Below are 144,179 nucleotides of genomic sequence, written 5' to 3'. Positions count from 1 at the left end.
CCTTACACTGTGTATAAGACAGTAGATTAGGAATTGTTAGTTAGATTACTTGTTGGTTATTACTGCATTGTCGGAACTAGAAGCACAAGCATTTCGCTACACTCGCGTTAACATCTGCTAACCATGTGTATGTGACAAATAAAATTTGATTTGATTTGATTATTATATATGGGTATAATGTGGGAGGTAACATGTAGATATATACACATTATATTATTATATATGGGTATAATGTGGGAGGTAACATGTCTATATACACAGTATATTATTATTATATATGGGTATAATGTGGGAGGTAACATGTCTATATACACAGTATATTATTATTATATATGGGTATAATGTGGGAGGTAACATGTAGATATATACACATTATATTATTATTATTATATATGGGTATAATGTGGGAGGTAACATGTAGATATATACACATTATATTATTATTATACATGGGTATAATGTGGGAGGTAACATGTAGATATATACACATTATATTATTATTATTATTATTATATATGGGTATAATGTGGGAGGTAACATGTAGATATATATATATATATATACACATCTTATTATACATGGGTATAATGTGGGAGGTAACATGTCTATACACATTATATTATTATTATTATTATATATGGGTATAATGTGGGAGGTAACATGTAGATATTTACACATTATATTATTATTATTATTATTATATATGGGTATAATGTGGGAGGTAACATGTCTATATACACATATTTTTATTATATATGGGTATAATTTGGGAGGTACCATGTAGATATATACACATTATATTATTATTATTATATATGGGTATAATGTGGGAGGTAACATGTCTATATACACATTATATTATTATATATGGGTATAATGTGGGAGGTAACATGTAGATTACAGTGCAATCAAAGTATTCAGACCCCTTGACTTTTTCCACATTTTATTATGTTACAGCCTTGTTCTAAAATGGATTCTTCTTTTTTTTCAATCTACACACAATAGCCCATAATGACAAAGCGAAAACAGGTTTTTAACCCATACCCTTTGATATGAGACTTGAAAATGAGCTCAGGTTCATCCTGTTTCCATTGATCATTCTTGAGATGTTTCTACAACTTGATTGAAGTCCACCTGTGGTAAATTCAATTGATTGGACATGATTTAGAAAGGAACACACCTGTCTATACAAGGTCCCACAGTTGACAGTGCATGTCAGAGCAAAAACCAAGCCGTGAGGTTGAAGGAATTGTCTGTAGAGCGCTGAGACAGGATTGTGTCGAGGCACAGATCTGGGAAAGGGTACCAAAAAATGGCTGTAGCATTGAAGGTCCCCAAGAACACAGTGGCCTCCATAATTCTTAAATGGAGGAGTTTGGAACCAGCAAAACTCTTCCTAGAGCTGGCCGTCCGGCCAAACTGAGCCATCGGGGGAGAAAGGCCTTGGTCAGGGAGGTGACCAAGAACACGATAGTCACTCTGACAGAGCTCTAAAGTTCCTCTGTGGAGATGGGAGAACCTTTCAGAAGGACATCCATCTCTGCAGCACTCCACCAATCAGGCCTTTATGGTAGAGTGGCCAGACGGAAGCCACTCCTCAGTAAAAGGCACATGACAGCCCGCTTGGTTTTTGCCAAAAAGCACCTAAAGGACTCGGACCATGAGAAAAAAGATTCTCTGGTCTGATGAAACCAAGATTGAACTCTTTGGCTTGAATGCCAAGCTTCACGTCTGGAGGAAACCTGGCACCATCCCTACGGTGAAGCATGGTGGTGGCAGCATCATACTGTGGGAATGTTTTTTAGTCGCAGAGACTGGGAGACGAGTCAGGATAGAGGGAAAGATGAACGGAGCAAAGTACAGAGAGATCCTTGATGAAAACCTGCTCATGAGCGCTCAGGACATCAGACTGGGGCGAAGGTTCACCTTCCAACAGGACAATGACCCTAAGCACACAGCCAAGACAACGCAGGAGTGACTTCGGGACACGTCTCTGAATGTCATTGAGTGGCCCAGCCAGAGCCCGGACGTGAACCCTATCGAACATCTCTGGAAAGACCTGAAAATAGCTGTGCAGCGACGCTCCTCATCCAACCTGACAGAGCTTGAGAGGATCTGCAGAGAAGAATGGGAGAAACTATCCAACTACAGGTGTGCCAAGCTTAAGCTTGTAGTCTCAAGCTCTGTTGTACCAAAGACTCAAGGCTGTGATCGCTGCCAAAGGTGCTTCAAAGTACTGAGTAAAGGGTCTGAATACTTATGTAAATGGGGTAGTTCAATTTTATTTTTAATAAATTAGAAATGTCTAAACCTGTTTTTGCTTTGTCGTTATTTGGTATTGTGTGTAGATTGAGGGGGAAACAATTTAATCAATTTTAGAATAAAGCTGTAACCTACACACTACCCCATAAGACTTAGGGTAAAAACAGGTTAGGGCGAAAACAGGTTCGGGTTAGGGCGAAAACAGGTTCGGGTTAGGGCGAAAACAGGTTCGGGTTAGGGCGAAAACAGGTTCGGGTTAGGGCGAAAACAGCTTAGGGAGAAAACAGGTTAGGGAGAAAACAGGTTAGGGAGAAAACAGGTTCGGGTTAGGGCGAAAACAGGTTCGGGTTAGGGCGAAAACAGGTTCGGGTTAGGGCGAAAACAGCTTAGGGAGAAAACAGGTTAGGGAGAAAACAGGTTAGGGAGAAAACAGGTTCGGGTTAGGGCGAAAACAGGTTCGGGTTAGGGCGAAAACAGGTTCGGGTTAGGGCGAAAACAGGTTCGGGTTAGGGAGAAAACAGGTTCGGGTTAGGGAGAAAACAGGTTCGGGTTAGGGAGAAAACAGGTTTTAGACATTAAAGATAAAAATATAGAAATGTGACATTTAAATATGTATTCAGACCCGTTACTCAGTACTTTGTTGAAGAACCTTTGGCAGCGATTACAGACTCGCGTTTTCGTGGGTATGATCAGTGGTTTAAATTACCCCAAAAAACCTACTTAAGTATAGATACTTAAAAGTACTTCTTAACAGACTACAAACCATTACAGACAACAAGGGAAGCACAGCCGAGAGCTGCCCAGTGACACGAGCATACCAAGCGAGCTAAACTACTTTAATGCTTGCTTCGAGGCAAATAACACGGAAACATGCATGAGAGCACTAGCTGTACCAGAAGACTGTGTTCACGCTCTCTGCAGCCGATGTAAGACCTAAACAGGTCGTCATTCACAAGGCCGCAGGGCCAGACAGATTACCAGGACGTGTACTACGATGCGAGCATGTGCTGACCAACTGGCAAGTGACTTTAGTGACATTTTGAACCTCTCCCTGTCCGAGTCTGTAATACCAATATGTTTGAAGCAGTGCTCAAAAACACTATAGTAACCTGCCTAAATGACTACCGACCTGTAGCACTCACATCTGTAGCCATGAAGTGCTTTGAAAGCCTGGTCATGGCTCACATCAACACCATTATCCCAGAAGCCCTAGACCCACTCCAATTTGCAGACCGCCCAAACAGATCCACAGATGATACAATCTCTATTGCACTCCCAACTGCCCTTTCCCACCTGGATATGTGAGAATGTTATTTATTGACTACAGCTCAGCATTCAACACCATAGTGCCCTCAAAGCTCATCAATAAACTAAGGACCCTGGGACTAAACACCTCCCTCTGCAACTGGATTCTGGACTTCCTGCTGGGCTGCCCCCAGGTGGTATAGGTAGGATTCAACACATCCTCCACACTGATCCTCAACACAGGTGCCCCTCAGGGGTGCGTGCTCAGTCCCCTCCTGTACTCCCTGTTCACCCTCGACTGCACGGCCAGGCACGACTCCCAACACCATCATTAAGTTTGCAGACGATACAACAGTGGTAGGGCTGATCACGGACAACAACAAGACCGCCTATAGGGAGGAGGTCTTTAATTATTTGTTACTTTTATTTCTTATATTATTACTTTTTTGAAACTGCATTGTTGGTTAGGGGCTCGTAACTAAGCATTTCACTGTAAGGTCTGCTACAGCTGTTGTATTCAGCGCATGTGACTAATAAAATTAGATTTACTTTACTGTTTATATTTTTGAAAACTTTTACTCCACTACATTCCTAAAGAAAATAATGTACTTTTTACTCCATACGTGGATGCACCTGAGCTCAGTTTCGAGTGTCATAGCAAAGGGTCTGATTTCATGTAAATAAGGTATTTCTGTTAGATTTGTTTTATTATTTAGCAAAAATGTCTCAACCTGTTTTTGCTTTGTCATTATGGGGTATTGTGTGTAGATTGAGGATTTTTTATTTAATCCATTTTCGAATAAGACTGTAACGTAACAGAATGTGGAGAAGGGGTCTGAATACTTTCTGAGGGCGCTGTGTAAACTAGAGGGATAAGATGGATTGTAATTACTGTTCTACAACATTATCTCTCTAGACAAATGCCTCCTATTCAACCTTTATGCAATTATTCTTGTCCTCAGATACAGGCCCCCTTCCCCTCTGCCCAAATACAATGCACATAGACCATTCCATCCAACCCATAACACAATAATTACTACTGCTAGGCTACTTATAAACATATTAAAACTGGCTTAAGTCAGTCTCCAACAGTATTCACTGTATGTGATGTATGTAAGATGGTCAAGTCAGGCCGTTAGCATGGTCGCATCCCATCCACTATAACCATACATTTTGGTATGTACAGTTGAAGTCGGAAGTTTACATACACTTAGGTTGGAGTCATTAAAACTCATTTTTCAACCACTCCACAAATTTCTTGTTAACCAACTATAGTTTTGGCTAGTCGGTTAGGACATCTACTTTGTCCATGACACAAGTAATTTTTCCAACAATTCCAGTGCCTTTAAACAGCTTGGAAAATTCCAGAAAATGATGTCATGGCTTTAGAAGCTTCTGATAGGCTAATTGACATAATTTGAGTCAATTGGAGGTGTACCTGTGGATTTATTTCAAGACCTAGCTTCAAACTCGTAAACCGCCGTAAAAAAGCCAGACTGCGGTTTGCAACTGCACGTGGGGACAAAGATCGTACTTTTTGGAGAAATGTCCTCTGGTCTGATGAAACAAAAATAGAACTGTTTGGCCATAATGACCATCGTTATGTTTGGAGGAAAAAGGGGGTGGCTTGCAAGCCGAAGAACACCATCCCAACCGTGAAGCACGGTGGTGGTAGCATCATGTTGTGGGGGTGCTTTGCTGCAGGAGGGACTGGTGCCCTTCACAAAATAGATGGCGTCATGAGGAAAGAAAAGCATGTGGATATATTGAAGCAACATCTCAAGACATCAGTCAGGAAGTTAAAGCTTAGTCGCAAATGGGTCTTCCAAATGGACAATGACCCCAAGCATACTTCCAAAGTTTTGGCAAAATGGCTAAAGGACAACAAAGTCAAGGTATTGGAGTGGCCATCACAAAGCCCTGACCTCAATCCCATAGAAAATGTGTGGGCAAAACTGAAAAAGCGTGTGCGAGCAAGGAGGCCTACAAACCTGACTCAGTTCTGTCAGGAGGAATGAGCCAAAATTCACCCAACTTGTTGTGGGAAGCTTGTGGACGGCTACCCGAAACGATTGACCCAAGTTAAATAATTTAAAGGCAATGCTACCAAATAGTAATTTAGAATGTGATGATAGATGATAGAAATAAAGGCTGAAATAAATCATTATCTACTATTATTCTGGCATTTCACATTCTTAAAATAAAGTGGTGATCTAAAACAGGAATTGTCAGGAATTGTGAAAAACTGAGTTTAAATATGTTTGGTTGAGGTGTATGTAAACATCCAACTTCAACTGTATCTTTGTGTGTAACCCTCCAGGATGAAGCTAATAAGAACGGTGGGAAGTGGATCATCAGGCTGCGGAAAGGTCTGTTTTTATTACTATTATTACTAAACCTCCCTTTTTTAAATGTCGACTTTGGGCAAAAACGCCAAAATAACAACTTAACTGATCAGAGCTCCACATAGAGAATGATAGAAGCTTATTGTGGCCAAAGGTTGTTTTAGCAGCGCCATTGAGGGCTTCTGCCATTTTAAAGTAGTCGACTGGGTTGGGATTCCTATGGGTTGTAGCATCAATGGTGCTGCCCATGATGTCACAGACACTGTAATGGCACAGATATAAAGGTGAGTCCTCTATCTATCGCAATGATGTACCATCATACCAGGTAATTTAATACTGAAAAATAAAATCATTGATAAATAAAATATTTAAATCCAGAAGTGCCTTTTTATTCCGATCTCTACAGCTTCCATCTAATAACAAATCCTTTGAAATGACATCAACACATACTGGAGGAGTTACTGGCTAGCTACAGTGGCCAGTCGTCAGTCACGGCACGCATGACCAGAATGACACATCAATGAAGCACCAAAGACCCCATTTCAATTAAAACCTTTAGAAAGACGCTGAGTTGGATCGCTTTACCTGACCATTCTAAACCTCCCTTTAACATTCTAAACCTCCCTTTAACATTCTAAACCCCCCTTTAACATTCGAAACCTCCCTTTAACATTCTAAACCCCCCTTTAACATTTTAAACCTCCCCTTAATGTTCTAAATGTAATTTTTAACATTGTAAATGTCACCTTTATTTAACTAGGCAAGTTAAGAACTATTTCTTATTTACAATGACTCCCTACACCAGCCAAACCCGGACGACGCGGGGCCAATTGTGCGCTGCCCAAAGGGGCTCCCAATCACGGCCGGTTGTGATACAGCCTGGATTCGAACCAGGGTGTCTGTAGTGATGCCTCTAGCACTAAGATGCAGTAACTTAGACCTTTTGCGCCACTCGAGAGCCCAAACATCCTTTTAACATTCTTAAAACTCTAAGCTCTTCTTTAAACCTGCCTTTTAATATTGTTCTTATTGTATTGTTGAGAACATTATTCTGGCCATGTTAATATTGTTGACAGGTCTGGCCAGCAGGTTCTGAGAGAATATTATTCTGGCCATGTTGTTAATATTGTTGTTGACAGGTCTGGCCAGCAGGTTCTGAGAGAATATTATTCTGGCCATGTTGTTAATATTGTTGTTGACAGGTCTGGGCAGCAGGTTCTGGGAGAACATTATTCTGGCCATGTTGCTAATATTGTTGTTGACAAGTCTGGGCAGCAGGTTCTGGGAGAACATTATTCTGGCCATGTTGTTAATATTGTTTTTGTTGACAGGTCTGGCCAGCAGGTTCTGGGAGAACATTATTCTGGCCATATTGTTGTTGTTGACAGGTCTGGCCAGCAAGTTCTGGGAGAACATTATTCTGACCATGTTAATATTGTTGTTGACAGGTCTGGGCAGCAGGTTCTGGGAGAACATTATTCTGGCCATGTTGTTAATATTGTTGTTGTTGACAGGTCTGGCCAGCAGGTTCTGGGAGAACATTATTCTGACCATGTTGCTAATATTGTTGTTGACAGGTCTGGGCAGCAGGTTCTGGGAGAACATTATTCTGGCCATATTGTTGTTGTTGACAGGTCTGGCCAGCAGGTTCTGGGAGAACATTATTCTGGCCATATTGTTGTTGTTGACAGGTCTGGCCAGCAAGTTCTGGGAGAACATTATTCTGACCATGTTAATATTGTTGTTGACAGGTCTGGGCAGCAGGTTCTGGGAGAACATTATTCTGACCATGTTGTTAATATTGTTGTTGACAGGTCTGGCCAGCAGGTTCTGGGAGAACATTATTCTGGCCATGTTGCTAATATTGTTGTTGACAGGTCTGGGCAGCAGGTTCTGGGAGAACATTATTCTGGCCATATTGTTGTTGTTGACAGGTCTGGCCAGCAGGTTCTGGAAGAACATTATTCTGGCCATATTGTTGTTGTTGACAGGTCTGGCCAGCAAGTTCTGGGAGAACATTATTCTGACCATGTTGTTAATATTGTTGTTGACAGGTCTGGGCAGCAGGTTCTGGGAGAACATTATTCTGGCCATGCTAATATTGTTGTTGACAGGACTGGCCAGCAGGTTCTGGGAGAACATTATTCTGGCCATGTTGTTAATATTGTTTTTGTTGACAGGTCTGGCCAGCAGGTTCTGGGAGAACATTATTCTGACCATGTTGTTAATATTGTTGTTGACAGGTCTGGGCAGCAGGTTCTGGGAGAACATTATTCTGACCATGTTGTTAATATTGTTGTTGACAGGTCTGGCCAGCAGGTTCTGGGAGAACATTATTCTGGCCATGCTAATATTGTTGTTGACAGGTCTGGGCAGCAGGTTCTGGGAGAACATTATTCTGACCATGTTGTTAATATTGTTGTTGACAGGTCTGGGCAGCAGGTTCTGGGAGAACATTATTCTGACCATGTTAATATTGTTGTTGACAGGTCTGGCCAGCAGGTTCTGGAAGAACATTATTCTGGCCATATTGTTGTTGTTGATAGGTCTGGGCAGCAGGTTCTGGGACAACATTATTCTGGCCATATTGTTGTTGTTGGCAGGTCTGGCCAGCAGGTTCTGGAAGAACATTATTCTGGCCATATTGTTGTTGTTGACAGGTCTGGCCAGCAAGTTCTGGGAGAACATTATTCTGACCATGTTGTTAATATTGTTGTTGACAGGTCTGGGCAGCAGGTTCTGGGAGAACATTATTCTGGCCGTATTGTTGTTGTTGACAGGTCTGGGCAGCAGGTTCTGGGAGAACATTATTCTGGCCATATTGTTGTTGTTGACAGGTCTGGGCAGCAGGTTCTGGGAGAACATTATTCTGACCATGTTAATATTGTTGTTGACAGGTCTGGCCAGCAGGTTCTGGGAGAACATTATTCTGGCCATGTTGGGAGAACAGTTCATGGTGGGAGAGGAGATCTGTGGGGTGGTGGTCTCTATACGATTCCAGGTACACACACACACACGCATACATACATACATGACTCGCTATGAAACACGGGCACTTGGGACAGCGCCAGTCAAAAGTTTGGACACATGTACTCATTCCAGGGTTTTTCTTTATTTTTACTATTGTCTACATTGTAGAATAATAGTGAAGACATCAACTCTATGAATTAACATATGGAACCATGTAGTAACCAAAGAAGTGTTAAACAAATCCAAATATATCTGAGATTCTTCAAAGTAGACACCCTTTGCCTTGATGACAGCTTTGCACACTCTTGGCATTCTCTCAACCAGCTTCATGAGGTAGTCACCTGGAATGCATTTCAATTAACAGGTTTCCTTGTTACTTTGTGGAATTTATTTCCTTAATGTGTTGTGTTGTGTTGTGACAAGGTAGCCTTATTTGGTAAAAGACCAAGTCCATATTATGGCAAGAACAGCTCAAATAAGCAAAGAGAAAAGACAGTCGATCATTACTTTAAGACACGAAGCTCAGTCAATCCAGAAAATCAAGAGCTTTGAAAGTTTCTTCAAGTGCAGCCACAAAAAACATCAAGCCCTATGATGAAACTGGCTCTCATGAGAGTTCCCTCTGCTGCAGGGAGACCCAGAGTTCCCCCTGCTGCAGGGAGACCCAGAGTTCCCCCTGCTGCAGGGAGACCCAGAGTTCCCCCTGCTGCAGGGAGACCCAGAGTTCCCTCTGCTACAGGGAGACCCAGAGTTCCCTCTGCTGCAGGGAGACCCAGAGTTCCCTCTGCTGCAGGGAGACCCAGAGTTCCCTCTGCTGCAGGGAGACCCAGAGTTCCCTCTGCTGCAGGGAGACCCAGAGTTCCCCCTGCTGCAGGGAGACCCAGAGTTCCCCCTGCTGCAGGGAGACCCAGAGTTCCCTCTGCTGCAGGGAGACCCAGAGTTCCCCCTGCTACAGGGAGACCCAGAGTTCCCCCTGCTGCAGGGAGACCCAGAGTTCCCCCTGCTGCAGGGAGACCCAGAGTTCCCCCTGCTGCAGGGAGACCCAGAGTTATCAGCCTCAGAAATTGCAGCCCAAATAAATGCTTCACAGAGTTCAAGTAACAGACGCATCTCAACATCAACTATTCAGAGGAGACTACATGAATCAGGCCTTCATGGTCGAATTGCTGCAAAGAAACCACTAAAGGACACCAATAAGAGTAAGAGACTTGCTTGGGTCAAGAAACACAAGCAATGGACATTCGATTGGTGGAAATCTGTCCTTTTGTTCTGATGAGTTCAAATTTGAGAGTTTTGGTTCCAACCGCCATGTCTTTGTGAGACGCGGAGTAGGTGAACGGATGATCTCCGCATATGTGATTCCCACCGGGAAGCTTGGTGGTATGGGGGTGCATTGCTGGTGACACTGTCTGCGATTTATATAGAATTCAAGGCACTTTTAACCAGCATGGCTACCACAGCATTCTGCAGAGATACGCCATCCCATCTGGTTTGGGCTTAGTGGGACTATCATTTGTTTTTCAACAGGACAATGACCCAACACACCTCCAGGCTGTGTAAGGGCTATTTGACCAAGGAGAGTGATGGATTGCTAATGTAATGGGAATATGACTAGGCTGGTTCAGGCTTACAGCTAGCTAGCAAGCTAATGTAATGGACAATTTTCGTGTACATTAATCACTCATTCAAGCACTAAACTCCTTAGCTCGATGAAAAATTGCGTGACTAAGACCTCGTTAACTTGTTTTCTGTTGACTTATTTTACTATTTTTGAGGGCAAAGTAGTTGTGACTAAGTGAGGTGCTGAAATTGTTGGGATGAAATTGCTGCCACGGTCGATGAAGAGGCTTCCAAAGGCTGCAGTGGAGCCCTCGATGACTCCACAACTATTTGAGATTGACTGAACACGCATATCGAGTGTTCAAAGTGTTCGGTTTGAGATTCAGCCTCACTCACTCGTGTGTGTGTGTGTGTGTGCTTGTGTCTCTGTCTGTCTGTCTAGGAGGACATCTTGTCTATATGGAATAAGACGGCCAGCGATCAGGTGACGACATCTAGAATCCGAGACACTCTTCGACGCGTCCTGAACCTCCCTCCCAACACCATTATGGAGTACAAGACACACAACGACAGCCTCAAGTACGATTCACACTCCCACACACTCCCACTCACTGTGTTCTCTCTATAGATAATTCAAACTTTTTTTATTGATCTCTGTTTTCTTTTTAGGGATAATTCCAGCTTCCGCAACACAAAGATCACCCTGTGAAGAGGCAAACCACCTGACCGTTTCTCCACTCTCTCTCGGCATCTCTCTTTCTCTCTCGGCATCTCTCTTTCTCTCTCGGCATCTCTCTTTCTCTCTCGGCATCTCTCTCTTTCTCTCTCGGCGTCTCTCTTTCTCTCTCGGCGTCTCTCTCTTTCTCTCTCTGCGTCTCTCTTTCTCTCTCGGCATCTCTCTCGGCTTCTCTCTCTGGCATCTCTCTCTGGCTCTTTCTCTCCAGGGTTCACAAGGTGATTGAGGTGCTTAAAATACTTGAATTAGCACTCTGAAATGGAACACCTTGAAAATCTGACGTTTTCTCAAGTTGGTACTTGAAAAGTACTTGAATTAAAATTAAAGGAGAACAGAAAATGATCAAATATGTTTATGAAAAAAGTATTGGTCTTGCATTCTACCCAGTTTTATTTCCTCACGTGCTCTGGTTGCCAGGCGAGATCGCTCATTCCACCCACTCAGCCAGGCAGGGCCAAAACAGACTGATTAGGTTCCGCCAAACATCACATCGATAGCTAAAAGGCCAGGCATGTAGATTTAACCTGTTGTGGGTATGGAACATTTCTGGGATCTTTTATTTCAGCTCATGAAACATTCACATGGGTGATTCGACCCTGAAGAGCGACATGAAGCGGCAAAGACAACTCTGCATCGCCGGCGCCATTTCTACGTTGTGACTTTTTCTCTGCAATGACCTCCAGAGCATTTCTACCAATCGCGTCATTCACCGGGGTCCTGCGACATTCAATTTTATCAAGCGGCAGCCAGGCTCCTGGCGTTCTGTTGGCTGTTCACCCGAGCAGCGACACTAAAGCTGCCAGTTGGAAGCGAGATGCTTTTTCGTAGATATTAAGATTCCCAAATGTGCAATAAAAATACAATAGTCATTAATACTCAAATGACATCATCAGTACTGACAATTCATGTATATAATAAAGCAACGGATTCAGTATAACTTGTAAGGTAGTGTATAACTTTAGTGATGAATAATATAGTCATTTTTTTCCATAAAGGTTGTGGCGATATACTGTTATCTGGTGGCAACTAGAAACAATTGCATAATCTCATTTTATTGGTCACATACATATGGTTAATATTACAAACTGATGGTCCTTGAAAATAAATATTCGTGCTTGAGAAAGTACTTAAGTCCTTGAATTTGACTTGCCACTGTCTGTATGAATCCTGTCTCTCTCTTTTGCTACCTGTCTCTCGCTGCATTTCTCGCTGCATTTCTCTCTCGCTGCATTTCTCTCTCGCTGCATTTCTCTCTCTCTCTCGCTGCATTTCTCTCTCTCGCTGCATTTCTCTCTCTCCCTGCATTTCTCTCTCTCCCTGCATTTCTCTCTCGCTGCATTTCTCTCTCTCTCGCTGCATTTCTCTCTCTCGCTGCATTTCTCTCTCTCGCTGCATTTCTCTCTCTCGCTGCATTTCTCTCTCGTTGCATTTCTCTCTCTCTCTCTCGCTGCATTTCTCTCTCTCTCGCTGCATTTCTCTCTCTCGCTGCATTTCTCTCACTGCATTTCTCTCTCGCTGCATTTCTCTCTTGCTGCATTTCTCTCTTGCTGCATTTCTCTCGCTGCATTTCTCTCTCGCTGTCTCTCTTGCATTTCTGAGAGTGTTTCACTGTGGAGATGGACTAGTGCGTTGCTATGGAAACTAGTGTGATACTATGGAGACATGAGCGTCCTCTTTTTGCAACTTGTCCCTGAGGTGCCACAACAGGCCAGTGGGACCAACTCTCTGTGTGTGTGTGATGGTGTTAATGTTCCCTAACCCTACAGAAATAAATGTGTTTTTAGTATCCTGTCTGACTACTTCATTATTACATTGACCCTAATCTTGCTTAAAAAATGCTGAATACCCGTGACCTGTGGGAATGCTTATTGCATTTTGATAATACATTAACATGCTAAACTCTGCCCCGGCTCTACGGGGCAGTGAAGAGGTCTTTGAATTTAGCCAACAGGGCCAACTCTATGGGGCAGTGAAGAGGTCATTGAATTTAGCCAACGGGGCCGGCTCTACGGGGCAGTGAAGAGGTCATTGAATTTAGCCAACAGGGCCAACTCTATGGGGGGGTGAAGAGGTCATTGAATTTAGCCAACATGGCCGGCTCTACGGGGCGGTGAAGCCCGGCATTGAACTTAGCCAACAGGGCCAACTCTATGGGGCGGTGAAGAGGTCATTGAATTTAGCCAACAGGGCCGTCTCTACGGGGCGGTGAAGAGGTCATTGAATTTAGCCAACAGGGCCGGCTCTACAGCTGGGTGAAGCCGGGCATTGAACTTAGCCAACAGGGCCGGCTCTACGGGGGGGGTGAAGTCGGGCATTGAATTTAGCCAACAGGGCCGGCTCTACGGGGGGGGGGGGGTGAAGTCGGGCATTGAACTTAGCCAACAAGGCCGCATTGAAGCCCCAGATGGAATTGTTGCTCCCACAGTTTTGTTTCTTCATGAACACAACAAATGGTATATGAAATACTATGCCTGGATTTGCCATTCAAGAGCAGACAGGGAAAGAGGCTTTACACCAGACTGGCTTTGTTTATAAATTGTGTTGTAAAGGTTGTGTCCCCTTTTGAGGGAATGAAGCAACTCCCATGAAGCGAATCATCCAACTCCGCTAACTTTCAGTCTGTGTAAAGGGTCAAACAAATCGTGGATATTATGCAGAAAAGCTGCTGTGTCAAAATAGGTTTCAGAATGTTGGTCAAGATGAATAATGGCAGTTAAAGAATTGATTGAACCCGTGACCTACAAACACTGATAAATTGCGAAATAGTTGTGAAGAGATTTTCGATGAACCCATTCCATTGCACATGGTTAATGAATTTATACGTAAAACAACGCCGGATTCAAAACTTCACATTTTTCAATATAAATTACTATACAAAATACTTGCAACTAATAGAATGTTATATATATGGGGGATACAATCTTCCCAGCTCTGCAGATTCTGCAGTGAGGAGGCAGAGTCATTAGATCATTTATTTTAGTATTCTCCATATGTAGCTCGTTTTTGGTCACAGGTCCAGGAATGGCTGAAGAATTGCAACATTTCCCTTGAACTAACACTACAGATACTGGGTGATTTGAAAAGCCATAGTCAATCAATCAATAATATAATACTTATTTTAGCAAAAATTGTTTTTTAAAATTTACAATCTGTAGAAGCTATGAGAATAGGAAGGTTCAATTATTTTGTGAAGCATCACAGCACAGTTTAAAAATATATGGCAAGTAGAAATGTTGAGAGACAGATGGGAGGGGTTGAGTGGAGCTGAAGGGTGGGACAAATAACAAGAAACAATGTAGGGCATAAGGGATCTGTAGAATGTATATAGGTTCGGAGCTTGTGTGAAATAGCATAGTTACAAATAGAAATCATCAGACTGGATGGACATCAGAAATAGAGGACTAAGAACAAACAAGAGAGAACTATTGTAAAGTAGACTGTGTCTGTAGAAGGTGTATAAGATGTATGGATTGAAGGTAGAAGCAGAAGTGTTTATTAGTTTACTCCAACTGGGGGATCGGTGGAAGGGTTTGCGGGGATTAATAATAAAGGTATATTCTTTAAAAAAGTATGTATGTCTATATAGGTATGTGTATGTATATATGTGTGTATATATATGCATGCGTGTATGGATATATATATATTTACCAAAACAATATGGTGGATTGGAAATTATGCAGACAATTACATTGGAAGCAACATTCTTTCCTCAATATTAAGCTGGTCCTCCCTCTAAAAAAAAAAAAACACTGACATTTATCTTCGGCATGAAGATATAGCGTAGGAGGTAATTTACAGAATAGCAGGGGGGGTGGGAGAGGAGGCAGAGTGGATGGGAGAAGAGGCGGAGGGGATGGGAGAGGAGGCGGAGGGGATGGGAGAGGAGGCGGGGGGATGGGAGAGGAGGCGAAGGTGATGAGAGAGGAGGCGGAGGGGAGGCTCCTCCGAGACTAGGAAGGCCCCTCCGAGATTCAGACTAGGGAGGCCCCTCCGAGATTCAGTTTAGGGAGGCCCCTCCGAGATTCAGACTAGAGAGGCCCCTCCGAGATTCAGACTAAGGAGGCCCCTCCGAGATTCAGTTTAGGGAGGCCCCTCCGAGATTCAGTTTAGGGAGGCCCCTCCGAGATTCAGTTTAGGGAGGCCCCTCCGAGATTCAGTTTAGGGAGGCCCCTCCGAGATTCAGACTAAGGAGGCCCCTCCGAGATTCAGACTAGGGAGGCCCCTCCGAGATTCAGACTAAGGAGGCCCCTCCGAGATTCAGACTAAGGAGGCCCCTCCGAGATTCAGACTAAGGAGGCCCCTCCGAGATTCAGACTAAGGAGGCCCCTCCGAGATTCAGTTTAGGGAGGCCCCTCCGAGATTCAGTTTAGGGAGGCCCCTCCGAGATTCAGTTTAGGGAGGCCCCTCCGAGATTCAGTTTAGGGAGGCCCCTCCGAGATTCAGACTAGAGAGGCCCCTCCGAGATTCAGACTAAGGAGGCCCCTCCGAGATTCAGACTAAGGAGGCCCCTCCGAGATTCAGACTAGAGAGGCCCCTCCGAGATTCAGACTAAGGAGGCCCCTCCGAGATTCAGACTAGGGAGGCCCCTCCGAGATTCAGACTAGGGAGGCCCCTCCGAGATTCAGACTAAGGAGGCCCCTCCAAGATTCAGACTAGGGAGGCCCCTCAGACAGCACCACATCCTAAAGATCCTGGTTAGACAATTAAGGTAAACCAATTTGGACCTAATATTATGGTAAAACTTCAAGGGAAAGAAACCCCGATGTTAGTGGACACAGGAGCTATTCTATCCACATTGGTAAACTTTCTGGATTAGAATGACCTCTTACTAGGAAAACTATTGATGTTTACGGTATATCCTCCACTCCAGTAATGTATTTTCAGAACAAGCCCATGCCTTGTGCAGTCGGCCCTATTAGTGTTGAACATGATTTCCTGTACTCACCCTCTCACCAGATTAATGTATTAGGAAGAGATTTGTTAACCAAATTAAATGCAACTATTTCCTGTACTCCAGATGGCGTATTTGTGGATATTTTTGTTTCCCTGCCTCCCACAATATCCTGTTAAAAAGGAGGAACCATACACACAGTTTCTCTCCCCTGCCCTGAAATGCTGACTTGGTGTTTTACAAAAGTTGGACTACTCCGAAGACGTGTTAAAAGATGTGTTCGCTGCATGTTAATCTCCAGAGTCTAAACATGCCCTATGCTATTATGTGAATGGTTGAATTTGAAAACATTCCTCATGTCACCACAGACACTAAAACAAAACTGTAAATGATGCAGAAAACAGTAAGGAGTAGTTCAATCCATAGCGTTTAATCTGGTGAACATTAGTATCTGGCTGGTGTACATTTTAATCTGGTGAACATTAGTATCTGGCTGGTGTATTTTAATCTGGTGAACATTAGTATCTGGCTGGTGTACGTTTTAATCTGGTGAACATTAGTATCTGGCTGGAGTACGTTTTAATCTGGTGAACATTTAGTTTCTGGCTGGTGTATTTTAATCTGGTGAACATTAGTATATGGCTGGTGTATTTTGATCTGGTGAACATTAGTATCTGGCTGGTGTACGTTTTAATCTGGTGAACATTTAGTATCTGGCTGGAGTACGTTTTAATCTGGTGAACATTAGTATCTGGCTGGTGTACATTTTAATCTGGTGAACATTAGTATCTGGCTGGTGTATTTTAATCTGGTGAACATTAGTATCTGGCTGGTGTACGTTTTAAACTGGTGAACATTTACTATCTGGCTGGTGTATTTTAATCTCGTGAACATTTAGTATCTGGCTGGTGTATTTTAATCTGGTGAACATTAGTATCTGCCTGGTGTACGTTTTAATCTGGTGAACATTAGTATCTGGCTGGAGTACGTTTTAATCTGGTGAACATTTAGTATCTGGCTGGTGTATTTTGATCTGGTGAACATTAGTATCTGGCTGGTGTACGTTTTAATCTGGTGAACATTTAGTATCTGGCTGGAGTACGTTTTAATCTGGTGAACATTAGTATCTGGCTGGTGTACGTTTTAAACTGGTGAACATTTAGTATCTGGCTGGTGTATTTTAATCTGGTGGACATTTAATATCTGGCTGGTGTATTTTAATCTGGTGAACATTAGTATCTGGCTGGTGTATGTTTTAATCTGGTGAACATTAGTATCTGGCTGGAGTACGTTTTAATCTGGTGAACATTTAGTATCTGGCTGGTGTATTTTAATCTGGTGAACATTAGTATATGGCTGGTGTATTTTGACCTGGTGAACATTAGTATCTGGCTGGTGTACATTTTAATCTGGTGAACATTTAGTATCTGGCTGGAGTACGTTTTAATCTGGTGAACATTTAGTATCTGGCTGGTGTATTTTAATCTGGTATTTTAATCTGGTGAACATTTAGCATCTGGCTGGTGTATTTTAATCTGGTGAACATTAGTATCTGTCTGGTGTACGTTTTAATCTGGTGAACATTTAGTATCTGGCTGGTGTATTTTAATCTGGTATTTTAATCTGGTGAACATTTAGCATCTGGCTGGTGTATTTTAATCTGATGAACATTTAGTATCTGGCTGGTGTATTTTAATCTGCTATTTTAATCTGGTGAACATTTAGTATCTGGCTGGTGTGTTTTAATCTGGTGAACATTTTAGTATCTGGCTGGTGTATTTTAATCTGATGAACATTTTAGTATCTGGCTGGTGTATTTTAATCTCTTATTTTAATCTGGTGAACATTTAGCATCTGGCTGGTGTATTTTAATCTGATGAACATTTAGTATCTGACTGGTGTATTTTAATCTGCTATTTTAATCTGGTGAACATTTAGTATCTGGCTGGTGTATTTTAATCTGGTGAACATTTTAGTATCTGGCTGGTGTATTTTAGTCTCTTATTTTAATCTGGTGAACATTCGTATCTGGCTGGTGTATTTTAATCTGGTGAACATTACGATCTGGCTGGTGTATTTTAATCTGATGAACATTTAGTATCTGGCTGGTGTATTTTAATCTGCTATTTTAATCTGGTGAACATTTAGTATCTGGCTGGTGTATTTTAATCTGGTGAACATTAGTATCTGGCTGGTGTACGTTTTAATCTGGTGAACATTAGTATCTGGCTGGTGTACATTTTAATCTGGTGAACATTAGTATCTGGCTGGAGTATTTTATTCTGGTGAACATTTAGTATCTGACTGGTGTATTTTAATCTGGTGAACATTTAGTATCTGGCTGGTGTATTTTAATCTGGTGAACATTTAGTATCTGTCTGGTGTACGTTTTAATCTGGTGAACATTTAGTATCTGGCTGGTGTATTTTAATCTGATGAACATTTAGTATCTGGCTGGTGTATTTTAATCTGCTATTTTAATCTGGTGAACATTTAGTATCTGGCTGGTGTATTTTAATCTGGTGAACATTTTAGTATCTGGCTGGTGTATTTTAATCTCTTATTTTAATCTGGTGAACATTTAGTATCTGGCTCGTGTATTTTAATCTGGTGAACATTACGATCTGGCTGGTGTATTTTAATCTGATGAACATTTAGTATCTGGCTGGTGTATTTTAATTTGCTATTTTAATCTGGTGAACATTTAGTATCTGGCTGGTGTATTTTAATCTGGTGAACATTTTAGTATCTGGCTGGTGTATTTTAATCTGGTGAACATTTTAGTATCTGGCTGGTGTATTTTAATCTCTTATTTTAATCTGGTGAACATTTAGTATCTGGCTCGTGTATTTTAATCTGGTGAACATTACGATCTGGCTGGTGTATTTTAATCTGATGAACATTTAGTATCTGGCTGGTGTATTTTAATCTGCTATTTTAATCTGGTGAACATTTAGCATCTGGCTGGTGTACGTTTTAATCTGGTGAACATTAGTATCTGGCTGGAGTATTTTATTCTGGTGAACATTTAGTATCTGACTGGTGTATTTTAATCTGGTGAACATTTAGTATCTGGCTGGTGTATTTTAATCTGGTAAACATTAGTATCTGGCTGGTGTACGTTTTAATCTGGTGAACATTAGTATCTGGCTGGAGTATTCTAATCTGGTGAACATTAGTATCTGGCTGGAGTATTTTATTCTGGGTAACATTTAGTATCTGGCTGGTGTATTTTAATCTGGTGAACATTAGTATCTGGCTGGTGTACGTTTTAATCTGGTGAACATTAGTATCTGGCTGGAGTATTTTAATCTGGTGAACATTAGTATCTGGCTGGAGTATTTTATTCTGGGTAACATTTAGTATCTGACTGGTGTATTTTAATCTGGTGAACATTTAGTATCTGGCTGGTGTATTTTTAATCTGGTGAACATTTAGTATCTGGCTGGTGTACGTTTTAATCTGGTGAACATTGAACTGTGAAGTTCTGATTCTGGAAGGGTTGAGACGGAGTGACTGAGATCTGTTCTGATTCTGGAAGGGTTGAGAAGGAGTGACTGAGATCTGTTCTGATTCTGGAAGGGTTGAGACGGAGTGACCAAGCTCTGTTCCTGAACTGTGAAGTTCTGATTCTGCAAGGGGTGAGAAGGAGTGACTGAGATCTGTTCTGATTCTGGAAGGGTTGAGAAGGAGTGACTGAGATCTGTTCTGATTCTGGAAGGGTTGAGAAGGAGTGACCGAGCTCTGTTCTGATTCTGGAAGGGTTGAGACGGAGTGACCGAGCTCTGTTCTGATTCTGGAAGGATTGAGAAGGAGTGACCGAGCTCTGTTCTGATTCTGGAAGGATTGAGAAGGAGTGACAGAGCTCTGTTCTGATTCTGGAAGGATTGAGAAGGAGTGACCGAGCTCTGTTCCTGAACTGTGAAGTTCTGATTCTGCAAGGGGTGAGAAGGAGTGACCGAGCTCTGTTCTGATTTCTGGAAGGGTTGAGAAGGAGTGACAGAGCTCTGTTCTGATTCTGGAAGAATTGAGAAGGAGTGACCGAGCTCTGTTCTGATTCTGGAAGGGGTGAGAAGGAGTGACCGAGCTGTGCTCCTGAACTGTGAAGTTCTGATTCTGGAACGGTTGAGACGGAGTGACCGAGCTCTGTTCTGATTCTGGAAGGCTTGAGAAGGAGTGACTGAGCTCTGTTCTGATTCTGGAAGGGGTGAGAAGGAGTGACTGAGCTCTGTTATGATTCTGGAAGGGGTGAGAAGTGACTGAGCTCTGTTCTGATTTTGGAAGTGGTGAGAAGGAGTGACCGAGCTCTGCTCCTAAACTGTGAAGTTCTGATTCTGGAAGTGGTGAGAAGGAGTGACCGAGCTCTGTTCTGATTTTGGAAGTGGTGAGAAGGAGTGACCGAGCTCTGCTCCTAAACTGTGAAGTTCTGATTCTGGAAGTGGTGAGAAGGAGTGACCGAGCTCTGCTCCTAAACTGTGAAGTTCTGATTCTGGAAGGGGTGAGAAGGAGTGACCGAGCTCTGTTCCTGAACTGTGAAGTTCTGATTCTGGAAGGGTTGAGAAGCAGTGACTGAGCTCTGTTCTGATTCTGGAAGGGTTGAGAAGAAGTGACTAAGCTCTGTTCTGATTCTGGAAGGGGTGAGAAGGAGTGACTGAGCTCTGTTCTGATTCTGCAAGGGGTGAGAAGGAGTGACCGAGCTCTGTTCTGATTCTGGAAGGGTTGAGAAGGAGTGACTGAGATCTGCTCCTGAACTGTGAAGTTCTGATTCTGGAAGGATTGAGAAGCAGTGACTGAGCTCTGTTCTGATTCTGGAAGGGTTGAGAAGAAGTGACTAAGCTCTGTTCTGATTCTGGAAGGGGTGAGAAGGAGTGACTGAGCTCTGTTCTGATTCTGCAAGGGGTGAGAAGGAGTGACCGAGCTCTGCTCCTGAACTGTGAAGTTCTGATTCTGGAAGTTGTGAGAAGGAGTGACCGAGCTCTGTTCTGATTCTGGAAGTTGTGAGAAGGAGTGACCGAGCTCTGTTCCTGAACTGTGAAGTTCTGATTCTGGAAGGATTGAGAAGGAGTGACTGAGCTCTGTTCTGATTCTGGAAGGGTTGAGTGACTGAGCTCTGTTCTAATTCTGGAAGGGGTGAGAAGGAGTGACCGAGCTCTGCTCCTGAACTGTGAAGTTTTGATTCTGGAAGTGGTGAGAAGGAGTGACCGAGCTCTGTTCTGATTTCTGGAAGGGGTGAGAAGGAGTGACCGAGCTCTGCTCCTGAACTGTGAAGTTTTGATTCTGGAAGTGGTGAGAAGGAGTGACCGAGCTCTGTTCTGATTTCTGGAAGGGGTGAGAAGGAGTGACCGAGCTCTGTTCTGATTTCTGGAAGGGGTGAGAAGGAGTGACCGAGCTCTGCTCCTGAACTGTGAAGTTTTGATTCTGGAAGTGGTGAGAAGGAGTGACCGAGCTCTGTTCTGATTTCTGGAAGGGGTGAGAAGGAGTGACTGAGCTCTGTTCTGATTCTGGAAGGGTTGAGACGGAGTGACAGAGCTCTGTTCTGATTCTGGAAGGGGTGAGAAGTGACTGAGCTCTGCTCCTGAACTGTGAAGTTTTGATTCTGGAAGTGGTGAGAAGGAGTGATCGAGCTCTGCTCCTGAACTGTGAAGTTCTGATTCTGGCAGGGTTGAGAAGGAGTGACCGAGCTCTGCTCCTGAACTGTGAAGTTTTGATTCTGGAAGTGGTGAGAAGGAGTGACTGAGCTCTGTTCTCTTTCTGGAAGGGGTGAGAAGTAGTGACCGAGCTCTGCTCCTGAACTGTGAAGTTCTGATTCTGGAAGGGGTGAGAAGGAGTGACTGAGCTCTTCTCCTGAACTGTGAAGTCTTGATTCTGGAAGGGTTGAGAAGGAGTGACAGAGCTCTGTTCTGATTTCTGGAAGGGGTGAGAAGGAGTGACTGAGCTCTGTTCTGATTCTGGAAGGGTTGAGACGGAGTGACAGAGCTCTGTTCTGATTCTGGAAGGGGTGAGAAGTGACTGAGCTCTGCTCCTGAACTGTGAAGTTTTGATTCTGGAAGTGGTGAGAAGGAGTGATCGAGCTCTGCTCCTGAACTGTGAAGTTCTGATTCTGGCAGGGTTGAGAAGGAGTGACCGAGCTCTGTTCTGATTTCTGGAAGGGGTGAGAAGGAGTGACCGAGCTCTGCTCCTGAACTGTGAAGTTTTGATTCTGGAAGTGGTGAGAAGGAGTGACCGAGCTCTGTTCTGATTCTGGAAGGGTTGAGACGGAGTGACCAAGCTCTGTTCCTGAACTGTGAAGTTCTGATTCTGCAAGGGGTGAGAAGGAGTGACTGAGATCTGTTCTGATTCTGGAAGGGTTGAGAAGGAGTGACTGAGATCTGTTCTGATTCTGGAAGGGTTGAGAAGGAGTGACCGAGCTCTGTTCTGATTCTGGAAGGGTTGAGACGGAGTGACCGAGCTCTGTTCTGATTCTGGAAGGATTGAGAAGGAGTGACCGAGCTCTGTTCTGATTCTGGAAGGATTGAGAAGGAGTGACCGAGCTCTGTTCTGATTCTGGAAGGGGTGAGAAGTGACTGAGCTCTGTTCTGATTTTGGAAGTGGTGAGAAGGAGTGATCGAGCTCTGCTCCTGAACTGTGAAGTTCTGATTCTGGCAGGGTTGAGAAGGAGTGACCGAGCTCTGCTCCTAAACTGTGAAGTTCTGATTCTGGAAGGGGTGAGAAGGAGTGACCGAGCTCTGTTCCTGAACTGTGAAGTTCTGATTCTGGAAGGGTTGAGAAGGAGTGACTGAGATCTGCTCCTGAACTGTGAAGTTCTGATTCTGGAAGGATTGAGAAGCAGTGACTGAGCTCTGTTCTGATTCTGGAAGGGTTGAGAAGAAGTGACTAAGCTCTGTTCTGATTCTGGAAGGGGTGAGAAGGAGTGACTGAGCTCTGTTCTGATTCTGCAAGGGGTGAGAAGGAGTGACCGAGCTCTGCTCCTGAACTGTGAAGTTCTGATTCTGGAAGTTGTGAGAAGGAGTGACCGAGCTCTGTTCTGATTCTGGAAGTTGTGAGAAGGAGTGACCGAGCTCTGTTCCTGAACTGTGAAGTTCTGATTCTGGAAGGATTGAGAAGGAGTGACTGAGCTCTGTTCTGATTCTGGAAGGGTTGAGTGACTGAGCTCTGTTCTAATTCTGGAAGGGGTGAGAAGGAGTGACCGAGCTCTGCTCCTGAACTGTGAAGTTTTGATTCTGGAAGTGGTGAGAAGGAGTGACCGAGCTCTGTTCTGATTTCTGGAAGGGGTGAGAAGGAGTGACCGAGCTCTGCTCCTGAACTGTGAAGTTTTGATTCTGGAAGTGGTGAGAAGGAGTGACCGAGCTCTGTTCTGATTTCTGGAAGGGGTGAGAAGGAGTGACTGAGCTCTGTTCTGATTCTGGAAGGGTTGAGACGGAGTGACAGAGCTCTGTTCTGATTCTGGAAGGGGTGAGAAGTGACTGAGCTCTGCTCCTGAACTGTGAAGTTTTGATTCTGGAAGTGGTGAGAAGGAGTGATCGAGCTCTGCTCCTGAACTGTGAAGTTCTGATTCTGGCAGGGTTGAGAAGGAGTGACCGAGCTCTGCTCCTAAACTGTGAAGTTCTGATTCTGGAAGGGGTGAGAAGGAGTGACCGAGCTCTGCTCCTGAACTGTGAAGTTTTGATTCTGGAAGTGGTGAGAAGGAGTGACTGAGCTCTGTTCTGATTCTGCAAGGGGTGAGAAGGAGTGACCGAGCTCTGCTCCTGAACTGTGAAGTTCTGATTCTGGAAGTTGTGAGAAGGAGTGACCGAGCTCTGTTCTGATTCTGGAAGTTGTGAGAAGGAGTGACCGAGCTCTGTTCCTGAACTGTGAAGTTCTGATTCTGGAAGGATTGAGAAGGAGTGACTGAGCTCTGTTCTGATTCTGGAAGGGTTGAGTGACTGAGCTCTGTTCTAATTCTGGAAGGGGTGAGAAGGAGTGACCGAGCTCTGCTCCTGAACTGTGAAGTTTTGATTCTGGAAGTGGTGAGAAGGAGTGACCGAGCTCTGTTCTGATTTCTGGAAGGGGTGAGAAGGAGTGACCGAGCTCTGCTCCTGAACTGTGAAGTTTTGATTCTGGAAGTGGTGAGAAGGAGTGACCGAGCTCTGTTCTGATTTCTGGAAGGGGTGAGAAGGAGTGACCGAGCTCTGTTCTGATTTCTGGAAGGGGTGAGAAGGAGTGACCGAGCTCTGCTCCTGAACTGTGAAGTTTTGATTCTGGAAGTGGTGAGAAGGAGTGACCGAGCTCTGTTCTGATTTCTGGAAGGGGTGAGAAGGAGTGACTGAGCTCTGTTCTGATTCTGGAAGGGTTGAGACGGAGTGACAGAGCTCTGTTCTGATTCTGGAAGGGGTGAGAAGTGACTGAGCTCTGCTCCTGAACTGTGAAGTTTTGATTCTGGAAGTGGTGAGAAGGAGTGATCGAGCTCTGCTCCTGAACTGTGAAGTTCTGATTCTGGCAGGGTTGAGAAGGAGTGACCGAGCTCTGCTCCTAAACTGTGAAGTTCTGATTCTGGAAGGGGTGAGAAGGAGTGACCGAGCTCTGCTCCTGAACTGTGAAGTTTTGATTCTGGAAGTGGTGAGATGGAGTGACCGAGCTCTGTTCCTGAACTGTGAAGTTTTGATTCTGGAAGTGGTGAGAAGGACTGACCGAGCTCTGTTCTGATTTCTGGAAGGGGTGAGAAGGAGTGACCGAGCTCTGCTCCTGAACTGTGAAGTTTTGATTCTGGAAGTGGTGAGAAGGAGTGACCGAGCTCTGTTCTGATTCTGGAAGGGTTGAGACGGAGTGACCAAGCTCTGTTCCTGAACTGTGAAGTTCTGATTCTGCAAGGGGTGAGAAGGAGTGACTGAGATCTGTTCTGATTCTGGAAGGGTTGAGAAGGAGTGACCGAGCTCTGTTCTGATTCTGGAAGGGTTGAGACGGAGTGACCGAGCTCTGTTCTGATTCTGGAAGGATTGAGAAGGAGTGACCGAGCTCTGTTCTGATTCTGGAAGGATTGAGAAGGAGTGACAGAGCTCTGTTCTGATTCTGGAAGGATTGAGAAGGAGTGACCGAGCTCTGTTCCTGAACTGTGAAGTTCTGATTCTGCAAGGGGTGAGAAGGAGTGACCGAGCTCTGTTCTGATTTCTGGAAGGGTTGAGAAGGAGTGACAGAGCTCTGTTCTGATTCTGGAAGAATTGAGAAGGAGTGACCGAGCTCTGTTCTGATTCTGGAAGGGGTGAGAAGGAGTGACCGAGCTGTGCTCCTGAACTGTGAAGTTCTGATTCTGGAACGGTTGAGACGGAGTGACCGAGCTCTGTTCTGATTCTGGAAGGCTTGAGAAGGAGTGACTGAGCTCTGTTCTGATTCTGGAAGTGGTGAGATGGAGTGACCGAGCTCTGTTCCTGAACTGTGAAGTTTTGATTCTGGAAGTGGTGAGAAGGACTGACCGAGCTCTGTTCTGATTTCTGGAAGGGGTGAGAAGGAGTGACCGAGCTCTGCTCCTGAACTGTGAAGTTTTGATTCTGGAAGTGGTGAGAAGGAGTGACTGAGCTCTGTTCTCTTTCTGGAAGGGGTGAGAAGTAGTGACCGAGCTCTGCTCCTGAACTGTGAAGTTCTGATTCTGGAAGGATTGAGAAGGAGTGACTGAGCTCTGTTCTGATTCTGGAAGGGTTGAGTGACTGAGCTCTGTTCTAATTCTGGAAGGGGTGAGAAGGAGTGACCGAGCTCTGCTCCTGAACTGTGAAGTTTTGATTCTGGAAGTTGTGAGAAGGAGTGACCGAGCTCTGTTCTGATTCTGGAAGGGGTGAGAAGGAGTGACCGAGCTCTGCTCCTGAACTGTGAAGTTTTGATTCTGGAAGTGGTGAGAAGGAGTGACTGAGCTCTGTTCTCTTTCTGGAAGGGGTGAGAAGTAGTGACCGAGCTCTGCTCCTGAACTGTGAAGTTCTGATTCTGGAAGGGGTGAGAAGGAGTGACTGAGCTCTTCTCCTGAACTGTGAAGTCTTGATTCTGGAAGGGTTGAGAAGGAGTGACAGAGCTCTGTTTTGATTCTGGAAGGGGTGAGAAGTGACTGAGCTCTGTTCTGATTCTGGAAGGGGTGAGAAGGAGTGATCGAGCTCTGCTCCTGAACTGTGAAGTTCTGATTCTAGAAGGGTTGAGAAGAAGTGACTAAGCTCTGTTCTGATTCTGGAAGGGGTGAGAAGGAGTGACCGAGCTCTGTTCTGATTGTGGAAGGGGTGAGAAGAAGTGACTGAGGTCTGTATGGTTAGGGACAGTGTGTTATGGCTAGGGACAGTGTGTTATGGTTAGGGACAGTGTGTTATGGTTGGGGCCAGTTTGTTATGGTTAAGTACAGTGTGTTGTGGTTGGGTCCAGTGTGTTATGGTTAGGGACAGTGTGTTAGGGTTGGGTCCAGTGTGTTATGGTTAGAGACAGTGTGACATGGTTAGGGACAGTGTGTTATGGTTAGGGACAGTGTGTTATGGTTAGGGACAGTGTGTTATGGTTAGGGACAGTGTGTTATGGTTAGGGACAGTGTGTTATGGTTAGGGACAGTGTGTTATGGTTAGGGACAGTGTGTTGTGGTTAGGGACAGTTTGTTATGGTTAGGGACAGTTTGTTATGGTTAGGGACAGTGCGTTGTGGTTGGGGCCAGTGTGTTATGGTTAGGGACAGTGTGTTATGGTTAGGGACAGTGTGTTATGGTTAGGGACAGTGTGTTATGGTTAGGGACAGTGTGTTATGGTTAGGGACAGTGTGTTGTGGTTGGGTCCAGTGTGTCATGGTTGGGTCCAGTGTGTCATGGTTAGGGACAGTGTGTTATGGTTAGGGACAGTGTGTTATGGTTAGGGACAGTGTGTTATGGTTAGGGACAGTGTGTTATGGTTAGGGACAGTGTGTTATGGTTAGGGACAGTGTGTTATGGTTAGGGACAGTGTGTTATGGTTAGGGACAGTGTGTTGTGGTTAGGGTCAGTTTGTTATGGTTAAGGACAGTGTGTTGTGGTTGGGGCCAGTGTGTTATGGTTAGGGCCAGTGTGTTATGGTTAGGGACAGTGTGTTATGGTTGGGGCCAGTTTGTTATGGTTAAGTACAGTGTGTTATGGTTGGGTCCAGTGTGTTATGGTTAGGGACAGTGTGTTAGGGTTGGGGACAGTGTGTTATGGTTAAGGACAGTGTGTTAGGGTTGGGGACAGTGTGTTAGGGTTGGGGACAGTGTGTTATGGTTAAGGACACTGTGTTATGGTTAGGGACAGTGTGTTATGGTTAGGGACAGTGTGTTATGGTTAGGGACAGTGTGTTATGGTTAGGGACAGTGTGTTATGGTTAGGGACAGTGTGTTATGGTTAGGGATTGTGTGTTATGGTTAAAGACAGTGTGTTGTGGTTGGGTCCAGTGTGTTATGGTTAGGGACTGTGTGTTATGGTTAGGGACAGTGTGTTATGGTTAGGGACAGTGTGTTATGGTTAGGGACAGTGTGTTATGGTTAGGGACAGTGTGTTATGTTTAGGGACAGTGTGTTATGGTTAGGGACAGTGTGTTATGGTTAGGGACAGTGTGTTATGGTTAGGGACAGTGTGTTATGGTTAGGGACAGTGTGTTATGGTTAGGGACAGTGTGTTAAGCTTAAGGACAGTGTGTTATGCTTAAGGACAGTGTGTTACGGTTGGGGCCAGTGTGTTATGGTTAAAGACAGTGTGTTATGGTTGGGGCCAGTGTGTTATGGTTGGGGCCAGTGTGTTATGGTTAAAGACAGTGTGTTATGGTTAGGGACAGTGTGTTTTGGTTAGGGACAGTGTGTTTTGGTTAGGGACAGTGTGTTTTGGTTAGGGACAGTGTGTTATGATTAGGGCCAGTGTGTTATGTTTAGGGACAGTGTGTTATGCTTAAGGACAGTGTGTTACGGTTGTGTCCAGTGTGTTACGGTTGGGTCCAGTGTGTTACGGTTAGGGACAGTGTGTTACGGTTAGGGACAGTGTGTTACGATCAGGGACAGTGTGTTATGATTAGGGACAGTGTGTTATGATTAGGGACAGTGTGTTATGGTTAGGGACAGTGTGTTATGGTTAAGGACACTGTGTTATGGTTAGGGATTGTGTGTTATGGTTAGGGATTGTGTGTTATGGTTAAAGACAGTGTGTTGTGGTTGGGTCCAGTATGTTATGGTTAGGGACAGTGTGTTATGGTTAGGGACAGTGTGTTATGGTTAGGGACAGTGTGTTATGGTTAGGGATTGTGTGTTATGGTTAAAGACAGTGTGTTGTGGTTGGGTCCAGTGTGTTATGGTTAGGGACTGTGTGTTATGGTTAGGGACAGTGTGTTATGGTTAGGGACAGTGTGTTATGGTTAGGGACAGTGTGTTATGGTTAGGGACAGTGTGTTATGTTTAGGGACAGTGTGTTATGGTTAGGGACAGTGTGTTATGGTTAGGGACAGTGTGTTATGGTTAGGGACAGTGTGTTATGCTTAAGGACAGTGTGTTATGCTTAAGGACAGTGTGTTACGGTTGGGGCCAGTGTGTTATGGTTAAAGACAGTGTGTTATGGTTGGGGCCAGTGTGTTATGGTTGGGGCCAGTGTGTTATGGTTGGGGCCAGTGTGTTATGGTTAAAGACAGTGTGTTATGGTTAGGGACAGTGTGTTTTGGTTAGGGACAGTGTGTTTTGGTTAGGGACAGTGTGTTATGATTAGGGCCAGTGTGTTATGTTTAGGGACAGTGTGTTATGCTTAAGGACAGTGTGTTACGGTTGGGTCCAGTGTGTTACGGTTGGGTCCAGTGTGTTACGGTTAGGGACAGTGTGTTACGGTTAGGGACAGTGTGTTACGATCAGGGACAGTGTGTTATGATTAGGGACAGTGTGTTATGATTAGGGACAGTGTGTTATGGTTAGGGACAGTGTGTTATGGTTAAGGACACTGTGTTATGGTTAGGGATTGTGTGTTATGGTTAAAGACAGTGTGTTGTGGTTGGGTCCAGTATGTTATGGTTAGGGACAGTGTGTTATGGTTAGGGACAGTGTGTTATGGTTAGGGACAGTGTGTTATGGTTAGGGATTGTGTGTTATGGTTAAAGACAGTGTGTTGTGGTTGGGTCCAGTGTGTTATGGTTAGGGACTGTGTGTTATGGTTAGGGACAGTGTGTTATAGTTAGGGACAGTGTGTTATGGTTAGGGACAGTGTGTTATGGTTAGGGACAGTGTGTTATGTTTATAGACAGTGTGTTATGGTTAGGGACAGTGTGTTATGGTTAGGGACAGTGTGTTATGGTTAGGGACAGTGTGTTATGCTTAAGGACAGTGTGTTATGCTTAAGGACAGTGTGTTACGGTTGGGGCCAGTGTGTTATGGTTAAAGACAGTGTGTTATGGTTGGGGCTAGTGTGTTATGGTTGGGGCCAGTGTGTTATGGTTGGGGCCAGTGTGTTATGGTTAAAGACAGTGTGTTATGGTTAGGGACAGTGTGTTTTGGTTAGGGACAGTGTGTTTTGGTTAGGGACAGTGTGTTATGATTAGGGCCAGTGTGTTATGTTTAGGGACAGTGTGTTATGCTTAAGGACAGTGTGTTACGGTTGGGTCCAGTGTGTTACGGTTGGGTCCAGTGTGTTACGGTTAGGGACAGTGTGTTACGGTTAGGGACAGTGTGTTACGATCAGGGACAGTGTGTTATGATTAGGGACAGTGTGTTATGATTAGGGACAGTGTGTTATGGTTAGGGACAGTGTGTTATGGTTAAGGACACTGTGTTATGGTTAGGGATTGTGTGTTATGGTTAGGGATTGTGTGTTATGGTTAAAGACAGTGTGTTGTGGTTGGGTCCAGTATGTTATGGTTAGGGACAGTGTGTTATGGTTAGGGACAGTGTGTTATGGTTAGGGACAGTGTGTTATGGTTAGGGATTGTGTGTTATGGTTAAAGACAGTGTGTTGTGGTTGGGTCCAGTGTGTTATGGTTAGGGACTGTGTGTTATGGTTAGGGACAGTGTGTTATGGTTAGGGACAGTGTGTTATGGTTAGGGACAGTGTGTTATGGTTAGGGACAGTGTGTTATGTTTAGGGACAGTGTGTTATGGTTAGGGACAGTGTGTTATGGTTAGGGACAGTGTGTTATGGTTAGGGACAGTGTGTTATGCTTAAGGACAGTGTGTTATGCTTAAGGACAGTGTGTTACGGTTGGGGCCAGTGTGTTATGGTTAAAGACAGTGTGTTATGGTTGGGGCCAGTGTGTTATGGTTGGGGCCAGTGTGTTATGGTTGGGGCCAGTGTGTTATGGTTAAAGACAGTGTGTTATGGTTAGGGACAGTGTGTTTTGGTTAGGGACAGTGTGTTTTGGTTAGGGACAGTGTGTTATGATTAGGGCCAGTGTGTTATGTTTAGGGACAGTGTGTTATGCTTAAGGACAGTGTGTTACGGTTGGGTCCAGTGTGTTACGGTTGGGTCCAGTGTGTTACGGTTAGGGACAGTGTGTTACGGTTAGGGACAGTGTGTTACGATCAGGGACAGTGTGTTATGATTAGGGACAGTGTGTTATGATTAGGGACAGTGTGTTATGGTTAGGGACAGTGTGTTATGGTTAAGGACACTGTGTTATGGTTAGGGATTGTGTGTTATGGTTAAAGACAGTGTGTTGTGGTTGGGTCCAGTATGTTATGGTTAGGGACAGTGTGTTATGGTTAGGGACAGTGTGTTATGGTTAGGGACAGTGTGTTATGGTTAGGGATTGTGTGTTATGGTTAAAGACAGTGTGTTGTGGTTGGGTCCAGTGTGTTATGGTTAGGGACTGTGTGTTATGGTTAGGGACAGTGTGTTATAGTTAGGGACAGTGTGTTATGGTTAGGGACAGTGTGTTATGGTTAGGGACAGTGTGTTATGTTTATAGACAGTGTGTTATGGTTAGGGACAGTGTGTTATGGTTAGGGACAGTGTGTTATGGTTAGGGACAGTGTGTTATGCTTAAGGACAGTGTGTTATGCTTAAGGACAGTGTGTTACGGTTGGGGCCAGTGTGTTATGGTTAAAGACAGTGTGTTATGGTTGGGGCTAGTGTGTTATGGTTGGGGCCAGTGTGTTATGGTTGGGGCCAGTGTGTTATGGTTAAAGACAGTGTGTTATGGTTAGGGACAGTGTGTTTTGGTTAGGGACAGTGTGTTTTGGTTAGGGACAGTGTGTTATGATTAGGGCCAGTGTGTTATGTTTAGGGACAGTGTGTTATGCTTAAGGACAGTGTGTTACGGTTGGGTCCAGTGTGTTACGGTTGGGTCCAGTGTGTTACGGTTAGGGACAGTGTGTTACGGTTAGGGACAGTGTGTTACGATCAGGGACAGTGTGTTATGATTAGGGACAGTGTGTTATGATTAGGGACAGTGTGTTATGGTTAGGGACAGTGTGTTATGGTTAAGGACACTGTGTTATGGTTAGGGATTGTGTGTTATGGTTAAAGACAGTGTGTTGTGGTTGGGTCCAGTATGTTATGGTTAGGGACAGTGTGTTATGGTTAGGGACAGTGTGTTATGGTTAGGGACAGTGTGTTATGGTTAGGGACAGTGTGTTATGGTTAGGGACAGTGTGTTATGTTTAGGGACAGTGTGTTATGGTTAGGGACAGTGTGTTATGGTTAGGGACAGTGTGTTATGGTTAAGGACAGTGTGTTATGGTTAGGGACAGTGTGTTATGGTTAGGGACAGTGTGTTATGGTTAGGGACAGTTTGTTATGGTTAAGGACAGTGCGTTGTGGTTGGGGCCAGTGTGTTATGGTTAGGGACAGTGTGTTATGGTTAGGGACAGTGTGTTATGGTTAGGGACAGTGTGTTATGGTTAGGGACAGTGTGTTAGGGTTGGGTCCAGTGTGTTATGGTTAGGGACAGTGTGTTATGGTTAGGGACAGTGTGTTATGGTTAGGGACAGTGTCTTATGGTTAGGGACAGTGTGTTATGGTTAGGGACAGTGTGTTATGGTTAGGGACAGTGTGTTATGGTTAGGGACAGTGTGTTATGGTTAGGGACAGTGTGTTATGGTTAGGGACAGTGTGTTATGGTTAGGGACAGTGTGTTATGGTTAGGGACAGTGTGTTGTGGTTAAGGTCAGTTTGTTATGGTTAAGGACAGTGTGTTGTGGTTGGGGCCAGTGTGTTATGGTTAGGGCCAGTGTGTTATGGTTAGGGACAGTGTGTTATGGTTGGGGCCAGTTTGTTATGGTTAAGTACAGTGTGTTATGGTTGGGTCCAGTGTGTTATGGTTAGGGACAGTGTGTTAGGGTTGGGGACAGTGTGTTATGGTTAAGGACAGTGTGTTAGGGTTGGGGACAGTGTGTTAGGGTTGGGGACAGTGTGTTATGGTTAAGGACACTGTGTTATGGTTAGGGACAGTGTGTTATGGTTAGGGACAGTGTGTTATGGTTAGGGACAGTGTGTTATGGTTAGGGACAGTGTGTTATGGTTAGGGATTGTGTGTTATGGTTAAAGACAGTGTGTTGTGGTTGGGTCCAGTGTGTTATGGTTAGGGACTGTGTGTTATGGTTAGGGACAGTGTGTTATGGTTAGGGATAGTGTGTTATGGTTAGGGACAGTGTGTTATGGTTAGGGACAGTGTGTTATGTTTAGGGACAGTGTGTTATGTTTAGGGACAGTGTGTTATGGTTAGGGACAGTGTGTTATGGTTAGGGACAGTGTGTTATGGTTAGGGACAGTGTGTTATGGTTAGGGACAGTGTGTTATGCTTAAGGACAGTGTGTTATGCTTAAGGACAGTGTGTTACGGTTGGGGCCAGTGTTGTCAGGATTTGGCCAGGGTTGTTCCGGGTTTTGGTCAGTAGATGTCCCCATTGTGCTTTTTGTCCCTATGTTTTTCCCTTGATCCCCATTATTATTTGCACCTGTGTCTCGTTTCCCCTGATTGTATTTAAACCCTTTGTTTCCCTCAGTTCTGTGCTCTGTGTTTGTATGTTAGCACCCTGCCCTAGTGTTCTGTGTGCTCTTGTCGTTTCCGGGTGAAGTTCTTGTGGTATTCTGTTTTTTGTTTTTGTTTATTTTTGGTGAGTTTCTTTTGAGGTCTTTTTGTGTTTTTCCTACCACCTTTTGGATTTGCCATTTTTTGTATTTTAGGATTTTTCTTTATTAAATACACCGTCTTAAGTACTGCTGTGTCTGCCTCATCTTCTGGGTTCTGCTGTCTATTCGTGGCTCAGTTGGTTAAGTGACTGTTTCTCACTCCGGAGACCCAGGTTCGAAACCGGGTCCTGACAGAAACACAGAGCCAAAAATGAACCCAGAGGCAGCCAGTTCCCAGGACCTTTTTGCCACGCTGTCCCACCACCAGGAGACTGTCCAACGCCACGAAGCCGCCCTGGTTCAGCAAGAGGCCTTAATGGCTAGACATTCTCATCTTCTGTCGGAGATGCTGACTTCCATTAAGCAAATATCTGATCGACTTACCCCGGCAACAGTTTCCGTCCCAGTACCTCAGGTTCACGTACCCATGGCAGTTAACCCCCTGGCTGAACCTCGTCTTCCACCTCCCCAACGGTTCTCAGGTGATCCAAGTGCTTGTAAAGGCTTTCTCACTCAATGTTCTCTCTCCTTTGAGCTGCAACCCTCGTCGTTTCCCACCGACCGGTCTAAGATCGCATATATCATTACCCTGCTGTCGGAAAAAGCCCTGGCCTGGGCTACTGCTGTGTGGGATGCCCATAGTTCCTGCTGTGCCAGCTACTCTGCCTTTGCTGAGGAATTCAAACGAGTGTTTCAAGGTCCAAGCAGTGGTTCTGACTCAGCCAAACAGCTCCTGACTCTCCATCAAGGTTGGCGCAGCGTGACGGACTATGCCATCCAGTTCCGCACGGTGGCAGCAGCGAGTGGCTGGAACAACGAGGCGCTCACGGTGTGCTTTCTGAAAGGCCTTTCCGACACTATCCAAGATGAACTGGCCACTCGGGAACCACCGGACAATCTCGAGTCCCTGATCAAGTTGGCCTCACGCATTGACCAGCGTCTGAGAGAGAGAACTCAACCGTAGACCTCTAGCCCCTATCAGTCCCAGCTCCGAGTCCCCACCTTTATCATCGCTGGCTCCACCGGAACCCATGCAGATTGGACGCATCTCCCAGGCTGAGAGAGACCGCCGGATGAGGAGCGACGCTGTCTATATTGCGGCAAACCGGGCCATTTCCGTTCCACGTGTCCCGGGCTCCAGGGAAACGCTCTGTCCCGTACAGACCGGGGAAACTGTAACGGGAAACATAACCTCCTCCCATCCGTCCAACTCCCGTCTGCTCATTCCAGTCACCCTCTCCTGGGACAACCACAAGCTTCACCTTCAAGCCTTGGTAGACTCTGGAGCCGCAGGTAACTTCATGGATGGTGTCTGGGCGAAGGAGAATGGCGTTCCCTCTGAACCTCTAAGTGACCCCATGAGGGTTACTACATTGGATGGAAGCCCTTTGGGATCTGGACTTGTCACTCATGTCACTACCTCCTTGAGACTTTCAGTTTCACAACACCAGGAATTGATGAACTTTCATTTGATCTCCTGTTCCGAGTTCCCTCTCGTCCTTGGATACCCCTGGCTTCACAGCCATAACCCTCACATCGACTGGTCTGTGGGCACTATCAAGCAGTGGGGTCCTACGTGCCAAGCTACTTGTATTTTCCAGAATTCCCGAGTTCTACTCCCGAGTCTTTAGAATCCATTGACCTGACCCGAGTTCCCGAGTGTTACCATGACCTCAAACTGGTGTTTAGCAAACAGAGGGCCACCATGCTACCACCCCATAGATCTTACGATTGCCCCATCGACCTGTTTCCGGGCACTTGCCCCCCAGGGGTCGGATCTTTTCCCTATCTCCACCCGAACGAGCTGCTATGGATACCTACATCAAGGACTCTCTGGAAGCAGGCCTCATGCGTCCATCAACCTCCCCGGCGGGAGCAGGGTTTTTCTTTGTGGCCAAGAAAGATGGTGGATTACGTCCTTGCATCGACTACCGGGGACTCAATGACATAACCGTCCGTAACCGTTACCCGCTACCCCTTATGGCCACAGCCTTCAAGCTGCTCCAGGAAGCAGTTGTTTTCACTAAGCTTGACCTGCGGAACGCATACCATCTTGTGCGGATCAGACCTGGTGACGAGTGGAAGACCGCTTTCAACACGCCTACTGGTCACTATGAATACTTGGTGATGCCCTTCGGCCTGACCAACGCCCCAGCGGTGTTCCAAGCGCTCATAAACGATGTGCTTAGGGATATGCTTAACATATTTGTGTTCGTTTACTTGGATGACATCCTCATCTTTTCGAGCTCCCTTCAAGAACACACTAAGCATGTCAGACAAGTACTCAAACGCCTCCTGGACAGCCATCTGTACGTTAAGCCGGAAAAATGTGAATTCCATTCATCCCGAGTACAATTCCTGGGATTTGTAGTGGAACCCGGTCGAGTCCAAATGGACCCTAGGAAGGTAGGGGCGGTAGCGGATTGGCCCACCCCCAAATCCGTTAAGGATGTTCAGCGTTTCCTGGGCTTCACAAACTTTTACCGCAAGTTCATCAAGAACTTCAGTTTGGTGGCAGCTCCTCTCTCAGCTTTAACCAAAGGTGGCAATGCAAGGTTTGTGTGGGGAAGAGAAGCTGAGACGGCCTTCCAAGGACTCAAGCAGCGCGTCCTCTCTGCTCCCATCCTGATACTACCGACTACGGATGAACCATTTGTGGTGGAGGTAGACGCATCAGAGGTTGGTGTTGGAGCTGTCCTGTCTCAGAGGGGTGAAGACAAGAAGCTTCATCCGTGCGCTTTCTTCTCACACCGGCTTACCCCGACTGAGAGGAACTACGATGTGGGGGATCGTGAACTCCTAGCGGTTAAGATGGCATTGAAGGAATGGAGACACTGGCTCGAGGGGGCTTCTCACCCGTTTCAAGTGCTTACGGACCACAAAAATCTGGAGTATATCCAGCAGGCGAAGCGATTGAACTCTAGACAAGCTAGATGGTCTCTTTTCTTCAATCGATTCCAGTTTATCCTCACCTATCGGCCCGGGTCGAAGAATCTCAAACCGGATGCCCTGTCCCGAGTCTACGCTCCTGCCATTCGAGATGACACGGACATGCCTGTCCTTCCTGCTGCTAAGATTGTGGCTCCGATCTCGTGGCAAGTTGAGGATACCGTGAGACGTGCTCAAGCTAGCGAACCGGACCCTAAAGGAGGCCCTGCCAATCGGTTGTTTGTCCCCAAGGCAGTGAGGACTCAGGTCCTTCTGTGGGGGCACTCCTCTCGCCTCACCTGTCATCCGGGCGTAGGTCGCACCTTGGAGTTCATCCAGCGTAAGTTCTGGTGGCCTACCATAAGAGAAGACGTTGCCACTTTCGTCAATGCCTGCCCCGTGTGCTGCCAGGGCAAATCTTCTCACCTCCGCCCTCAAGGACTCCTTCACCCTTTACCTGTTCCCCACAGACCCTGGTCCCATATCTCATTGGACTTTATTACTGGACTTCCTCCATCCCATGGCAATACTACTATCCTAGTCATAATCGACAGGTTTTCAAAGGCGGCCAGGTTCGTCCCTCTGACTAAGTTACCTTCTGCCAAGGAAACGGCTGAGTTGGTAATTAATCATGTGTTCCGAGTCTTCGGCATTCCTCAAGATGTGGTTTCTGACAGAGGTCCCCAGTTCGCCTCAAGGTTTTGGAAGGCCTTCTACCAACTCATGGGGGCTTCTGCCAGTCTATCTTCAGGGTACCATCCGGAGTCCAACGGCCAAACAGAGAGGATGAATCAAGAGCTGGAAACCACCCTCCGATGTATGACTCGTGACAACCCGTCCACATGGTCATCCTTTATTGTTTGGGCCGAATACGCGCACAACACCTTGCGCTCCTCCTCCACTGGTATGTCCCCGCACGAGTGTCAGTTTGGCTATGCTCCTCCATTGTTCCCGGACCAGGAGGCAGAAGTCAGAGTGCCTTCAGCCTTGAGGTTCGTCAGACGCTGTCGGCTTATGTGGAGGAAGACCCGTCTTAATCTGATGCGTTCCTCACAGAGGTATCAACAACAAGCCAACAGACGTCGCCGTCCCGGGCCTACCCTGCGCCCCGGCCAGAGAGTCTGGCTTTCCACAAGAGACTTACCTCTACGGGTGGAGTCTCGCAAGCTGTCCCAAAAATACATCGGTCCCTTCAAGGTTGCCAGGAGAGTTAACCCAGTTTCTTATCGCCTACACTTACCCAGATCCCTTAAGATTAATCCCACATTTCATGTGTCATTGTTAAAACCTGTTGTTTTTCTCCCCTTGTCCCGGCAGACAGACCTCCCCCTCCGCCTCGTGTCATTGGAGGCCAGCCGGCTTATACCGTCCACCGGATACTGGATTCCCGCCGGGTGCAGCGGTCCTGGCAGTATCTGGTGGACTGGGAAGGCTACGGTCCTGAGGAGCGCTCCTGGGTTCCTGCCAAAGACATCCTGGACCCTGACCTCATTCGTCAGTTCAGGGTCCTCCACCCTGAGAGAGCTGGTAGGAACGTCAGGAGCCGTTCCTAGGGGGGATTCTGTCAGGATTTGGCCAGGGTTGTTCCGGGTTTTGGTCAGTAGATGTCCCCATTGTGCTTTTTGTCCCTATGTTTTTCCCTTGATCCCCATTATTATTTGCACCTGTGTCTCGTTTCCCCTGATTGTATTTAAACCCTTTGTTTCCCTCAGTTCTGTGCTCTGTGTTTGTATGTTAGCACCCTGCCCTAGTGTTCTGTGTGCTCTTGTCGTTTCCGGGTGAAGTTCTTGTGGTATTCTGTTTTTTGTTTTTGTTTATTTTTGGTGAGTTTCTTTTGAGGTCTTTTTGTGTTTTTCCTACCACCTTTTGGATTTGCCATTTTTTGTATTTTAGGATTTTTTCTTTATTAAATACAGCGTCTTAAGTACTGCTGTGTCTGCCTCATCTTCTGGGTTCTGCTGTCTATTCGTGGCTCAGTTGGTTAAGTGACTGTTTCTCACTCCGGAGACCCAGGTTCGAAACCGGGTCCTGACAAGTGTGTTATGGTTAAAGACAGTGTGTTATGGTTGGGGCCAGTGTGTTATGGTTGGGGCCAGTGTGTTATGGTTAAAGACAGTGTGTTATGGTTAGGGACAGTGTGTTTTGGTTAGGGACAGTGTGTTTTGGTTAGGGACAGTGTGTTATGATTAGGGCCAGTGTGTTATGTTTAGGGACAGTGTGTTATGCTTAAGGACAGTGTGTTACGGTTGGGTCCAGTGTGTTATGGTTGGGTCCAGTGTGTTACGGTTAGGGACAGTGTGTTACGGTTAGGGACAGTGTGTTACGATCAGGGACAGTGTGTTATGATTAGGGACAGTGTGTTATGATTAGGGACAGTGTGTTATGGTTAGGGACAGTGTGTTATGGTTAAGGACACTGTGTTATGGTTAGGGATTGTGTGTTATGGTTAAAGACAGTGTGTTGTGGTTGGGTCCAGTGTGTTACGGTTAGGGACAGTGTGTTACGGTTAGGGACAGTGTGTTACGATCAGGGACAGTGTGTTATGATTAGGGACAGTGTGTTATGATTAGGGACAGTGTGTTATGGTTAGGGACAGTGTGTTATGGTTAAGGACACTGTGTTATGGTTAGGGATTGTGTGTTATGGTTAGGGATTGTGTGTTATGGTTAAAGACAGTGTGTTGTGGTTGGGTCCAGTATGTTATGGTTAGGGACAGTGTGTTATGGTTAGGGACAGTGTGTTATGGTTAGGGACAGTGTGTTTTGGTTAGGGACAGTGTGTTTTGGTTAGGGACAGTGTGTTATGATTAGGGACAGTGTGTTATGGTTAGGGACAGTGTGTTATGGTTAAGGACACTGTGTTATGGTTAGGGATTGTGTGTTATGGTTAAAGACAGTGTGTTGTGGTTGGGTCCAGTATGTTATGGTTAGGGACAGTGTGTTATGGTTAGGGACAGTGTGTTATGGTTAGGGACAGTGTGTTATGGTTAGGGACAGTGTGTTATGGTTAGGGACAGTGTGTTATGGTTAGGGACAGTGTGTTATGGTTGGGTCCAGTGTGTTATGGTTAGGGACAGTGTGTTAGGGTTGGGGACAGTGTGTTATGGTTAAGGACAGTGTGTTAGGGTTGGGGACAGTGTGTTAGGGTTGGGGACAGTGTGTTATGGTTAAGGACACTGTGTTATGGTTAGGGACAGTGTGTTATGGTTAGGGACAGTGTGTTATGGTTAGGGACAGTGTGTTATGGTTAGGGATTGTGTGTTATGGTTAAAGACAGTGTGTTGTGGTTGGGTCCAGTGTGTTATGGTTAGGGACTGTGTGTTATGGTTAGGGACAGTGTGTTATGGTTAGGGATAGTGTGTTATGGTTAGGGACAGTGTGTTATGGTTAGGGACAGTGTGTTATGGTTAGGGACAGTGTGTTATGGTTAGGGACAGTGTGTTATGGTTAGGGACAGTGTGTTATGGTTAGGGACAGTGTGTTATGGTTAGGGACAGTGTGTTATGGTTAGGGACAGTGTGTTATGCTTAAGGACAGTGTGTTATGCTTAAGGACAGTGTGTTACGGTTGGGGCCAGTGTGTTATGGTTAAAGACAGTGTGTTATGGTTGGGGCCAGTGTGTTATGGTTGGGGCCAGTGTGTTATGGTTAAAGACAGTGTGTTATGGTTAGGGACCGTGTGTTTTGGTTAGGGACAGTGTGTTTTGGTTAGGGACAGTGTGTTATGATTAGGGCCAGTGTGTTATGTTTAGGGACAGTGTGTTATGCTTAAGGACAGTGTGTTACGGTTGGGTCCAGTGTGTTACGGTTGGGTCCAGTGTGTTACGGTTAGGGACAGTGTGTTACGGTTAGGGACAGTGTGTTACGATCAGGGACAGTGTGTTATGATTAGGGACAGTGTGTTATGATTAGGGACAGTGTGTTATGGTTAGGGACAGTGTGTTATGGTTAAGGACACTGTGTTATGGTTAGGGATTGTGTGTTATGGTTAGGGATTGTGTGTTATGGTTAAAGACAGTGTGTTGTGGTTGGGTCCAGTATGTTATGGTTAGGGACAGTGTGTTATGGTTAGGGACAGTGTGTTATGGTTAGGGACAGTGTGTTATGGTTAGGGACAGTGTGTTATGGTTAGGGATTGTGTGTTATGGTTAAAGACAGTGTGTTGTGGTTGGGTCCAGTGTGTTATGGTTAGGGACTGTGTGTTATGGTTAGGGACAGTGTGTTATGGTTAGGGACAGTGTGTTATGGTTAGGGACAGTGTGTTATGGTTAGGGACAGTGTGTTATGTTTATAGACAGTGTGTTATGGTTAGGGACAGTGTGTTATGGTTAGGGACAGTGTGTTATGGTTAGGGACAGTGTGTTATGGTTAGGGACAGTGTGTTATGCTTAAGGACAGTGTGTTATGCTTAAGGACAGTGTGTTACGGTTGGGGCCAGTGTGTTATGGTTAAAGACAGTGTGTTGTGGTTGTGTCCAGTGTGTTATGGTTAGGGACTGTGTGTTATGGTTAGGGACAGTGTGTTATGGTTAGGGATAGTGTGTTATGGTTAGGGACAGTGTGTTATGGTTAGGGACAGTGTGTTATGGTTAGGGACAGTGTGTTATGGTTAGGGACAGTGTGTTATGGTTAGGGACAGTGTGTTATGGTTAGGGACAGTGTGTTATGGTTAGGGACAGTGTGTTATGCTTAAGGACAGTGTGTTATGCTTAAGGACAGTGTGTTACGGTTGGGGCCAGTGTGTTATGGTTAAAGACAGTGTGTTATGGTTGGGGCCAGTGTGTTATGGTTGGGGCCAGTGTGTTATGGTTAGGGACAGTGTGTTTTGGTTAGGGACAGTGTGTTTTGGTTAGGGACAGTGTGTTATGATTAGGGCCAGTGTGTTATGTTTAGGGACAGTGTGTTATGCTTAAGGACAGTGTGTTACGGTTGGGTCCAGTGTGTTACGGTTGGGTCCAGTGTGTTACGGTTAGGGACAGTGTGTTACGGTTAGGGACAGTGTGTTACGATCAGGGACAGTGTGTTATGATTAGGGACAGTGTGTTATGATTAGGGACAGTGTGTTATGGTTAGGGACAGTGTGTTATGGTTAAGGACACTGTGTTATGGTTAGGGATTGTGTGTTATGGTTAGGGATTGTGTGTTATGGTTAAAGACAGTGTGTTGTGGTTGGGTCCAGTATGTTATGGTTAGGGACAGTGTGTTATGGTTAGGGACAGTGTGTTATGGTTAGGGACAGTGTGTTATGGTTAGGGATTGTGTGTTATGGTTAAAGACAGTGTGTTGTGGTTGGGTCCAGTGTGTTATGGTTAGGGACTGTGTGTTATGGTTAGGGACAGTGTGTTATGGTTAGGGACAGTGTGTTATGGTTAGGGACAGTGTGTTATGGTTAGGGACAGTGTGTTATGTTTATAGACAGTGTGTTATGGTTAGGGACAGTGTGTTATGGTTAGGGACAGTGTGTTATGGTTAGGGACAGTGTGTTATGGTTAGGGACAGTGTGTTATGCTTAAGGACAGTGTGTTATGCTTAAGGACAGTGTGTTACGGTTGGGGCCAGTGTGTTATGGTTAAAGACAGTGTGTTATGGTTGGGGCCAGTGTGTTATGGTTGGGGCCAGTGTGTTATGGTTAAAGACAGTGTGTTATGGTTAGGGACAGTGTGTTTTGGTTAGGGACAGTGTGTTTTGGTTAGGGACAGTGTGTTATGATTAGGGCCAGTGTGTTATGTTTAGGGACAGTGTGTTATGCTTAAGGACAGTGTGTTACGGTTGGGTCCAGTGTGTTACGGTTGGGTCCAGTGTGTTACGGTTAGGGACAGTGTGTTACGGTTAGGGACAGTGTGTTACGATCAGGGACAGTGTGTTATGATTAGGGACAGTGTGTTATGATTAGGGACAGTGTGTTATGGTTAGGGACAGTGTGTTATGGTTAAGGACACTGTGTTATGGTTAGGGATTGTGTGTTATGGTTAAAGACAGTGTGTTGTGGTTGGGTCCAGTATGTTATGGTTAGGGACAGTGTGTTATGGTTAGGGACAGTGTGTTATGGTTAGGGACAGTGTGTTATGGTTAGGGACAGTGTGTTATGGTTAGGGACAGTGTGTTATGGTTAGGGACAGTGTGTTATGGTTAGGGACAGTGTGTTATGCTTAAGGACAGTGTGTTATCCTTAAGGACAGTGTGTTACGGTTGGGGCCAGTGTGTTATGGTTAAAGACAGTGTGTTATGGTTGGGGCCAGTGTGTTATGGTTGGGGCCAGTGTGTTATGGTTAAAGACAGTGTGTTATGGTTAGGGACAGTGTGTTTTGGTTAGGGACAGTGTGTTTTGGTTAGGGACAGTGTGTTATGATTAGGGCCAGTGTGTTATGTTTAGGGACAGTGTGTTATGCTTAAGGACAGTGTGTTACGGTTGGGTCCAGTGTGTTACGGTTGGGTCCAGTGTGTTACGGTTAGGGACAGTGTGTTACGGTTAGGGACAGTGTGTTACGATCAGGGACAGTGTGTTACGATTAGGGACAGTGTGTTATGATTAGGGACAGTGTGTTATGGTTAGGGACAGTGTGTTATGGTTTAGGACAGTGTGTTATGGTTAAGGACAGTGTGTTATGGTTAGGGACAGTGTGTTATGGTTAGGGACAGTGTGTTATGGTTAGGGACAGTGTGTTATGGTTGGGGACAGTGTGTTAGGGTTGGGGACAGTGTGTTAGGGTTGGGTACAGTGTGTTAGGGTTGGGGACAGTGTGTTAGGGTTGGGGACAGTGTGTTAGGGTTAGGGACAGTGTGTTATGGTTAGGGACAGTGTGTTATTGTTAGGTACAGTGTGTTATGGTTAGGGACAGTGTGTTGTGGTTGGGTCCAGTGTGTTATGGTTATGGACAGTGTGTTATGGTTATGGACAGTGTGTTATGGTTAGGGACAGTGTGTTGTGGTTTAGGACAGTGTGTTATGGTTGGGGCCAGTGTGTTGTGGTTGGGGCCAGTGTGTTATGGTTGGGGCCAGTGTGTTATGGTTAGGGACAGTGTGTTATGGTTAGGGACAGTGTGTTATGGTTAGGGACCGTGTGTTATGGTTAGGGACAGTGTGTTATGGTTAGGGACAGTGTGTTGTGGTTGGGTCCAGTGTGTTATGGTTAGGGACAGTGTGTTAGGGTTGGGGACAGTGTGTTAGGGTTATGGACAGTGTGTTATGGTTAGGGACAGTGTGTTATGGTTAGGGACAGTGTTATGGTTAGGGACAGTGTGTTACGGTTGGGGCCAGTGTGTTATGGTTAAAGACAGTGTGTTATGGTTGGGGCCAGTGTGTTATGGTTGGGGCCAGTGTGTTATGGTTGGGGCCAGTGTGTTATGGTTAAAGACAGTGTGTTATGGTTAGGGGCAGTGTGTTATGGTTAGGGACAGTGTGTTATGGTTAGGGACAGTGTGTTATGGTTAGGGACAGTGTGTTGTGGTTAGGGTCAGTTTGTTATGGTTAAGGACAGTGTGTTGTGGTTGGGGCCAGTGTGTTATGGTTAGGGCCAGTGTGTTATGGTTAGGGACAGTGTGTTATGGTTGGGGCCAGTTTGTTATGGTTAAGTACAGTGTGTTATGGTTGGGTCCAGTGTGTTATGGTTAGGGACAGTGTGTTAGGGTTGGGGACAGTGTGTTATGGTTAAGGACAGTGTGTTAGGGTTGGGGACAGTGTGTTAGGGTTGGGGACAGTGTGTTATGGTTAAGGACACTGTGTTATGGTTAGGGACAGTGTGTTATGGTTAGGGACAGTGTGTTATGGTTAGGGACAGTGTGTTATGGTTAGGGACAGTGTGTTATGGTTAGGGACAGTGTGTTATGGTTAGGGATTGTGTGTTATGGTTAAAGACAGTGTGTTGTGGTTGGGTCCAGTGTGTTATGGTTAGGGACTGTGTGTTATGGTTAGGGACAGTGTGTTATGGTTAGGGATAGTGTGTTATGGTTAGGGACAGTGTGTTATGGTTAGGGACAGTGTGTTATGGTTAGGGACAGTGTGTTATGGTTAGGGACAGTGTGTTATGGTTAGGGACAGTGTGTTATGGTTAGGGACAGTGTGTTATGGTTAGGGACAGTGTGTTATGCTTAAGGACAGTGTGTTATGCTTAAGGACAGTGTGTTACGGTTGGGGCCAGTGTGTTATGGTTAAAGACAGTGTGTTATGGTTGGGGCCAGTGTGTTATGGTTGGGGCCAGTGTGTTATGGTTAAAGACAGTGTGTTATGGTTAGGGACAGTGTGTTTTGGTTAGGGACAGTGTGTTTTGGTTAGGGACAGTGTGTTATGATTAGGGCCAGTGTGTTATGTTTAGGGACAGTGTGTTATGCTTAAGGACAGTGTGTTACGGTTGGGTCCAGTGTGTTACGGTTGGGTCCAGTGTGTTACGGTTAGGGACAGTGTGTTACGGTTAGGGACAGTGTGTTACGATCAGGGACAGTGTGTTATGATTAGGGACAGTGTGTTATGATTAGGGACAGTGTGTTATGGTTAGGGACAGTGTGTTATGGTTAAGGACACTGTGTTATGGTTAGGGATTGTGTGTTATGGTTAAAGACAGTGTGTTGTGGTTGGGTCCAGTGTGTTACGGTTAGGGACAGTGTGTTACGGTTAGGGACAGTGTGTTACGATCAGGGACAGTGTGTTATGATTAGGGACAGTGTGTTATGATTAGGGACAGTGTGTTATGGTTAGGGACAGTGTGTTATGGTTAAGGACACTGTGTTATGGTTAGGGATTGTGTGTTATGGTTAGGGATTGTGTGTTATGGTTAAAGACAGTGTGTTGTGGTTGGGTCCAGTATGTTATGGTTAGGGACAGTGTGTTATGGTTAGGGACAGTGTGTTATGGTTAGGGACAGTGTGTTATGGTTAGGGACAGTGTGTTATGGTTAGGGATTGTGTGTTATGGTTAAAGACAGTGTGTTGTGGTTGGGTCCAGTGTGTTATGGTTAGGGACTGTGTGTTATGGTTAGGGACAGTGTGTTATGGTTAGGGACAGTGTGTTATGGTTAGGGACAGTGTGTTATGGTTAGGGACAGTGTGTTATGTTTATAGACAGTGTGTTATGGTTAGGGACAGTGTGTTATGGTTAGGGACAGTGTGTTATGGTTAGGGACAGTGTGTTATGGTTAGGGACAGTGTGTTATGCTTAAGGACAGTGTGTTATGCTTAAGGACAGTGTGTTACGGTTGGGGCCAGTGTGTTATGGTTAAAGACAGTGTGTTATGGTTGGGGCCAGTGTGTTATGGTTGGGGCCAGTGTGTTATGGTTGGGGCCAGTGTGTTATGGTTAAAGACAGTGTGTTATGGTTAGGGACAGTGTGTTTTGGTTAGGGACAGTGTGTTTTGGTTAGGGACAGTGTGTTATGATTAGGGCCAGTGTGTTATGTTTAGGGACAGTGTGTTATGCTTAAGGACAGTGTGTTACGGTTGGGTCCAGTGTGTTACGGTTGGGTCCAGTGTGTTACGGTTAGGGACAGTGTGTTACGGTTAGGGACAGTGTGTTACGATCAGGGACAGTGTGTTATGATTAGGGACAGTGTGTTATGATTAGGGACAGTGTGTTATGGTTAGGGACAGTGTGTTATGGTTAAGGACACTGTGTTATGGTTAGGGATTGTGTGTTATGGTTAAAGACAGTGTGTTGTGGTTGGGTCCAGTATGTTATGGTTAGGGACAGTGTGTTATGGTTAGGGACAGTGTGTTATGGTTAGGGACAGTGTGTTATGGTTAGGGACAGTGTGTTATGGTTAGGGACAGTGTGTTATGGTTAGGGACAGTGTGTTATGGTTAGGGACAGTGTGTTATGGTTAGGGACAGTGTGTTATGGTTAGGGACAGTGTGTTATGGTTAGGGACAGTGTGTTATGCTTAAGGACAGTGTGTTATGCTTAAGGACAGTGTGTTACGGTTGGGGCCAGTGTGTTATGGTTAAAGACAGTGTGTTATGGTTGGGGCCAGTGTGTTATGGTTGGGGCCAGTGTGTTATGGTTAAAGACAGTGTGTTATGGTTAGGGACAGTGTGTTTTGGTTAGGGACAGTGTGTTTTGGTTAGGGACAGTGTGTTATGATTAGGGCCAGTGTGTTATGTTAAGGGACAGTGTGTTATGCTTAAGGACAGTGTGTTACGGTTGGGTCCAGTGTGTTACGGTTGGGTCCAGTGTGTTACGGTTAGGGACAGTGTGTTACGGTTAGGGACAGTGTGTTACGATCAGGGACAGTGTGTTACGATTAGGGACAGTGTGTTATGATTAGGGACAGTGTGTTATGGTTAGGGACAGTGTGTTATGGTTTAGGACAGTGTGTTATGGTTAAGGACAGTGTGTTATGGTTAGGGACAGTGTGTTATGGTTAGGGACAGTGTGTTATGGTTAGGGACAGTGTGTTATGGTTGGGGACAGTGTGTTAGGGTTGGGGACAGTGTGTTAGGGTTGGGTACAGTGTGTTAGGGTTGGGGACAGTGTGTTAGGGTTGGGGACAGTGTGTTAGGGTTAGGGACAGTGTGTTATGGTTAGGGACAGTGTGTTATTGTTAGGTACAGTGTGTTATGGTTAGGGACAGTGTGTTGTGGTTGGGTCCAGTGTGTTATGGTTATGGACAGTGTGTTATGGTTATGGACAGTGTGTTATGGTTAGGGACAGTGTGTTGTGGTTTAGGACAGTGTGTTATGGTTGGGGCCAGTGTGTTGTGGTTGGGGCCAGTGTGTTATGGTTGGGGCCAGTGTGTTATGGTTAGGGACAGTGTGTTATGGTTAGGGACAGTGTGTTATGGTTAGGGACAGTGTGTTATGGTTAGGGACAGTGTGTTATGGTTAGGGACAGTGTGTTATGGTTAGGGACAGTGTGTTGTGGTTGGGTCCAGTGTGTTATGGTTAGGGACAGTGTGTTAGGGTTGGGGACAGTGTGTTAGGGTTATGGACAGTGTGTTATGGTTAGGGACAGTGTGTTATGGTTAGGGACAGTGTTATGGTTAGGGACAGTGTGTTAGGGTTGGGGACAGTGTGTTATGGTTAGGGACAGTGTGTTAGGGTTGGGGACAGTGTGTTATGGTTAAGGACAGTATGTTATGGTTAGGGACAGTGTGTTATGGTTAGGGACAGTGTGTTATGGTTAGGGACAGTGTGTTAGGGTTGGGGACAGTGTGTTATGGTTAAGGACAGTGTGTTATGGTTAGGGACAGTGTGTTATGGTTAGGGACAGTGTGTTATGGTTAGGGACAGTGTGTTATGGTTAGGGACAGTGTGTTAGGGTTGGGGACAGTGTGTTATGGTTGGGGACAGTGTGTTATGGTTGGGGACAGTGTGTTATGGTTAGGGACAGTGTGTTTTGGTCAGGGACAGTGTGTTATGGTTAGGGACAGTGTGTTTTGGTCAGGGACAGTGTGTTATGGTTGGGTCCAGTGTGTGAGCACATAATTAAATGTGTGTGGTGTGTAATGTGTGTAATGATACAAGGGTGTCAAAGCATAAGTGTATTTTTTTAAATATAATGTAGGGTATTTTTGGAGTGAAATGAAGAGAATATCCAATCAACTATCAGGCAGCTTTCCTGTCACACATATCTCTTCCTGTCTGTCATTCATAGAGAGACCACGGGTCTTCCCACACAGCACACACACATACACACAATACACATGCACACACACATGCACACACACATGCACACAATACACGCAATACACAGCACACACACATACACACAATACACAACATGTACACACACACAGACACAGAAACAGGAAACAGCAAACACACCACACACACACACCCAGCATGTACACACACCCAGCATGTACACACACCCAGCACACAGACACAGACACACACCCAGACAGTTGGGTATATCTTCAGCCAGCTATAGTGTTTGTGTTAGACTCTGGACCAGCTGCAGATTGAAGTCTAAGGAGGAGCAACACGGTAAATCTCTATTATAAATGACCTGGTAATATGGTAGAAACATTAATCTCTGTTGTAAATGACCTGGTAATATGGTAGAAACATCAGTCTCTATTATAAATGACCTGGTAATATGGTAGAAACATCAGTCTCTATTATAAATGACCTGGTAATATGGTCGAAACATCACTCTCTATTATAAATGACCTGGTAATATGGTAGAAACATCAGTCTCTATTATAAATGACCTGGTAATATGGTAGAAACATCAGTCTCTATTATAAATGACTTGGTAATATGGTAGAAACATCAGTCTCTATTATAAATGACCTGGTAATATGGTAGAAACATCAGTCTCTATTATAAATGACCTGGTAATATGGTAGAAACATCAGTCTCTATTATAAATGACCTGGTAATATGGTAGAAACATTAATCTCTGTTGTAAATGACCTGGTAATATGGTAGAAACATCAGTCTCTATTATAAATGACCTGGTAATATGGTAGAAACATCAGTCTCTATTATAAATGACCTGGTAATATGGTCGAAACATCAGTCTCTATTATAAATGACCTGGTAATATGGTAGAAACATCAGTCTCTATTATAAATGACCTGGTAATATGGTAGAAACATCAGTCTCTATTATAAATGACCTGGTAATATGGTCGAAACATCAGTCTCTATTATAAATGACCTGGTAATATGGTAGAAACATCAGTCTCTATTATAAATGACCTGGTAATATGGTAGAAACATCAGTCTCTATTATAAATGACCTGGTAATATGGTAGAAACATTAATCTCTGTTGTAAATGACCTGGTAATATGGTAGAAACATCAGTCTCTATTATGAATGACCTGGTAATATGGTAGAAACATCAGTCTCTATTATAAATGACCTGGTAATATGGTAGAATATCAGTCTCTATTATAAATGACCTGGTAATATGGTAGAAACATCAGTCTCTATTATAAATGACCTGGTAATATGGTAGAAACATCAGTCTCTATTATAAATGACCTGGTAATATGGTAGAAACATCAGTCTCTATTATAAATGACCTGGTAATATGGTAGAAACATCAGTCTCTATTATAAATGACCTGGTAATATGGTAGAAACATCAGTCTCTATTATAAATGACCTGGTAATATGGTAGAAACATCAGTCTCTATTATAAATGACCTGGTAATATGGTAGAAACATCAGTCTCTATTATAAATGACCTGGTAATATGGTAGAAACATCAGTCTCTATTATAAATGACCTGGTAATATGGTAGAAACATCAGTCTCTATTATAAATGACCTGGTAATATGGTCGAAACATCAGTCTCTATTATAAATGACCTGGTAATATGGTAGAAACATCAGTCTCTATTATAAATGACCTGGTAATATGGTAGAAACACATCAACATGAAGTGTGTCCCAAATGTCCACCTATTCCCTATATATTGACTGTGTATATTACAGTAAATATACTGTACAATCGTGACCAAAAGTTTTGAGAATGAAACAAATATTAATTTCCACAAAGTTTGCTGCTTCAGTGTCTTTAGATATTTTTGTCAGATGTTACTATGGATACTGAAGTATAATTACAAGCATTTCATAAGTGTCAAAGGCTTTTATTGACAATTACATGAAGTTCATGCAAAGAGTCAATACTTGCAGTGTTGACCGTCTTTTTCAAGACCTCTGCAATCCACCCTGGCATGCTGTCAATTAACTTCTGGGCCACATCCTGACTGATGGCAGCCCATTCTTGAATAATCAATGCTTGGAATTTGTCAGAATTTGTGGGGTTTTTGCCCACCCGCCTCTTGCGGATTGACCAGCGTTCTCAATGGGATTAAGGTCTGGAGAGTTTCCTGGTCAAGGGCCCAAAATATCGATGTTTTGTTCCCGGAGCCACTTAGTTTTCACTTATGCCTTATCACTTTTGCCTTATGGCAAAGTATTCCATCATGCTGGAAAAGGCACTGTTCATCACCAAACTGTTCCTGGATGGTTGGGAGAAGTTGCTCTCAGAGGATGTGTTGGTACCATTCTTTATTCATGGCTGAGAAGCAACCCCACACATGAATGGTCTCAGGATGCTTTACTGTTGGCATGACACACACCTTTTGTAGAATATCAGTCTGTCCCTGATGTTTTTCCTGGAGAGAAGTGGCTTCTTTGCTGCCCTTCTTGACACCAGGCCATCCTCCAAAAGTCTTCTCCTCACTGTGCGTGCAGATGCACTTTTTTTTTCTTTTTTTCAAATCAAATTTTGTTTGTCACATACACATGGTTAGCAGATGTTAATGCGAGTGTGGCGAAATGCTTGTGCTTCTAGTTCCGACAATGCAGCAATAACCAACAAGTAATCTAGCTAACAATTCCAAAACTACTACCTTATAGACACAAGTGTTGAGTCAGTGTGTTGGCAGCAGCCACTCAATGTTAGTGGTGGCTGTTTAACAGTCTGATGGCCTTGAGATAGAAGCTGTTTTTCAGTCTCTCGGTCCCAGCTTTGATGCACCTGTACTGACCTCGCCTTCTGGATGATAGCGGGGTGAACAGGCAGTGGCTCGGGTGGTTGTTATCCTTGATGATCTTTATGGCCTTCCTGTGACATCGGGTGGTGTAGGTGTCCTGGAGGGCAGGTAGTTTGCCCCTGGTGATGCGTTGTGCAGACCTCACTACCCTCTGGAGAGCCTTACGGTTGTGGGCGGAGCAGTTGCCGTACCAGGCGGTGATACAGCCCAACAGGATGCTCTCGATTGTGCATCTGTAGAAGTTTGGAAGTGCTTTTTGTGACAAGCCGAATTTCTTCAGCCTCCTGAGGTTGAAGAGGCGCTGCTGCGCCTTCTTCACGATGCTGTCTGTGTGGGTGGACCAATTCAGTTTGTCTGTTATGTGTACGCCGAGGAACTTAAAACTTACTACCCTCTCCACTACTGTTCCATCGATGTGGATAGGGGGGTGTTCCCTCTGCTATTTCCTGAAGTCCACAATCATCTCCTTAGTTTTGTTGACGTTGAGTGTGAGGTTATTTTCCTGACACCACACTCCGAGGGCCCTCACCTCCTCCCTGTAGGCCGTCTCGCCGTTGTTGGTAATCAAGCCTTCCACTTTCGTGTCGTCCGCAAACTTGATGATTGAGTTGGAGGTGTGCGTGGCCACGCTGTCGTGGGTGAACAGGGAGTACAGGAGAGGGCTCAGAACGCACCCTTGTGGGGCCCCAGTGTTGAGGATCAGCGGGATGGAGATGTTGTTGCCTACCCTCACCACTTGGGGGCGGCCTGTCATGAAGTCCAGTACCCAGTTGCACAGGGCGGGGTCGAGACCCAGGGTCTCAAGCTTGATGACGAGCTTGGAGGGCACTATGGTGTTAAATGCCGAGCTGTAGTCGATGAACAACATTCTCACATAGGTATTCCTCTTGTCCAGATGGGTTAGGGCAGTGTGCAGTGTGGTTGAGATTGCATCGTCTGTGGACCTATTTGGGCGGTAAGCAAATTGGAGTGGGTCTAGGGTGTCAGGTAGGGTGGAGGTGATATGGTCCTTGACTCGTCTCTCAAAGCACTTCATGATGACGGAAGTGAGTGCTACAGGGCGGTAGTCGACACTTACACCTGCCTGCTGCCATTCCTGAGCAAGCTCTGTCCTGGGGATGCCCCAATCCAGCAGCTGAATCAACTTTAGGAGACGGTCCTGGTGCTTGCTGGACTTTCTTGGGCACCCTGAAGCCTTCTTCACAACAATTGAACCGCTCTCCTTGAAGTTCTTGATGATCCGATAAATGGTTGATTTAGGTGCAATATTACTGGCAGCAATATCCTTGCCTGTGAAGCCCTTTTTGATCAAAGCAATGATGATGGCACATGTTTCCTTTTAGGTAACCATGATTGACAGAGGAAGAAAAATGTTTCCAAGCACCACCCTCCTTTTGAAGTTTCCAGTCTGTTATTCAAACTCAATCAGCATGCCAGAGTGATCTCCAGCCTTGTCCTCGTCAACACTCACACCTGTGTTAACGAGAGAATCACTGACATGATGTCAGCTGTTCCTTTTGTGGCAGGGATGAAATGCAGTGTAAATGTTTTTTGGGGATTCAGTTAGTTTGCATGGCAAAGAGGGACTTTGCAATTAATCAGATCACTCTTCATAACATTCTGGAGTATATGCAAATTGCCATCATACAAACTGAGGCAGCAGATTGTGAAAATTAATATTTGTGTCATTCTCAAAACTTTTGGCCATGACTGTATAGCCACTATGGGTCCCGGTAGGGAACTACATATGGGTGCCATAATGATTCTCTCACCTGTTTCTCCTCTAGGTTTTTCAGTCCGTCAGCATGGCACTCGTCTTCCTCCTCCTCTTCCTCCCCCTCTCTCACCACTCCAATGCCATGACTGGTTGCCATAGTGACCGTGACAAAGACCACCGCCCCCGGGTCAACTGCACGGCAACCAACCTTAGTGACGTCCCCGCAAGCATCGACACGACAACCAAGGTACTGCAATACATCTCTATAACAACAGAACAAAATTCATCTAAACTCACCTAAACTCAATAGTTATTCTGGCTTTAACCAAGATTTCAGAAGTTGTCTGGACCGCTGAATAGGTTCTCAGTCCAATGATTGTCAAAGAAAGTTCAGGACAATACTCTCCTCTCCTCTTTACTCTACAAGTAGAGTAGAATGGAAGCTAAGATTTAAAGTTAGTTTTTTTCTACATGTAAGAGGTAGGATATACATAGCTGTTTATGGTTTTATTCAGATCAGTCTTGAGAGGTTGAGTGACCACCAGAGCCCAACACATTTAACCTACTACTTATTGGTAGTGGCACCTTTCCTAACAGTAGGGGGTGAAAGGTTCAGAATAACCCACTGTATACAGCCCCTCATAGTGTCTGGTTAATAGCATAGCTCCCCACCTGGTAAACAGCGCTAAGACAGGTTAGGCCCCCTACCCCAAGACCGTGGTAATGACAAGACAGTTCTGCTTGAAAATAATGAAAATATATTGTCAGTTTTAGGCAACAACACAACAAGCACAATTTCACAGATCACAGAATAGCCTACTGTAACCTACTTCATGTGTAGCCTAGCTTGAAGACAACCAATGAAACATAACAACCCAACCTAGCAGTCTTACAGCATTTATATGTATTATATAATCCCAATAACAAGCAAAAAGAATGTTCATGTAGTCTCAGAGCTGTCAAATAAAACAAGTAGTCTGTATGAGAGCTGTCAAATAAAACAAGTAGTCTGTATGAGAGCTGTCAAATAAAACAAGTAGTCTGCGACGTTGTCACAGTCATTCCTTTGAATGACTAATTAGGCCTAAATGACCATTATTAACAGTGTCCCTTCTCATCTGTACCCTGCTATGTAATGTCAAACAACTGAAAAGGTCTACAACTTCAGATGTCTTCTTCTTTCAGGAAGGAATCAGCAAGTCCAATTACTTCACTGGAAACGTTTATAACTAAAACACTTAAATTCACAGCTCTCTTTTGATGTTGGTAACAATTATTTGATGTCCATCACTCTGGCAGAAGACAGCTGGGTCCACTCTGGGCTGGTAGCTAAATCAAATCAAATGTTATTGGTCACATACACATGTCGGATCTGTTCTGTCCTAGCAAGCTTGGTAGCCTGAAGTTAGCAGTCAGTCCTTAAATAAAGATGAAATAAATAAAAATTAAACATCAAGTAAATTATATCTGTATATCTGTATACATGGTTAGCAGATGTTAATGTGAGTGTAGTGAAATGCTTGTGCTTCTAGTTCACACAATGTAGTAATATCTAACAAGTTTTCTAACTATTTCACAACAACTACCCTTTACACACAAGTGTAAAGGAATGAATAAGAATATGTACATATAAATATATGGATGAGCGATGTCCGAACGGCATAGGCAAGATGCAGTAGATGGTATAGAGTGCAGTATATACATATGAGATGAGTAATGTAGGATATGGAAACATTATATAAAGTGTCATTGTTTAAAGTGACTAGTGATACATTTATTAAATCCAATTTTTAATGATTAAAGTGGCTAGAGATTTGAGTCAGTATGTTGGCAGCAGCCACTCAATGTTAGTGGTGACTGTTTAACAGTCTGATGGCCTTGAGATAGAAGCTGTTTTTCAGTCTCTCGGTCCCAGCTTTGATGCACGTGTACTGACCTCGCCTTCTGGATGATAGCTGAGTGAACAGGCAGTGGCTCGGGTGGTTGTTGTCTTTGGTGATCTTTTTGGCCTTCCTGTGACATCGGGTGGTGTAGGTGTCCTGGGAGGGCAGGTAGTTTGCCCCCGGTGATGCATTGTGCAGACCTCACTACCCTCTGGAGAGCCTTACGGTTGTGGGCGGAGCAGTTGCGATTACTCACCGCGGACTGTCAGAATCCTTTTTTCCTGTAACGAGTCTGACGAGCCCGACGCGAATGATATACTGCTTTCTCGGGAACAGGCTCAGATTCCCGTGATTTGGGTGAAGTGGAGGTGGAGAAAATTGGGCCAGAGGGCGAGCTGCCTTCTGAGAATTCGTGGACGATTGTGTAAACCTCCACTTCCTTCCATTCTGCAAGCAAACGTTCAGTCTTTGGAGAATTAAATCGATGACCTACACAGAAGATTACACTACCAATGGAACATTCAAAACTATAATATCTTACACTTCATGGAGTTGTGGCTCAACAACGACACTGTCAACATACAGCTGGTTGGTTATAAGCTGCACCGGCAGGATAGAACAGCGGCATATGGTAAGACAAGGGGCGGCGGACTATGTACATTACATTTACATTTAAGTCATTTAGCAGACGCTCTTATCCAGAGCGACTTACAAATTGGTGAATTCACCTTCTGACATCCAGTGGAACAGCCACTTTACAATAGTGCATCTAAATCATTAAGGGGGGGGTGGTGAGAAGGATTACTTATCCTATCCTAGGTATTCCTTGAAGAGGTGGGGTTTCAGGTGTCTCCGGAAGGTGGTGATTGACTCCGCTGTCCTGGCGTCGTGAGGGAGTTTGTTCCACCATTGGGGGGCCAGAGCAGCGAACAGTTTTGACTGGGCTGAGCGGGAACTGTACTTCCTCAATGGTAGGGAGGCGAGCAGGCCAGAGGTGGATGAACGCAGTGCCCTTGTTTGGGTGTAGGGCCTGATAAGAGCCTGGAGGTACTGCGGTGCCGTTCCCCTCACAGCTCCGTAGGCAAGCACCATGGTCTTGTAGCGGATGCGAGCTTCAACTGGAAGCCAGTGGAGAGAGCGGAGGAGCGGGGTGACGTGAGAGAACTTGGGAAGGTTGAACACCAGACGGCTGCGGCGTTCTGGATGAGTTGTAGGGGTTTAATGGCACAGGCAGGGAGCCCAGCCAACAGCGAGTTGCAGTAATCCAGACGGGAGATGACAAGTGCCTGGATTAGGACCTGCGCCGCTTCCTGTGTGAGGCAGGGTCGTACTCTGCGGATGTTGTAGAGCATGAACCTACAGGAAATGACAGCTGGTGCACGATATCTAAGGAAGTCTTGAGCTATTGCTCACCTGAGGTAGAGTATCTCATGATAACCTGTAGACCACACTATCTACCTAGAGAGTTTTCATCTGTATTTTTCGTAGCTGTTTACATACCATCACAGACTGAGGCTGGCACTAAGACAGCATTGATTGAGCTGTATTCCACCATAAGCAAACATTCACCCAGAGGCAGCACTCCAAGTAGCCGGACTCTTTAAAGCAGGGAAACTTAAATCCGTTTTTCCAAACGGCTTTACCACAACCCGATGCTGGCACCAAGGCTGCACTCAATGAGCTGCATAAGGCCATAAGCAAACAGGGGACTTTAATTCAGGGAAACCTTAAATCCGTTTGACCTAATTTCTACTAGCGTGTTAAAACCTGTTAGAGATCGGGCTACATTTTTCAACATTCTGTTAAAAATCGCGCAACATTTCAACGTCCTGCTACTCATGCCAGGAATATAGTATATGCATATCTGACCATAATTCTATCCTCCTCATTCCTGCTTACTTGCAAAAATTAAATGGAGGAAGCAGTTGCTAAGTGGTCAGATGAAGCAGATGCTATGCTACAGGACTGTTTTGCTAGCACAGACTAGAATATGTTCCGGGATTCCTCCGATGGCATTAAGAAGTACATCACTTCAGTCATTCGCTTCATTAATAAGTGTATCGATGACGTCATCCCCACAGTGAGCGTACGTACATACCCCAACCAGAAGCCATGGATTACAGGCAACATCCCCACTGAGATAAAGGCTAGTGCTTCCATTTTCAAGGAGTGGAACTCTAACCCGGAAGCTTATAAGAAATCCAGCTATGAACTCTGACAAACCATCAAATAGCCAAAGCATCAATACAGGACTAAGATTGAATCGTACTACACCAGCTCGTCAGATGTGGCAGGGCTTGCAAATCCATATCCACATTACAGACAAGAAAGGGAAGAACAGCTGAGAGCTGCCCACTGACACGAGCCTACCAGACAAGCTAAACTACTTCTCTGCTCGCATCGAGGTAAATAACACTAAAACATGCATGAGAGCACCAGCTGTTCCGGAAGACTGTGTGATCACGCTCTCCGCAGCTGATGTGCGTAAGACTTATAAACAGGTCAACATTCACAAGGCCGCAGGGCCAGACGGATTACCAGGACCTGTACTGCGAGCATGCGCTGACCAACTGGCAAGTGTCTTCACTGACATTTTCAACCTCTCCCTGTCCGAGTCTGTAATACTAACATGTTTTAAGCAGACCACCATAGTGCCTGTGCTCAAGAACACTAAGGTAACCTACCTAAATGACTACCGACCCGTAGGACTCACATCTGTAGCCATGAAGTGCTTTGAAAGTCTGGTCATGGACCACATCAACACCATTATCCCAGAAATACTTAATACACTCTAATTTGCATACCGACCCAACAGATCCACAGATGACGCAATCTCTACTGCACTCCACACTGCCCTTTCCCACCTGGACAAATGGAACACCAATGTGAGAATGCTATTCATCAACTACAGCTCAGCGTTCAACCCCATAGTGACCTCATAGTGACCTCAAAGCTCATCAATAAGCTAAGGTCCCTAAGACTAACTGGATCCTGGACTTCCTGGCGGGCAGCCTCCAGGTGGTAAGGGTAGGTAACAACACATCTGATACGTTGATCCTCAACACAGGGGCCCCTCAGGGGTGCGTGCTCAGTCCCCTCCTGCACTCACTGTTTACTCATGACTGCATGGCCAGGCATGACTGCACAGCCAACACCATCATTAAGTTTGCCGATGACACAACAGTGGTAGGCCTGATCACAGACAATGAAGAGACAGCCTATAGGGAGGAGGTCAGAGACCTGGCCGTGTGGTGCCAGGACAACACTGTCTCCTTCAACATGATCAAGACAAAGGAGATTGTGGAGTACAAGAAAAAGAGGACCGAATATGCCCCCATTCTCATCGACAGGGCAGCAGTGGAGCAGGTTGAGAGCTTCAAGTTCCTTGGTGTCCACATTACCAACAAACTATTATGGTCCGAGGAAACAGTGTGCACTGCACCCGGACCGCCACAGGAGTCACTGGTGTGTGATGAGACAAGGATATCCCTACTGGCCAAACCCTCCCTAACCCAAACGACGCTAGGCCAATTGTGCGTTGCCCCACGGACCTCCCGGTCGCGGCCGGTTACGACAGAGCCTGGGCGCGAGCCTCTGGTGGCACAGCTGGCCCTGCAGTACAGCGCCCTTAACCACTGCGCTACCCGGGAGGCCCCTATAGCCTCCACATAGCCTCTGTACCGTAACATCCTGTATATAGCCTCCACATTGTTATTTTACTTCTGCTCTTCAATTAATTGTCACTTTTATTTCTTATTCTTATGTGTTTTTTTTAAACTGCGTTGTTTGTTAGGGGCTCGTAACTAAGCATTTCACTGTAAGGTCTACTACAACTCTTGTATTCAGTGCATGTGACTAATAAAATTTGATTTGGTATATATTATACTGTATATACAGGGCATATTTATATTGTATATACAGGGTATTTGTATTGTATGTACAGGGTGTATTTGTACTGTATATACAGGGCATATTTATATTGCGGGGTGGCAGGGTAGCCTAGTGGTTAGAGCGTGGGCCTAGTAACTGGAAGGTTGCAAGTTCAAACCCCCAAGCTGACAAGGTACAAATCTGTCGTTCTGCCCCTGAACAGGCAGTTAACCCACTTTTCCTAGGCCGTCATTGAAAATAAGAATTTGTTCTTAACTGACTTGCCTAGTTAAATAAAGGTTAAAAAAATAATTAAAAAAATTGTATATACAAGGTGTGTTTATATTGTATATACAGGGTGTGTTTATATTGTATATACAGGGTGTGTTTATATTGTATATACAGGGCATATTTATATTATATACTATACTAATACTATACTACATCATCATTTATCATCTACTATACTACATTATCATCATATCTTCTCTACTCTACTATACTACATTATCATCGTCTCTCCTGTGTTCTAGGTGCTGATCTTCACCCAGAACCAGTTCTCCAGTCTAACCTGGTCCTCCTATAGTCACTTCCCAGAGCTCTATGAGATAGATCTGAGCCACAACGCAGTTCCAGAGGTTCCCCTGTCCCCCTGCCCGATTCTCCCCACTCTAGGGGTTCTACGCCTGGTAGGGAACCGCATTAGAACCCTGCCCCCTCACTCCTTCAGGGCCACGCCAGGCCTGCTAGAACTCTATCTGGACCAGAACATTCTGGAGACACTAGACGACCTGTCCTTCTCTGGGCTCAGGCTGCTACAGGTCAGTACCCCACTTAATTAGTTGATTTGTTTATTGGTTAATTGTTTGGTCAGTCAGCTAGTTGGTTAGCTAGTAAGTCAATTAACACCCATGTTATTTTTTTCTAGATCCTGGAACTTTCTCAGAACCGTATCTCTGTTCTGCCCCCTCTGATGTTTCGCTCCCTCCCGGCCATCGAAACCTTGGTTCTAGAGCAGAACCACATCAGAACCATGCCTGACCAGTGGTTCTCTGCCAAACCTGAAGTTCCCTACACCTACCTGTCGCAGAACCCCTGGGCCTGCTTCTGTAAGGTACATTCTCTAGTCTAGAACACTGTGAGGTATGTTCTCTAGTCTAGAACCCTGTAAGGTATGTTCTCTAGTCAAGAACCCTGTGGGGTAAGTTCTCTAGTCTAGAACCCTTAAAATACATTATCTAGTCTAGTCTAGAAACCCATATTACATTTTTTATTTATTTTTATTTCACCTTTATTTAACCAGGTAGGCTAGTTGAGAACAAGTTCTCATTTACAACAGTGACCTGGCCAAGATAAAGCAAAGCAGTGCGACACAAACAACAACACATAAAATATATTATGTTCTCTAGTCTAGAACCCTGTAAGGTACGCTCTATAGTCTAGAACCCTGTAAGGTATGTTCCCTCGTCAAGAAGCTTGTAAAGTACGTTCTCTAGTCTAAAACCCTGTAAAGTTCATTCTCTAGTCTAGAACCCTATAAGGTATGATCTCTGTTCTAGTCTAGAATCCTGTAAGGTATGCTCGTAAGTCTAGTCTAGAACCCTGTAAGCTATGTTCTGTAGTCAAGAACCCTGTGCGGTACAATCTCTAATCTAGAACACTGTAAGGCATGTTCACTAGTCAAGAACCCTGTGCGGTACAATCTCTAATCTAGAACACTGTAAGGCATGTTCACTAGTCTAGAACCCTGTAAGGTATGTTCTCTAGTCTAGAACCCTGTAAGGTATGTTCTATAGCCTAGTCTAGAGCCCTGTAAGGTATGTTCTTTAGCCTAGTCTAGAGCCCTGTAAGGTATGTTCTCTAGTCTAGTCTAGAACTTTGTAAGGTATGTTCTCTAGTGTAGAACCATGTAAGGTAAATTCTCTAATCTAGAACCCTGTGTCATGTCTTTGGCTATGCCGGATTACGTGATATGACATGCTGTTCTATAAAATAATTTCTCTGTAATTAATATTACCTGATTAAGCTACTCAGGTAAATAATTAACTAGAAAGTCCGGGCAAAACGAAAGAATGTTTATAGAGCTGTTATCTTCCGAATAAACTTTTAAAGACCTGGTAATCTTTTACATTAATAGCAGTCAATATTTAATTGTCACCTTATTTAGTCTCATCTGAAAGTTGTAAATTCTTGGTTGTCTTCACGAACCCTGGCTAACAAGTTGAATCAGCAATACAAATTTGGTTTAATTATTTATTTACTAAATACCTAAATAATCACACAGAATGGATCATGCATTGATTCCAAATTATGTCATAAAGAAAATGTCCCTGGTGGACGGAGCCGACAAGACGGTTGGTTACACAAAGGAAAGGGGGTTGGGTTTGAGTGAAAGAGCGGGAAGACTGAGGAACAAAAAGGGAGAAGCTATGCTATCGTAAATACAGTATCTTTTGCATTCTAAATTTCTGCCCATTTGAAATTCGATGCTGATTTCGTTAGGTTATCTGAGCCCTTTTAACGTAGGACCATCGCCCTAACGTACTCGGGAACAGGTTTATTCTGAGCCCTTTTAATGTAGGACCATCGCTCTAACGTACTCGGGAACAGGTTTATTCTGAGCCCTTTTAATGTAGGACCATCGCCCTAACGTACTCGGGAACAGGTTTATTCTGAGCCCTTTTAATGTAGGACCATCGCTCTAACGTACTCGGGAAAAGGTTTATTCTGAGCCCTTTTAATGTAGGACCATCGCCCTAACGTACTCGGGAACAGGTTTATTCTGAGCCCTTTTAATGTAGGACCATCGCTCTAACGTACTCGGGAACAGGTTTATTCTGAGCCCTTTTAATGTAGGACCATCGCTCTAACGTACTCGGGAACAGGTTTATTCTGAGCCCTTTTAATGTAGGACCATCGCCCTAACGTACTCGGGAAAAGGTTTATTCTGAGCCCTTTTAATGTAGGACCATCGCTCTAACGTACTCGGGAACAGGTTTATTCTGAGCCCTTTTAATGTAGGACCATCGCTCTAACGTACTCGGGAACAGGTTTATTCTGAGCCCTTTTAATGTAGGACCGTCGCCCTAACGTACTCGGGAACAGGTTTATTCTGAGCCCTTTTAATGTAGGACCGTCGCCCTAACGTACTCGGGAACAGGTTTATTCTGAGCCCTTTTAATGTAGGACCATCGCCCTAACGTACTCGGGAACAGGTTTATTCTGAGCCCTTTTAATGTAGGACCGTCGCCCTAACATCCTCGGAACAGAAAGTTACATTTTCATCAAGGGATTTATATAGGATTGGGAGAGAGGGCTGTGTGTCATAGTTTACAACCCATGTCTGTTCACTTGGGCCTCTGAGTGGGCAGAGTGGTGTTCTTTTGACATACCGTTCTCTTATTAAGAAGCTAAAAATTACATTTAATCTTTTCACAAATAATTACATATTTAAACATTTAAATTGCATATAAATTCCATGCGAATCTGATAACTAGAAAGTGTAGACTTTCCAAGATACATTTTATGTCGTCCTATCAACAGTAACCATGTCTTAGACGCCAACTGAACTGACATCATATTAAGTCCCAACGCATATTTTCAACTGGTTGGATTACTGAAATATTGTTCCGTTTCCCATCTTTTGATGTCACCAGACTCTCTACGTTAACAAAGGGATTTTCAATAGTTACATCGTTAGAGTAGAGAGAGAGAGAAAGGGGAAAGTTATTTGTGGGGGTCATAAACCTCCCCCTCAGACCAACATCATGACAACTGTAAGGAATGTTATCTATTCTAGTCTAGAACCCTGTAAGGAATGTTATCTATTCTAGTCTAAAACCCTGTAAGCAATGTTATCTAGTCTAGAACCATGTAAGTTCTCTAGTCTAGAGCCCTGTAAGAAATGTTGTCTAGTCTAGAACCCTGTATGTAATGTTATCTAGTCTAGAACTCTGTAAGGTATGTTATCTAGTCTAGAAACCTGTAAGGTGTCTCCTCTATTCTAGTCTAGAACCCTGTAAGTAATGTTATCTAGTCTAGTCTAGAACCCTGTAAGGTATGTTCTCTATTCTATTCCAGAACCATGTAAGGTACGTTCTCTAGGTGTGTTTAAATAAAGTTGTATTGTATTTGAAGGTGGGTTACCTGAAGAAACACCTGGATGATCAGGGCTTCAACGTGTACACGAGGGATGGAATAATCATCACTCCGGACGAAGAGAGTGTTACCTGTGCCACACCTCCCTCCCTGGCCGGCCGACCAATCGTGGGGCTGGAGGATGAGGAGTACTGCTCACCTGGTGCCAAACCTGATGGCCCCCCTGGAGACTCTGAACCTCAACCTACCCCTACACTACCCCCCACCACCACTATGCCACCAACCACAGGAGCCAAAACCACAGTTCCTACTACCTTCCCCACCACTACTACTCCTGCTACCACTACTACTGTGGTACCCACTACTCCTGCTACCACTACTACTCCTACTACCACTACTACTCCTACTACCACTACTACTCCTACTACCACTACTACTCCTACTACCACTACTACTCCTACTACCACTACTACTGCTACTACTACTGTGGTACCCACTACTACCACCACAGCTACCCTGAAACCCACCACCCCTTCTCTACACCCTACCGACTCCACCCCCCTGCCCCCCCTGCTGAATGAGTCAGTCACATGGTCTTGGTGGGAGATAGTGACCATCCTGGTGGAGTGGGAGGAGAGCAGGGCGGGGACAGAGGAGGGGAGGGTCTGGGGAGGGAACAGCTGGGAGCATCATGGTCTCTATAGAGGATCTTCCAGACTCTCACCACACCCCACCATGACCACAACCGTCACACCTAGAGCCCCATCTCAACCACCTAGGACCCCAACTCAACCACCTAGGACCCCACCTAGGACCCCAACTCAACCACCTAGAACCCCAACTCAACCCCCTAGAACCCCAACTCAACCCCCTAGAACCCCAACTCAACCCCCACTACCTAGAACCCAGACCCTGACCACCCCAGTGACCACAGTCAGACAGGTTGGAGGTTCAGATCCCTGGGGGGATCAGCTGGGACGGGGGGGTGGTAGTGCGGCAGGAGGCAGAGCTGTGTTCTGCTGGTGGCTGTTTGCAGGGTGTGTTTTGTTGTGTGTTTTGTCTGGGGGGTGGGTGTGTGTGAGCGGCCTATGGCTATGGAGGATGTATAGGACTGTCTATAGGCCTCTACGGAACAGGGGGAGGGGTGGGGGAGTGAGGGGAGTCCGGCTGCTCAGGTTCAAATGCCACGAGGGGGGAGACAAGGGGGAGGTCAATGGGGAGAACGGGGGAGTCAAAGCCATATCCCTGCCTCTAGGAGGGGGGTGGAGGAGGGGGGGTACAGGCCATCTATCGCTCTGTTCTATTCATCTCTAGAGAGGAGGGAGAAGGGGAGGGGGAGGAGGCAGATATGGAGGAGGGAGAGAGTGTGATTGAGATGCTGGACTCAGCAATAAAAGGGACAGCTGTGGGGATGTCACTAAAAAACAGGAGGGAGGGAAAAGAAGAAGAAAGTGAGGGAGGAATAGTGGGAGGGGTGGAGAGGAAGGATGTGTATAGGAAGAGTCTCTACAGAGTGTACAGTAGGGAGGAGAAGATAGAGGGATTGAGGGATATAGAGGAGAGCTGGCAGACAGACGAAGGAGGGAGGAAGGGAGGTAGAGAGAGAGGAGGAGGAGGGAGAGAGGCTAAGAAGCGATACAGTTTGGTTCTGAGGGAGGAGAGTGTAGAGGGGATGAGAGGGAGGGAGAGAGAGAGGCAGGAGAAGGAATGGGTAGTGGGAGGATGGGAGATGTCTGGGGGAGAGAGGAGGGAGGAGAGGGGGAACGGAGAGGGAGACTGGTGGTCTCTCTTACCCAGCATGCCTTGGTGCAACCCCCCAGCTGACCCTCACCCTAACCCCCCACCTGAGAGGCACACCTGAAGGATGTCATCACACCAAATCCTCTCTAGGTTTCTTCCTAGCTTCCTACTTTGTAGGAAGCTTTTCCTAATTACACTTCTTCTGTCTCTGCACTGCTTGCTCTTTGGGTTTTAGGCTGGGTATCTATGAAGCACACTGATGTAAAATGGGCTTAGAGTGACCTTTACCATCCTGTCAGCTCTGTCCCAGTGTAGAGTGACCTTTACCATCCTGTCAGCTCTGTCCCAGTGTAGAGTGACCTTTACCATCCTGTCAGCTCTGTCCCAGTGTAGAGTGACCTTTACCATCCTGTCAGCTCTGTCCCAGTGTAGGGTGACCTTTACCATCCTGTCAGCTCTGTCCCATTTTAGGGTGACCTTTACCATCCTGTCAGCTCTGTCCCAGTGTAGGGTGACCTTTACCATCCTGTCAGCTCTGTCCCAGTGTAGAGTGACCTTTACCATCCTGTCAGCTCTGTCCCAGTGTAGGGTGACCTTTACCATCCTGTCAGCTCTGTCCCAGTGTAGGGTGACCTTTACCATCCTGTCAGCTCTGTCCCAGTGTAGGGTGACCTTTACCATCCTGTCAGCTCTGTCCCATTTTAGGGTGACCTTTACCATCCTGTCAGCTCTGTCCCAGTGTAGGGTGACCTTTACCATCCTGTCAGCTCTGTCCCAGTGTAGAGTGACCTTTACCATCCTGTCAGCTCTGTCCCAGTGTAGGGTGACCTTTACCATCCTGTCAGCTCTGTCCCAGTGTAGGGTGACCTTTACCATCCTGTCAGCTCTGTCCCAGTGTAGGGTGACCTTTACCATCCTGTCAGCTCTGTCCCAGAGTAGAGTGACCTTTACCTTGGCTTTAAATTTTAATCTCGCTATAGCACAAATCTTTGGAGCCAGGATTGTATCTAGGCCTTCATCAATGACCTGGGACCTGTTGGCATGTAACCACTCTATATTCTTAAATAGTGTTTGGTTTAAATATGTTAACACAACCTGTTATGCTTTATGTAAATAATAAACATCTATGTCACAAAAACTTGTTCAAGACCTATATATATATATATATATTTACAGAACATCTCAAACAAAGGAAAAGAGAGTCGAAGAAAGAAAGTTCTCTCCCTCTCTCTTCCTTCCTGATTAACATTGACACAGGCTGTTCCTTCTCAGCGAACACACAGAAGCAAAACTTATTTCCAAAACAACTTGAATGAAATGTGCTTTTTTTAAATTAGAAATCTGAAGAGCTTTACAAAGACATGCTGCATCACTGAGCCTGGTCTTACTAACATAACTGTAGCATGTGTCGGTTCTGCGGTTCTGTGTGTGTTCTGTGGAGTGTGTAGTGTGTTTCTGATGCCGCACTCCATCACTATCCTTGGTCAAATGGCCCTTTCACAGCCTGCAGGTGTGTTTTGGGTCATTGTCCTGTATTTACCTTTATTTAACCAGGTAGGCCAGTTGAGAACAAGTTCTCATTTACAACTGCGACCTGGCCAAGATAAAGCAAAGTAGTGCAAAACAGAGTTGAACATGGAATAAACAAACGTACAGTCAATAACACAATAGAAAAGTTGATATACAGTGTGCAAATTAAATAAGATTAGGGAGGTAAGGCAATAAATTGGACATGGTGGCAAAATAATTACAATTTAGCATTCATGTGGATGTTGATCCCCACTTGGGAACTTTCCCTAACACCCTCAGCTGGAATGTGGCGCATGGAACGCAAAAAATATTCTTAAAAATATTTAACCTCCACACATTAACAAGTCCAATAGCTTAAATGAAAGATAAACACCTTGTTTATCTACCCAGCAAGTCAGATTTCTAAAATGTTTTACGGCGAAAACATAGCACATATTTATGTCAAACCACCACCAAAGACACAGCTAATTTGCATAGCCAAGTTAAACAAAATATGCAATCAACAAACGCAGGATTAAAAGAAAAATAAATCACTAACCTTTTGAAATCTTCATCAGATGACAGTAATATAACATGTTACACAGTACATTTATGTTTTTTTTCAATAATATGCTATATATATCCATAAATCTCTGTTTACAATTACGCATTGTTCAAAAAATGCTACTCAAATGTCCGGAGAAATGACGATAGCTCCGGCAGATAACGTCAGATAACAAGCAATACACATCATAAACTTTAACTAAATATGCATGTTCTACATATATATAGAAAGATACACTTCTTCTAAATGCAATCGCTGTGTTACATTTATTTTTAACGTTACAGAATTCGTTCACTAGGCTATAATATGAGTCGGCGCTCAGAAATTAGCATGATGGCTCCTCTATCTTGGAGTCCACAGAAACCCAAATTTAACACATAAATATTCCCTTACCTTTGCTGTTCTTCCATCAGAAGACCTGGAAGGAATTATACTCACCAAAAACATCGTTTAGTTGTGAAGTCTGTGTCTTTCGGTTATCAAACACGGCATATTTCGGTTGAAATGCAGCCAAAAGTCAAGCGGATGCGCACCAAAATGTCGAATTTACATATTATATGTCGACTAAACATGTCAAACTATGTTCATAACCAAGCTTTAGCATGTTATAAAGGTGCACAACAATTCTCAGGACGAACAGAAACACACGCGTCGTTTAATTAGTCTAGGAAAAGAGTGAGCATCGGCGGAGGGCGCGCATGAATGTGACCTTTTTTTTCGCGTGACCGAAAGGTTTCGGGCGGCCAAAACTCTCGTGAGCGAGCTATTCTCACAATGAGAAGCCCCATTGAAAGCAGACATCGCGCTGAAGACATAGAAACTGTTCCCAGGTCTGTAGGCGCTTGGGAAGGGTGGGGGCGATGACGTCAAAGTTGGGCCAACTTTTATGATGACAAGAGAGAGTTTGGGATAATGACTGCCCTGAGAGTTCTGCTTTACATACAGACATAATTTCAACGGTTTTAGAAACTTTAGTGTTTTCTATTCAATTTATATGCATATATTAGCAATTTTTGAAAGATTTTTTTTCTGTTTAATATGGGCACGCAATTACTCCAAAGGGGGCAGCAGACAGCCCTATCCTTAACAGGTTTTAACACTGGAGTGATAGATGTGCAGAAGATGAATGTGCAAGTAGAGATACTGGGGTGCAAAGGTGCCAAAAATTATAATAACAATATGGGGATGAAGTAGTTGGATGGGCTATTTACAGATGCAATGATCTGTAAACTGCTTTGACAGCTGATGCTTAAAGTTAGTGAGGAAGATATGAATCTCCAGCTTCAGTGATTTTTGTAATTTTTCCAGTCATTGGCAGCAGAGAACTGGAAGGAAGGGCAGCCAAAAGGGGAATTGGCTTTGGGGATGACCAGTGAAGTATACCTGCTGGAGCGTGTGCTACTGGTTGGTGCTGCGATGGTGACCAGTGAACTAAGATAAGGTGGGGCATTACCTAGCAAAGATTTATAGACAACCTGGAGCCAGTGGGTTTGGCGATGAATATGAAGCGAGTGCCAGCCAACGAGAGCATACAGGTTGCAGTGGTGGGTGGTAAATGGGACTTTGGTGACAACACGGAAGGCACTGTGATAGACTGCATCCAATTTGCTTAGTAGAGTGTTGGAGGCTATTTTGTAAATGACATCGATGAAGTCAAGCATCGGTAGGATAGTCAGTTTTACAAGGGTATGTTTGGCAGCATGAGTGAAGGATGTTTTGTTGTGAAATAGGAAGCCTATTCTAGATTTAATTTTGGACTGGAGATGCTTAATGTGAGTCTGGAAGGAGAGTTTACAGTCTAACCAGACACTTAGGTATTTGTAGTAGTCCACTGATTCTAGGTCAGAAACGTCCAGAGTAGTGATGCTAGGCAGGCGGGCAGGTGCGGGCAGCGATCGGTTGAAGAGCATGCATTTAGATTCAGTTGCATTGAAGAGCAGTTGGAGGCCACGGAAGGAGAGTTGTATGGCATTGAAGCTCATCTGGAGGTTAGTTAACACAGTGTCCAAAGACGGGCCAGAAGTATACAGAATATTGTCGTCTGCGTAGAGGTGGATCAGAGAATCACATTTAATCACCAGCCGCAAGAGCGACATCATTGACACATACAGAGAAAAGATTTGGCCCAAGAATTGAACCCTGTGGCAACCCCATAGAGACTGCCATAGATCCAGACAACAGGCACTCCGATTTGACACACTGAACTCTATCTGAGAAGTAGTTGGTGAACCAGACGAGGCAGTCATTTGTGAAACCAATGCTGTTGAGTCTGCTGATAAGGATGTGGTGATTGCCAGAGTCGAAAGCCTTGGTCAGTTCGATGAAGCTGGCTGCACAGTACTGCCTTTTGTCGATGGCGGTTATGATATAATTTAGGACCTTGAGCCTGGCTGAGGTGCAACCATGACCAGCTCAGAAACCAGATTGCATAGCAGAGAAGGTATGGTGGGATTCTAAATGTGTGGTGATCTGTTTGTTAACTTGGCTTTCGAAGACCTTAGAAAGGCAGGGTAGGATAGATATAGGTCTTTAACAGTTTGAATCTAGTGTCTCGTCTTTGAAGAGGGGGATGACCGCAGCAGCTTTCCAATCTATGGGGATCTCAGACGATACGAAAGACAGGTTGAACTGGCTAGTAATAGGGGTTGCAGCAATTTTGGTGGATAATTTTTTAGAAAGAGAGGGTTCAGATTGTCTAGCCCAGCTGATTTGTAGGCATCCAGATTTTGTAGCTCTTTCAGAACATCAGCTGTCTGGATTAGGGTGAAGGAGAAATGGGGGATGCTTGGGAAAGTTTCTGTGGGGGTTGCAGAGCTGTTGACTGGTGTAGGGGTAGCCAGGTGGAAAGCATGGCCAGCCGTAGAAGAATGCTTATTGAAATTCTCAATTATCGTAGATTTGTTGGTGGTGACAGTGTTTCCTAGCCTCAGTGCAGTGGGAGGATATGCTCTTGTTCTCCATGGACTTTACAGTGTCCCTAGGTGACTAGGTAACACTAAAGGCAGAAGTGAATTAAATAAAAATATGTTGGGAGAACATGAATGTGCAACATAAGAACTGAATTGAATGATCCTCATAATGATGGGTTTATTATTGTAAAAAGAAAGAAAAGGGGGAATAAATGAATGTTTTTACAGCTATGGAGATAATGGGATGGATGTGGGAAACACTAGTTAATTGAATAAACTATTTGGGTGTTAGAAACTGCAGGAGTTAGTCAATTTGATAAAGTAAAGATTTTAAAACACAAAGGTAAAATGTGGTAATATCACACAAGTAACATTATATCTTGAAATGTTAAAGAATCAGGATTAAGGAATAGCTGATAGTTTCTGGATGTGTGGGCATACTACATGCTCATGCTTCATCAAAATGTAATGTATTATTTTTATTGTTTCTATACCTAATTAGATCTTTTACTCTTATGAAATACTAGAGATGTTTGGTCTAGTTAGGTTTTCTTTTTAAGTTTTTCTAATTGGATCTTTTGTTTGGAGATGTTTGGTCTAGTTGGGTTTTGTAAGTCTTTTATGTTTCAAATAGGATCTGGAGATGTTTGGTCCAGGTGATTTGTGAGCTTTATTTTTGTTAATCAATTGTTGGTGTTATGCTCCACCCTATATGTCCTTTTAGTGTAATTTGTGGTGGTAAATAAGCACCAGAGGAGGGTTTTGTGGGAGAAAGATGTACATATAGGGAGGAACATAAGAGCCTTCTCTTGTGCAAATACACTTAGAGTGTATTTGCCATTCTGGTAAAATGCATTGTCTATTGTATAGGACAGGAAGCCAGAGTAAGGCCATGAGAGTATGGGACAGCTGAACATTAAACAGACCACACGAAGGGAAGGCGACACATAGGCGCCTAGGACAGCTGGACACACTAAAAATAGAGGAGACACACAGTCTGCTGATCCAAGATAAAGACACACATACAAAGGAACACATTGAGCTAAATACAGGGCCAAAGCATAGGCCTGTAGAATAGAGGAATGTATAGTATTTTTAGTATAGCTGGACACGCTAAAAACAGAGGAGACACATAGTCTGCTGATCCTAGATAACACACATACAAAAGAACGCATTAAGCTAAGTGCAGGAACAAAGCAAGGGTCTTGTCACCATTATAATCTGACGGAAAGCAGATATGGGCGTTATTGGGAGTGAACAAGCAGGATGCACAGATTGGTATATAATGGTGGCAGATGGACTGAGGGAAGTAACTTCATTTGCATGTGGGATGGACTCATATGTTGTATGTGTATAAATCAGAGCGAGTGCTCTGAAAAAGGTGTGTGTTCCGCGGACCACTCCGGCTTGCTATACTCTTGTATTAAAAGCCCATTGATATCACAAGTGTTATGTACTTGAGTGAAGACCCAAAAGCGGTTTTAACAGAAAACAGAGTTCTTTAATGAAAAAACAGGAATGGCATAAATCCTCTTCCGACGTTGTATAGTGCAGGATGCACCTGCCAGGCCGACTCCGACAGGATAGGACAAGGTGGAAGCAAACGAGACGATAGCTTGCTTCTGGCATGAAAAACACAAACAAGAATCTGACACTGAAAGTAGCAGGAACAGAGAGAGAAATAGAGACCTAATCAGAGGAGAAAGAGAGAACAGGTGGGAAAGGATGAATGAGCTAGTTAGGGGAGATGTAGAACAGCTGAAGAAGGAGAGACAGAGAAGGTAACCTAATAAGACCAGCAGAGAGAGACAGAGTGAAGAGAAAGGACAGGAACAGACATAATAAGACATGACAGTACCCCCCACTCACCGAGCGCCTCCTGGCGCACTCGAGGAGGAAACCTGGCGGCAACGGAGGAAATCATCGATCAGCGAACGGTCCAGCACGTCCCGAGAGGGAACCCAACTCCTCTCCTCAGGACCGTACCCCTCCCAATCCACTAGGTACTGATGACCACGGCCCCGAGGGCGCATGTCCAAAATCTTACGAACCCTGTAGATAGGTGCGCCCTCGACAAGGATGGGGGGGTGGGAGGGACGAGCGGGGGCGCGAAGAACGGGCTTAACACAGGAGACATGGAAGACCGGGTGAACGCGACAAAGATAGCGCGGGAGAAGAAGTCGCACTGCGACAGGATTAATGACCTGAGAAATACGGAACGGACCAATGAACCGCGGGGCCAACTTGCGAGAAGCTGTCTTAAGGGGAAGGTTCTGAGTGGAGAGCCATACTCTCTGACCGCAACAATATCTAGGACTCTTGGTCCTACGCTTATTAGCGGCCCTCACAGTCTGCGCCCTATTACGGCAAAGTGCCGACCTGACCCCCTTCCAGGTGCGCTCGCAACGCTGGACAAAAGCCTGAGCGGAGGGGACGCAGGACTCGGCGAGCTGAGATGAGAACAGCGGAGGCTGGTACCCGAGGCTACTCTGAAAAGGAGATAGACCGGTAGCAGACGAAGGAAGCGAGTTGTGGGCGTACTCTGCCCAGGGGAGCTGTTCTGACCAAGACGCAGGGTTACGAAAAGAAAGACTGCGTAAAATGCGACCAACAGTCTGATTGGCCCGTTCGGCTTGACCGTTAGACTGGGGATGAAAGCCGGACGAGAGACTGACGGAAGCCCCAATCAAACGGCAAAACTCCCTCCAAAATTGAGACGTGAACTGCGGGCCTCTGTCTGAAACGACGTCTGACGGAAGGCCATGAATTCGGAAAACATTCTCGATAATGATCTGAGCCGTCTCCTTAGCAGAAGGGAGCGTAGCGAGAGGAATGAAATGAGCCGCCTTAGAGAATCTATCGACAACCGTAAGAATAACTGACTTCCCCGCTGATGAAGGCAGTCCGGTGATAAAATCTAAAGCGATGTGAGACCACGGTCGAGAGGGAATGGGAAGCGGTCTGAGACGGCCGGCAGGAGGAGAGTTCCCAGATTTAGTCTGCGCGCAGACCGAACAAGCAGCGACAAATCGACGCGCGTCACGTTCCCGAGTGGGCCACCAGAAACGCTGGCGAATGGAAGCGAGCGTACCCCGAACGCCGGGGTGGCCGGCTAACTTGGCAGAGTGGGCCCACTGAAGAACGGCCGGACGAGTAGGAACGGGAACGAACAGAAGGTTCCTAGGACAAGCTCGCGGCGACGGAGTGTGAGCGAGTGCTTGCTTTACCTGCCTCTCAATTCCCCAGACAGTCAACCCGACAACACGCCCCTCAGGGAGAATCCCCTCGGGGTCGGTGGAGACCTCAGAAGAACTGAAGAGACGAGATAAAGCATCAGGTTTGGTGTTTTTTGAGCCCGGACGATAAGAAATAACAAACTCGAAACGAGCGAAAAACAGAGCCCAACGAGCCTGACGCGCATTAAGTCGTTTGGCTGAACGGATGTACTCAAGGTTCCTATGGTCAGTCCAAACGACAAAAGGAACGGTCGCCCCTCCAACCACTGTCGCCATTCGCCTAGGGCTAAGCGGATGGCGAGCAGTTCGCGATTACCAACATCATAGTTACGTTCTGACGGCGATAAGCGATGAGAGAAAATGCGCAAGGATGGACCTTGCCGTCAGAGAGAGAGCGCTGAGAAAGAATGGCTCCCACGCCCACCTCTGACGCGTCAACCTCAACAACAAACTGTCTAGAGATGTCAGGTGTAACAAGAATAGGTGCGGATGTAAAACGATTCTTAAGAAGATCAAAAGCTCCCTGGGCGGAAACGGACCACTTAAAGCACGTCTTAACAGAAGTAAGGGCTGTGAGGGGAGCTGCCACCTGACCGAAATTACGGATGAAACGACGATAGAAATTAGCGAAGCCCAGAAAGCGCTGCAGCTCGACGCGTGACTTAGGAACGGGCCAATCAATGACAGCCTGGACCTTAGCGGGATCCATCTTAATGCCCTCAGCGGAAATAACGGAACCGAGAAAAGGGACAGAGGCGGCATGAAAAGTGCACTTCTCAGCCTTCACATAAAGACAGTTCTCCAAAAGGCGCTGGAGGACGCGTCGCACGTGCTGAACATGAATCGGGAGAGACGGTGAAAAAATCAGGATATCGTCCATGTAAACGAAAACAAAAATGTTCAGCATGTCTCTCAGGACGTCGTTAACTAGTGCCTGAAAGACAGCTGGAGCGTTAACGAGGCCGAAAGGAAGAACCCGGTATTCAAAGTGCCCTAACGGAGTGTTAAACGCCGTCTTCCACTCGTCCCCCTCCCTGATGCGCACGAGATGGTAGGCGTTACGAAGGTCCAATTTGGTGAAAAACCTGGCTCCCTGCAGGATCTCGAAGGCTGAAGACATAAGAGGAAGCGGATAACGATTCTTAACTGTTATGTCATTCAGCCCTCGATAATCCACGCATGGGCGCAGGGACCCGTCCTTCTTCTGAACAAAAAAAAACCCCGCTCCGGCGGGAGAGGAGGAGGAGACTATGGTACCGGCGTCGAGCGAAACAGACAAATAATCCTCGAGAGCCTTACGTTCGGGAGCCGACAGAGAGTATAATCTACCCCGGGGGAGTAGTTCCCGGAAGGAGATCAATACTACAGTCATACGACCGGTGTGGAGGGAGAGAAGTGGCCTTGGAACGACTGAACACCGTGCGCAGATCGTGATACTCCTCCGGCACCCCTGTCAAATCGCCAGGCTCCTCCTGTGAAGAAGAGACAGAGGAAACAGGAGGGATAGCAGACATTAAACAGGTCACATGACAAGAAACATTCCAGGATAGGATAGTATTACTAGACCAATTAATAGAAGGGTTATGGCGCACTAGCCAGGGATGACCCAAAACAACAGGTGTAAAAGGTGAACGAAAAATTAAAAAAGAAATGGTTTCGCTATGATTACCAGAGACAGTGAGGGTTAAAGGCAGCGTCTCACGCTGAATCTTGGGGAGAGAACTACCATCTAAAGCGAACAAGGCCGTGGGCTCCCTAACTGTCTGAGAGGAATGTCATGTTCCCGAGCCCAGGTCTCGTCCATAAAACAGCCCTCCGCCCCAGAGTCTATCAAGGCACTGCAGGAAGCAGATGAACCGGGCCAGCGGAGATGGACCGGAAAGGTAGTGCATGATCTTGAAGGAGAGACCTGAGTAGTTGCGCTCACCAGTAGCCCTCCTCTTACTGATGAGCTCTGGCTTTTACTGGGCATGAGGTGACAAAATGACCAGCGGAGCCGCAGTAGAGACAGAGGCGATTGGTGATTCTCCGTTCCTTCTCCTTGGCCGAGATGCGGATACCCCCAGCTGCATAGACTCAGCATCCGAGCCGGCGGAGGAGGGTGGCAGTGATGCGGCAGGTGGCAGTGATGTGGAGAGGGGAGCAACGGAGAACGCGAACTCCTTTCCACGAGCTCGGCGACGAAGATCAAACCGTCGCTCTATGCGAATAGCGAGAGCTATTAAGGAGTCCAGACTGGAAGGAACCTCCCGGGAGAGGATCTCATCCTTAACCTCGACGAGGAGACCCTCCAGAAAACGAGCGAGCAAAGCCGGCTCGTTCCAGTCACTAGAGGCAGCGAGAGTGCGAAACTCAATAGAATAATCCGTTATGGATCGATTCCCCTGACATAGGGAAGACAGGGCCCTGGAAGCCTCCTCCCCAAAAACAGAACGGTCATAAACCCGTATCATCTCCTCCTTAAAGTCCTGATACTGGTTAATACACTCAGCCCTCGCCTCCCAGATTGCCGTGCCCCACTCACGCGCCCGTCCGGTAAGGAGAGAAATGACGTAGGCGATGCGGGCTGCGCTCCTGGAGTAAGTGTTGGGCTGGAGAGAGAACACCACATCACACTGAGTGAGGAATGAGCGGCACTCAGTGGGCTCCCCAGAGTAACACGGCGGGTTGTTGATCCTGGGCTCCGGAGACTCGGAAACCCTGGAAGTGGGCGGTGGATCGAGGTGGAGTTGGTGAACCTGTCTTGTGAGGTCGGAGACTTGGACGGCCAGGGTCTCAACGGCATGTCGAGCAGCAGACAATTCCTCCTCGTGTCTGCCTAGCATCGCTCCCTGGATCTCGACGGCGGAGTGAAAAGGGTCCGGAGCCGCTGGGTCCATTCTTGGTCAGATTCTTCTGTTATGTACTTGAGTGAAGACCCAAAAGCGGTTTTAACAGAAAACAGAGTTCTTTAATGAAAAAACAGGAATGGCATAAATCCTCTTCCGACGTTGTATAGTGCAGGATGCACCTGCCAGGCCGACTCCGACAGGATAGGACAAGGTGGAAGCAAACGAGACGATAGCTTGCTTCTGGCATGAAAAACACAAACAAGAATCTGACACTGAAAGTAGCAGGAACAGAGAGAGAAATAGAGACCTAATCAGAGGAGAAAGAGAGAACAGGTGGGAAAGGATGAATGAGCTAGTTAGGGGAGATGTAGAACAGCTGAAGAAGGAGAGACAGAGAAGGTAACCTAATAAGACCAGCAGAGAGAGACAGAGTGAAGAGAAAGGACAGGAACAGACATAATAAGACATGACAACAAGTTCTTGTAAGCGTTATATTTGAACCGATTTTCCACGACAATACTAACATTGTACTGCTGCTGTTCCCTCATGTGAAGAGGACCCTGAATATCAACAGAGAGAACCATGAATGGGATATACAGAGGAGAAGACTTCATAGCAGCTGGTGTTGTTGACAGATACTAAGATTAGTCTGTTTGAAGCCCCTGGCTCTGTTTGCCATTGTACCTTATCAAAAGCTCCTGGAACACAATGGAAAGATGTGGGTGTTTTGGATGAAGAAAGTGGTCAGCTCTAACAGCAACTTTCTCTTCCCCATACTGGGCTCCTGCAATGACAACACCCCAAAATCACCAATTCCCGTTGAAACCATACCTGTGGTATAACTAGAGAATTCACACATTGATTGGCTTAAAGATATACCTGAAGCACTGTGGGCAAAATCAAAGACCGACATCGCATGCATGAAAGGAGCTCTGCCAGTTGTGGTCATTCCAAAAAGCACCCACAGACCTTACAAAGCTCAGTACCCTCTTAGCAAAGAAGCAGAAATAGTATCATTCCTGCTCATAGTCCGTTAGTTGAAAGAGGCGCTATGGTTCCCTCCCCGAATTCAACCTGTAAGACACATATTTGACCTATTAGGAAACCATTTGGTGATTATCGATGTTGTACATGCTGGGGGACATTATAATACATGTACATGCTGCTACCATGTTATCCCAGGTGTCTCCAGCTTGTTGGTGCCTTACACTGCTACCATGTTAACCCCAGGTGTCTCCAGCTAGTTGGTACCTAACACTGCTACCGTGTTATCACAGGTGTCTCCAGCTAGTTGGTGCCTAACACTGTTACCATGTTATCCCAGGTGTCTCCAGCTAGTTGGTGCCTAACACTGTTACCGTGTTATCCCAGGTGTCTCCAGCTAGTTGGTGCCTAACACTGCTACCCTGTTATCCCAGGAGTCTCCAGCTAGTTGGTACCTAACACTGTTACCATGTTATCCCAGGTGTCTCCAGCTAGTTGGTGCTTAACACTGTTACCATGTTATCCCAGGTGTCTCCAGCTAGTTGTTGCCTAACACTGCTACCCTGTTATACCAGGAGTCTCCAGCTAGTTGGTGCCTAACACTGCTACCATGTTAACCCAGGTGTCTCCAGCTCGTTGGTTTCTAACACTGTTACCATGTTGTCGCAGGTGTCTCCAGCTAGTTGGTGCCTAACACTGTTACCATGTTATCCCAGGTATCTCCAGCTCGTTGGTACCTAACACTGTTACCGTGTTATCCCAGGTGTCTCCAGCTCGTTGGTACCTAACACTGCTCCCATGTTAACCCCAGGTGTCTCCAGCTAGTTGGTGCCTAAGACTGTTGCCATGTTATCCCACGTGTCTCCAGCTCGTTGATGCCTTACACTGCTACCATGTTATCCCAGGTGTCTCCAGCTTGTTGGTGCCGAACACTGTTACCATGTTATCCCAGGTGTCTCCAGCTAGTTGGTGCCTAACACTGTTTACGTGTTATCCCAGGTGTCTCCAGCTCGTTGGTTTCTAACACTGTTACCATGTTATCCCAGGTGTCTCCAGCTAGTTGGTGCCTAACACTGTTACCATGTTATCCCAGGTGTCTCCAGCTAGTTGGTGCCTAACACTGTTGCCTTGTTATCCCAGGTGTCTCCAGCTAGTTGGTGCCGAACACTGTTACCGTGTTATCCAAGGTGTCTCCAGCTAGTTGGTGCCGAACACTGCTACCGTGTTATCCAAGGTGTCTCCCGCTAGTTGGTGCCTAACACTGTTACCATGTTATCCAAGGTGTCTCCAGCTAGTTGGTGCCTAACACTGCTGCCTAACACTGCTACCCTGTTATCCCAGGTGTCTCCAGCTAGTTGATGCCTAACACTGCTACCCTGTTATCCCAGGTGTCTCCAGCTAGTTGGTGCATAACACTGCTACCCTGTTATCCCAGGTGTCTCCAGCTAGTTGGTGCCGAACACTGTTACCATGTTATCGCAGGTGTCTCCAGCTAGTTGGTGCCTAACACTGTTACCATGTTATCCCAGGTATCTCCAGCTCGTTGGTACCTAACACTGTTACCGTGTTATCCCAGGTGTCTCCAGCTCGTTGGTACCTAACACTGCTCCCATGTTAACCCCAGGTGTCTCCAGCTAGTTGGTGCCTAAGACTGTTGCCATGTTATCCCACGTGTCTCCAGCTCGTTGATGCCTTACACTGCTACCATGTTATCCCAGGTGTCTCCAGCTTGTTGGTGCCGAACACTGTTACCATGTTATCCCAGGTGTCTCCAGCTAGTTGGTGCCTAACACTGTTTACGTGTTATCCCAGGTGTCTCCAGCTCGTTGGTTTCTAACACTGTTACCATGTTATCCCAGGTGTCTCCAGCTAGTTGGTGCCTAACACTGTTACCATGTTATCCCAGGTGTCTCCAGCTAGTTGGTGCCTAACACTGTTGCCTTGTTATCCCAGGTGTCTCCAGCTAGTTGGTGCCGAACACTGTTACCGTGTTATCCAAGGTGTCTCCAGCTAGTTGGTGCCGAACACTGCTACCGTGTTATCCAAGGTGTCTCCCGCTAGTTGGTGCCTAACACTGTTACCATGTTATCCAAGGTGTCTCCAGCTAGTTGGTGCCTAACACTGCTGCCTAACACTGCTACCCTGTTATCCCAGGTGTCTCCAGCTAGTTGATGCCTAACACTGCTACCCTGTTATCCCAGGTGTCTCCAGCTAGTTGGTGCATAACACTGCTACCCTGTTATCCCAGGTGTCTCCAGCTAGTTGGTGCCGAACACTGTTACCATGTTATCGCAGGTGTCTCCAGCTAATTGGTGCCTAACACTGCTACCCTGTTACACTAGCTGGAGACACCTGGGATGAGTGTGAGGTTATTTTCCTGACACCACACTCCGAGGGCACTCACCTCCTCGGGGGCGACCCGTCAGGAAGTCCAGTATGGAGGGTAGTATGGTGTTAAATGCTGAGCTGTAGTCGATGAACAGCATTCTCACATAGGTATTCCTCTTGTCCAGATGGGTTAGGGCCGTGTGCAGTGTGGTTGAGATTGCATCGTCTGTGGACCTATTTGGGCGGTAAGCAAATTGGAGTGGGTCTTGGGTGTCAGGTAGGGTGGAGGTGATATGGTCCTTGACTCGTCTCTCAAAGCACTTCATGATGACGGTAGTCGTTTAGCTCAGTTACCTTCGCTTTCTTGGGAACAGGAACAATGGTGGCCCTCTTGAAGCATGTGGGAACAGCAGACTGGGATAGGGATTGATTGAATATGTCCGTAAACACACCAGCCAGCTGGTCTGCGCATGCTCTGAGGGCGCGGCTGGGGATGCCGTCTGGGTCTGCAGCCTTGCGAGGGTTAACACGTTTAAATGTTTTACTCACCTCGGCTGCAGTGAAGGAGAGGCCGCATGTTTTGGTTGCAGGCCGTGTCAGTGGCACTGTATTGTCCTCGAAGCGGGCAAAAAAGTTATTTAGTCTGCCTGGGAGCAAGACATCCTGGTCCGTGACGGGGCTGGTTTTCATTTTGTAATCCGTGATTGACTGTAGACCCTGCCACATACCTCTTGTGTCTGAGCCGTTGAATTGAGATTCTACTTTGTCTCTATACTGACGCTTAGCTTGTTTGATTGCCTTGCGGAGGGAATAGCTACACTGTTTGTATTCGGTCATATTTCTGGTCGCCTTGCCCTGATTAAAAGCAGTGGTTCGCGCTTTCAGTTTCACGCGAATGCTGCCATCAATCCACGGTTTCTGGTTTGGGAATGTTTTAATCGTTGCTATGGGAACAACATCTTCAACGCACGTTCTAATGAACTCGCACACCAAATCAGCGTATTCGTCAATGTTGTTGTCTGACGCAATACGAAACATATCCCAGTCCACGTGATGGAAGCAGTCTTGGAGTGTGGAATCAGATTGGTCGGACCAGCGTTGAACAGACCTCAGCGTGGGAGCTTCTTGTTTTAGTTTCTGTTTGTAGGCAGGGATCAACAAAATGGAGTCGTGGTCAGTATGTTGACCATTTTTTGGTTTGCCCGAAGTAGTGGCCCAGAAGTACATGGATGATTGAGAATGAGAGCCCTGCTCATTGTTAGGGTACACTAAAATGCAAACAATGCCTTCCAACAAGAAGAAAGATTTCATGTTTGTTTTGATTTTATACCTTTCAATTGGGGAAACAGTAGAACATTGTTTTAGAGTGATCCATGTGTATTCGCAGTAGTGGTTTAGAGTTTATCCCTACTGGAAAGAGAAGGGTCCTGGTTGAAGGAAACCGATATGAAGAGAGTGAAAATAACTAAGACAGTGATAAAGACAGTATAATGGAAAGAATCATGGTACTCATGATCTATCAGTTGATGGCAAATGTAAAGTGTTTACAGTATGTGAATGGTATTATTAGTGGCTTTCAGATCGCACTCTAATAATGCACCATCTTAGTCATTTGAAGAAGCTAGTTTCAATACAAGGTCACCAGAAGAAATCATCCAAGATGGCGTAGCAGTGGAGATGTCTGTTTTGATTGTCTTGTCCCGTACAGTGGGGAGAACAAGTATTTGATACACTGCCGATTTTGCAAGTTTTCCTACTTACAAAGCATGTAGAGGTCTGTAATTTTTATCATAGGTATACTTCAACTGTGAGAGACGGAATCTAAAACAAAAATCCAGAAAATCACATTGTATGAATTTTAAGTAATTAATTTGCATTTTATTGCATGACATAAGTATTTGATACATCAGAAAAGCAGAACTTAATATTTGGTACAGAAACCTTTGTTTGCAATTACAGAGATCATACGTTTCCTGTAGTTCTTGACCAGGTTTTCACACACTGCAGCAGGGATTTTGGCCCACTCCTCCATACAGACCTTCTCCAGATCCTTCAGGTTTCGGGGCTGTCGCTGGGCAATACGGACTTTCAGCTCCCTCCAAAGATTTTCTTTTGGGTTCAGGTCTGGAGAATGGCTAGGCCCTTGAGATGCTTCTTACGGAGCCACTCCTTAGTTGCCCTGGCTGTGTGTTTCGGGTCGTTGTCATGCTGGAAGACCCAGCCACGACCCATCTTCAATGCTCTTACTGAGGGAAGGAGGTTGTTGGCCAAGATCTCATGATATATGGCCCCATCCATCCTCCCCTCAATACGGTGCAGTGTCCTGTCCCCTTTGCAGAAAAGTATCCCCAAAAATGATGTTTCCACCTCCATGCTTCACAGTTGGGATGGTGTTCTTGGGGTTGTACTCATTCTTCTTCTTCCTCCAAACACGGCGAGTGGAGTTTAGACCAAAAAGCTATATGTTTGTCTCATCAGACCACATGACCTTCTCCCATTCCTCCTCTGGATCATCCAGATGGTCATTGGCAAACTTCAGACGGACCTGGACATGCACTGGCTTGAGCAGGGGGACCTTGCGTGCGCTGCAAGATTTTAATCCATGACAGCGTAGTGTGTTACTAATGGTTTACTTTGAGACTGTGGTCCCAGCTCTCTTCAGGTCATTGACCACGTCCTGCCATGTTGTTCTGGGCTGATCCCTCATCTTCATCATGATCATTGATGCCCCACGAGGTGAGATCTTGCATGGAGCCCCAGACCGAGGGTGATTGACCGTCATCTTGAACTTCTTCCATTTTCTAATAATTGCGCCAACAGTTGTTGCCTTCTCACCAAGCTGCTTGCCTATCGTCCTGTAGCACATCCCAGACTTGTGGAAGTCTACAATATAACCCTGATGTCCTTACACAGCTCTCTGGTCTTGGCCATTGTGGAGAGGTTGGAGTCTGTTTGATTGAGTGTGTGGACAGGTGTCTTTTATACAGGTAACGAGTTCAAACAGGTGCAGTTAATACAGGTAATGATTGGAGAACAGGAAGGCTTCTTAAAGAAAAACTAACAGGTCTGTGAGAGCCAGAGTTCTTACTGGTTGGTAGGTGATCAAATACTTATGTCATGCAATAAAATGCAAATTAATCACTTAAAAATCATACAATGTGATTTTCTGGATTTTTGTTTTTGTCTCTCACAGTTCAAGTGTACCTATGATAAAAATGACAGACCTATACATGCTTTGTAAGTAGGAAAACCTGCAAAATCGGCAGTGTATCAAATACTTGTTCTCCCCATTGTATGTATTATTTCTTTGATCCATTGTTCCATCTATGGACTGAACATACTTTCCTGCAACCCACCTCACTCAATGTGGTCTGGATCTGCTATTTTTACACTTTTGAAAGAGAACCCCCTTCTGGAGCTAACCATCTAACTAGCTACTAGTTAGGAGTTAGCCTGGAGCTAGCCTCGAACGAGCTGAAGAAATTCCGTCAAGCAACCCCTGGGCTTCAATTACCTCTTTTGCCAATTGGCCTGGACCCTTTACTGCCGACACGGAGCCTTGCCGATCTATCACGACTGGTCTATTGACAAAACCATCCAAGGGGGTTTCTGCCCGAAGCAAGCACCAGTTAGCCTGGAGCTAACCTCATGCTAGGCCCTTCTCCCGGCTAGCCAAAGATTTACAACAGACAATTCCTGGGCTTCAATACATCTTCTGCCGATTGGCCTGGGCCCTTTGCTGCCGACACGGAGCCCCATCGATCCATCACAACTGGTCTGCCGACATAACCGTCCAAAGGGTGGGGGGGTTCAACAGACTCTTGGTGTGACGTCCCCTGAGGCCCATCTGCCAGCCTGCTGCAAGCCCCGGCCTGCTAGCTGTCTGAACCGCCGTTCCTCCTGCTCGCCTAGCTACTCACTGGACCCTATGATCGCTTGTCTACATATGCCTCTCCCTAATGTCAATATGCCTTGTCTATTGCTGTTTTGGTTAGTATTTCTGCCTTTTTTCACAGTAGAGCCTCTAGCCCAATATGCCTCAGCTCGTCCTTATGTTCCACCCCCCACACATGCGGTGACCGTACCTGGCTTAAATGGTGCCTCGAGAGACAAAACCTCTCTCATTGTCACTCAATGCCTAGGCCGCACCAGAAACCTGCTCCTTTTTCTCTCTCTTCCGAACACACGAGACAACCAGTTCTTTTAGTCTTTAGCCGTACTCTTATCCTACTCCTCCTCTGTTCCTCTGGTGATGTAGAAGTTAACCCAGGCCCTGCAGCCCCCAGCATCACTCCCATTCCCCAGGCGCTGTTGACTTCTGTAACCGTAAAAGCCTTGGTTTGATGCATGTTAACGTTAGAAGCCCCCTCCCTACGTTTGTTTTATTCACTGCTTAAGCACACGCCACCAACCCGGTTGTTCTAGCCGTGTCTGAATCCTGGCTTAGGAAGGCCACAGAAAATCCTGAAATTTCCATCACTAACTATACCTCCATATGTGAACTGATCAACCCCCATCTATCTTGAGTTCGAACTGTTAGGTGACCTAAATTGGGACATGATTAACACCCCGGAACGTTCTACAATTTAAGCTAGATGCCCTCAGTCTCACACAAATCATCAAGGAACCTACCAGGTACAACCCGAAATCCGTAACCATGGGCACCCTCTTAGTTATCATCCTGACAAACCTCCCCTCTAAATACACCTGTGCTGTCTTCAATCAGGATCTCAGCGATCACTGCCTCATTGCCTGCATGCATAATGTGTCCCCAGTCAAACTACCACCCCTCATCACTATCAAACGCTCTCTAAAACACTTCAGCGAGCTGGCCTTTCTAATCGACCTGGCCCGGGTATCCTGGAAGGATATTGACCTCTTCCCGTCAGTAGAGGGTGCCTGGTTGCTCTTCAAACGTGCTTTCCTCTCCATCTTAAATAAGCATGCACCATTCAAAAAATGGAGAACTAAGAACAGATATAGTCCTTGGTTCACCCCAGACCGGACTGGCCAGAACAAAATTATCCTGCGGCGTTCTGCATTAGCATCAAATAGCCCCGGTGATATGAAACTTTTCAGGGAAGTCAGAAACCAATATACTCAGTCAGTTAGGTAAGTTAAGGCTAGCTTTTTCAAACAGAAATTTGCTTCCTGTGCACTAATTCCAAAATGTTTTGGGACACTGTAAAGTCCATGGAGAAAAAGAGCACCCATTGCACTGAGGATAGGAAACTGTCACCACCGACAAATCCACTATAATTGAGAATTTCAATAAGCATTTTTCTACGACTGGCCATGCTTTCCACCTGGCTACCCCTACCCTGGCCAATGTCTCTGCATCCCCTGCAGCAAATTGCCCAAATTCAACCCCCCCCCCCCCCCCGGTTCTCCTTCACCCAAATCCAGACAGCTGATGATCTGAAAGAACTGCAAAGTCTGGATCCCTACAAATCAGCTGGGCTAGACAATCTGGACCCTCTCTTTTGAAAATATCCGCCAAAATTGTTGCAAACCCTATTGCTAGCCTTTTCAACCTCTCTTGTCGTCTGAGATCCACAAAGTTTGGAAAGCTGCCGCGGTCATCCATCCTCTAAAATCTACGAAAGCCAAGTAAATAAACAGACCACCGACCATTCCGAATCCCACCGTACCTTCTCCGCTATGCAATCTAGTTTCCATGCTCGTCATGGCTGCACCTCAGCCACACTCAAGGTTCTAAACGACATCATAACGGAAATCGATAAAAGACAGTACTGTGCAGCCGTCTTCATTGACCTGTCCAAGGCTTTCGACTCTGTCAATCATTGCATTCTTATTGGCAGACTCAATAGCCTTGGCTTCTCAAATGACTGCCTCGCCTGGTTCACCAACTACTTCCCAGATGGAGTTCAGTGTGTCATCAGAGGACCTGTTGTCCGGATCTCTGATGTTGCTCTTGTTGCTGGTGATTCTCTGATCCACCTCTATGCAGACAACACCATTCTGTATACATCTGGCACTTCTTTGGACATTGTGTTAACTAACCTCCAGACGAGCTTCAATGCCATACAACACTCTTCCGTGGCCTCCAACTGCTTTTAAATGCTAGTAAAACCGATTGCTGCCCGCACCCTCCAGCCTGGCCAGCATCACTACTCTTGATGGTTCTGACCTAGAATATGTGGGTACAAATACCTACGTGTATGGTTAGACTGTAAACTCTCCTTCCAGACTGACATTAATCTACAATCCAAAATGATATCTAGAATCGGCTTCCTATTTCGCAACAAAGCCTCCTTCACTCATACCGCCAAATATACCCTTGTAAAACTGAATATCCTATCGATCCTTGACTTCGGCGATGCCATTTACAAAATAGCCCCCAACACTCTACTCAGCAAACTGAATTTAGTCTATCACAGTGCCATCCATTTTATCACCAAATCCCCTCTCGTTGGCTGGCCCTCAGTATATATCTGTCGCCAAACCCACTGGCTCCAGGTCATCTATAAGTCTTTGTTAGGTTAAGCCCCGCCTCACTGGTCACCATAGCAACACCCACCCATAGCACGCGCTCCAGCAGGTACATTGCACTGGTCAGCCCCAAAGCCGACACTTCATTGGCCGCCTTTCCTTCCAGTTCTCAGCTGCCAACGAATTGCAAAAATCTCTGAAGCTGGAGTCTTATGTCTCCCTCTCTAACTTTAAGCATCAGCTGTCTGAGCAGTTTACAGATCACTGTACCTGTACATAGCCAATCTGTAAATAGCACACCCGACTACCTCATCCCCATATTATTACTTACCCACTTGCTCTTTTGCATCCCAGTATCTCTACTTGCACATTCATCATCTGCACATCTATCGCTCCAGTATTAATGCTGAATTGCAATTATTTTCACCTCTAGGGCCTATTTATTGCATACCTCCCTACTCTTCTACATTTTCACACACTGTACATAGATTTTTCTATTTTTCTTTTGTGTTAAATAAAGGTGAAATAACAATTTAATTAAAGGGGTGTGTGCTCTGTCCCCTCCTGTTCTCCCTGTTCCCTCATGACTGCACGGCCAGGCACGACTCCAACACCATCCTTAAATTTGCCGATGACATAACAGTGGTAGGCCTGATTACCGACAACAACAAGATAGCCAATAGGGAGGAGGTGGCCGTGCGGTGCCAGGACATCAAACTCTTGCTCAACATGATCAAGACAAAGGAGATGATTGTGGAGTACAGGAAAAGGACCGAGCACGCCCCCATTCTCATCGACTGGGCTGTATAGGAGCAGGTTGAGAGCTTCAAGTTCCTTGGTGTCCACATCACCATCAAACTATCATGGTCCAAGCACACCAAGACAGTTGTGAAGAGGGCACGACAAAACCTATTCCCTTCAGGAGGCTGAAAAGATTTGGCAAATTTGTCCCCAGGCACTACAGAGGGTAGTGCGTATGACCCAGTACATCACTGGGACCAAGCTTCCTGCCATCCAGGACCTCAATACCAGGCAGTGTCAGAGGAAGGCCCTAAAAATGGTAAAAAACTCCAGCCACTCTAGTCATATACTGTTCTCTGCTACCACACAGCATGCAGTACCAGAACGTCAAGTCTAGGTTCAAGAGGCTTCTTAACAGTTACTACACCCAAGCCATAAGACTCCTGAACAGCTAATCAAATGGCTACCCAGACTATTTGCATAGGCTGAGTGAATGAGGAGCAGATGTCATCAACCTTTTTTCAAAGTGGTAGACAAAGTTGTCTGCAGAGGAGGAGGGAGTGGGTGGAGTTGGACTATTAATTAACCTGTTGCGTCTCTAGGGGCAGTATTTTCAATTTTGGGAAAAAAACCTTCCCGTTTTAAACAGGATATTTGATCAGGACAAGATGCTGGAATATGCATATAATTGACAGCTTTGGATAGGACACACTCTAACGTTTCCAAAACTGTAAAGATATTGTCTGTGAGTATAACAGAACTGATGTTGCAGGCGAAAGCCTGAGAAAAATCCAATCCGGAAGTGCCCCATATTTTGAAAGCGCTGCGTTCCAATGAGTCCCTATTGAGCTGTGAATGTCCTATCAACGAGCTTATGCTTTCTACGTATTCCCCAAGGTGTCTACAGCATTGTGACGTAGTTTTACACATTTATGTTGAAGAATAGCCGTAGGCGGCTACATTGCGTAAGTGGTCACATGATGGCTCCCAGGGTGACTCTCGCGTAAAATACAGAGGTAGCCATTACTCCAATCGGTCCTACTGAAAAACGAATTGTCCCGATGGATATATTATCGAATAGATATTAGAAAAACACCTTGAGGATTCATTATAAACAACGTTTGCCATGTTTCTGTCGATATTATGGAGCTAATTTGGAATATTTTTTGCCGTTTTCGTGACTGCAATTTCCGGGCGATTTCTCAGCCAAACGTGAAGAACAAACGGAGCTATTTTGCCTACAAAAATTGTCTTTTGGGGAAAAAAAATCAACTTTGGCTATCTACCTGGGAGTTTCGTGAGTGAAAACATCCGAAGTTCATCAATGGTAAACGATTTAATTTGATTGCTTTTCTGAAGGCATAATGCTATGCTAGGCTATCGATAAACTTACACAAATGCTTGTCTAGCTTGGCTGTAAAGCATATTTTGAAAATCTGAGATGACAGGGTGATTAACAAAAGGCTAAGCTATGTCTCAATATATTTCATTTGTGATTTTCATGAATAGGAATATTTTCTAGGGATATTTATGTCCGTTGCGTTATGCTAATTAGTGTCAGGCGATGATTACGCTCCTGGATCCGGGGGAGGAGAATGTGGAAAACAGTTTCCAAGGGTTAGAGGTAGAATGTTGAAATTTAGACTGATAAAAGTGATAAAGTGATAAATGCTAGGTCCTCCTCCGGAAGTTTTGTTTTCCTTCATTTTCGCTCAGCTGCCCACAGCCAAGTTCTGTAAGCTTGCAATGAGTCACTCAGCCACGGAGCAGGAGGGGTGGGCCAAGCCGGCCGGGAAGAAAGGGGACAGTGCGAGTCATTGGATGCAGAAAGACGGGAGAGTAGGGTCGAAGAGGCAAAATCAGAATGAAGAAGGATTTAGCAGAAGGGAAAGAGGATAGAAGAGAAGAGAGCAGTGGGAGATAAAGAGAGCGAAGATTGTGACGGCGCATGACCATCTAGGCTGAGTGGTTAGGGATGGAGAAGAGATGGAAACAAAGTAGTGTTTAGAGACCTGGAGGGACGTTGCAGTGAGATTAGTAGGCGAGCAGCCTCTAGTAAAGATGAGGTAAAGCATATTGCCTGCCTTGTGAGTTGGAGGGGATTGGGAAAGAGGCAAGGAGAGACAATAATCAAAGGCAGACGTTGGAAGGTTGAAGTTGCCAAGTACGAAGAGCGGTGAGGTCATCAGGAAATGAGCTTATCAAGGTGTCAAGCTCATTGACGAACTCTCCAAGGGCACCTGATGGGCGATAGATTACAATAATGTTAAGCTTGAGTGGACAAGTGACAGTGACATCATGGAATTCAAACCCTATTACAGGGGCTGAGTCACTGGCTTACTGGGGCTCTTTCATACCGTCCCTAGGAGGGGTGCGTCACTTGAGTGGTTGAGTCACTGATGTGATCTTCCTGTCCGGGTTGGCGCCCCCCCCTTGGGTTATGCCTTGGCGGAGATCTTTGTGGGCTATACTCGGCCTTGTCTCAGGATGGTCAGTTGGTGGTTGAAGATATCCCTCTAGTGGTGTGGGGGCTGTGCTTTGGCAAAGTGGGTGGGGTTATATCCTTTCTGTTTGGCCCTGTCTGGGGGTGTCCTCGGATGGGGCCACAGTGTCTCCTGACCCCTCCTGTCTCAGCCTCCAGTATTTATGCTGCAGTAGTTAATGTGTCGGGGGGCTAGGGTCAATTTGTTATATCTGGAGTACTTCTGATGTCCTATTCGGTGTCCTGTGTGAATTTAAGTGTGCTCTCTCTAATTCTCTCTTTCTTTCTCTCTCTCGGAGGACCTGAGCCCTAGGACCATGCCTCAGGACTACCTGACATGATGACTCCTTGCTGTCCCCAGTCCACCTGGCCGTGCTGCAGCTCCAGTTTCAACTGTTCTGCCTTGTTATTCTTGGACCATGCTGGTCATTTATGAACATTTGAACATCTTGGCCATGTTCTGTTATAATCTCCACCCGGCACAGCTAGAAGAGGACTGGCCACCCCACATAGCCTGGTTCATCTCTATGTTTCTTCCTAGGTTTTGGCCTTTCTAGGGAGTTTTTCCTAGTCACCGTGCTTCTACACCTGCATTGCTTGCTGTTTTAGGCTGGGTTTCTGTACAGCACTTCGAGATATCAGCTGATGTACGAAGGGCTATATAAATAGATTTGATTTGATTTGACAGATGACAGAGGGAGATAAGAGATAATCTCCAGGTAGGAGAAATGTGTAGCTATGTTCAACCACGAGACAACCAGATGCTCTCAGACTATGAGAGAAAACATAGTCACATGAAGAACGAGCAGCTGGAGTAGCGGTGTGGGGGGAAGTCAAGGGACTGAAGGGCAGCATAGGATAAGAGGAACTCAGCGTTCTTGACCACATATTTGCAGTTCCAGACACAGCCAAAGACCAGGAATTCCACATGAATTGTTGCTACCCTGACCTTGGTGAACATGGTGGCTCGTCACCTTCAACATGCTAAATCATATCATCACAGAGGGGGACTGAGGATGCTACTCTGACCTTGGTGAACATGGTGGCTAGTCACCTTCAACATGCTAAATCATATCATCACAGAGGGGGACTGAGGATGCTACTCTGACCTTGTTGAACGACTGAGGATGCTACTCTGACCTTGTTGAACACGGTGGCTAGTCACCTTCAACATGCTAAATCACACCATCACAGAGGGTGACTGAGGATGCTACTCTGACCTTGTTGAACGACTGAGGATGCTACTCTGACCTTGTTGAACACGGTGGCTAGTCACCTTCAACATGCTAAATCACATCATCACAGAGGGGGACTGAGGATGCTACTCTGACCTTGTTGAACACGGTGGCTAGTCACCTTCAACATGCTAAATCACATCATCACAGAGGGGGATTGAGGATGCTACTCTGACCTTGGTGAACATGGTGGCTAGTCACCTTCAACATGCTAAATCACACCATCACAGAGGGGGACTGAGGATGCTACTCTGACCTTGTTGAACACGGTGGCTAGTCAACTTCAACATGCTAAATCACACCATCACAGAGGGGGACTCAGGATGCTACTCTGACCTTGTTGAACACGGTGGCTAGTCAACTTCAACATGCTAAATCACACCATCACAGAGGGGGACTGAGGATGCTACTCTGACCTTGTTGAACACGGTGGCTCGTCACCTTCAACATGCTAAATCACACCATCACAGAGGGGGACTGAGGATGCTACTCTGACCTTGTTGAACGACTGAGGATGCTACTCTGACCTTGTTGAACACGGTGGCTAGTCACCTTCAACATGCTAAATCACATCATCACAGAGGGGGACTGAGGATGCTACTCTGACCTTGTTGAACACGGTGGCTAGTCACCTTCAACATGCTAAATCACACCATCACAGAGGGGGACTGAGGATGCTACTCTGACCTTGTTGAACACGGTGGCTAGTCACCTTCAACATGCTAAATCACACCATCACAGAGGGGGACTGAGGATGCTACTCTGACCTTGTTGAACGACTGAGGATGCTACTCTGACCTTTTTGAACACGGTGGCTAGTCACCTTCAACATGCTAAATCACACCATCACAGAGGGGGACTGAGGATGCTACTCTGACCTTGTTGAACACGGTGGCTAGTCACCTTCAACATGCTAAATCACACCATCACAGAGGGGGACTGAGGATGCTACTCTGATCTTGTTGAACGACTGAGGATGCTACTCTGACCTTGTTGAACACGGTGGCTAGTCACCTTCAACATGCTAAATCACATCACAGAGGGGGACTGAGGATGCTACTCTGACCTTGTTGAACACGGTGGCTAGTCAACTTCAACATGCTAAATTATACCATCACAGAGGGGGACTCAGGATGCTACTCTGACCTTGTTGAATGACTGAGGATGCTACTCTGACCTTGTTGAACACGGTGGCTAGTCACCTTCAACATGCTAAATCACACCATCACAGAGGGGGACTGAGGATGCTACTCTGACCTTGTTGAACACGGTGGCTAGTCACCTTCAACATGCTAAATCACATCATCACAGAGGGGGACTGAGGATGCTACTCTGACCTTGGTGAACATGGTGGCTAGTCACCTTCAACATGCTAAATCACATCATCACAGAGGGGGACTGAGGATGCTACACTGACCTTGTTGAACACGTAGGCTAGTCACCTTCAACATGCTAAATCACACCATCACAGAGGGGGACTGAGGATGCTACTCTGACCTTGTTGAACGACTGAGGATGCTACTCTGACCTTGTTGAACACGGTGGCTAGTCACCTTCAACATGCTAAATCACATCATCACAGAGGGGGATTGAGGATGCTACTCTGACCTTGGTGAACATGGTGGCTAGTCACCTTCAACATGCTAAATCACACCATCACAGAGGGGGACTGAGGATGCTACTCTGACCTTGTTGAACATGGTGGCTAGTCACCTTCAACATGCTAAATCACATCATCACAGAGGGGGACTGAGGATGCTACTCTGACCTTATTGAACGACTGAGGATGCTACTCTGACCTTGTTGAACACGGTGGCTAGTCACCTTCAACATGCTAAATCACACCATCACAGAGGGGGACTGAGGATGCTACTCTGACCTTGTTGAACACGGTGGCTAGTCACCTTCAACATGCTAAATCATATCATCACATTTTATTTATTGATTTTAGTTCAGGTTTCATTACAATGCAAATCCACACACTGCTGAAATGACTACTGGACCTGAACATCCAGGTAAGTGGATAGATGAAGGACTTCAACTGACCGCCCACAGAGGTCCCATGAATTGGTCCCTCTCTGATGAATTGACCCTGAACACAGGGGGCCCTCTCTGATGACCTGACCCTGATCACAGGGGGTTCCTCTGTAATGAACTGACCCTGATCACAGGGGCCCTCTCTGATGAACTGACCCTGAACACAGGGGGGCCTCTCTGATGAACTGACCCTGATCACAGGGGCCCTCTCTGATGACCTGACCCTGATCACAGGGGGCCCTCTCTGATGAACTGACCCTGAACACAGGGGGGCCTCTCTGATGAACTGACCCTGATCACAGGGGGTTCCTCTGTAATGAACTGACCCTGAACACAGGGGGGCCTCTCTGATGACCTGACCCTGAACACAGGGGCCCTCTCTGATGAACTGACCCTGAACACAGGGGGCCTCTCTGATGAACTGACCCTGATCACAGGGGCCCTCTCTGATGAACTGACCCTGAACACAGGGGGGCCTCTCTGATGAACTGACCCTGATCACAGGGGGTTCCTCTGTAATGAACTGACCCTGAACACAGGGGGCCTCTCTGATGACCTGACCCTGAACACAGGGGGGCCTCTCTGATGACCTGACCCTGAACACAGGGGGGCCTCTCTGATGAACTGACCCTGATCACAGGGGCCCTCTCTGATGAACTGACCCTGAACACAGGGGGCCCTCTCTGATGAACTGACCCTGAACACAGGGGGGCCTCTCTGATGAACTGACCCTGATCACAGGGGGCCTCTCTGATGAACTGACCCTGAACACAGGGGGGCCTCTCTGATGAACTGACCCTGAACACAGGGGCCCTCTCTGATGAACTGACCCTGATGACAGGGGCCCTCTCTGATGAACTGACCCTGATCACAGGGGGGCCTCTCTGATGAACTGACCCTGATCACAGGGGGGCCTCTCTGATGAACTGACCCTGAACACAGGGGGGCCTCTCTGATGAACTGACCCTGAACACAGGGGCCCTCTCTGATGAACTGACCCTGATGACAGGGGCCCTCTCTGATGAACTGACCCTGATCACAGGGGGGCCTCTCTGATGAACTGACCCTGAACACAGGGGGCCCCTCTCTGATGAACTGACCCTGATCACAGGGGCCCTCTCTGATGAACTGACCCTGATCACAGGGGGGCCTCTCTGATGAACTGACCCTATATATTAGGTCCTGAAGTGGCCGAGAGCCACCCTGAGGACTGTGAGATTGTTTTTTTCCTGCTTGACAACTGTGTGTCTGAACGTGGGGAAAGAACATTGTGTTCTGATAGCCAGCCCACAACGGGTTCAGGGACCTCGGCAACCAGTAACCCTCTTGACCTAGCCACTTGGGAGCACTGTTGCCACAGTAAATGTTTGGGGAGGAGGGCCCTGAGCCACACAACCTTATGGCAAACTGGCTCATCCAAATACAACCACCTGTCCTCTCAGGAAGCCTGAGAACAGGCCCTGTTTATTCAGATTAGCACCCCTTTGAGCCTCTGGAGCTAAGTAACTTGCCACCCATCTGCAAAATTTTTATAGGGGGGAGATCTCCACTACAGAGATAAATACTTTCCCCCAAACCTGGAAGATCTCCACGACAAAGTAAATAACTTCCCTTAAACCTGGAGGCTCTCCCCTACAGAGATAAATACCTTCCCTTAAACCTGGAGGCTCTCCCCTACAGAGATAAATACCTTCCCTTAAACCTGGAGGCTCTCCCCTACAGAGATAAATACCTTCCCTTAAACCTGGAGGCTCTCCCCTACAGAGATAAATACCTTCCCTTAAACCTGGAGGCTCTCCCCTACAGAGATAAATACCTTCCCTTAAACCTGGAGGCTCTCCCCTACAGAGATAAATACCTTCCCTTAAACCTGGAGGCTCTACCCTACAGAACACACACATTCAACATTAACATTACACTGTCAACATTGTATTAGTCACAACCTTTTGATTGCTCAGCCCTTAATCAGGTTATTGATTAGCTGATTGATTAAGGATGATTACATCATCACTGCTGACCTCTGACCTTGGGGGTTCTGGATTACAGGATGTGTTACCGTGGTGATCAGGGGACGTATTATGGAATATCACTTTAATCCCCCGGAATTAATGCATTTACAGTGCATTAATCCCCCGGAATTAGTGAACACGGAATGAAGGGCATGCATATTATATTGTTTGTCTGTCTATCTGTCTGTGTCTGTCTGTGCGTGCGTGCTAGCCTCCCAGATGTTCAGTTGACCTTCATCTGAAAATATTTCAGAATGGACAGATGAGAAGAGGAAGTGGTCTCTGGATTACCTCCGGAACAGAGGGGAGAGAGAGATGATGATGGTAAGAGTGTTGGCTTCTCATCAACAGATTCACCAACCAATTCAGTTCTCTAAATCCTCATCAACAGCCAATCAATAACATTAATTGAGACTGTTTGTATATAATATGGATCTAATTGTACTGCTTACATGAGTTAATTGATGTGGAATAAAGTGCCATGTAGTTATGGTCTGTTCTGGACTTGGGGATTGTGAAGAGACCACTGGTGGCGTGTCTTGTGGGGAATGCATGGGTGTCTGCGCTGTGTGCCAGTAGTTCAAACAGACTGCTCGGTGCATTCAACATGTCAACACCTGTTCTGTTACAGTTATTAGTAACTGGAAGAAGCAATTTCATAAATGTGTCAGGTGTTTGTTTGCTGCTCCTTACACACCACAGACCAACAAATATTTATATCAACAACATAGATATCAATACAAAACTTTTGTGCAAGAGCACGGCGCAAAATACTCAGAGGTTAACCTTTTGTGTGTAGGGGGCAGTATTTTCGTTATTGGCTAAAAAACGTACCCATATGAAAAGGCCTATTTCTCAGCCCCAGAAACTAGAATATGCATATAATTGTCAGATTAGGATAGAAAACACTCTAAAGTTTCTAAAACTGTCAAAATATTGTCTGTAAGTATAACTGATATTGCAGGCGAAAACCTGAGGAAAATCCAATCAGGAAGTGCCTCTTATTTTGAAACCTCTCTGTTCCTATGCATGCCTATCCTCCATTTAAAGGGATATCAACCAGATACATTTTTCTATGGCTTCCCTAAGGTTTCAACAGTCTTTAGAAATAGATTCATGCTTTTATTTTGAAAAATTAGCGAGAAAGATCACATTGCGTAAGTGGATAGGTGGGGGTTCTCAGAGTGAGTTTTACGCAACAGAGTAAAGTGGCCAATGTTTCTCCCTGTCCTATTGAAAAACCTACACTCCCGGTTGATAATTATCGAATATATATTTTAAAAACAACCTGAGGATTGACTATAAAAAACGTTTGACATGTTTCTGTGGACATTATGGATATTATTTGGAATTTTCGTCTGCATTGTCGTGACCGCTCTTTCCTGTGGATTTCTGAACATAACGCGACAAACAAACAGAGGTATTTTGGATATTAAAATAATCTTTATGGAACAAAAGGAACATTTGTTGTGTAACTGGGAGTCTCGTGAGTAAAAACATCTGAAGATCATCAAAGGTAAACGATTAATTTGATAGCATTTCTGATTTTCGTGACCAAGCTACCTGATGCTAAGTGTCCTTAAGGTTTTGTCATGCGATCGATAAACTTACACAAACCCTTGGATTGCTTTCGCTGTAAAGCTTAATTTCAACATCTGAGACGACAGGTGGATTAACAAAAGGCTAAACTGTGTTTGCAATATTGCACTTTTAGTAATATTATTTGACTGTTGCGCTATGCTATTCAGCGATTGCTGATGACAATTATCCCGCTTAAGGGATGGGTAGCGTCAAGAAGTTAAGAAGAATCCTATAGTGTCAGAATGGTGTTCATGGGAGGACACCATGGAAGAAGCCACTGCTGTCCCAAAAAAACATTGCTGCATGTCTGAAGTTTGCAAAAGTGCATCTGGATGCTAAACAGTGGTACTGGCACTGGTACTGGTACTGGCATTTCCCAAGTTTATCAAGACATTTTGCAGGAGAATGTTAGGCTATTTTTTATTTTTTTCACCTTTATTTAACCAGGTAGGCTAGTTGAGAACAAGTTCTCATTTACAACTGCGACCTGGCCAAGATAAAGCATAGCAGTATGAACAGACAACAACACAGAGTTACACATGGAGTAAACAATAAACATGTCAATAACACAGTAGAAAAAAAGAAAAAAAAGAGTCTATACACATTGTGTGCAAAAGGCATGAGGAGGTAGGCGAATAATTACAATTTAGCAGATTAACACTGGAGTGATAAATGGGGTGGGCTATTTACTGATGGCCTATGTACAGCTGCAGCGATCGGTTAGCTGCTCAGATAGCAGATGTGTAAAGTTGGTGAGGAGATGTTTGATATTTTATTTTTTTATTTTACCTTTATTTAACCAGGCAAGTCAGTTAAGAACAAATTCTTATTTTCAATGATGGCCTAGGAACAGTGGGTTAACTGCCTGTTCAGGGGCAGAATGACAGACTTGTACCTTGTCATCTTGGGGGTTTGAACTCACAACCTTCCGGTTACTAGTCCAATGCTCTAACCACTAGGCTACCCTGCTGCCCCAATATGAGTCTGGAAGGAGAGTTTACAGTCTATCCAGACACCTAGGTACTTATAGATGTCCACATATTCTAGGTCGGAACCATCCAGGGTGGTGATGCTAGTCGGGCGTGCGGGTGCAGGCAGTGAACGGTTGAAAAGCTTGTATTTGGTTTTACTAGCGTTTAAGAGCAGTTGGAGGCCACGGAAGGAGTGTTGTATGGCATTGAAGCTTGTTTGGAGGTTAGATAGCACAGTGTCCAAGGAAGGGCCAGAAGTATACAGAATGGTGTCGTCTGCGTAGAGGTGGATCAGGGAATCGCCCGCAGCAAGAGCAACATCATTGATATATACAGAGAAAAGAGTCGGCCCAAGAATTGAACCCTGTGGCACCCCCATAGAGACTGCCAGAGGACCGGAAAACATGCCCTCCGATTTAACACACTGAACTCTGTCTGCAAAGTAGTTGGTGAACCAGGCAAGGCAGTCATTAGAAAAACCGAGGCTACTGAGTCTGCCGATAAGAATATGGTGATTGACAGAGTCGAAAGCTTTGGCCAGGTCGATGAAGACGGCTGCACAGTACTGTCTTTTATCGATGGCGGTTATGATATTGTTTAGTACCTTGAGCGTGGCTGAGGTGCACCCGTGACCGGCTTGGAAACCAGATTGCACAGCGGAGAAGGTACGGTGGGATTCGAGATGGTCAGTGATCTATTTGTTGACTAGGCTTTCAAAGACCTTAGATAGGCAGGGCAGGATGGATATAGGTCTGTAACAGTTTGGGTCCAGGGTGTCACCCCCTTTGAAGAGCTTTCCAATCCTTGGGGATCTCAGACGATATGAAAGAGATGTTGAACAGGCTGGTAATAGGGGTTGCGACAATGGCGGCGGATAGTTTCAGAAATAGAGGGTCCAGATTGTCAAGACCAGCTGATTTGTACGGGTCCAGGTTTGCAGCTCTTTCAGAACATCTGCTATCTGGATTTGGGTAAAGGAGAAGCTGGGGAGGCTCGGGCGAGTAGCTGTGGGGGGGGGACGGAGCTGTTGGCTGAGGTTGAAGTAGCCAGGAGGAAGGCATGGCCAGCCGTTGAGAAATGCTTATTGAATTTTTCGATTATCATGGATTTATCAGTGGTGACCGTGTTACCTGATCTGTTTACAGTGTGTTCAATAAAGACATCAAAACATGTAATTGTTTGTGTGTTATTAGTTAAAGCAGACTGTTTGTCTATTGTTGTGACCTAGATGAAGATCAGATAAAATGTTATGACCAATTTATGCAGAAATCCAGGTATTTCCAAAGTGTTCATATACTTTTTCTTGCCACCGTATGTTAACGTAGGCTATTTTTAGCACTTTTCTGGTATGCTTGGTTGTTTTCTTTGCTTTACTGGGAAGCTTAGCAGAGGTAGACATGTTTATGTTATTTATGTTAGTACAGGGTGAGCTGCACACAGTGGACTTCAGCACTGAGGGAATACTGCCTCAGTGCTGACAGTTCATAGGCATGATTACTACATACAATAGCTGTAGGATCAGCAGAGGCATTCAAGGTAGTAAGAGGGACATAAATTAGGTTACTTTGTGTAACTGCTGATTTCTTCCTCTTCCTCTGAAGAGGTGTAGCAAGGATCGGACCAAGGTGTGGCGTGATAAGTGTCCATGGTTTTTTATTTAAAAACATAAACTGAACACTATGAATACAATAACAATAAACGTGAACAAACCGAAACAGTACCGTGTGGCGACAAACACAGACACGGAAACAAACACCTACAAACAAACAGTGAAACCCAGGCTACCTAAGTATGATTCTCAATCAGAGACAACTAACGACACCTGCCTCTGATTGAGAACCATACTAGGCTGAAACATAGAAATCATAGAAAAACAAACATAGACTGCCCACCCCAACTCACACCCTGACCATACTAAATAACGACAAAACAAAGGAAATAAAGGTCAGAACGTGACACTTTGTGTCTTCCAGCACCCCTGGGATAATGTACATTTGCTGAAGCATTATGACAACTCAGCATCACAATGGTAGGGATTAGGTTCCACAGCTGCACAATCGAGAGCATCCTGACTGGTTGCATCACTGCCTGGTATGGCAACTGCTCGGTCTCTGACCGCAAGGCACTAGAGACGGTAGTGCGTGCGGCCCAAGCTTCATGCCATCCAGGACCTCTGTTACAGGCAGTGTCAGAGGAAGGCCATAACAATTGTCAAAGACTCCAGCCACCCTAGTCATAGACTGTTCTCTCTGCTACCGCACAGCAAGCGGTACAGGAGCACCAAGTCTAGGTCCAAGAGGCTTCTAAACAGCTTCTATCCCCAGCCATAAGACTCCTTGAACATCTGATCAAATGGCTTCCTAGACGATTTGCATTGCCCCCCCCCCCCCTCTTTACACTGCTGCTACTCTGTTTATCTTTGCATGGTCACTTTAATAACTCTACATGTACATATTACCTCGACTAACCGGTGCCTCCGCACATTGACACTGTAACAGTATCCCCTGTTTATAGCCTCGATATTGTTATTTTACTGCTGCTCTTTCATTATTTATTACTTTTATTTATTTGGGGGGGGGTGGGTTTTTTTAAACTGCGTTGTTGGTTAAGGGCTTATAAGTAAGCATTTCACGATTGTATTCAGCGCATGTGACCAATAAAATTTGAATTGATTAACTGAGCTGGGCCTGGGTCATTGATAAGTCATTGTCTCAACGCAGCCTTATAATGCTGTGAAAGGATCCAGGAACCCAAATGATTTGGGTGGATCCCATCCTACTTATAAAATGTGTTTTGTTTCCAAAAGTTAACAAAACTGTTAAATGTTTCACCCACAGAGCTGCAATAGTCTGGTAGCCAGTTATGGAGGGATAACAGTCTGCTGAACTGTTCAATAGTCTGGTAGCCAGTTAGAGGGATAACAGTCTGCTGAACTGTTCAATAGTCTGGTAGCCAGTTAGAGGGATAACAGTCTGCTGAACTGTTCAATAGTCTGGTAGTCAGTTAGAGGGATAACAGTCTGCTGAACTGTTCAATAGTCTGGTAGTCAGTTATGGATGGATAACAGTCTGCTGAACTGTTCAATAGTCTGCTATCCAGTTATGGAGGGATAACAGTCTGCTGAACTGTTCAATAGTCTGGTAGCCAGTTATGGAGGGATAACAGTCTGCTTAACTGTTCAATAGTCTGGTAGCCAGTTATGGAGGGATAACAGTCTGCTTAACTGTTCAATAGTCTGGTAGCCAGTAATGGAGGGATAACAGTCTGCTGAACTGTTCAATAGTCTGGTAGCCAGTTATGGAGGGATAACAGTCTGCTGAACTGTTCAATAGTCTGGTAGCCAGTTAGAGGGATAACAGTCTGCTGAACTGTTCAATAGTCTGGTAGCCAGTTAGAGGGATAACAGTCTGCTGAACTGTTCAATAGTCTGGTAGTCAGTTAGAGGGATAACAGTCTGCTGAACTGTTCAATAGTCTGGTAGTCAGTTAGAGGGATAACAGTCTGCTGAACTGTTCAATAGTCTGGTAGCCAGTTATGGAGGGATAACAGTCTGCTGAACTGTTCAATAGTCTGGTAGCCAGTTAGAGGGATAACAGTCTGCTGAACTGTTCAATAGTCTGGTAGTCAGTTAGAGGGATAACAGTCTGCTGAACTGTTCAATAGTCTGGTAGCCAGTTATGGAGGGATAACAGTCTGCTGAACTGTTCAATAGTCTGGTAGCCAGTTATGGATGGATAACAGTCTGCTGAACTGTTCAATAGTCTGGTAGCCAGTTATGGAGGGATAACAGTCTGCTGAACTGTTCAATAGTCTGGTAGTCAGTTATGGAGGGATAACAGTCTGCTGAACTGTTCAATAGTCTGGTAGTCAGTTATGGAGGGATAACAGTCTGCTTAACTGTTCAATAGTCTGGTAGCCAGTTAGAGGGATAACAGTCTGCTGAACTGTTCAATAGTCTGGTAGTCAGTTATGGAGGGATAACAGTCTGCTGAACTGTTCAATAGTCTGGTAGCCAGTTATGGATGGATAACAGTCTGCTGAACTGTTCAATAGTCTGGTAGCCAGTTAGAGGGATAACAGTCTGCTGAACTGTTCAATAGTCTGGTAGTCAGTTAGAGGGATAACAGTCTGCTGAACTGTTCAATAGTCTGGTAGTCAGTTATGGAGGGATAACAGTCTGCTGAACTGTTCAATAGTCTGGTAGCCAGTTATGGATGGATAACAGTCTGCTGAACTGTTCAATAGTCTGGTAGCCAGTTATGGATGGATAACAGTCTGCTTAACTGTTCAATAGTCTGGTAGTCAGTTATGGAGGGATAACAGTCTGCTGAACTGTTCAATAGTCTGGTAGTCAGTTATGGAGGGATTACAGTCTGCTGAACTGTTAAATAGTCTGGTAGCCAGTTATGGAGGGATAACAGTCTGCTGAACTGTTCAATAGTCTGGTAGTCAGTTATGGAGGGATAACAGTCTGCTGAACTGTTCAATAGTCTGGTAGCCAGTTATGGAGGGATAACAGTCTGCTTAACTGTTCAATAGTCTGGTAGCCAGTTATGGAGGGATAACAGTCTGCTTAACTGTTCAATAGTCTGGTAGCCAGTAATGGAGGGATAACAGTCTGCTGAACTGTTCAATAGTCTGGTAGCCAGTTATGGAGGGATAACAGTCTGCTGAACTGTTCAATAGTCTGGTAGTCAGTTAGAGGGATAACAGTCTGCTTAACTGTTCAATAGTCTGGTAGCCAGTTATGGAGGGATAACAGTCTGCTGAACTGTTCAATAGTCTGGTAGCCAGTTAGAGGGATAACAGTCTGCTGAACTGTTCAATAGTCTGGTAGCCAGTTAGAGGGATAACAGTCTGCTGAACTGTTCAATAGTCTGGTAGTCAGTTAGAGGGATAACAGTCTGTTGAACTGTTCAATAGTCTGGTAGCCAGTTATGGAGGGATAACAGTCTGCTGAACTGTTCAATAGTCTGGTAGCCAGTTAGAGGGATAACAGTCTGCTGAACTGTTCAATAGTCTGGTAGTCAGTTATGGAGGGATAACAGTCTGCTGAACTGTTCAATAGTCTGGTAGCCAGTTATGGATGGATAACAGTCTGCTGAACTGTTCAATAGTCTGGTAGCCAGTTATGGAGGGATAACAGTCTGCTGAACTGTTCAATAGTCTGGTAGTCAGTTATGGAGGGATAACAGTCTGCTGAACTGTTCAATAGTCTGGTAGTCAGTTATGGAGGGATAAGTCTGCTTAACTGTTCAATAGTCTGGTAGTCAGTTATGGAGGGATAAGTCTGCTTAACTGTTCAATAGTCTGGTAGCCAGTTAGAGGGATAACAGTCTGCTGAACTGTTCAATAGTCTGGTAGTCAGTTATGGAGGGATAACAGTCTGCTGAACTGTTCAATAGTCTGGTAGCCAGTTATGGATGGATAACAGTCTGCTGAACTGTTCAATAGTCTGGTAGCCAGTTATGGATGCATAACAGTCTGCTGAACTGTTCAATAGTCTGGTAGTCAGTTATGGAGGGATAACAGTCTGCTGAACTGTTCAATAGTCTGGTAGTCAGTTATGGAGGGATAACAGTCTGCTGAACTGTTCAATAGTCTGGTAGCCAGTTATGGATGGATAACAGTCTGCTGAACTGTTCAATAGTCTGGTAGCCAGTTATGGATGGATAACAGTCTGCTTAACTGTTCAATAGTCTGGTAGCCAGTTATGGAGGGATAACAGTCTGCTTAACTGTTCAATAGTCTGGTAGCCAGTTAGAGGGATAACAGTCTGCTTAACTCTTCAATAGTCTGGTAGTCAGTTATGGAGGGATAACAGTCTGCTTAACTGTTCAATAGTCTGGTAGCCAGTTAGAGGGATTACAGTCTGCTTAACTGTTCAATAGTCTGGTAGCCAGTTATGGAGGGATAACAGTCTGCTTAACTGTTCAATAGTCTGGTAGTCAGTTATGGAGGGATAACAGTCTGCTGAACTGTTCAATAGTCTGGTAGCCAGTTGTGGATGGATAACAGTCTGCTGAACTGTTCAATAGTCTGGTAGCCAGTTAGAGGGATTACAATCTGCTTAACTGTTCAATAGTCTGGTAGTCATTTATGGATGGATAACAGTCTGCTTAACTGTTCAATAGTCTGGTAGCCAGTTATGGATGGATAACAGTCTGCTGAACTGTTCAATAGTCTGGTAGTCAGTTAGAGGGACAACAGTCTGCTGAACTGTTCAATAGTCTGGTAGCCAGTTATGGAGGGATAACAGTCTGCTGAACTGTTCAATAGTCTGGTAGTCAGTTAGAGGGATAACAGTCTGCTTAACTGTTCAATAGTCTGGTAGCCAGTTATGGAGGGATAACAGTCTGCTGAACTGTTCAATAGTCTGGTAGCCAGTTAGAGGGATAACAGTCTGCTGAACTGTTCAATAGTCTGGTAGCCAGTTAGAGGGATAACAGTCTGCTGAACTGTTCAATAGTCTGGTAGTCAGTTAGAGGGATAACAGTCTGTTGAACTGTTCAATAGTCTGGTAGCCAGTTATGGAGGGATAACAGTCTGCTGAACTGTTCAATAGTCTGGTAGCCAGTTAGAGGGATAACAGTCTGCTGAACTGTTCAATAGTCTGGTAGTCAGTTATGGAGGGATAACAGTCTGCTGAACTGTTCAATAGTCTGGTAGCCAGTTATGGATGGATAACAGTCTGCTGAACTGTTCAATAGTCTGGTAGCCAGTTATGGAGGGATAACAGTCTGCTGAACTGTTCAATAGTCTGGTAGTCAGTTATGGAGGGATAACAGTCTGCTGAACTGTTCAATAGTCTGGTAGTCAGTTATGGAGGGATAAGTCTGCTTAACTGTTCAATAGTCTGGTAGCCAGTTAGAGGGATAACAGTCTGCTGAACTGTTCAATAGTCTGGTAGTCAGTTATGGAGGGATAACAGTCTGCTGAACTGTTCAATAGTCTGGTAGCCAGTTATGGATGGATAACAGTCTGCTGAACTGTTCAATAGTCTGGTAGCCAGTTATGGATGCATAACAGTCTGCTGAACTGTTCAATAGTCTGGTAGTCAGTTATGGAGGGATAACAGTCTGCTGAACTGTTCAATAGTCTGGTAGTCAGTTATGGAGGGATAACAGTCTGCTGAACTGTTCAATAGTCTGGTAGCCAGTTATGGATGGATAACAGTCTGCTGAACTGTTCAATAGTCTGGTAGCCAGTTATGGATGGATAACAGTCTGCTTAACTGTTCAATAGTCTGGTAGCCAGTTATGGAGGGATAACAGTCTGCTTAACTGTTCAATAGTCTGGTAGCCAGTTAGAGGGATAACAGTCTGCTTAACTCTTCAATAGTCTGGTAGTCAGTTATGGAGGGATAACAGTCTGCTTAACTGTTCAATAGTCTGGTAGCCAGTTAGAGGGATTACAGTCTGCTTAACTGTTCAATAGTCTGGTAGCCAGTTATGGAGGGATAACAGTCTGCTTAACTGTTCAATAGTCTGGTAGTCAGTTATGGAGGGATAACAGTCTGCTGAACTGTTCAATAGTCTGGTAGCCAGTTGTGGATGGATAACAGTCTGCTGAACTGTTCAATAGTCTGGTAGCCAGTTAGAGGGATTACAATCTGCTTAACTGTTCAATAGTCTGGTAGTCATTTATGGATGGATAACAGTCTGCTTAACTGTTCAATAGTCTGGTAGCCAGTTATGGATGGATAACAGTCTGCTGAACTGTTCAATAGTCTGGTAGTCAGTTAGAGGGACAACAGTCTGCTGAACTGTTCAATAGTCTGGTAGCCAGTTATGGAGGGATAACAGTCTGCTGAACTGTTCAATAGTCTGGTAGTCAGTTAGAGGGATAACAGTCTGCTTAACTGTTCAATAGTCTGGTAGTCAGTTAGAGGGATAACAGTCTGCTTAACTGTTCAATAGTCTGGTAGTCAGTTATGGAGGGATAACAGTCTGCTGAACTGTTCAATAGTCTGGTAGTCAGTTAGAGGGATAACAGTCTGCTTAACTGTTCAATAGTCTGGTAGTCAGTTAGAGGGATAACAGTCTGCTTAACTGTTCAATAGTCTGCTATCCAGTTATGGATGGATAACAGTCTGCTTAACTGTTCAATAGTCTGGTAGTCAGTTAGAGGGATAACAGTCTGCTTAACTGTTCAATAGTCTGGTAGTCAGTTATGGATGGATAACAGTCTGCTGAACTGTTCAATAGTCTGGTAGCCAGTTATGGATGGATAACAGTCTGCTTAACTGTTCAATAGTCTGGTAGTCAGTTATGGAGGGATAACAGTCTGCTGAACTGTTCAATAGTCTGGTAGTCAGTTATGGAGGGATTACAGTCTGCTGAACTGTTCAATAGTCTGGTAGCCAGTTATGGAGGGATAACAGTCTGCTGAACTGTTCAATAGTCTGGTAGTCAGTTATGGAGGGATAACAGTCTGCTGAACTGTTCAATAGTCTGGTAGCCAGTTATGGAGGGATAACAGTCTGCTTAACTGTTCAATAGTCTGGTAGCCAGTTATGGAGGGATAACAGTCTGCTTAACTGTTCAATAGTCTGGTAGCCAGTAATGGAGGGATAACAGTCTGCTGAACTGTTCAATAGTCTGGTAGCCAGTTATGGAGGGATAACAGTCTGCTGAACTGTTCAATAGTCTGGTAGTCAGTTAGAGGGATAACAGTCTGCTTAACTGTTCAATAGTCTGGTAGCCAGTTATGGAGGGATAACAGTCTGCTGAACTGTTCAATAGTCTGGTAGCCAGTTAGAGGGATAACAGTCTGCTGAACTGTTCAATAGTCTGGTAGCCAGTTAGAGGGATAACAGTCTGCTGAACTGTTCAATAGTCTGGTAGTCAGTTAGAGGGATAACAGTCTGCTGAACTGTTCAATAGTCTGGTAGCCAGTTATGGAGGGATAACAGTCTGCTGAACTGTTCAATAGTCTGGTAGCCAGTTAGAGGGATAACAGTCTGCTGAACTGTTCAATAGTCTGGTAGTCAGTTAGAGGGATAACAGTCTGCTGAACTGTTCAATAGTCTGGTAGCCAGTTATGGAGGGATTACAGTCTGCTGAACTGTTCAATAGTCTTGTAGCCAGTTATGGATGGATAACAGTCTGCTGAACTGTTCAATAGTCTGGTAGCCAGTTATGGAGGGATAACAGTCTGCTGAACTGTTCAATAGTCTGGTAGTCAGTTATGGAGGGATAACAGTCTGCTGAACTGTTCAATAGTCTGGTAGTCAGTTAGAGGGATAACAGTCTGCTGAACTGTTCAATAGTCTGGTAGTCAGTTAGAGGGATAACAGTCTGCTGAACTGTTCAATAGTCTGGTAGCCAGTTAGAGGGATAACAGTCTGCTGAACTGTTCAATAGTCTGGTAGTCAGTTAGAGGGATAACAGTCTGCTTAACTGTTCAATAGTCTGGTAGCCAGTTATGGAGGGATAACAGTCTGCTGAACTGTTCAATAGTCTGGTAGCCAGTTCTGGAGGGATAACAGTCTGCTGAACTGTTCAATAGTCTGTTAGTCAGTTAGAGGGATAACAGTCTGCTTAACTGTTCAATAGTCTGGTAGCCAGTTATGGAGGGATAAGTCTGCTTAACTGTTCAATAGTCTGGTAGCCAGTTAGAGGGATAACAGTCTGCTGAACTGTTCAATAGTCTGGTAGTCAGTTATGGAGGGATAACAGTCTGCTGAACTGTTCAATAGTCTGGTAGCCAGTTATGGATGGATAACAGTCTGCTGAACTGTTCAATAGTCTGGTAGCCAGTTATGGATGGATAACAGTCTGCTTAACTGTTCAATAGTCTGGTAGTCAGTTATGGAGGGATAACAGTCTGCTGAACTGTTCAATAGTCTGGTAGTCAGTTATGGAGGGATTACAGTCTGCTGAACTGTTCAATAGTCTGGTAGCCAGTTAGAGGGATAACAGTCTGCTGAACTGTTCAATAGTCTGGTAGTCAGTTATGGAGGGATAACAGTCTGCTGAACTGTTCAATAGTCTGGTAGCCAGTTATGGATGGATAACAGTCTGCTGAACTGTTCAATAGTCTGGTAGCCAGTTATGGATGGATAACAGTCTGCTTAACTGTTCAATAGTCTGGTAGCCAGTTATGGAGGGATAACAGTCTGCTTAACTGTTCAATAGTCTGGTAGCCAGTTAGAGGGATAACAGTCTGCTTAACTGTTCAATAGTCTGGTAGTCAGTTATGGAGGGATAACAGTCTGCTTAACTGTTCAATAGTCTGGTAGCCAGTTAGAGGGATTACAGTCTGCTTAACTGTTCAATAGTCTGGTAGCCAGTTATGGAGGGATAACAGTCTGCTTAACTGTTCAATAGTCTGGTAGTCAGTTATGGAGGGATAACAGTCTGCTGAACTGTTCAATAGTCTGGTAGCCAGTTGTGGATGGATAACAGTCTGCTGAACTGTTCAATAGTCTGGTAGCCAGTTAGAGGGATTACAATCTGCTTAACTGGTCAATAGTCTGGTAGTCAGTTATGGATGGATAACAGTCTGCTTAACTGTTCAATAGTCTGGTAGCCAGTTATGGATGGATAACAGTCTGCTGAACTGTTCAATAGTCTGGTAGTCAGTTAGAGGGACAACAGTCTGCTGAACTGTTCAATAGTCTGGTAGCCAGTTATGGAGGGATAACAGTCTGCTGAACTGTTCAATAGTCTGGTAGTCAGTTAGAGGGATAACAGTCTGCTTAACTGTTCAATAGTCTGGTAGTCAGTTAGAGGGATAACAGTCTGCTTAACTGTTCAATAGTCTGCTATCCAGTTATGGATGGATAACAGTCTGCTTAACTGTTCAATAGTCTGGTAGTCAGTTAGAGGGATAACAGTCTGCTTAACTGTTCAATAGTCTGGTAGTCAGTTAGAGGGATAACAGTCTGCTTAACTGTTCAATAGTCTGGTAGTCAGTTATGGATGGATAACAGTCTGCTGAACTGTTCAATAGTCTGGTAGTCAGTTATGGATGGATAACAGTCTGCTTAACTGTTCAATAGTCTGGTCATCAGTTATGGAGGGATAACAGTCTTCTTAACTGTTCAATAGTCTGGTAGTCAGTTATGGATGGATAACAGTCTGCTGAACTGTTCAATAGTCTGCTATCCAGTTATGGATGGATAACAGTCTGCTTAACTGTTCAATAGTCTGGTAGCCAGTTAGAGGGATAACAGTCTGCTGAACTGTTCAATAGTCTGGTAGCCAGTTATGGAGGGATAACAGTCTGCTGAACTGTTCAATAGTCTGGTAGCCAGTTATGGAGGGATAACAGTCTGCTGAACTGTTCAATAGTCTGGTAGTCAGTTAGAGGGATAACAGTCTGCTTAACTGTTCAATAGTCTGGTAGCCAGTTAGAGGGATAACAGTCTGCTTAACTGTTCAATAGTCTGGTAGTCAGTTAGAGGGATAACAGTCTGCTTAACTGTTCAATAGTCTGGTAGTCAGTTAGAGGGATAACAGTCTGCTTAACTGTTCAATAGTCTGGTAGTCAGTTAGAGGGATAACAGTCTGCTTAACTGTTCAATAGTCTGGTAGTCAGTTAGAGGGATAACAGTCTGCTTAACTGTTCAATAGTCCGGTAGTCAGTTATGGAGGGATAACAGTCTGCTGAACTGTTCAATAGTCTGGTAGCCAGTTAGAGGGATAACAGTCTGCTGAACTGTTCAATAGTCTGGTAGCCAGTTATGGATGGATAACAGTCTGCTGAACTGTTCAATAGTCTGGTAGCCAGTTATGGAGGGATAACAGTCTGCTGAACTGTTCAATAGTCTGGTAGTCAGTTAGAGGGATAACAGTCTGCTGAACTGTTCAATAGTCTGGTAGTCAGTTAGAGGGATAACAGTCTGCTGAACTGTTCAATAGTCTGGTAGTCAGTTAGAGGGATAACAGTCTGCTTTACTGTTCAATAGTCTGGTAGTCAGTTAGAGGGATAACAGTCTGCTGAACTGTTCAATAGTCTGTTAGTCAGTTAGAGGGATAACAGTCTGCTTAACTGTTCAATAGTCTGGTAGTCAGTTATGGATGGATAACAGTCTGCTGAACTGTTCAATAGTCTGGTAGCCAGTTAGAGGGATAACAGTCTGCTGAACTGTTCAATAGTCTGGTAGCCAGTTAGAGGGATAACAGTCTGCTTAACTGTTCAATAGTCTGGTAGTCAGTTGTGGATGGATAACAGTCTGCTGAACTGTTCAATAGTCTGGTAGCCAGTTAGAGGGATAACAGTCTGCTGAACTGTTCAATGCCATGATTTAGGGAGGACAGAGGGACAGATATTATGAGGTGTTTTTTGGTGTCAAGTAGTCACCCAACCCCTCGTTCACCTGGATAGCACCAGGGACTGAGATATTTCTCACCATTGAACTACAAACGACCAGAGAAGGGAATGGAGAAATCCGCCCACTCCCACCCCTCACACAATTCAATGAGCCTTTCTCGGGTCCACGGAAGCAGGATAGTGTATGTCCACTGCTCCCGACGATAGGTCCACACTCCCACAGCAGGAAGTGCCCCTTCAGATCCAGAGAGAGGGATATGGTCTGAACTGATGATGAAACCACTGCTGGAGTCAGAGTGGTTGGAGTCAACACTGTCGTCGCAGATACAGGCAATCCCAGCAATGAAGGTACCGGGAGATCAGGAACCAGTGCAGAGAAGCTATTCCTTATGTCAATCTGCTCCGAACCTCTCAGTCACTCCAGTCCACTTAGCAACCGTTGCCTCCAGTTTCCATGACTTGTGTCATGTGACCAGCGCTGTTTGGAACAATTGTCTTGCTGTTCTCCGTCTACTTCATCACAGGATGGAGGAGGAGCAGATGAAGACGACTTCCTTGACAGGCAAGTTCCAGGCAGCACAGGCCATTCTGATAGCGGAGGACCAACAGGGCAGTGACAGGACTCTGTATATACAGAGGACCAAAAGGACAGTAACAGGACTCTGTATATGGAGCAGAGGACCAACAGGGCAGTAACAGGACTCTGTATATAGAGCAGAGGACCAACAGGGCAGTAATAGGACTCTGTATATAGAGCAGAGGACCAACAGGGCAGTAACAGTCTCTGTATATAGAGCAGAGGACCAACAGGGCAGTAACAGCCTCTGTATATAGAGCAGAGGACCAACAGGGCAGTAACAGGACTCTGTATATAGAGCAGAGGACCAACAGGGCAGTAACAGGACTCTGTATATAGAGCAGAGGACCAACAGGGCAGTAACAGCCTCTGTATATAGAACAGAGGACCAACAGGGCAGTAACAGGACTCTGTATATAGAGCAGAGGACCAACAGGGCAGTAACAGGACACTGTATATAGAGCAGAGGACCAACAGGGCAGTAACAGCCTCTGTATATAGAGCAGAGGACCAACAGGGCAGTAACATTCTCTGTATAAATAGCAGAGGACCAACAGGGCAGTAACAGGACTCTGTATATAGAGCAGAGGACCAACAGGGCAGTAACAGCCTCTGTATATAGAGCAGAGGACCAACAGGGCAGTAACATTCTCTGTATAAATAGCAGAGGACCAACAGGGCAGTAACAGGACTCTGTATATAGAGCAGAGAACCAACAGGGCAGTAACAGCCTCTGTATATAGAGCAGAGGACCAACAGGGCAGTAACAGCCTCTGTATATAGAGCAGAGGACCAACAGGGCAGTAACAGCCTCTGTATATAGAGCAGAGGACCAACAGGGCAGTAACAGCCTCTGTATATAGAACAGAGGACCAACAGGGCAGTAACAGGACTCTGTATATAGAGCAGAGGACCAACAGGGCAGTAACAGCCTCTGTATATAGAACAGAGGACCAACAGGGCAGTAACAGGACTCTGTATATAGAACAGAGGACCAACAGGGCAGTAACAGGACTCTGTATATAGAACAGAGGACCAACAGGGCAGTAACAGGACTCTGTATATAGAGCAGAGGACCAACAGGGCAGTAACAGCCTCTGTATATAGAACAGAGGACCAACAGGGCAGTAACAGTACTCTGTATATAGAGCAGAGGACCAACAGGGTAGTAACAGCCTCTGTATATAGAGCAGAGGACCAACAGGGCAGTAACAGGACTCTGTATATAGAGCAGAGGACCAACAGGGCAGTAACAGGACTCTGTATATAGAGCAGAGGACCAACAGGGTAGTAACAGCCTCTGTATATAGAACAGAGGACCAACAGGGCAGTAACAGGACTCTGTATATAGAGCAGAGGACCAACAGGGTAGTAACAGCCTCTGTATATAGAGCAGAGGACCTACAGGGCAGTAACAGGACTCTGTATATAGAGCAGAGAACCAACAGGGAAGTAACAGGACTCTGTATATAGAGCAGAGGACCAACAGGGCAGTAACAGGACTCTGTATATAGAGCAGAGGACCAACAGGGCAGTAACAGTACTCTGTATATAGAGCAGAGGACCAACAGGGTAGTAACAGCCTCTGTATATAGAGCAGAGGACCTACAGGGCAGTAACAGGACTCTGTATATAGAGCAGAGAACCAACAGGGAAGTAACAGGACTCTGTATATAGAGCAGAGGACCAACAGGGCAGTAACAGGACTCTGTATATAGAGCAGAGGACCAACAGGGCAGTAACAGTCTCTGTATATAGAGCAGAGGACCAACAGGGCAGTAACAGGACACTGTATATAGAGCAGAGGACCAACAGGGCAGTAACAGGACTCTGTATATAGAGCAGAGGACCAACAGGGCAGTAACAGGACTCTGTATATAGAGCAGAGGACCAACAGGGCAGTAACATTCTCTGTATAAATAGCAGAGGACCAACATGGTTGTAACATTCTCTGTATAAATAGCAGAGGACCAACAGGGCAGTAACATTCTCTGTATAAATAGCAGAGGACCAACAGGGCAGTAACAGGACTCTGTATATAGAGCAGAGGACCAACAGGGCAGTAACAGCCTCTGTATATAGAGCAGAGGACCAACAGGGCAGTAACATGACTCTGTATATAGAGCAGAGGACCAACAGGGCAGTAACATTCTCTGTATAAATAGCAGAGGACCAACAGGGTTGTAACAGGCCTCTGTATATTGTGGGTGTGTTAGGGTTGTCACGGTACCAGTATTTTCCAAGGCAAAAACACAAAGCAACCTAATCTCTTTGGTCCTTCAAAACCTAGCATATGTAACATAGTGTGATATACAGTTGACATTGGAAGTTTACATACACAAATCGAATCAAATTTATTTATATAGCCCTTCGTACATCAGCTGATATCTCAGTGCTGTACAGAAACCCAGCCTAAAACCCCAAACAGCAAGCAATGCAGGTGTAGAAGCACGGAGGCTAGGAAAAACTCCCTAGAAAGGCCAAAACCTAGGAAGAAACCTAAAGATGAACCAGGCTATGTGGGGTGGCCAGTCCTCTTCTGGCTGTGCCGGGTGGAGATTATAACAGAACATGGCCAAGATGTTCAACTGTTCATAAATGACCAGCATGGTCCAATAATAATAAGGCAGAACAATTGAAACTGGAGCAGCAGCACGGCCAGGTGGACTGGGGACAGCAAGGAGTCATCATGTCAGGTAGTCCTGAGGCATGGTCCTAGGGCTCAGGTCCTCCGAGAGAGAGAAAGAAAGAGAGAAAGAGAGAATTAGAGAGAGCACACTTAAATTCACACAGGACACCGAATAGGACAGTTGTACTCCAGATATAACAAATTGACCCTAGCCCCCCGACACATAAACTACTGCAGCATAAATACTGGAGGCTGAGACAGGAGGGGTCAGGAGACACTGTGGCCCCATCCGAGGACACCCCCAGACAGGGCCAAACAGGTAGGATATAACCCCACCCACTTTGCCAAAGCACAGCCCCCACACCACTAGAGGGATATCTTCAACCACCAACTTAGCATCCTGAGACATCAAATCAAATGAAATTTTATTTGTCACATACACATGGTTAACAGATGTTAATGCGAGTGTAGTGAAATGCTTGTGCTTCCAGTTCCGACAATGCAGTAATAACCAACAAGTAATCTAACTAACAATTCCAAAACTAATATCTTATACACAGTGTAATGGGATAAAGAATATGTACATAAAGATATGAATGAGTGATGGTGCAGAGCAGCATATGCAAGATACAGTAGATGGTATTGAGTACAGTATATACATATGAGATGAGTATGTAAACAAAGTGGCATAGTTAAAGTGGCTAGTGATACATGTATTACATAAGGATGCAGTAGATGATAGAGTACAGTATATACGTATACATATGAGATGAATAATGTAGGGTATGTAAACATTATATTAGGTAGCATTGTTTAAAGTGGCTAGTGATATATTTTACATCCTTTCCCATCAATTCCCATTATTGAAGTGGCTGGAGTTGAGTCAGTGTGTTGGCAGCAGCCACTCAATGTTAGTGGTTGCTGTTTAACAGTCTGATGGCCTTGAGATAGAAGCTGTTTTTCAGTCTCTCGGTCCCAGCTTTGATGCACCTGTACTGACCTCGCCTTCTGGATGATAGCGGGGTGAACAGGCAGTGGCTCGGGTGGGTGTTGTCCTTGATGATCTTTATGGCCTTCCTGTAACAACGGGTGGTGTACGTGTCCTGGAGGGCAGGTAGTTTGCCCCCGGTGATACGTTGTGCAGACCTCACTACCCTCTGGAGAACCTTACGGTTGTGGGCGGAGCAGTTGCCGTACCAGGCGGTGATACAGCCCGCCAGGATGCTCTCGATTGTGCATCTGTAGAAGTTTGTGAGTGTTTTTGGTGACAAGCCGAATTTCTTCAGCCTCCTGAGGTTGAAGAGGCGCTGCTGCGCCTTCTTCACGATGCTGTCTGTGTGAGTGGACCAATTCAGTTTGTCTGTGATGTGTATGCCGAGGAACTTAAAACTTACTACCCTCTCCACTACTGTTCCATCGATGTGGATAGTGGGGTGTTCCCTCTGCTGTTTCCTGAAGTCCACAATCATCTCCTTAGTTTTTTTGACGTTGAGTGTGAGGTTATTGTCCTGACACCACACTCCGAGGGCCCTCACCTCCTCCCTGTAGGCCGTCTCGTCGTTGTTGGTAATCAAGCCTACCACTGTTGTGTCGTCCGCAAACTTGATGATTGAGTTGGAGGCCTGCGTGGCCGCGCAGTCGTGGGTGAACAGGGAGTACAGGAGAGGGCTCAGAACGCACCCTTGTGGTGCCCCAGTGTTGAGGATCAACGGGGTGGAGATGTTGTTGCCTACCCTCACCACCTGGGGGTGGCCCGTCAGGAAGTCCAGTACCCAGTTGCACAGGGCGGGGTCGAGACCCAGGGTCTCGAGCTTGATGACGAGCTTGGAGGGTACTATGGTTTTAAATGCCGAGCTGTAGTCGATGAACAGCATTCTCACATAGGTATTCCTCTTGTCCAGATGGGTTAGGGCAGTGTGCAGTGTGGTTGAGATTGCGTCGTCTGTGGACCTATTTGGGCGGTAAGCAAATTGGAGTGGGTCTAGGGTGTCAGGTAAGGTGGAGGTGATATGGTCCTTGACTTGTCTCTCAAAGCACTTCATGATGTTGGAAGTGAGTGCTACGGGGCGGTAGTCGTTTAGCTCAGTTACCTTAGCTTTCTTGGGAACAGGAACAATGGTGGCCCTCTTGAAGCATGTGGGAACAGCAGACTGGTATAGGGATTGATTGAATATGTCCGTAAACACACCAGCCAGCTGGTCTGCGCATGCTCTGAGGGCGCGGCTGGGGATGCCGTCTGGGCCTGCAGCCTTGCGAGGGTTAACACGTTTAAATATTTTACTCACCTCGGCTGCAGTGAAGGAGAGACCGCATGTTTCAGTTGCAGGCCGTGTCAGTGGCACTGTATTGTCCTCAAAGCGGGCAAAAAAGTTATTTAGTCTGCCTGGGAGCAAGACATCCTGGTCCGTGACTGAGCTGGATTTCATCTTGTAGTCCGTGATTGACTGTAGACCCTGCCGCATACCTCTTGTGTCTGAGCCATTGAATTGAGATTCTACTTTGTCTCTATACTGACGCTTAGCTTGTTTGATAGCCTTACGGAGGGAATAGCTGCACTGTTTGTATTCGGTCATGTTACCAGTCACCTTGCTCTGATTAAAAGCAGTGGTTCGCGATTTCAGTTTCACGCGAATGCTGCCATCAATCCACGGTTTCTGGTTAGGGAATGTTTTAATCGTTGCTATGGGAACGACATCTTCATGATGAACTCGCACACCGAATCAGCGTATTCGTCAATGTTGTTGCCTGACGCAATACGAAACATGTCCCAGTCCACGTGATGGAAGCAGTCTTGGAGTGTGGAATCAGCTTGGTCGGACCAGCGTTGGACAGACCTCAGCGTGGGAGCTTCTTGTTTTAGTTTCTGTCTGTAGGCAGGGATCAGCAAAATGGAGTCGTGGTCAGCTTTTCCGAAAGGGGGGCGGGGCAGGGCCTTATATGCGTCGCGGAAGTTAGAATACCAAATACATTTAAACTCAGTTTTTCACAAATCCTGACATTTAATACTTGAAAAAATCCCTTTCTTAGGTCAGTTAATAATAGTAGAGAGAATAATTTATTTCAGCTTTTATTTCTTTCATCACATTCCCAGTGGGTCAGAAGTTTATATACATGCAATTAATATTTGGTAGCATTGCCATTACATTGTTTAACTTGGGTAATTTTGGATAGCCTTCCACAAGCTTCCCACAATAAGTGAATTTTGGCCCAGAGCTGGTGTAACTGAGTCAGGATTGTAGGCCACACATTTTCTATGGGATTGAGGTCAGAGCTTTGTGATGACCACTCCAATACCTTGACTTTGTTGTCCTTTAGCCATTTTGCAACAACTTTGGAAGTATGCTTGGGGTCATTGTCCATTTGTAAGACCCATTTGCGACCAAGCTTTTTTTTTTGCTTCAATATATCCACATGCTTTTCTTTTCCTCATGACGCCATCGATTTTGTGAAGTGCACCAGTCCCTCCCGCAGCAAAGCACCCCCACAACATGATGCTGCCTCCCCCGTGCTTTGCGGTTGGGATGGTGTTCTTCGGCTTGCAAGCCTCCCCGTTTTCCTCCAAACGTAACGATGGTCATTATGGCCAAACAGTTCTATTTTTGTTTCATCAGACCAGAGGACATTTAAAAAAACATTTTTTAAAGATATTTGTCCCCATCTGCAGATGCAAACCGTAGTTTGGCTTTTTTGTGGCGGTTTTGGAGCAGTTGCTTCTTCCTTGCTGAGCGGCCTTTCAGGTTATGTCAATATAGGACTCAATTTACTGTGGATATAGATACTTTTGCACCTGTTTCCTCCAGCATCTTCACAAGGTCCTTTGCTGTTGTTCTGGGATTGATTTTTCACTATTTGCACCAAAGTACGTTCATCTCTAGAAGACAGAACGTGTCTCCTTCCTGAGCGGTATGTCGGCTGAGTGGTCCCATGTGGTGTTTATACTTGCGTACTATTGTTTGTACAGATGAACGTGGTAACTTCAGGTGTTAGGAAATTGCTCCCAAGGATGAACCAGACTTGTGGAGGTCTACTTGTGGAGGTCTTGGGTGATTTCTTTTGATTTTCCAATGATGTCAAGCAAAGAGGCATGGAGTTTGTAGGCCTTGAAATACATCCACAGGTACACCTCCAATTGACTCAAATGATGTCAATTAGCCTATCAGAAGCTTCTAAAGCCATGGCATAATTTTCTGGAATTTTCCAAGCTGTTTATAGCCAGAGTCAGCTTAGTGTATGTAAACTTCTGACCCACTGGAATTGTGATACAGTGAATTATACGTGAAATAATCTGTCTAAACAATTGTTGGAATAATTAGTTCTGTCATGCACGAAGTAGATGTCCTAACCGACTATCCAACACTATAGTTTGTTGACAAGAAATGTGTGGAGTGGTTGAAAAGCAAGTTTTAATGACTCCAACCTAAGTGTATGTAAACTTCCCACTTCAACTGTACTGCAGCTTGGAAAACAAACAGGATTCTGTGGGACAATATTTGGCTGCTTGTTCCCAACATTAGGACTGTTTTCCTCAGGCAATGTTTTCTGCTTCATGTTTTGTTTCCTTGCATGATACCTCTGAGTATGGCAATACTGGTATCATGACAACCCTAGTGTGTGTTTGTGTTACTATGTTAATCTGGGTGCAGATGTCAGGTATGGCGGTTTGCCCGGTTTCTCTCACTTAATCTGGACACACAAGGTAATGGGGGGCATTAAATGTATTTTTTACCAAATCCTGTTGTCAATCAAGCAGAGGGAAAGCAAAAAAGAGAGGAGAGAGAGAGAAGAGAGGGAGGTAGAGATAAAAAAAGGAGGGAGGGAGAGAGAGGAGAGAGAGGAGGGTGAGAGAGCGAGAGGAGACAGAGAAGGACAGAGGTGTTAGAGGAATAGATATAGAGGGATGGAGATAGAGGGATAATAAATGTATAGAGAGAGATATCCGGATGGATAGAGAGAGACGGAGAGAGTGAATGAGAGACGAAGAAAGAAACAAAGAGAGTGTGTGAAAGAGAAACGGACGACGGAAAGAGGTGAGTAGAACAGATGGATGGCAGGAGAGAAAGAGAATAGAGTGTTGTTTCTGGACCCTCAACTCTCCGGCCAGACTCCATTTTGGGAAGAGGAAGTAACCTTTGAACCTGCTGCTGTTTGAACCTGACCTCCCCTTCAAACCTGCCCTGACTTTTTGAAGGGTAGAACTGTGACCTGTTGGTCTATCCTTAACCCATGGAGGGTATGATACTGGGATGTTAAGAAACATTTACCAAAGAGTTTCTAGAACATTCAACCAGAGAGTCTGCTGCTTTTTGGATCTAGGATCACCTGGAACAGGACAAGCTGAACACACTGAAGGCCTAGGACTCAGTAGAGGGGTCAGGGGTTTTGGGTCAAGGGTCAGAGGTAGGGGTTGCCAGTGGGTTCGCTGCCAGGGGTAACAGTCCGTGATTCACCATGTCCGCAGGGCGACTGTCGGGTGCAGGCTGTGGCTCATCAGCCGGTAAAGGGGGTAAGTTCAGTGTGGAGGCACTGTATGGGTTCAGTAAGAAACCCAAAACATCCGCCACCGCTAAGAGTGGGTCGGGTAAGAGAGGGGGAGGAGGGAAGGAGGAGTCGGCTCTAGCAGGACAGATACTACAGGCTGCCAGGACACTTATGGAGCGACGGAGGCTGGAACTCTATCTCAGAGAATGTGACCTCACGGTGACGGAGTGTACTGCAGAACAGACCGCTATGCCATACAGGTGGGTAGACAGTAGACACACACACAGAATGGTTCAGTAACCTGACTGAATGTATGCTTTAATGTGAAAAGTAAGGGTATGCAACCAGATGTTGGATGTACAGCAACCTTTCCTTGGTCCAGGGAGATAGCAGTCGTACCTTGGACCAAGGTGACAGCAACCTTACCGGTCCAGGGCGACAGCAACCTGTCCTTGGTCCAGGGCGACTGCAACCTTACCTTGGTCCACGGCGACAGCTATCTTACCTTGGACCAGAGTTACACTTATCTTACCTTGGTCCATGGCGACAGCACCTTACCTTGGACCAGGGCGATAGCACCTTACTTTGGTCCAAGACGACAACAACCTGTCCTTGGTGCATAACGACATTACCTTACCTTGGTCCAAGACGACAGCAACCTGTCCGTGGTGCAGGACGACATTACCTTACCTTGGTCCAGGGCCAGCTATCTTACCTTGGTCCAGGGCAACAGCACATTACCTTGGTCCAGGGCCAGCGCTGTCTTGATTCCTTTTGGTCGGTGTCACGTTCTGACCTTAGTTATTTTGTTATGTCTTTGATATAGTATGGTCAGGGCGTGAGTTGGGTGGGTAGTCTATGTTCATTTTTCTATGTTGTGGTTTTCTGTTTGGCCTGGTATGGTTCTCAATCAGAGGCAGGTGTCGTTCATTGTCTCTGATTGAGAATCATACTTAGGTAGCCTTTTCCCACCTTTGTTATTTTTATTTTAGTGTTCTGAGTTTAATAAATATCATCATGAACACGTACCACGCTGCGTATTGGTCCTCCGATCCTTCATACTCCTCAGACGAGGATGACGAACATTACAGAATCAGCAACCAACCAAGGACCAAGCAGCATGGTATCGAGCAGCAGCAGAAATCTCTGGACTCATGAACATGGGAGGAGATTCTGGAATGGAGAAGGACCTTGGGCACAGGCTGGGGAATATCGCCGCTCCAAGGCAGAGCTGGAGGCAGCGAAAGCTGAGCGGCTGGGAAGAGAGGCAGCCCCAAAAATGTATTGGGTGGGGACACACGGGGGGTGTCGCTAAGTCAGGTGGGAGACCTGAGCCAACTCCCCGTGCTTACCGTGGAGAGAGGTGGACCGGGCAGTCACCGTGTTATGCCGTGAGGTGCACGGTGTCCCCGGTGCGCAGGCATAGCCCGGTGCGTTACATCGGAGCGCCTCGTATCGGCCAGGCAAGAGTGGGCATCGAGCCAGGTGCCATGAAGCCGGCTCAGTGCATCTGGTGTCCAGTGTGTCTCCTCGGGCCGGGGTACATGGCACCAGCCCTACGCACGGTGTCCCCGGTTCGCCAGCACAGCCCAGTTCAGTCTGTTCCACCTCGCCGCACTGGCCTGGCTAGTATCTAGCCAGGTAGGGTTGTGCAGGCTCGGTGATCGAGACCTCCAGTGCGCCTCCATGGTCCGGTCTATCCAGTGCCTCCTCCACGCATCAGGCCTCCGGTGGCAGCCCCACGCACCAGGCTGTCACTCCGTCTCCTTCCTCCCGGTGCTCCCGCCTGTCCAGCGGAAGGGCGATTCCGGCAGTCTCCCTCCTATCAGCGCTGCCAGAGTCTCCCTCCTGTACAGGGCTGCCAGAGTCGCCTGTCTGTCCTGAGCTGCCAGAATCGCCCGTCTGTCCTGAGCTGCCAGAGTCACCCGTCTGTCCTGAGCTGCCAGAGTCACCCATCTATCTTGAGCGGCCAGAGCCGCCCATCTGTCAGGAGCTGCCAGAGCCACCCGTCTGGCCTGAGCTGCCAGAGCCACCCGTCTGGCCTGAGCTGCCAGAGCCGCCCGTCTGTCAGGAGCTGCCGGAGCCGTCCGTCAGTCAGGAGCTGCCGGAATCGCCCCCACTCCGGCACTGCCAGAATCGTCCTTCACTCTGGCGCTGCCGGAATCGCCCTTCACTCTGGCACTGCCGGAATCGCCCTTCACTCTGGCGCTGCCGGAGTCTCCCTTCTGTCCCGTGCTGCCGGAATCTCTTGTCCAATTTGGGGCCCTCTGCAGTGGTCCCCAGTCCGAGGTCGGCGGGGAGGGTCGCCGCTCCCAATGCGCCACTTAAGTGGGCCGAGACTATGATGGAGTGGGGTCCACGTCCTGTGCCAGAGTCGCCACTGTGGACAGACGCCCACCCAGACCCTCCCCTATAGGTTCAGGTTTTGGTTTCCGCATCATTGGGGGGGGTACTGTCACGTTCTGAGTTATTTTGTTATTTTGTTTAGTTATTTTGTTATGTCTTTGATTTAGTATGGTCAGAGCGTGAGTTGGGTGGGTAGTCTGTTAGTTTTTCTATGTTGTGGTTTTGTGTTTGGCCTAGTATGGTGCTCAATCAGAGGCAGGTGTCGTTCGTTGTCTCTGATTGAGAATCATACTTAGGTAGCCTTTTCCCACCTGTGTGGTGTGGGTGATTGTTTTCTGTTTTGTGTCTTCACCAGACAGGACTGTATTGTTTCGTGTCATTCCCTGTTATTTTTGTTTTAGTGTTCTGAGTTTAATAAATATCATCATGAACACGTACCACGCTGCGTATTGGTCCTCCGATCCTTCATACTCCTCAGACGAGGACGACAAACGTTACAGTCGGCCAGTCCAAGTTGGTTATTATTTGTTCAGACTAAAATAAATAGCTAAGTATCCCAAAAAGGAAAGTGCAAACAGGCATGCCTAAACTAAAGGTTCAAACCCTAAAACTAAACGCATCATGGCCCCCAAACAAAACCAGTAAACCAGAATACTACAGTACTTACTAATTCTATAGTAAAATGTAGTATACTTTAGAATATCTGTCACGCCTTGGTCTTAGTATTTTGTGTTTTCGTTAATTAGTTGGTCAGGCCAGGGTGTGACATGGGTTTATGTTGTTGCATTTCGTAGTGGGGTTTTTTAGTATTTGGGATTGCGGCTGAGTAGGGGTGTTGCATAGGTTTGGCTGCCTGAGGCGGTTCTCAATCAGAGTCAGGTGATTCTCGGTGTCTCTAATTGGGAACCGTATTTAGGTAGCCTGGGTTTCACTTTGTATTTCGTGGGTGATTGTTCCTGTCTCTGTGTTAGTGTTCACCAGACAGGCTGTATAGGTTTTTTCACGTTCCGTTTGTTGTTTTTGTATTTATAAGTTATTTCATGTATCGTCATTTGTTTCATTAAAAACATGAGTAACCAACACGCTGCATTTCGGTCCGACTCTCTTTCGACAAACGAAGAACGCCGTTACAGAATCACCCACCACACACGGACCGAGCAGCGTGTTAACAGGCAGCGACAGCAGGAGCAGCGAAGGGAGGTCATTATGGACAGCAGAAGCATGGAGTATACGACGTGGGATGAAATAGACAGGTGGGCGGTCGACCCAGAGAGAGTGCCGGAGCCCGCCTGGGATTCGCTGGAGCAGTGCGCAGAGGGCTATAGGAGAATGGAGTTGGAGAGGCAATCACGACAGCGCAGAGGAAAGCCCGTGAGTCAGCCCCAAAAATGTATTGGGAGGGGGCTCAGAGGGAGAGTGGCTGAGTCAGGAGACAGACCTGAGCCAACTCTCCCTGTTCATCGTGAGGAGCCAAGGAGGAGACCAGAACCGGTGTTGGAGGTGAGCAAAGCAGAGACTGTGAAGGAGTTAATGGGGAAATTGGAGGAGAGAGTAATGAGGGAGTTGCTAGCTTGGTGCTTTAGGTACAAGATTCGTCCGACGGAGCGTGTCGGGGATTTAATGGCACCTGGGTCAGTGCTCCATACTATTCCTGAGGTGCGTGTTAGTCGGCTGGTGAAAAATGTGCCAGCTAGGCCTCCTGTGTACCTACCTAGCCTTGCACGTCCTGTGCCAGTCCTGCTCTCAGGCTCTTCAGTACACCTTCACGGTCCAGTGCATCCTGTGCCACCTTCACACACCAGTCCTCCGGTGGCAGCTCCCCGCACCAGGCTTCCTGTGCGTGTCCTCGATCCAGTACCACCAATTCCAGTACCACGCACCAGGCCTTCTGTGCGCCTCGCCTGTTCAGCGCCGCCAGCGCTTTCTCCGTCTCCTGCGCTGCTGGAGTCTCCTGTCTGTTCAGCGCTATCAGAGCCTTTCTCCTCTCCTGCGCTACCGGAGTCTCCCGCCTGTTCAGCGCTTCTAGAGCCTTCCTCCTCTACAGCGCTGCCGGAACCTCCTGCCTGTTCGAAGCAGCCTGAGCTGCCAGTCTGCATGAAGCAGCCAGAGCTGCCAGTCTGCAAGGAGCTGCCAGTCTGCAAGGATCTGTCAGCCTGCATGGAGCAGTCAGAGCTGTCAGCCTGCATGGAGCAGTCAGAGCTGTCAGTCTGCATGGAGCAGCCAGAGCTGCCAGTCTGCATGGAGCGGCCAGAGCTGTCAGTCTGCTTGGAGCAGCCAGAGCTGCCAGTCTGCATGGAGCTGCCAGTCTGCATGGAGCTGCCAGTCTGCATGGAGTTGCCAGTCTGCAAGGAGCTGCCAGTCTGCAAGGAGCTGCCAGTCTGCAAGGCGCTGCCAGTCTGCAAGGTGCTGCCAGTCTGCAAGGAGCTGCCAGTCGGCAAGGAGCTGCCAAAGCTGTTAGTCTGCATGGAACAGTCAGAGCTGTCAGTCTGCAAGAAGCCGCCAGAGCTGTCAATCTGCATAAAGCAGCCAGAGCCGCCAGTCAGCATGGAGCAGCCAGAGCCGCCAGTCAGCATGGAGCAGCCAGAGCCGTCAGTCAGCATGAAGCAGCCAGAGCCGTCAGTCAGCCAGACTCTTCCAGATCTGCCATTCAGCCACACTCTTTCAGATCTGCCAGTCATCCAGACTCTTCCAGATCTGCCAGTCAGCCAGACTTCCAGATCTGCCAGTCAGCCAGAGTCTTCCAGATCTGCCAGTCAGCCAGACTCTTCCAGATCTGCCAGTCAGCCAGACTCTTCCAGATCTGCCAGTCAACCAGACTCTTCCAGATCTGCCAGTCATCCAGACTCTTCCAGATCTGCCAGTCATCCAGACTCTTCCAGATCTGCCAGTCAGCCAGAGTCTTCCAGATCTGCCAGTCAGCCAGACTCTTCCAGATCTGCCAGTCAGCCAGACTCTTCCAGATCTGCCAGTCAGCCAGACTCTTCCAGATCTGCCAGTCAGCCAGACTCTTCCAGATCTGCCAGTCAACCAGACTCTTCCAGATCTGCCAGTCATCCAGACTCTTCCAGATCTGCCAGTCAGCCAGAGTCTTCCAGATCTGCCAGTCAGCCAGACTCTTCCAGATCTGCCAGTCAGCCAGACTCTTCCAGATCTGCCAGTCAGCCAGACTCTTCCAGATCTGCCAGTCAGCCAGACGCTTCCAGATCTGCCAGTCAACCAGACTCTTCCAGATCTGCCAGTCAGCCAGACTCTTCCAGATCTACCAGTCAGCCAGACTCTTCCAGATCTGCCAGTCAGCCAGACTCTTCCAGATCTGCCAGTCAACCAGATTCTTCCAGATCTGCCAGTCAACCAGACTCTTCCAGATCTGCTAGTCAACCAGACTCTTCCAGATCTGCTAGTAAACCAGACTCTTCCAGATCTGCTAGTCAACCAGACTTTTCCAGATCTGCCAGTCATCCAGACTCTTCCAGATCTGCCAGTCAGCCAGACTCTTCCAGATCTGCCAGTCAGCCAGAGTCTTCCAGATCTGCCAGTCAGCCAGACTCTTCCAGATCTGCCAGTCAACCAGACTCTTCCAGATCTGCCAGTCATCCAGACTCTTCCAGATCTGCCAGTCAGCCAGACTCTTCCAGATCTGCCAGTCAGCCAGAGTCTTCCAGATCTGCCAGTCAGCCAGACTCTTCCAGATCTGCCAGTCAGCCAGACTCTTCCAGATCTGCCAGTCAGCCAGACTCTTCCAGATCTGCCAGTCAGCCAGACTCTTCCAGATCTGCCAGTCAACCAGACTCTTCCAGATCTGCCAGTCATCCAGACTCTTCCAGATCTGCCAGTCAGCCAGAGTCTTCCAGATCTGCCAGTCAGCCAGACTCTTTCAGATCTGCCAGTCAGCCAGACTCTTCCAGATCTGCCAGTCAGCCAGACTCTTCCAGATCTGCCAGTCAGCCAGACTCTTCCAGATCTGCCAGTCAGCCAGACGCTTCCAGATCTGCCAGTCAACCAGACTCTTCCAGATCTGCCAGTCAGCCAGACTCTTCCAGATCTACCAGTCAGCCAGACTCTTCCAGATCTGCCAGTCAGCCAGACTCTTCCAGATCTGCCAGTCAACCAGATTCTTCCAGATCTGCCAGTCAACCAGACTCTTCCAGATCTGCTAGTCAACCAGACTCTTCCAGATCTGCTAGTAAACCAGACTCTTCCAGATCTGCTAGTCAACCAGACTTTTCCAGATCTGCTAGTCAACCAGACTCTTTAGATCCGCCAGTCAGCCAGGATCTGCCAGAACTGCCATTCAGCCAGGATCTGCCAGATTCAACTGCCTGGCTGGGCTTCCTCTCAATGCTGGGTTTCCTCTCAGTGCTGGGCTTGCTCTCAGTGCTGGGCTTGCTCTCAGTGCTGGGCTTGCTCTCAGTGCTGGGCTTCCTCTCAGTGCCGGGCTTCCCCTCAGTCCCGAGCTGCCCCTCAGTCCCGAGCTGCCCCTCAGTCCCGAGCTGCCCCTCAGTCCCGAGCTGCCCCTCAGTCACGAGCTGCTCCTCAGTTCAGTGGGGTTCTGGGTGAGGACTATTAGGCCATGGTCGGCGGCGAGGGTGGATTTTCCCAGGACGCGAAGGGGAGGAACTATGACATTTATGGAGTGGGGTCCACGTCCCGAGCCGGAACCGCCACCATGGACAGACGCCCACCCGGGCCCTCCCTATGGTTTTGAGGTGCGTCCGGGAGTCCGCACCTTAGGGGGGGATTCTGTCACGCCTTGGTCTTAGTATTTTGTGTTTTCGTTAATTAGTTGGTCAGGCCAGGGTGTGACATGGGTTTATGTTGTTGCATTTCGTAGTGGGGTTTTTTAGTATTTGGGATTGCGGCTGAGTAGGGGTGTTGCATAGGTTTGGCTGCCTGAGGCGGTTCTCAATCAGAGTCAGGTGATTCTCGTTGTCTCTGATTGGGAACCGTATTTAGGTAGCCTGGGTTTCACTTTGTATTTTGTGGGTGATTGTTCCTGTCTCTGTGTTAGTGTTCACCAGACAGGCTGTATAGGCTTTTTCACGTTCCGTTTGTTGTTTTTGTATTTATAAGTTATTTCATGTATCGTCATTTGTTTCATTAAAAACATGAGTAACCAACACGCTGCATTTCGGTCCGACTCTCTTTCGACAAACGAAGAACGCTGTTACAGAATCACCCACCACACACGGACCGAGCAGCGTGTTAACAGGCAGCGACAGCAGGAGCAGCGAAGGGAGGTCATTATGGACAGTAGAAGCATGGAGTATACGACGTGGGATGAAATAGACAGGTGGGCGGTCGACCCAGAGAGAGTGCCGGAGCCCGCCTGGGATTCGCTGGAGCAGTGCGCAGAGGGCTATAGGAGAATGGAGTTGGAGAGGCAATCACGACAGCACAGAGGAAAGCCCGTGAGTCAGCCCCAAAAATGTATTGGGAGGGGGCTCAGAGGGAGAGTGGCTGAGTCAGCAGACAGACCTGAGCCAACTATCCCTGTTTATCGTGAGGAGCCAAGGAGGAGACCAGAACCGGTGTTGGAGGTGAGCAAAGCAGAGACTGTGAAGGAGTTAATGGGGAAATTGGAGGAGAGAGTAATGAGGGAGTTGCTAGCTTGGTGCTTTAGGTACAAGATTCGTCCGACGGAGCGTGTCGGGGATTTAATGGCACCTGGGTCAGTGCTCCATACTAGTCCTGAGGTGCGTGTTAGTAGGCTGGTGAAAAATGTGCCAGCCTCACGCCCTAGGCCTCCTGTGTACCTACCTAGCCTTGCACGTCCTGTGCCAGTACTGCTCTCAGGCTCTTCAGTACACCTTCACGGTCCAGTGCATCCTGTGCCACCTTCACACACCAGTCCTCCGGTGGCAGCTCCCCGCACCAGGCTTCCTGTGCGTGTCCTCGGCCCAGTACCACCAGTTCCTGTACCATGCACCAGGCCTTCTGTGCACCTCGCCTGTTCAGCGCCGCCAGCGCTTTCTCTGTCTCCTGCGCTGCTGGAGTCTCCTGTCTGTTCAGCGCTATCAGAGCCTTTCTCCTCTCCTGCGCTACCGGAGTCTCCCGCCTGTTCAGCGCTTCTAGAGCCTTCCTCCTCTACAGCGCTGCTGGAGTCTCCTGTCTGTTCAGTGCCAGCAGAGCCTTTCTCCTCTCCTGCGCCACCGGAGTCTCCCGCCTGTTCAGCGCTTCTAGAGCCTTCCTCCTCTACAGCGCTGCCGGAACCTCCTGCCTGTTCGAAGCAGCCTGAGCTGCCAGTCTGCATGAAGCAGCCAGAGCTGCCAGTCTGCAAGGAGCTGCCAGTCTGCAAGGATCTGTCAGCCTGCATGGAGCAGTCAGAGCTGTCAGCCTGCATGGAGCAGTCAGAGCTGTCAGTCTGCATAGAGCAGCCAGAGCTGCCAGTCTGCATGGAGCGGCCAGAGCTGTCAGTCTGCTTGGAGCAGCCAGAGCTGCCAGTCTGCATGGAGCTGCCAGTCTGCATGGAGCTGCCAGTCTGCATGGAGTTGCCAGTCTGCAAGGAGCTGCCAGTCTGCAAGGAGCTGCCAGTCTGCAAGGCGCTGCCAGTCTGCAAGGAGCTGCCAGTCTGCAAGGAGCTGCCAGTCTGCAAGGAGCTGCCAGTCGGCAAGGAGCTGCCAAAGTTGTTAGTCTGCATGGAACAGTCAGAGCTGTCAGTCTGCAAGAAGCCGCCAGAGCTGTCAATCTGCATAAAGCAGCCAGAGCCGCCAGTCAGCATGGAGCAGCCAGAGCCGCCAGTCAGCATGGAGCAGCCAGAGCCGCCAGTCAGCATGGAGCAGCCAGAGCCGTCAGTCAGCCAGACTCTTCCAGATCTGCCAGTCAGCCAGACTCTTCCAGATCTGCCAGTCAGCTAGACTCTTCCAGATCTGCCAGTCAGCCAGACTCTTCCAGATCTGCCAGTCAGCCAGACTCTTCCAGATCTGCCAGTCAGCCAGACTCTTCCAGATCTGCCAGTCAGCTAGACTCTTCCAGATCTGCCAGTCAGCCAGACTCTTCCAGATCTGCCAGTCAGCCAGACTCTTCCAGATCTGCCAGTCAGCCACACTCTTTCAGATCTGTCAGTCATCCAGACTCTTCCAGATCTGCCAGTCAGCCAGACTCTTCCAGATCTGCCAGTCAGCCAGAGTCTTCCAGATCTGCCAGTCAGCCAGACTCTTCCAGATCTGCCAGTCAGCCAGACTCTTCCAGATCTGCTAGTCAACCAGACTCTTGCAGATCTGCCAGTCAGCCAGACTCTTCCAGATCTGCCAGTCAGCCAGACTCTTCCAGATCTGCCAGTCAACCAGATTCTTCCAGATCTGCCAGTCAACCAGACTCTTCCAGATCTGCTAGTCAACGAGACTCTTCCAGATCTGCTAGTCAACCAGAGTTTTCCAGATCTGCTAGTCAACCAGACTCTTCCAGATCCGCCAGTCAGCCAGGATCTGCCAGAACTGCCAGCCAGCCAGGATCTGCCGGATTCAACTGCCTGGCTGGGCTTCCTCTCAATGCTGGGTTTCCTCTCAGTGCTGGGCTTGCTCTCAGTGCTGGGCTTGCTCTCAGTGCTGGGCTTGCTCTCAGTGCTGGGCTTCCTCTCATTGCTGGGCTTCCTCTCAGTGCCGGGCTTCCCCTCAGTCCCGAGCTGCCCCTCAGTCCCGAGCTGCCCCTCAGTCCCGAGCTGCCCCTCAGTCCCGAGCTGCCCCTCAGTCACGAGCTGCTCCTCAGTTCAGTTGGGTTCTGGGTGAGGACTATTAGGCCATGGTCGGCGGCGAGGGTGGATTTTCCCAGGACGCGAAGGGGAGGAACTATGACATTTATGGAGTGGGGTCCACGTCCCGAGCCGGAACCGCCACCATGGACAGACGCCCACCCGGACCCTCCCTATGGTTTTGAGGTGCGTCCGGGAGTCCGCACCTTAGGGGGGGATTCTGTCACGCCTTGGTCTTAGTATTTTGTGTTTTCGTTAATTAGTTGGTCAGGCCAGGGTGTGACATGGGTTTATGTTGTTGCATTTCGTAGTGGGGTTTTTTAGTATTTGGGATTGCGGCTGAGTAGGGGTGTTGCATAGGTTTGGCTGCCTGAGGCGGTTCTCAATCAGAGTCACGTGATTCTCGTTGTCTCTGATTGGGAACCGTATTTAGGTAGCCTGGGTTTCACTTTGTATTTCGTGGGTGATTGTTCCTGTCTCTGTGTTAGTGTTCACCAGACAGGCTGTATAGGTTTTTTCACGTTCCGTTTGTTGTTTTTGTATTTATAAGTTATTTCATGTATCGTCATTTGTTTCATTAAAAACATGAGTAACCAACACGCTGCATTTCGGTCCGACTCTCTTTCGACAAACGAAGAACGCCGTTACAATATCATACTACACATTTTAGTATTCCTCGATCATGTGTTGATCTTACTGTAGAATGTTGTAGTATACCACAGTATTATCCGCAAAAAACACTACAATCCGCAAAAATGCTTTTTTAACTACACAACAGGGTACCAGTACAGAGTGGATGTGAAGGGGTATGAGATAGCAACATGGCTATATAAACAGGGTACCAGTACAGAGTGGATGTGCAGGGGTATGAGGTAGCAACATGGCTATATAAACAGGGTACCAGTACCAGTTGATGTGCAGGGGTACGAGGTAGTAACATGGCTATATAAACAGGGTACCAGTACAGAGTGGATGTGCAGGGGTATGAGGTAGTAACATGGCTATATAAACAGGGTACCAGTACCAGTTGATGTGCAGGGGTACGAGGTAGTAACTTGGCTATATAAACTGTGTACCAGTACCAGTCGATGTGCAGGGGTATGAGGTAGTAACATCGCTATATAAACAGGGTACCAGTATAGAGTGAATGTGCAGGGGTATGAGGCAGTAACATGGCTATATAAACAGGGTGCCAGTACAGAGTGGATGTGCAGGGGTATGAGGTAGTAACATGGCTATATAAACAGGGTACCAGTACCAGTCGATGTGCAGGGGTATGGGGTAATGGAAGTAGATATATACATACAACTAGAAATAAAGAGATAATAAACAGTAGCAGCAGCTTATATAAAAAAAGAAGTCTCAAAAAGTTAGTGTAAAAAGGGTAAATGCAGATAGTCCTGGTCGCTATTTTGTTAACTATTTAACACACTATTTACAGTCTTTTGGCTTGGGATAGAAGCTGTTCCGGGTCCTGTTGGTTCCAGACTTGGTGCCATGCAGGGGGAGAGAGAACAGTCTATGACTTGGGTGGCTGGAGTCTGACCATTTTTAGGGTCTTCCTCTGACACTGCGTGGTGTAGAGGTCGTGGATAGCAGGGAGCTCGGCCCCAATAATGTCACATCTGCCCCTGCTCCACTCTCTGGTGTTTATCTCGTGTCTTCTTGACCTGCAGTTACTCCCACTGTACACTCTCCCTCTCTCCCTCTCCTTCTCTGTGTGAATGTGTGGTTGGAGACAAGTGTGGTGGAGTCAGAGCAAATCCCTACTTGTTCCATTATCAAGACCTCTACAAACACTCAGTCCTGACTCTTCCAAGCTGCCAGATTGTAATCTCTGCTCAGTCAGTCAGTTCATGATTCTAGCCATTTATGATTATTCAAGATCCTGTTACTCTGCTGTACCATCTCGAGAGCACCACACCCCATCTCAGCCACCTCATCGGCCGTACGACTGTGCTATCAAGCTTCAGTCTGGAGCTCCACTCCCTAGTAGCAGGTTGTATAACCTCTCTCGCCCCGAGCAAGAGGCCATGGTAGAACACATCCAGGACTCCCTGGCTGTCGGACATATCAGGCCTTCTTCCTCTCTGTTGGGAGCTGGGTTTTTCTTTGTCAAGAAGAAGGATGGGTCACTGAGGCCATGCATAGACTTCCGTGGTTTGAATAGTATCACTGTTAGGAGCAAGTATCCCTGGTTAATGATGTCCTGAGGGATGTCATTGGGCGTTTTGTTTTTGTCTATGTGGATGACAGTCTTATTTTTTTTTTATTACCTTGAGGCTCACAAGCAACACGTCCACTAAGTTCTCGAAAGGCTGTTGGAGAATAAGCTATTTGTTAAGGCTGAGAAATGTGAGTTTCAGGTTTCCTCGGTGTCCTTCTTGGGTTACATTATTGCTCAAGGTCAGCTATGAATGGACCCTGCCAAGGTTAGGGCAGTCACAGAGTGGCCTGTGCCCGCGAATCTGAAGCAGTTACAGCATTTCCTGGGGTTTGCCAATTTTTTATAGAAGATTCATCCGTGACTACACTTGTTTGGCAGCTCCTCTCTCGAACATCCTGCCTATACCGTCCGGCAGCTTTTGGATGTGCGCCGTTGGGGTCGCAGATACAGGCCGGAGGAGCGCTGCTAGGTGCCCCGTCATCACATTCTGGATCCCTCCCTCTTACAGGATTATCATACCTCACACCTAGACAAGCCAGTTTGTGCGACCGGTGGCGTCTGTAGGGGGGGGGGGATACTGTCACATCTGCTCCTGCTACACTCTCTGGTGTTCATCCAGTGTCTTCTTGAAACATCACAATTGGTCCTTTTGTTCGATTAATTCCGTCCATATATATCCAAAATGTCAATTTATTTGGCGCGTTTGATCCAGAAAAAACACCTTCCAAATTGTGCAACGTCACTACAAAATATCTCAAAAGTTGCCTGTAAACTTTGCCAAAACATTTGAAACTACTTTTATAATACAACTTTAGGTATTTTTAAACGTTAATAATTAATCAAATTGAAGACGGGTCTATCTGTTTTCAATAGAGGATGAGAGGAAACTAACTCTACTTTTCAAGTCGTGCGAAACACTCAACAGTGTTACTCATTTCCTAGACGACCGTACTTCTTCATTGCAAACAGGAATAACCTCAACCAAATTCCAAAGACTGGTGACATCCAATGGAAGCGGTGCCTAAGAAATATAGTTTCCCAATGAGAACTCACTGAACAGACCTCAACAATCTGAACGGTTAGTCCTCAGGGTTTTGCCTGCTACATAAATTCTGTTATTCTCACAGGCATGATTCAAATTGTTTTAGAAACTCCACAGTTTTTTCTATCCAAATTTACAAATAATATTAATATCTTATATTGTTGGCATGAGTAGCAGGAAGTTGAAATTGGACATGCTATTTATCCAAAAGTGAAAATGCTGCCCCCTATACCTTAAGAAGTTAATCCAGCAGCTGTGTCAGATTTTGTGTGTGTGTGTGTGTGTGTGTGTGTGTGTGTGTGTGTGTGTGTGTGTGTGTGTGTGTGTGTGTGTGTGTGTGTGTGTGTGTGTGTGTGTTTGTGTGTTTGCATCTTTGTGTGTGTGTGTTTGTGTGTGCGTGTGTGCGTGTGTGATTGTTTGTGTGTGTTTGTATCTGTGTGTGTGTGTGTTTGTTTGTGTGTGTGTTTTTGTATCTCTGTGTGTGTGTTTGTGTGTGTGTGCGTGCGTGTGTGTGCGTGTGTGTTTGTGTGTTTATCTGTATCTCTGTGTGTGTGTGTTCGTGTCTGTGTGTGTTTTTGTCTCTCCGTGTGTTTGTATCTGTGTGTGTGTGTGTTTGTATCTGTGTGTGTATCTGTGTGTGTGAGTGTAATATTTTGATCGTTTGTATAACCCATTGCCCTTCATGTTTGTGAGGTCTAGGGTCCGCTCACCAACCAAGAATTCACAAAATGGGACAAAAACCAAATTGAGACTCAGTGTACAACTAAGAATTCTGCAAAAATATCATCAGTGTAAAAGAAAGAGAGAGAGAGATTGATGGTCATGGTGATAGTGTGTATTTTCCTGATTGTTGGGACTATGTTTCCTGATTGTTGTGCCTGATGTTTCCTGATTGTTGGGTCTCCTAACCCTAACCCTTAACCCTAACACTTAAACCTAACCGTTAAACCTATACCACACCTTAACCCTTACCCTAACACTTAACCTTAACCCTAATTGTTAACCCTAACCCTTAACCTTAACCTTAACCCTAACCCTAACCCACACCTTAACCCTTACCCTAACCCTAACAGTTTTCCCTAACCCTAATTGTTAACCCTAACCCTAACCATATCCCAAACCCTAACCCTTAACCCTAACCCTATCCCAAACCTTAACCCTATACCACACCATAACCCTTACCCTAACCCTAACACTTAACCCTAACCCTAAACCTATCCCAAACCTTAACCCTTACCCGAACCCTATCCCTATCCCTATCCCTAACCCTATCCCTAACCCTATCCCTATCCCTATCCCTATCCCTATCCCTAACCCTATCCCTATCCCTATCCCTATCCCTATCCCTATCCCTATCCCTATCCCTATCCCTATCCCTATCCCTATCCCTAACCCATCAATGTAAACCGAACACTAACCCTTACCTTAAACATTCAGAATGAGGGCCTAAACTTAACTCTCTTAATGTGACGTTTGGAGAAATGTAACGATCCAGAGCATCAGGAGCATCTAAAAGTCTTCTAAACGTGACTTTGGACAAACATCTAATTCTGCAGTGAGACTATGAGAGCATAATGTGCAAAACAATTAGCATTTTGTGTGATGATGTAATCTTTGTAGTTATGCTTTATGGACGGGCAATGTCAGAGCGGCATAGACTGAGATACAGTAGATAGTATAGAATACAGTATATACATATGACATGAGTAACGCAGGATATGTAAACATTAAGAAAAACACATTTGTTATCTGAGCATGCAATGTCAAAGAGCACAGATGGGTAATTGACTGATTGATCATGTGATTCAGTTCAGCTAACCAATCACACACACATTGAGGGTGTTAAATGATTGATTGATCTGTTTCAGGAATCTGGGAAAATCTGGTCTCAGAGTTTCATGTTTAGGGTTAGGTGAGTAGAACACACACACACACACACACACACACACACACACACACACACACACACACACACACACACACACACACACACACACACACACACACACACACAACCTTATACTACGTGTGTGTTTGACAGTTTTCTCTTATCACAGGAACATGGGTGACGTTTGGTTCACAGATCACAGATGAGGTATGTGTGTGTTATCATTAATTATGTTGATATGTGGTTGTGTGTCTATATAAACTCAGCAAAACAATAAACGTCCCTTTTTCAGGACCCTGTCTGTCAAAGATAATTCGTAAAAATCTAAGTAACTTCACAGATCTTCATTGTAAAGGGTTTAAACACTGTTTCCCATGCTTGTTTAATGAACCATAAACAATGAATGAACATGCAACTGTGGAAAGGAAAGGTGTTCCGCTAGCAACCCACCCCGACAACATCCGGTGAAATTGCAGAGCTCCAAATTCAAAATACAGAAATAGTCATAATAAACATTCATAAAAATACAAGTGTTATACATCGGTTTAAAGATTAATTTATTGTTAATCCAGCCACTTTGTCAGATTTCAAAAAGGCTTTACGGCGAAAGCATACCATGCGATTATCTGAGGACAGCGCCCCGCCATCAATCCCTCCATCAGTGCTCAGACGGTCCGCAATAGGCTGAGTCGCGGTTTTGTCTCACCAGAGGTAATGGTCGGATTCGCGTTTATAGTTGAAGGAATGAGCATTACACCGAGGCCTGTACTCTGAAGTGGGATCGATTTGGAGGTGGAGGGGGCGGTCTGTCACAGCATCATCGGATTGCGCTTGTTATCATTGCAGACAATCTCACCGCTGTGCGTTACAGGGAAGACATCCTCCTCCCTCATGTGGTACCCTTCCTGCAGGCTCATCCTGACATGACCCTCCATCATGACAATGCCACCAGCCATATTGCTTGTTCTGTGCATGATTTCCTGCAAGACAGGAACGTCAGTGTTCTGCCATGGCTAGCGAAAATCCCACTGAGCACATCTGTGACCTGTTGGATCGGAGGGTGAGGGCTAGGGCCATTACCCCCAGAAATGTCCGGGAACTTGCAGGTGGGCCTTGACCCCCCCTTTGTTCAGGGACACATTATTCAATTTCTGTTAGTCACATATCTGTGGAACTTGTTCAGTTTATGTCTCAGTTGTTGAATCTTGATATATTCATACGAATATTTTTACATGTTAAGTTTGCTGAAAATAAACACAGTTGACAGTAAGAGGACGTTTCTTTTTTTGCTTATATGTTTATATGTGTGTATGTGAGTGTTATCATTAATACTGTTGGTGTGTGGTTGTGTGTATATGTATGTATGTATGTGTGTGTGTGTGTGTGTGTGTGTGTGTGTGTGTGTGTGTGTGTGTGTGTGTGTGTGTGTGTGTGTGTGTGTGTGTGTGTGTGTGTGTGTGCTCTTACTAGAACACTCAGGGACTTTCACCTTCTTGTCCTTCAGCCACTGTACGGTTGATTTGGAGATGTGCTTTGGGTCATTGTCATGTTGAAACGTGTACCATCTTCCCAACTTCAACTTCGTGGCAGAGAGCTGCAGGTCTACCTCAAGGATCTGTCACGATTTTCCACTGTCCATTTTCCCTTCTATCGAGATAAGAGCTCCAGTAACAGCTGAATAGAACCCCCCCACAACAGGATGCTGCCACCGCCGTGCTTTACTGTAGACGTGGTGTTCTTTACTGTAGGCTTGGTGTTCTTTACTGTAGACGTGGTGTTCTTTACTGTAGACGTGGTGTTCTTTACAGTAGGCTTGGTGTTCTTTACTGTAGGTGTGGTGTTCTTTACTGTAGACGTGGTGTTCTTTACAGTAGGCTTGGTGTTCTTTACTGTAGGTGTGGTGTTCTTTACTGTAGACGTGGTGTTCTTTACTGTAGGCTTGGTGTTCTTTACTGTAGGCATGGTGTTCTTTACTGTAGACGTGGTGTTCTTTACAGTAGGCTTGGTGTTCTTTACTGTAGGTGTGGTGTTCTTTACTGTAGGCGTGGTGTTCTTTACTGTAGGCTTGGTGTTCTTTACTGTAGGCATGGTGTTCTCTACTGTAGACGTGGTGTTCTTTACTGTAGACGTGGTGTTCTTTACTGTAGACGTGGTGTTCTTTACTGTAGGCTTGGTGTTCTTTACTGTAGGCTTGGTGTTCTTTACTGTAGGCGTGGTGTTCTTTACTGTAGATGTGGTGTTCTTTACTGTAGGCGTGGTGTTCTTTACTGTAGGCGTGGTGTTCATTACTGTAGACGTGGTGTTCTTTACTGTAGGCGTGGTGTTCTTTACTGTAGACGTGGTGTTCTTTACTGTAGACGTGGTGTTCTTTACTGTTGGCGTGGTGTTCTTTACTGTAGATGTGGTGTTCTTTACTGTAGACGTGGTGTTCTTTAATGTAGGCTTGGTGTTCTTTACTGTAGGCATGGTGTTCTCTACTGTAGGTGTGGTGTTCTTTAATGTAGGCGTGGTGTTCTTTACTGTAGGTGTGGTGTTCTTTACTGTAGGCGTGGTGTTCTTTACTGTAGGCGTGGTGTTCTTTACTGTAGACGTGGTGTTCTTTAATGTAGACGTGGTGTTCTTTACTGTAGGCGTGGTGTTCTTTACTGTAGATGTGGTGTTCTTTAATGTAGGCTTGGTGTTCTTTACTGTAGGCGTGGTGTTCTTTACTGTAGGCATGGTGTTCTTTACTGTTGGTGTGGTGTTCTTTACTGTAGACGTGGTGTTCTTTACTGTAGGCTTGGTGTTCTTTACTGTAGGCGTGGTGTTCTTTAATGTAGACATGGTGTTCTTTACTGTAGGCGTGGTGTTCTTTACTGTAGGCGTGGTGTTCTTTACTGTAGACGTGGTGTTCTTTACTGTAGGCGAGGTGTTCTTTACTGTAGGCGTGGTGTTCTTTACTGTAGGCGTGGTGTTCTTTACTGTAGGTGTGGTGTTCTTTACTGTAGGCGTGGTGTTCTTTACTGTAGGCGTGGTGTTCTTTAATGTAGGCGTGGTGTTCTTTACTGTAGGCGTGGTGTTCTTTACTGTAGGCGTGGTGTTCTTTAATGTAGACGTGGTGTTCTTTACTGTAGGCGTGGTGTTCTTTACTGTAGATGTGGTGTTCTTTAATGTAGGCATGGTGTTCTTTACTGTAGGCGTGGTGTTCTTTAATGTAGACGTGGTGTTCTTTACTGTAGACGTGGTGTTCTTTACTGTAGACATGGTGTTCTTTACTGTAGGCGTGGTGTTCTTTACTGTAGACGTGGTGTTCTTTACTGTAGACATGGTGTCCTTTACTGTAGGCTTGGTGTTCTTTACTGTAGACGTGGTGTTCTTTACTGTAGACGTGGTGTTTGTTCTTTACAGTAGACGTGGTGTTCTTTACTGTAGGCTTGGTGTTCTTTACTGTAGGCTTGGTGTTCTTTACTGTAGACGTGGTGTTCTTTACTGTAGACGTGGTGTTCTTTACTGTAGTGATATATTTTACATCAATTCCCATCAATTCCCATTATTGAAGTGGCTGGAGTTAGTGTGAGTCAGTGTGTTGGCAGCAGCCACTCAATGTTAGTGGTGGCTGTTTAACACTCCGATGGCCTTCAGATAGAAGCTGTTTTTCTGTCTCTCGGTCCCAGCTTTGATGCACCTGTACTGACCTCGCCTTCTGGATGATAGCGGGGTGAACAGGCATTGAATCGGGTGGTTGTTGTCCTTGATGATCTTTATGGCCTTCCTGTGACATCCGGTGGTGTAGGTGCCTGGACGGCAGGTAGTTTGCCTCCGGTGATGCGTTGTGCAGACCTCACTACCCTCTGGAGAGCCTTACGGTTGTGGGCGGAGCAGTTGCCGTACCAGGCGGTGATACAGCCCGACAGGATGCTCTCGATTGTGCATCTGTAGAAGTTTGTGAGTGCTTTTGGTGACAAGCCGAATTTCTTCAGCCTCTTGAGGTTGAAGAGGCGCTGCTGCGCCTTCTTCACGATGCTGTCTGTGTGGGTGGACCAATTCAGTTTGTCTGTGATGTGTACGCCGAGGAACTTAAAACTTACTACCCTCTCCACTACTGTTCCATCGATGTGGATAGGGGGGTGTTCCCTCTGCTGTTTCCTAAAGTCCACAATCATCTCCTTAGTTTTGTTGACGTTGAGTGTGAGGTTATTTTCCTGACACCACACTCCAAGGGCCCTCACCTCCTCCCTGTAGGCCGTCTTGTCGTTGTTGGTAATCAATTATACCACTGTTGTGTCGTCCGCAAACTTGAGAATTGTGTTGGAGGCGTGCGTGGCCACGCAGTCGTGGGTGAACAGGGAGTACAGGAGAGGGCTCAGAACGCACCCTTGTGGGGCCCCAGTGTTGAGGATCAGAGGGGTGGAGATGTTGTTACCTACCCTCACCACCTGGGGGCGACCCGTCAGGAAGTCCAGTATGGAGGGTATTATGGTGTTAAATGCTGAGCTGTAGTCGATGAACAGCATTCTCACATAGGTATTCCTCTTGTCCAGATGGGTAAGGGCAGTGTGCAGTGTGGTTGAGATTGCATTGTCTGTGGACCTTTTTGGGCGGTAAGCAAATTGGAGTGGGTCTAGGGTGTCAGGTAGGGTGGAGGTGATATGGTCCTTGACTACTCTCTCAAAGCACTTTATGATGACGGAAGTGAGTGCTATGGGGCGGTAGTCGTTTAGCTCAGTTACCTTAGCTTTCTTGGGAACAGGAACAATGGTGGCCCTCTTGAAACATGTGGGAACAACAGACTGGGATAAGGATTGATTGAATATGTCCGTAAACACACCAGCCAGCTGGTCTGCGCATGCTCTGAGGACGCGGCTGGGATGCCGTCTGGGTCTGGGCCTACAGCCTTGCGTGGGTTAACACGTTTAAATGTTTTACTCACCTCGGCTGCAGTGAAGGAGAGTCCGCATGTTTTGGTTGCGGGCCATGTCAGTGGCACTGTATTGTCCTCAAAGCGGGCAAAAAAGTTATTTAGTCTGCCTGGGAGCAAGGCATCCTGGTCCGTGACTGGGCTGGTTTTCTTTTTGTAATCCGTGATTGACTGTAGACCCTGCCACATACCTCTTGTGTCTGAAGCGTTTAATTGCGATTCTACTTTGTCTCTATACTGACGCTTAGCTTGTTTGATTGCCTTGCGGAGGGAATAGTTACACTGTTTGTATTCGGTCATGTTTCCGGTCACCTTGCCCTGATTAAAAGCAGTGGTTACTTACTGTAGGCATGGTGTTCTTTACCATAGGCGAGGTTGTTCTTTACTGTAGGCATGGTGTTCTTTACTGTAGGCATGGTGTTCTTTACTGTAGGCATGGTGTTCTTTACTGTAGGCATGGTGTTCTTTACTGTAGGCATGGTGTTCTTTACTGTAGGCATGGTGTTCTTTACCATAGGCGAGGTTGTTCTTTACTGTAGGCGAGGTGTTCTTTACTGTAGGCAAGGTGTTCTTTACTGTAGGCATGGTGTTCTTTACTGTAGGCATGGTGTTCTTTACCATAGGCGAGGTTGTTCTTTACTGTAGGCATGGTGTTCTTTACTGTAGGCATGGTGTTCTTTACTCTAGGCATAGTGTTCTTTACTGTAGGCATGGTGTTCTTTACTGTAGGCATGGTGTTCTTTACTGTAGGCATGGTGTTCTTTACTGTAGGCATGGTGTTCTTTACTGTAGGCATGGTGTTCTTTACTGTAGGCATGGTGTTCTTTACTGTAGGCATGGTGTTCTTTACTGTAGGCATGGTGTTCTTTACCATAGGCGAGGTTGTTCTTTACTGTAGGCATGGTGTTCTTTACTGTAGGCATGGTGTTCTTTACTGTAGGCATGGTGTTCTTTACTGTAGGCATGGTGTTCTTTACTGTAGGCATGGTGTTCTTTACTGTAGGCGAGGTTGTTCTTTACTGTAGGCATGATGTTCTTTACTGTAGGCATGGTGTTCTTTACTGTAGGCATGGTGTTCTTTACTGTAGGCATGGTGTTCTTTACTGTAGGCGAGGTTGTTCTTTACTGTAGGCATGGTGTTCTTTACTGTAGGCATGGTGTTCTTTACCGTAGGTATGGTGTTCTTTACTGTAGGCATGGTGTTCTTTACCGTAGGTATGGTGTTCTTTACCGTAGGTATGGTGTTCTTTACTGTAGGCATGGTGTTCTTTACCGTAGGCATGGTGTTCTTTACTGTAGGCATGGTGTTCTTTACTGTAGGCATGGTGTTCTTTACTGTAGGCATGGTGTTCTTTACTGTAGGCATGGTGTTCTTTACTGTAGTAAGGGAATTCACCCCCGTAGTGGACAAAAATGAATGGCAAATTATTGGCATAGGACAAACCATGTACACATTGGCCAATACCACCCAAAGCGGCGTTGATTCATGCAAAGTTTACTTCCATTGCCATATGGGTATTGCCAGTTGTAACACTTCAAAAATCCAAAAGGTGGCGATTGCACTCCACCATGGTTTTTCATATTGATATTGGACTCCAAGTCAACATCCAAAAGCCAAATTTTGAAAAAACGAATTTTTTGAAAAAAACGTATCACCCCTTAAAAAAGTGCTTTCTGGACCGTTTTTCGAAATTCTTTCGCTTTTTTTGACAATTACACATGTATAAGAACTGTATGAAAATACTTTTGTCCAATTTTATTATCATAATTTTTTTAATTTTTTTACTTGCGCATTATTGCATATGTTTTGTCCATTTGCAATATGATTTCATAGGAAGTCAGAAGTCAAAAGTCAAAAATTATTACATTTCATAAAAAACTTCACACACCCCTAAAAAAGTGCTTTCTGGACCGTTTTTCGAAATTTTTTCGCATTTTGTGTCAGTTACACACGTATAAGAACTGTATCAACATACTTTAGTCATATTTTATTATCATAATGTTTTTGTTTTTTTTTGCTTGTGCATAAGGCATATGTTTTGTGGGGGCCAAATGTCATAAGAAATTTGACATGCTCAAAAATCCTTCAGAAATGCAAAATTGACTGGCCTGATGAACTCGGGATGGCCGGGCAGTGATTGTTGTTCCTTTCAATCACTCGTGGTGTTGATTTCATCATGTCCATTTGTTTATGTTTTCTCACTTTTGCAAAGTCACTGTGCATTTGCCATATGGTTAACTGGGCATTCACCATCACCAATTTGTCATGCCATAAAAATCATGCAGGAATGCCAAATTGACTGGCCCGATGAACTCGGGATGGCTGGGCAGTGATTCTGGTACCTCTCCATCGCTCGTTTGGGTTGATTTCAGAATGTCGCTTTTGGTGATGGTACCTCACCGCTTAAACATATTGCTAATGGACAAGAGTCACCTGCAAGTCACCGTCCATCAGTCAATTTGATATCATTCAAAGCTAACTATTGCAGGCACTGTCAGTCTCTACGCACCCCAATGATACGTCCCTCCATCCATGTTGTGTATCTGTGTGATTTAGTTTTCCTTTGAATTTTTATGGGAAAAATGACTGATTTACAGTTCATGAGGGTTGCCTAATCATATATATGAAGTTTTGGAAAGATCTGATATTTTTAACCCCTCCAAACAGCCCATGAGACACCAATTATGGCACTTCCGGTTGGCACAGGAAGCTGTAACTCAACATACATCCTCATTGGGGTATTCCATTAGAGAATCCTGAGTTTTAAGTCTTTACCATGAAAACTGACTGATTTACACAGGGTTCAATGCACTATGTCCATCAAATTGCAGGCAGTGTATGGGTATACACTTTTAGGGCGATTTGGACCACTTCCGGTTGGTCCAGGAAGCTTAGAATCGACACAGGTAGACCTTATAGTGGTCTGATGGACTGGTACCAAAGACAGGTTCATACAGCATTCATAACCCATATAGACTCCAGGTTGTATTTAGTGGAGCAGCCAATGTATTCCTATGGGGAGAGAAGTCAATGAACACAGTTTTTATGTAAACACCTTCTTTTGACTGTGAAGGGTTAATGTCACACGGTCAAGGATAGGCTTGGACAGATCAGGAGGACCTTAGGAACAGTCCTGTGGTTGAATTGTCTTTCTAAACCTAACGGTTCCGCCGCTGTCACCCAAAATCAAATGACGTACTGGTGAAGGCTTCATATTGGGCCTATTTTTCTCATGGTCGCCGCGCTCAGACCGAGCGAGCTACGGTCAAGCGGGGCACCTCGTTGGACTCGGCACAGTCTGGACACTATGGTCATGCCATTGTTTGTGTTGATTTCAGAATGTCCATTTGGTCATGTTTTCTCACTTTTGCAAAGTCACTGTCAATTTGCCATATGGTTAACTGGGCAGTCACCATCACCAATTTGTCATGCCATAAAAATCATGCAGGAATGCCAAATTGACTGGCCCGATGACATAGGGATGTCTGGGCAGTGATACTGGTACCTCTCCATCGCTCGTTTGGGTTGATTTCAGAATGTCGCTTTTGGTGATGGTACCTCACCGCTTAAACATATTGCAAATGTTCCTTACTTTTGCAAAGTCACTAAAAATTCTTGCAGGAATGCCAAATTGACTGGCCCGATGACCTCGGGATGGCTGGGCAGTGATACTGGTACCTCTCCATCGCTCGTTTGGGCTGATTTCAGAATGTCGCTTTTGGTGATTGTACCTCACTGTTAAAACATATTGCAAATGTTGTCTCACTTTTGCAAAGTCACTGTGCATTTGCCATATGGTTAACTGGGCAGTCACCATTACCAATTTGTCATGCTATAAAAATCATGCAGGAATGCCAAATTGACTGGCCCGATGACCTCGGGATGGCTGGGCAGTGATACTGGTACCTCTCCATCGTTCGTTAGGGTTGATTTCAGAATGTCGCTTTTGGTGATGGTACCTCACCGCTTAAACATATTGCTAATGGACAAGAGTCACCTGCAAGTCACCGTCCATCAGTCAATTTGATATCATTCAAAGCTAACTATTGGAGGCACTGTCAGTCTCTACGCACCCCAATGATACGTCCCTCCATCCATGTTGTGTATCTGTGTGATTTAGTTTTCCTTTGAATTTTTATGGGAAAAATGACTGATTTACAGTTCATGGGGGTTGCCTAATCATATATATGAAGTTTTGGAAAGATCTGATATTTTTAACCCCTCCAAACAGCCCATGAGACACCAATTATGGCACTTCCGGTTGGCACAGGAAGCTGTAACTCAACATACATCCTCATTGGGCTATTCCATTAGAGAATCCTGAGTTTTAAGTCTTTACCATGAAAACTGACTGATTTACACAGGGTTCAATGCACTATGTCCATCAAATTGCAGGCAGTGTATGGGTATACACTTTTAGGGCGATTTGGACCACTTCCGGTTGGTCCAGGAAGCTTAGAATCGACACAGGTAGACCTTATAGTGGTCTGATGGACTGGTACCAAAGACAGGTTCATACAGCATTCATAACCCATATAGACTCCAGGTTGTATTTAGTGGAGCAGCCAATATATTCCTATGGGGAGAGAAGTCAATGAACACAGTTTTTATGTAAACACCTTCTTTTGACTGTGAAGGGTTAATGTCACACGGTCAAGGATAGGCTTGGACAGATCAGGAGGACCTTAGGAACAGTCCTGTGGTTGAATTGTCTTTCTAAACCTAACGGTTCCGCCGCTGTCACCCAAAATCAAATGACGTACTGGTGAAGGCTTCATATTGGGCCTATTTTTCTCATGGTCGCCGCGCTCAGACCGAGCGAGCTACGGTCAAGCGGGGCACCTCGTTGGACTCAGCACAGTCTGGACACTATGGTCATGCCATTGTTTGTGTTGATTTCAGAATGTCCATTTGGTCATGTTTTCTCACTTTTGCAAAGTCACTGTGCATTTGCCATATGGTTAACTGGGCAGTCACCATCACCAATTTGTCATGCCATAAAAATCATGTAGGAATGCCAAATTGACTGGCCCGATGACATAGGGATGGCTGGGCAGTTATTCTGGTACCTCTCCATCGCTCGTTTGGGTTGATTTCAGAATGTCGCTTTTGGTGATGGTACCTCACCGCTTAAACATATTGCAAATGTTCCTTACTTTTGCAAAGTCACTAAAAATTCTTGCAGGAATGCCAAATTGACTGGCCCGATGACCTCGGGATGGCTGGGCAGTGATACAGGTACCTCTCCATCGCTCGTTTGGGCTGATTTCAGAATGTCGCTTTTGGTGATGGTACCTCACCGCTTAAACATATTGCAAATGTTCCTTACTTTTGCAAAGTCACTGAAAATTTGTGCAGGAATGCCAAATTGACTGGCCCGATGAAGTCGGGATGGCTTGGCAGTGATTCTGGTACCTCTCCATCACTCGTTAGGGTTGATTTCAGAATGTCCATTTGTTTATGTTTTCTCACTTTTGCAAAGTCACTGTGCATTTGCCATATGGTTAACTGGGCATTCACCATCACCAATTTGTCATGCCATAAAAATCATGCAGGAATGCCAAATTGACTGGCCCGATGAACTCGGGATGGCTGGGCAGTGATTCTGGTACCTCTCCATCGCTCGTTTGGCTTGATTTCAGAATGTCGCTTTTGGTGATGGTACCTCACTGTTAAAACATATTGCAAATGTTTTCTCACTTTTGCAAAGTCACTGAAAATTTGTGCAGGAATGCCAAATTGACTGGCCTGATGAACTCGGGATGGCTTGGCAGTGATTCTGGTACCTCTCCATCGCTCGTTAGGGTTGATTCCAGAATGTCCATTTGGTGATTTTTCTCACTCTTTCAAAGTCACTGTGCATTTGCCATATGGTTAACTGGGCAGTCACCATCACCAATTTGTCATGCCATAAAAATCATGCAGGAATGCCAAATTGACTGGCCCGATGAACTCGGGATGGCTGGGCAGTGATTCTGGAACCTCTCCATCGCTCGTTTGGCTTGATTTCAGAATGTCGCTTTTGGTGATGGTACCTCACCGCTTAAACATATTGCTAATGGACAAGAGTCACATGCAAGTCACCGTCCATCAGTCAATTTGATATCATTCAAAGCTTACTATTGGAGGCACTGTCAGTCTCTACGCACCCCAATGATACGTCCCTCCATCCATGTTGTGTATCTGTGTGATTTAGTTTTCCTTTGAATTTTTATGGGAAAAATGACTGATTTACAGTTCATGGGGGTTGCCTAATCATATATATGAAGTTTTGGAAAGATCTGATATTTTTAACCCTCCAAACAGCCCATGAGACACCAATTATGGCACTTCCGGTTGGCACAGGAAGCTGTAACTCAACATACATCCTCATTGGGCTATTCCATTAGAGAATCCTGAGTTTTAAGTCTTTACCATGAAAACTGACTGATTTACACAGGGTTCAATGCACTATGTCCATCAAATTGCAGGCAGTGTATGGGTATACACTTTTAGGGCGATTTGGACCACTTCCGGTTGGTCCAGGAAGCTTAGAATCGACACAGGTAGACCTTATAGTGGTCTGATGGACTGGTACCAAAGACAGGTTCATACAGCATTCATAACCCATATAGACTCCAGGTTGTATTTAGTGGAGCAGCCAATGTATTCCTATGGGGAGAGAAGTCAATGAACACAGTTTTTATGTAAACACCTTCTTTTGACTGTGAAGGGTTAATGTCACACGGTCAAGGATAGGCTTGGACAGATCAGGAGGACCTTAGGAACAGTCCTGTGGTTGAATTGTCTTTCTAAACCTAACGGTTCCGCCGCTGTCACCCAAAATCAAATGACGTACTGGTGAAGGCTTCATATTGGGCCTATTTTTCTCATGGTCGCCGCGCTCAGACCGAGCGAGCTACGGTCAAGCGGGGCACCTCGTTGGACTCGGCACAGTCTGGACACTATGGTCATGCCATTGTTTGTGTTGATTTCAGAATGTCCATTTGGTCATGTTTTCTCACTTTTGCAAAGTCACTGTGCATTTGCCATATGGTTAACTGGGCAGTCACCATCACCAATTTGTCATGCCATAAAAATCATGCAGGAATGCCAAATTGACTGGCCCGATGAACTCGGGATGGCTGGGCAGTGATTCTGGAACCTCTCCATCGCTCGTTTGGCTTGATTTCAGAATGTCGCTTTTGGTGATGGTACCTCACTGTTAAAACATATTGCAAATGTTTTCTCACTTTTGCAAAGTCACTGAAAATTTGTGTAGGAATGCCAAATTGACTGGCCTGATGAACTCGGGATGGCTTGGCAGTGATTCTGGTACCTCTCCATCGCTCGTTAGGGTTGATTCCAGAATGTCCATTTGGTGATTTTTCTCACTCTTTCAAAGTCACTGTGCATTTGCCATATGGTTAACTGGGCAGTCACCATCACCAATTTGTCATGCCATAAAAATCATGCAGGAATGCCAAATTGACTGGCCCGATGAACTCGGGATGGCTGGGCAGTGATTCTGGAACCTCTCCATCGCTCGTTTGGCTTGATTTCAGAATGTCGCTTTTGGTGATGGTACCTCACCGCTTAAACATATTGCTAATGGACAAGAGTCACATG

General features: G+C 45.9%; 2 protein-coding genes across 2 annotated transcripts in view; both read left to right on the top strand.

Annotated features, from left to right (window-relative positions):
* Positions 1-12,907, top strand: part of eif4e2rs1 (eukaryotic translation initiation factor 4E family member 2 related sequence 1) — a 31,793-nt gene extending 18,886 nt beyond the window's left edge. Inside the window, exons 5-8 of the mRNA XM_064940893.1 lie at positions 5,828-5,876; positions 8,750-8,853; positions 10,825-10,961; positions 11,052-12,907. Of these exons, the coding sequence (XP_064796965.1) occupies positions 5,828-5,876; positions 8,750-8,853; positions 10,825-10,961; positions 11,052-11,091 (330 nt within the window). The 3' untranslated portion in view covers positions 11,092-12,907. The remainder of the gene's footprint in view (positions 1-5,827; positions 5,877-8,749; positions 8,854-10,824; positions 10,962-11,051) is intronic.
* Positions 12,908-47,766: 34,859 nt separating this feature from the next.
* On the top strand, positions 47,767-91,503 carry LOC135515545 (platelet glycoprotein Ib alpha chain). Its single transcript, XM_064939162.1, has 8 exons — positions 47,767-47,876; positions 52,189-52,365; positions 58,405-58,692; positions 58,800-58,985; positions 62,009-63,231; positions 85,124-85,328; positions 86,982-87,104; positions 91,357-91,503. The coding sequence occupies exons 2-8, from the start codon at positions 52,207-52,209 to the stop codon at positions 91,501-91,503; spliced, it is 2,331 nt and encodes a 776-aa protein (XP_064795234.1). The 5' UTR covers positions 47,767-47,876; positions 52,189-52,206.
* The last annotated feature ends 52,676 nt before the right edge of the window (positions 91,504-144,179 follow it).

The sequence above is a fragment of the Oncorhynchus masou genome, chromosome 27 (genome assembly GCF_036934945.1).
Source record: "Oncorhynchus masou masou isolate Uvic2021 chromosome 27, UVic_Omas_1.1, whole genome shotgun sequence".
Taxonomy (NCBI): Eukaryota; Metazoa; Chordata; class Actinopteri; order Salmoniformes; family Salmonidae; genus Oncorhynchus; species Oncorhynchus masou.
This window is presented reverse-complemented; position numbering and strand designations above follow the sequence as displayed.

Coding starts and splice junctions, on each gene's coding strand:
- LOC135515545 (XM_064939162.1), top strand. CDS start 52,207: ATGGCACTCGTCTTCCTCCTCCTCTTCCTCCCCCTCTCTCACCACTCC. Junction 58,693..58,799: donor CTGGGCTCAGGCTGCTACAG/GTCAGTACCCCA, acceptor ATTTTTTTCTAG/ATCCTGGAACTTTCTCAGAA. Junction 58,986..62,008: donor CCTGGGCCTGCTTCTGTAAG/GTACATTCTCTA, acceptor TTGTATTTGAAG/GTGGGTTACCTGAAGAAACA.